The 144179-nt window shown below is 37.7% G+C and overlaps 7 protein-coding genes across 25 annotated transcripts; 3 read left to right on the forward strand and 4 right to left on the reverse strand.

Moving 5' to 3' along the window:
* Positions 1-1523: 1523 nt before the first annotated feature.
* On the reverse strand, positions 1524-34929 carry LOC132111391 (apoptosis-stimulating of p53 protein 1-like). 9 transcript variants are annotated; one of them, XM_059518639.1, is made up of 18 exons: positions 34779-34929; positions 26796-26943; positions 25219-25338; positions 23234-23304; positions 12003-12104; positions 10233-10407; positions 8201-8397; positions 7446-7586; positions 6950-7142; positions 6175-6306; positions 5112-5221; positions 4589-5021; positions 3732-4480; positions 3304-3441; positions 3058-3191; positions 2749-2915; positions 2441-2640; positions 1524-2310 (listed from the first exon to the last, which is right to left on the reverse strand). In XM_059518639.1, exons 1-18 carry the CDS (start codon positions 34785-34787, stop codon positions 2269-2271), a joined length of 3261 nt encoding a protein of 1086 aa, XP_059374622.1. In that variant the 5' UTR covers positions 34788-34929; the 3' UTR covers positions 1524-2268. The 9 variants fall into 9 exon arrangements, with proteins under 9 accessions (XP_059374622.1, XP_059374621.1, XP_059374620.1 ...); XM_059518638.1 differs by lacking the exon at positions 34779-34929 and adding an exon at positions 31632-31894; XM_059518637.1 differs by lacking the exon at positions 34779-34929 and adding an exon at positions 29428-29665.
* A 2177-nt stretch (positions 34930-37106) lies between these two features.
* Positions 37107-40297, reverse strand: LOC132111392 (protein tyrosine phosphatase type IVA 2-like). 5 transcript variants are annotated; one of them, XM_059518649.1, is made up of 9 exons: positions 40135-40297; positions 39396-39432; positions 38992-39068; positions 38472-38737; positions 38134-38286; positions 37935-38027; positions 37675-37805; positions 37326-37400; positions 37107-37238 (listed from the first exon to the last, which is right to left on the reverse strand). In XM_059518649.1, exons 5-9 carry the CDS (start codon positions 38227-38229, stop codon positions 37127-37129), a joined length of 507 nt encoding a protein of 168 aa, XP_059374632.1. In that variant the 5' UTR covers positions 38230-38286; positions 38472-38737; positions 38992-39068; positions 39396-39432; positions 40135-40297; the 3' UTR covers positions 37107-37126. The 5 variants fall into 5 exon arrangements, with proteins under 5 accessions (XP_059374632.1, XP_059374631.1, XP_059374630.1 ...); XM_059518648.1 differs by having other exon boundaries at positions 38134-38294; positions 40135-40296; XM_059518647.1 differs by having other exon boundaries at positions 38134-38737; positions 39396-39429; positions 40135-40296.
* A 794-nt stretch (positions 40298-41091) lies between these two features.
* Positions 41092-43867, forward strand: LOC132111393 (gap junction beta-4 protein-like). 3 transcript variants are annotated; one of them, XM_059518651.1, is made up of 2 exons: positions 41092-41225; positions 42277-43867. In XM_059518651.1, exon 2 carries the CDS (start codon positions 42297-42299, stop codon positions 43056-43058), a length of 762 nt encoding a protein of 253 aa, XP_059374634.1. In that variant the 5' UTR covers positions 41092-41225; positions 42277-42296; the 3' UTR covers positions 43059-43867. The 3 variants fall into 3 exon arrangements, with proteins under 3 accessions (XP_059374634.1, XP_059374635.1, XP_059374633.1); XM_059518652.1 differs by having other exon boundaries at positions 41162-41216; XM_059518650.1 differs by lacking the exon at positions 41092-41225 and adding an exon at positions 41235-41407.
* Positions 43868-52406: 8539 nt separating this feature from the next.
* Positions 52407-71855, reverse strand: LOC132111394 (zinc finger MYM-type protein 4-like). 4 transcript variants are annotated; one of them, XM_059518656.1, is made up of 29 exons: positions 71683-71855; positions 69521-69564; positions 69169-69381; positions 68621-68719; positions 68386-68441; positions 67190-67354; positions 67030-67105; positions 66069-66486; positions 64958-65120; positions 63808-64014; positions 63431-63578; positions 63130-63245; positions 62616-62957; positions 62260-62410; positions 60888-61060; positions 60621-60765; positions 60284-60400; positions 60163-60206; positions 59215-59362; positions 58968-59098; positions 58750-58882; positions 58462-58650; positions 58071-58165; positions 54820-54964; positions 54512-54663; positions 54226-54340; positions 53321-53569; positions 53081-53204; positions 52407-52642 (listed from the first exon to the last, which is right to left on the reverse strand). In XM_059518656.1, the coding sequence occupies exons 2-29, from the start codon at positions 69534-69536 to the stop codon at positions 52432-52434; spliced, it is 4341 nt and encodes a 1446-aa protein (XP_059374639.1). In that variant the 5' UTR covers positions 69537-69564; positions 71683-71855; the 3' UTR covers positions 52407-52431. The 4 variants fall into 4 exon arrangements, with proteins under 4 accessions (XP_059374639.1, XP_059374636.1, XP_059374638.1 ...); XM_059518653.1 differs by having other exon boundaries at positions 63416-63578; XM_059518655.1 differs by having other exon boundaries at positions 63416-63578; positions 69521-69568.
* A 1590-nt stretch (positions 71856-73445) lies between these two features.
* On the forward strand, positions 73446-77043 carry LOC132112013 (RNA transcription, translation and transport factor protein). The gene is made up of 8 exons (XM_059519610.1): positions 73446-73633; positions 73871-73995; positions 74122-74221; positions 75048-75128; positions 75934-76022; positions 76113-76181; positions 76401-76449; positions 76577-77043. The coding sequence occupies exons 1-8, from the start codon at positions 73573-73575 to the stop codon at positions 76729-76731; spliced, it is 729 nt and encodes a 242-aa protein (XP_059375593.1). The 5' UTR covers positions 73446-73572; the 3' UTR covers positions 76732-77043.
* Positions 77044-77354: 311 nt separating this feature from the next.
* On the reverse strand, positions 77355-106546 carry LOC132111396 (nidogen-2-like). 2 transcript variants are annotated; one of them, XM_059518658.1, is made up of 20 exons: positions 106233-106546; positions 105079-105381; positions 100741-100982; positions 99438-99925; positions 98119-98268; positions 96959-97204; positions 94772-94972; positions 94134-94361; positions 88487-88633; positions 86107-86235; positions 85099-85224; positions 84785-85012; positions 83931-84146; positions 83604-83773; positions 83383-83512; positions 83126-83297; positions 79611-79768; positions 79303-79426; positions 78821-78930; positions 77355-77637 (listed from the first exon to the last, which is right to left on the reverse strand). In XM_059518658.1, the coding sequence occupies exons 1-19, from the start codon at positions 106434-106436 to the stop codon at positions 78822-78824; spliced, it is 3771 nt and encodes a 1256-aa protein (XP_059374641.1). In that variant the 5' UTR covers positions 106437-106546; the 3' UTR covers positions 77355-77637; position 78821. The 2 variants fall into 2 exon arrangements, with proteins under 2 accessions (XP_059374641.1, XP_059374640.1); XM_059518657.1 differs by having other exon boundaries at positions 83931-84155; positions 106233-106545.
* A 3565-nt stretch (positions 106547-110111) lies between these two features.
* Positions 110112-114047, forward strand: LOC132111895 (prostaglandin E2 receptor EP2 subtype-like). Its single transcript, XM_059519525.1, has 2 exons — positions 110112-111241; positions 113769-114047. Exons 1-2 carry the CDS (start codon positions 110435-110437, stop codon positions 114045-114047), a joined length of 1086 nt encoding a protein of 361 aa, XP_059375508.1. The 5' UTR covers positions 110112-110434.
* Positions 114048-144179: the final 30132 nt, after the last annotated feature.

Genomic DNA, 144179 nt, shown 5'->3' on the forward strand with positions numbered 1-144179 from the left:
GCAGTTTTTGCTCCCAAACATCTTGGTTCACTAGCAAGTGATTTACAGAAACATTTAGATGTTAAAAAAAAAAAAACATTGTGCCAATTGTTCATGAATTTTACATGATTTCTTTATTTGTACTTATTTTTATTATGTTTATTTTTGGCAGCTTTTCAATCTTGTGAAGTCCAAAATCATGAAAAAATAAAAATAAAATAAGGTTGTACATGATCAAACCTAAACGTTTGTCTTGTTTAAACTGGATTCAATAATTTATATATAAAAAAAAAAAATATATATATATATATATAGACTATATATATATATATGATCCATTGTAATGAAATGCAACGTCACGCGTTATAACATTTAAGATCTATATAAGTATGGATTTTCATTTTAATAAACGCAGACATATTTTTCCTCACATTTCTTTTGACACGTAGCTATTCCACGGATTTTGAAGAAATTGGGGGGGGGGGGGGGGGCTGTTTCATCATCCTAAATACATTTGAAAGTTCTGTCGTCACCGGTTTATTAAAACGCACAACATATTAAAGCGTCTTTGGTATTTCCATGTTTTCTACAAAACAAAACCGAAAATCGAGGAATTATGACGTCTTTAGCAGGCGACACAATGAAATAGTTAAAATTTCTTATTTCTCTGGATTTAAACATTCTTCGAAACATTTGGGATAGTGTAAGTACACACGTCAGCAAAATATATAACACTGTTCTAGTGGTTTTTGTACATTTGAATTATTATATATATTTTTTACATATTGTGCCTTTAAGTCTTAGGCAATTATATTCAGTTTAAACATAAAAAATACAGACTAGGCGTCACTCACCTGTTGCGTCGCGGTGTCATATAACGTTAGCTCTCTTGAACGGTTATTGCATTTAAGTTCAAAAGTTCATTTAATGAAAATAAAGTTACCAAGCACTAATGAACTAATGTCCAAGACCTTTCGATAAAACATGACAGACTGCAAAATTATGTAATGAAGGTTAAACTAGGGCAAGTTACTCATTCATGAGACAAAGTATGCAATGACATCCTGAAAGTGAAAAACTTCTAAATAAAAGACAGGATAAAACTCGTATTAAATACGATATTGACATTTTTATAAACCTACAATAACGTACTGCTAACAGCTTGCTAATTGTTTTTATTTCTAAGGTTATGATAAGCATTTTTTTCACGCTAAATAAGTAATTAAGTTAAATAAAAGTTTATTAATACAGTAAAACCCATTCAAACACTTCAGTAATATCATGTAATGAACTTCACGGGTGCCTTGTGAATATTGTGAATATACATGATACTGTATTTATTTATATTTCGAGACTGAAACCAAATTAATTAATTTTTAATATGTGCAATACACAACATCACTCATACTCCTGTACAGAACACAAAATGTGAAAAATCCAGACAATACAACCAATAAATTAACCATAAATAACCAACCATAAATTAATAAAATAAAAATAAAGCCTGACTTAAATTAAGCATAGGAATAAAGGTTTTTATGTGATATGTTGTCAATATCCCCAGGTTGATGGAAAACAGCCACTGCATTAGTTTTTATGGCATCAGTTTTCTTTCTGAATCCTTTTAAATCTCAGTTTCTCATAGACAACTACACAGTTTCACCTCCTCAAGCCACATAATCCTCCACACATATGCGTCTCAACCAGACCAGTCCATTTCCTTTTTAACCATCAGTAGCTCGACCAACCTCAAGGCCTCTTCTAAACACTTTCTAGCACCTTCCTTCCTTTTCCCTGAATCAGCAACTTCCTAACTGTGGGAATTGAAACATCAGTCCCTTCGGTTTCCTTTTTGCTTGATAAAAACCACAGAGCACAAAACACTGGAATCCAAGACTGCATAATCTGTCACCAACTCTTATTCTTACATCCACACCCCATTCTGACAGTCACATCCCACTCTGAAACACACGCACATATACTCAGGAGGTTTGCACTGTGGATGAGGATAGAAAAGCTAAAATTTTCCTCAACAGAGAAATGGGTAAGAGGTATACTGCAAAAACAACACATGGTGACGAATAAAATCTGGGATGCAAATAGAAGACCACTGAATTCCCCACTGTTGGGAAAATCAATCTTGTCCAACACCAGACGTGCGCCATCATCTTGCCACCTCTGTGGGCTCTGTGTTGTGGTCACGGGCCACAGCAAAGACATGGCAGAGTGCCATCCCGCAGCTTCATGCCAAGTGCTGTTACAGGAACTTGCGCTGTCTCTTCTGGTCACCTATGCCAATGAACGTTGCCTGGGTTTGATCCTTGGATACAGCTATAGTGACAACAGATTAGATTTATTCCTCACTTTACAACTTCAATTTTAACATATTAAATATTTGTAAAATATTTAATGCACAACAGTGCTATTCAAAAATAAATGTGTGCCTATACAGATATCCTACCCCTAACAAGTTGCGTGGTACGTAGCCCTCTTTTTCATCAAGTCTGGCCCACCACCACTCCGTCTCGCTGTCATCCCTACGGCTCATGATGGTGAGAGCATCGTCCTCATGGAAGGACAGCTCATCTGCACTCTGAGCTTCATAGTTCCACAGGGCATATAACGTCCCTTTATTCATTACACCCAGTTTCTCCTGCACACCTGGAGGGGAAACAAAGAAGAGTAGGCTTTCAAAATCATTTACAGCCACTATTCTAGAAACACACCCTTAAAAATGTAAATAACAGCAGTGGTTGCTATAGATAATACCATATAGAAACGGAGAGCACTGGACATAACCCTCCTCCATCTCTTCGCACTTGTCTGCTGCTGTCTCCACGTCACTGATAGTAGTGGCAAAAATGGCAGCTCCAGACTCCACCAGCAACTTGCAAAGATGTACATTATTGCATGAAGCTGCACAGTGCAGGGGCGTCCTGATCACAAGTGAGAAAGAGTTAGCATCTGAAAACATCACTTGATAAGTAAGAATGGGTGTTCGTATATAAAATGACGGTTGTTCCCTAATGCAGACAAATGTCAAGAGATAAAATATCAGACCAAAGTGATAGGCCTCACCATCCATCACTATCTGCTGCATTGACATTGACCCCAAAGTCCAGCAGGAATTTCACAATATGGTGGTGACCTGCACATACTGCATTATGGAGAGGCGTGATACCTTCATCATTTGGAGTGCTAGGATTGTCCACCTGAAGATGGGTCAAACAAACAAGTTGATGTGGAAACAGTTGGCAACTTCCTACTGAGTACAGTGCAAGCATACAAAGTAAGTGTAAGGAGCATATGGCAGCTGAATTGTACCTCATAAATAATCCTTTGCACCAAATCAAACTCTCCCTCCAAAGATGCATCCAAAAGCAATGCAAGAGGATTGAACTTGACCCTCAGGCCGTGACCTGTCCTCTCAGAGCCTGGCTTCTTCAAGTTGGTTCGCTTGAGCTGAAGTATGAAAAATTCTATTAGTTTTTATATTTTGAAGAATATGAATATTCATATTTTGAAGAAAATCTCTTTTGAGCAAAAAAGGTCAAACAATGAATATATTCCTATGCAGAGATGAGTAAACAGTACTGTCTAGATGGCAAACTAGTTCTAATACCAATATTTAGATTAAGGATTGCCTCAGGACTCTTTATATGAATTTTGCTTGCAAACCTCACAATACTTTTTTGCAGAATAAGGGGTTACATATAGACATAACCCTAGCAAACAAGGTAGTGCAAACTCACCATAGATACACCAGGAGGAGTGCATGGGTTTGCTGTGGTGTCCTGCTCTGCAGGGGAATGATGTTCTGGTACCGGGCTAGGTTCTGTGTCTGTAACATTTGTGTGGTTGTTGTTATGATTGTCCTCATCTGTGTCCTTAAGAGAACGGTCTGAGGCATCAGCAGACTGGGCGACCCCCGAGTCACTAGATAAATGCGTCGGCTGGTTCTCATTATCATCAGTTTGAGACATAGAAGAAATGGGAGGAGGGATTGTGATTTCTGGCTCTGACGAAGGTTCAGCTAAGATGCTTGACTCCATCAGGTTCCCATTGGCAGTGTCCACATTGCCCAGGGTTGTGGCCATGTACTTCAGAGGACTGTCAGGCTGGTAGAAGGGTGTACCACCCACTCCACTCTCAATGCCTCCTGCAAGGGTGTTGAAGCGCTGATATAGGAGCTTCTGGATGTTAGGTCCACTGGGTCCTTCAGGTTCTGTGATGGAGCTTCGCTTCTTTAAAGGTCGGGGAGCATTGGCTAATTTCCTTCTCAGCACCTCCAGATCAATGTCACTTTGGTAACGGAGAGGGGAGTGTGCCACAGGGGTCAGTTTAGTAGGACTGAGAGGGCGAGGGATGTTCTCAACACTGGGTGGAGGTAAGGAAGTGGTTTCTTGGGCCGTCTCTCTGTCGACCTCATCTGTGGAGGACTGCTGGTAAGGTGGAACTGGAGAAGGAGAAGTAGAGCCTGGTAGGACTGGTTTTCCGTATACTGGAGGCCAATGAAGAAAAGCAAATGAGGAAACAAAAAGAAGGGAACATAAAATAATCAAAGCTAATTTCCATACCTAAGTCTGGAACTGGTGCAACAAATTCGTACCTGCTTTAACTGCAGCTCTGCTGCTGCTGGAGTAGTTTTTGGATGTAGGCTGCTGCAGATACATATTGTAGATTGAGCTGGAGTTCATAGTGGCAGGGCCCTTCCTTGGAGACTGGGGCCGGGACCCCCTGTCCGGAATAAAAGGACGTACTGCCACTGCAAGAGGAGGCTCTGTTCTTTCACCCTGATGGAAAAGAGATGACCCAGACTGAGGTGTAGGACTGGGAGGCACTGTTATCCGCTGTTGGATCTGCTGTGAAGAGGAACCAGAGGCAGGGGGTGTTCTCTGCCAGCCTAAGGTGCCAGGAGCAGAGCGAGGTAAAGAGCTGGTGGCGCAGACTGTGGAGTGATGGCCTGCACTGGGATAGGTGCCATAGATGGATGGAGTCTGCTTAGACAATGCTGTTACTGTCCCTAACAGCTTAGGGTCTTCCTGAAAAGAGACAAAAGCATGAAGGCAACTCAAAAATGTCTTTCACAAAAACACTTGTGCTTAAGCAATAAGCAGACTGTATAACCTCACCTTGTCTGAGGTACCCATCTTGCTTGTATGATCTTGAATTGTGTCCTTCAAGTCTGGAGGTTTTAGAGGAACCCTATTATTGTTGAAGGAGGGCCAGATTGCATCATTAGCTGCAGGAAGCGCAGAAGTATGAGTTAGATGGAAAGAGACAAAGACGTATATGCTCTTTCTCCTGTCAGCCTCATTATGACACAGACTGACCTGATCAATGGGTCATTAAAGCAGGAGATGAGTCTCAAATTTGACTACACTCACATCTCTGACCCTTGTGACAACAGGACACTTTTAATCAGGGGTTTGAGTGGGGTATATTTTTGTCCTGTCCTCTGCACAGACCTAGCTCTGTTTGGGTTAAATGGATTACTAAGCCTATGTGTACGAGTCCACTGCTCTGCTTGAGCGATGACACATGTTTATCCCATTCGTCTGACAGACACGCCATCAAACTCACTAGCAAGTCGACTGCCAAGTCCCACAAAGGAAAAATACAGTGAACTGAAGGATTAAAATAGGTAAAATTCGTATAGTGATTAAATAAGCAAAAGGATAAATCCAGTCTTTTGTTATGTATTCGTAAGGCCTGTCTAAAATCTTCATGACTACTAAAATAAACATTGTTAAGTAAGTGCTACTTTTTTCCACCAGTTCAGTTCGAGGTTTTATTTCAGGATCCTGTGGATCCAACTTCAGTGACTACAAGGATATGGTAAGTGTACTGCTTTTTTAAGATGAATAATGGGTGGGGCTTAAATTTTATGCACTTGCTTTGTCAGTATCCATGAGGTAAGTCATTATGTATTAGTACTTACCTCATTGGTACTGACAGACGTGCAAGCTAGTATATATTGATTATATCAGTTTGTGTTTAAAAATGAATGATCAAATCAATTCACAATTTCTTTATATATTATTTAGCTACAACTGAAAAAGAAACATGCTTTTTAAACTGATTTCAAATGTCTTATTAAGGCAAACACAAGAAAATAGTTGTAAATAGAAGTCCAACCCTGTTTTATGCCTTCTGATCAAAAATGTATTCTTGATATCATGCCCAAAAACTCACTAGAAGTACAGTCGCAGTCTGTGGGGGCCTCTGGCCCCTCTCTAGGCTCTGAGGACGGCACCAGAGAGTCCACTATGATGTCTAAGTCTGAGACCTTCCATGGGCCTGTAGGCATCCTCACTCTCTCTTCCTCTGTCCCGCCGCCCCCACATATGTGACACACAAGCATGACAAACGAACAGGGGGAGGAGAGGAAAAGGTGACAGACATGAGAAAATGGAAAAGCATGTTAGCAATAAAGGCTGGGAAAAAAAGATGTTTTAGTGTGATGTTAATGAGAATATCTGAATAAAGATGTGATTCAAAACTTGGTGTTAAGCAGCTGCCCCTTGTAGATGGAAAGCGATACTGCATAACATGACATATCAGGAAAATCAGAGAACCATAGAAAAAAATCTGAACTGAGCTGAACTGAGCTGAATGAATGGTTTTACAGCAGTGGTGAAAAATATAAATTTTAAGAGACAGCTTTCTGCTCCTGAGTAATAGATATACACAGCCTTCAAGAAGTTGAAGACACAGACATGATGGTATGATACATCTTTCATCATTTATGTAGTAGTATCTTCCTGAATGGGGTCATGAACCATGTAAACTCATTTTTACCACAGAGAGCCTTAATATGATTGTTTTCTGTGTGAGAGTACCAAGAGTGTTATCGATGATGTATTCTTTGGACAAATCTCAAGCACTCCTGTAGTATATTTTGTTACAGTCCTGGGAAGCAGCAAATGCAAAAGTAAAATGGTGTCAAGAATTAGGAGGAAAGACTGACCTGACTTGGAGCGAGCATGGTTGACTGTAGAAGAGGTGGACAGAGTCTGTGGCTTCAGGGGATCAGGCAGTAAACTGTAGCCTCCTTCCTGTTGCCTGGGCAATGGTACCTGGATGTAGGGACAGACTGCTGCCACTCGCCCGGAACTGCCTGGGGTGGTCTGAGGGGAGGGAGGACCACTCTTTCGGCCAAGCTGGAGAAATTAAAATTGGTTAATCAAACAGATAAGTGTGCAAAGCTGGTCAATATGGTTCTAGTTTTTACACCTAAAATATTTGGCATATATATCATCAAATAACCTTGAATGCAATTTTGTATGCTTCTGAGGGGTCAAACTCTTTGCTGTGAAATAGTTTTTTGCTTAAACTGCAGGGTTTAACCAATTCTATGGTATCTTTAAAAATTAAGCAATGATTTACAATGCAGCTTAATGTAATATCACAGATGTGGTGCAATAACTGTGCGTGGCAATACAGTTGCAGGCTATTTCACTTGCCTCTGCTTTTTTCTTGTAGAGACGCTCTCTAAGGTCCCCAATACGCTTGTCCATCATGGTCACCTCCATGTTACGCTTGTTAAGCATATCCTTGTGTTGCTGTAGCTTGCTGTTCTGTTCCTGATTTAGCTTGTTTCGGATCTAAATGTTAATAAAGACACGTGTCAAACACACGCATACAGAACTGATGATTTTGTTACTGCATTTAAATATTTTACCATCTCATGAAATGTTGCATATTTATGCAATTTATATCTTTTGAGTTTGAAAACAGGCTTGATAATCTGAATATTGTATGCGGTATCACTATGGGGCGGAAAATGTACCACAAACAACTTCAAAGAGGATTGAGGAAAGAATAAATAAGTGTGGCAAAACAGGAAAGTACATTACAATTAAAGTCTTTGAAAAATTAGCTTGGAATGAAATAGTTTTTGATGATCAAACAGTGTTAATGGATTAAAATAAAGTTTATTTTCTGCTGTTTCCCAAGTGAGACCCATATATTTTAGATAAACTGAATTGAATTTTTTTTCTGAACTGACTCCAGTTTTTGGTCATTAGATTTGTTATGAGTTGACTGAAACTGAACAAATCCAACCAATGGTCTTATTCTCTTTCTTTCTTTCTTTCTTTCTTTATTTATTTTTAAAAAAAATTCTGTACTGTAGTCTCTGGACAGTAATGAAACAAAACTGACTCATTTAAATATGTAGGTTTTTTTTTTAGCTCTGTCTAAAGCACAAAATGCCTACCTGCAGTTCCTGGTAGAGTTTACGCAGTTCCAGTGTAGCATTGCTGGTCACCAGTCCTTCCAGAGGCTGCAGTCCATTGAGACGTCCCCATCGCAGATCGTCTAACTGCTGCGTGAGCTGGTCCACCTTTAGCATAGCTGACTGCAGCTCTGCCTGCTTTTCTTGGAACAGGCTGCTAACATGCTCAATTTCTGCAGCTGAACGACACACATGAAGTATTCCGATTATAAAAAATACTATCTTTGTGTGCAAATGGATGCACAATTGTTTATTCGCTTCATACACATGTTAGTATCTGGTGTTTTCAAGTGGGTGTGTGTTCGCGCAAGTGTGTAGGAGTGAGGTTCAGTGCAAATTGCTGCTTGGTCAGATGTCCACTCCCCAAGTCCATATGTCATAAGACAATTTTTAAATAGAGAGGAATGGTATTGTCATCTTTGTTTTTTATCTCATGAATGTCATGAGGGGGTGAAAACCACACCCCAACCAGAACTCCCCGTTTTAAAGTTCAGACTGATCCACTACCAGGAACACAGACGGAATGGATGGCAAAAGCAACTGGAGCATGGGATGAAATTCCACTGTGTGGTCTTACAATAGTAAAAAATGTTAGCTTCAGACCTAGTAGAATTTGATTTCTTTAGAGGAACATTTTTGTTCACAGTTTCCTTGAAATGGTACAGGAACAATCCCCCTGGAGAACTTTCCTGAATCCAACCCTGAGACTTAAAGGGATACTCCACCCCAAAATGAAAATTTAGTCATTAATCACTTACTCCCATGTCGTTCCAAACCCGTAAAAGCTTTGTTCATCTTCAGAACACAATTTAAGATATTTTGGATGAAAACTGGGAGGCTTGTGACTGTCCCATAGACTGCCAAGTAAGTTAAACTGTCAAAGTCCAGAAAAGTATGAAAGACGTTGTCAGAATAATCCATCTGCCATCAGTAGTTATGAAGAACGTTATGAAGTGACGAGAATACTGTTTGTAAGTGAAGAAAACAAAAATAACGACTTTATTTAACAATTCATTTGTCAACAGTCTCCTCTGTGTCTCTCCACATCACTGTATGCTGCGTATACTCTTCTGTGTCAGCTGCACCACAAGGATGTGCTGTTTTCTTTCAAATCAAAGCATAAATACAGGTAGAAACTGACACAGAAGAGTGTAGGCAGTTTGAGTGATGTGGAGAGACACAGAGGAGACTGTTGACAAAGGAATTGTTGAATAAAGTCGTTATTTTTGTTTTATTTGCATACAAAAAGTATTTTTGTCGTTTCATAACATTACGGTTGAACCACTGATGGCAGATGGACTATTCTGATGATGCCTTTCATACTTCTCTGGACCGTGACAGTGTAACTTACTTGGCAGACTATGGGAAAAAAGGCTGCCCACTGCTCCGGGTATGTGTTCACTTTGTGTGTGTGTGTTGTTCACTGCTGTGTGTTCACTTTGGATGGGATAAATGTAGATTCCGAGTATGGGTCACCATACTTGGCCACATGTCACTTCACTTCAGGAATTGGAACGTGTGACCAATTTTGTTCCTTATTGTGGTGTATATCCGCAAGAAACAGCTTCTAAAACAAGTAAAAATGTAAGTTTGATTTGGACTTGATTTTATCAATTGTGAATTGATAGTATCACTGTCATTTGCAAATTGCTGTGATCATCATTTAATTGACAAGTTGTTGGAGGGAAGGGTTCAAATTGTTTGGCCGTTGTACCAACTTTTTCGCCAGCCCTCGTACCAAAATATACATAATCAGAGAAGAGATCGGTGAGGGTATGTTCATTTTTGATTTCATGTTCACTTTTACTACTACGCCACAGCACCATAAAAACAAATATCAGATACTTCAGTAAAAAATTATATTGTACTTGGTATTATAGTGGATCATCCAAATAAAAAAAACATATACACACATCATATACTATTTTAAAGTTTTGAGAGAACATATAGTTAAATCCATTTATAAAGTGAGTCTCTAAAGTACTATGAATTCTGTTTACATGGCTGTACATACAGAGGTTGCCGTTGATGAGTTTGCTGTAGTCCACTTGGCCCCTCATGGCACGGACCTTCTTGAGTTTAGCTTCTTGACTTTCCACTCTTTCCCTCAACCTCTGGAGCTTCTCACTCTCAGACACAGACTGGCCCTGATGTGGGTCCTGCTGCTTCAGATACCTCAATCTTTGCTCCTAAATTCAGATAGGTGAGGAAATGGTAGGAGAGGACAGGAGAGGGTAACAGTCAATTTCTAAATGGGAGGGAACATGCTCCACAGATTGTCAAAACAAACACGTCACCGATCAACAAAAGCCCTTCCACGCACCTCACTATGCACAGTGGAAAGCTGCGAGACAACAATATGTAAACAATAAGGAAGGACCAGGTAAGATGGTAAAATCGAGAGAGGAAACAAAGAGACAGGAAATAAAAGAACATAAACTTAATTTCAGAGTCGTTACAGAATACAAAGACAAAGGTTAAATGTTAGCAGAGAATCTACAACATGTATCTAACTACAAAAAAATGAAGGCAAATAATACTGTAATTACTCTAACTGTGTTAAAGTTTAAATTATTTGGGGGTTTTGTAACATAAAACCCTATATGAATGGATGATGAATGAGACTAAAATAGAAAGTGGAGGGAAACACAGGCATTTGTGCTGACTAGCACTTTCAGCTCTGCTTCAGAATAAGCAAATACAAAGCCAGGCCTAACAGTCCCAGAGTGTTGACTTGACACAATGCAGTGTTAAATGAACAGACGAACAAGCAAAGCATGTTTTTAACTGCAGCGCTGCTATGTTTAAAGCTACATAGAACATGTTTGTGGAAATATACATGCACTTTTTTCCTCTATATAATGAATAAAGTCATCAATCCACAAAAATACTATATAAAACCAAAATTAAAAAAACAGCATTTCAACAAACACCTCTACCTGAAAAGTTCTAAACAGACATGTACCTTACAACAACAGGTGAGTCGATTGATACTCGTTCATGAAATACACAGTCGTATATACTTCCGAGATCATAGCTAGGCCCTGTGTTGCTTGTCTGAAATTTCCAGAGCATTCTGGTACTTTTTCCCGGGAACTGACTACACCTTCACGAACACACGTACATGACCCACAATCTCCAGTGGTCTTAACATCCTCCCTCTTCCTGACAGCTGCAGTTCCATGCTTGATATCATTTCCTATGTGAATGGACTCTCTTTCCTGTTGTTGTTTAAGGAAAAGTAATTTGCATCCAGACAACACGCATAGTTCCCTCCACCTCTGACCTAAGTGTGAAACTCACACACTTCAAGACAATATCTCAATCACACAGACAAATGGTTCTCAAAACACAGTATCAAAAGAGCCAAATAACCGAATGGTGTCAGGCTTGAGTGCACTAGCTGCACATTTAAAATGCGAATCTTTTAAAAGGACTTTTAAAAATTCCTGACATTGGCTTCATGGAACCATCACGCTAGTATGATTAATCATACATGACAGTTCATGCACTCCAGATGATATGACCATATGTTCACGTACAGTTTGCCCCTTATGCATGTGTGTACACCAGTTTATGCCAGACCACAGGGGTCTTAATTTTAACGTCAGCAGAACCATTAAAAGATCTGAAAATGAAAGATGCATATCTTAACATAAATAAAAGAGGCATTTTGGAAATTAACAGTTTCTTCTCAATTAAACAGTTCAGACATAAGAAAAGGAAAAGTATCTGAACACATGAATAAATAAAGAGATGTGAGGATTCATACAGTGGCGCCTACCTTAGCTATCAGCATCTGCTGCTGAGTTTCGATCTGCTGCTGCTGTCGCATTGCCATCTCCTGCAGCTCTGACAGCGTTAACTCCACACGCGGATTCCCCACCTTCACACAAACACAAAGTATCATAGATTTAAGCTTTGCACACAGGCAAGCTGGACTTCACTTGTTCAAACAAATAAAACTTGCAATTATTTAATGAAATCTCCACAATAAAATAAACCCCCCCATCTTTTGAATTAAACAGTGAAGAAGGTAGTTTCAAACAAGTAGTCAAAAGACTGTATAAAGCAAATGCTGAAAATACATGTTATGCAAATTAATGATGACAAAATTGTAAAAATGAAACATGAAATAATAACTAAATAGGCCAAATTTTGGCCGCTTTGAATCATATTAAATTCAACATATTTTCAAGCAGACAATACTCAAAAAAAATTCATAGAGTTCTGGTTAATTTAATTGATTATTTTTAAACACATCAACCAGTGGTTTACTTCTTAAAAGATCATTACCGTATTTTCCGGACTATAAGTCACACTTTTTTTCATAGTTTGGCTGGTCCTGTGACATAGTCAGGTGCGACTTATTTATCAAAATTAATTTGACATGAACCAAGAGAAATGAACTAAGAGAAATGAACCAAGAGAAAACATTACCGTCTACAGCCGCGAGAGGGCGCTCTAATGCTGCTCAGTGCTCCTGTAGTCTACGTACACTGAAAACATAGAGCGCCCTCTCGCGGCTGTAGACGGTAATGTTTTCTCTTGGTTCTTGGTTCTAAATAAATGCGACTTATAGTCCAGTGCGACTTATATGTTTTTTTCCTCATCATGACGTATTTTTGGACTGATGCAACTTATACTCAGGTGTGACTTATAGTCCGAAAAATACGGTATATGTTATGTTTTGTAAATTTTCATACCAATTTAAGCCAAAAACACACCGCCATTGAACATTTTAAACTAGTTAAGACCAGGTTAGAATTTAAATTGCTCCAAGCTGTTACTTTCAGCTGCGTGGCCCTGGGTGCAAATAAATATCTGCAGTAAACAACAATTCAACAGGTACAGACAAACCAAAAGACTCAGCTAGAAATCACTATAGAAACGCGAAGAAATGCCTAGAGAGAGTGACCAGGATGCTTACAGTTATGCTATGTCCTGCAATTGTGTGAACTCACCTACACACTCTATAATAATAACTCATACTTATTGATATAAGCAAATACATACACACTCAATAACACAGGTAACAAGAGCTTATGTATCCAAATGTTCTGAAATTTCATAAAACAAATCCAAGATAGTCTTTATGTCTGAAACGTCAGTAGGCCATAGCAGACATTCAAAATAATTGAGTCATTGGCTTCTATCAATTCCCACAACTGGCTCACTGTACACGTGTTATACTTATAATGATTAAAACCTATCTGACAGGCCCTAGTGAGTCAGAAAACCTCATTTTCAAGTGGAGGGTACATTTATCTAAATTATCTCATTGAGGCATCACTGAGATTTTGTAAGAAAACTCAATGTTGCAAGTCCTTGTTAAAATTGGGGCTGGCCAGTTAAGATGGAATTGGCACTAGATATCCTGTGAGAGATCTCTGTGCTTTCAGATAACATAGAAATGCTCAACTCTGAAATAATTTTTCTAGTCAATATAACTGCAGTGAGGTCTATTAAAACTGGAAAAAGCTATCTTAATGGCTGTTGACTGACTGATTGACTAATGCAGGACCCCTTAGAATCAGTATTTGAAATCATCCATTTTTGGATCATCCAATCATCCAATTACTTGAATCACGATTAATTGAATGCTGGTGCATTAAAGTTCTCCTGGGAAGTTCATTTTTATTAGAAGTCGTAATTACGATGGCAGATGTGTTCAAGTCATTTGGTCGAAGTAAGATGGTGATGTACCATTTCTATAAACTTTTAACTCTTCTTACACAAAATAATGAATAAAAAATGACAATCAAGAGTGTTTTTTGGTTTTCAATGTTTTTCTTTGGGGGCCTTAACACAACACCTTTAAAAAAAAAATGGAAAAACTGTTTATACGCTTTGGCCGTTCAGTTACACAACAACTGTGTTTTGTCCTGAAAATGCAAACTTTTGAAAACATAATCTGTGTAAACTACAAAAACGTGACATCATGCATATTTCATGTTAAGTCTATAGGTTGTGCACAGGCATGTATTGTTTTTTCTTTACAAAGTGACATCGCCAACTACATTGTTGTTGCGTAAACATACCTTTCGGTTTTTTGTGAATACAAAAAATTATATCATCACATATGTCATATCATTAATCAAAACAAATTTACTGTCAATACAGACACTGCATCCATTACATCCGACATGTTTTCTTTCCGACAGGTACCCAACTCGGAAACTCTGGGCTTTAAAGTAAGTTCAGAATTTCCTGTTCATAATTCCAACCTTGTGGTGTACATGTGTGTTCAACTCCTAATACAATCTTTCTGAAATTAGTTAAACACACCATAAGTAAATCCTGGGAAAGCACTAATGGGAAGGAAACACTTAGCCAAGCGTCAGACAACATGTGTCAGGCAACAATGCGTTATCCATAATTTGTTTCCCATCAGAAAACCATCAGAAAACAAAGGCTTGCTCTGCCATACAGAATACACATTATTTCAGGGAAAAATCTCAGTTCTTTCACGGAAGGCTGTTCTTAGTAACCTTAGATGTTCACTCTGTGAAAGGTTATGCCTGAAGTGTGGTACTATCCACAGAAAATGAGGTCACCCCTGGGGCCGTTCTGGTGTTGGTGAACACCTGCTGGCTCTGAGGGAACAGGCCCTACTCAGGATGAGATCATTCACAATTTAATAAACACACTCACCCATTAGATTATGACCCAGTGCTGCATAAACTGAAGTATGTGAGGAACGTTTTGAAATATCTAATGAGTGGTATTAGATATTAGTACCTCATAGAGTGTTATCTACAGGAGACATAATTCTCTCTTTACATCACTCCTTTTCACCCTTTTCCACATAAGACAGTCTATTAGGTCATCGCCTGCCCACAGCCACTGCTATTCTTATCTTGTCTGACAAATAAGCTGTAATTAGAGTACTTTTAGTCCCTCCTGTCACAACAACAATTCTCACAAATGCACTTTTTGAGGTCTGACATGGAGGCTACTGAAAAAAAATGTCAGTTTGCACCAAGATTCAATTCGTCACACTTATTGTATCACAGTTTTATAGAAAAGAGAACCTGCTTGATTCTGGCACACCTGTAAATGGGTAGCTGACATATAACATAGGGGAGAGAGAAGTAATACGTTTCCGACTGTAAACTGAGCACAATTTCTATTACATAACCATATATTCAGAAAAGCCCATTAACTCTATGTGATTGAAAAATGGGAAGGTGATATAGATTGTATGAAAAAAACTTATTATGGAAGGCCAAAGTAACATGGTTTAATGTCGAAGCAAATTTATCCAAGACTTCAATTTTATCCAAATATATATCAAGCATATTGGTGCATTTTCAATATAAAACCACATGTAATCTATAGCCCATGAATAAATAAATAAAAGCATTTTCCTCAGAATGTCAGCTGTAGGGTAACCATTAGTCAACTAAAAGTGATAATGAGCTCTGATATTTATAAATGAGCTACAACTGAAAAAAATAATATTTGTGTCATCATGGATATTTAAATCATTTTAAATATTGTGCATGCATAGTCAGACTAGTAGTTGTTATTGTAGTTTTTCACCTTTCTGGAGCTCACATAAATGGTTAAAAGGAGCATATCCGATGTAGTCTCTCCACTGAGATCACTAAAACCGCATGCACAATAACTATACGATCTACCAGCTCATATAACTAGACAACAAAGTAACCTGATCCAGCACTTTGACACTTAACACAACTGGTCAATCTTTCTTCCTATTGATGAACAAACGCACAGGCTGAAATTTTGAGTAAACCAGTTCTGTGCTTCACATATCAATGCACCACAGACCTTCACAAATGAGAGCTGAAATTACCTGGTGAGAGTCCCATGTTATTCTGCATGATCGGACCTTAATTTTGCTGCATTGTCCTTCAGCTGTGAATTCCTGCACAGTCTCGACGTGATTCCACTCCATTTCTAACAGTCAGGTGCGCGTTTCCGAGTCTCTTATGAGAAAAGCATCGGCGCTGTGTGGACGGATGCAGTGCAGCTGTAGTATCAGAGGTGCTGTGCTCGTTATGAGACCCCAGAGTCACACTCACAGCCGCAATCCCCTCTCCAAAAAGCAGGAGTGAAGTCATACAGCACATTAGCGATGAGTCAGGCTGTCAGTGCTGTCAGTGCTATCCCCACTCCGCGCGACTGACTTTGCGTGTTTTTGCATACTAACAGTCTCGTGAGTCTAATGTGTAATTACAGTACATTAAACACTAAAATGTTGGAAAGAGACCCTTATAAATGTTAACGTGAATGTGTGATGATGGGGACTGCGTAAATTTGTTTTCCCCCTCAGGCTCAATTTTGACGTGCAAGCACTTCTCTCGCTCTTAATGTGAGTGAGTGTTTCTCCTGCCTGGAGTGTAGACTGCAGTAGTGATGTCCAATTCCTGAAGGAATCGTTCGTTGGAGTCGGATCTTTTCAAAGAATCGGTTGAACAACTTTGACAAACCCGGTCTAAAAGATGCATTTAAAACACAGACTGGATCGTTACCGGTTGTAAATCGTTATCGTAAAAAAAAGAAGAAAAAAAAAAGGAGAAGATGTTCGGTTCAGAGCCGTCGCTATCGTTAAATACCGCTGTGCCACTCATAAAATATCACTGATAAATCATTTGGGATTGATATTTACCCACCTAAGAATCATCTTCTCTGATAATGTAAGCAAACAAGTGTTTTTTTTCTGTCAGATGTTAAGAATCAGAACTAGCGATGAAAGATTCACGAATTAATCACTTCAAGTTCTGATCCAAACAATCAAAGGGGGTCTGAAATGATTGCGATTATTTCTCTCACCAAAATTGTAACGGGACATTTTTTTTAAACAGAAAGCAAAAAAGAGGAGTCAGGATGGATATTTACTTACTTATTAGTCAAAAAAAAAAACTTAAAAACAAAATCTTCTATCGTTTAACAAACGACGTTTGTAGCCACTCTTTATTGCACATGCAGCTTGTGGACACTCTGTGACTCAGGTAAAGACAGTTATATCAATTTAAAACCAAAACAGTCCTATTTTTAAAAGAGTATTTAAATAGGGCCAGATGTTTCTGATCGGGTGACTGTGCCCCTGAAACGGTTTAACAATTCATCGAATCCGATTAATTTCAGCGAATCGCTTCGCTTATAATGGTCCGATTAATTTAATCGCTGCAACCGCTTCAGTGTTCTACGCCCCAAATATCTCACTTAAACGGGGTCCAGAAAATTCACAACATCAAAGCGAATCGGTTCAAGTGATCCGAGTCAACCGGTTGAAAGAAATGATTCGTCCGCGAATCGGACATCACTACAGCACGCACACACGACCCCTCCTCTCCCGGGAGCGCCGCTGTCAGACTGCCTGTGCTGCGCCAGAGCTGCCCCGCACTCACTTACTGTCATATGCGTGACAGTCTCCGGAGAATCTGCCATTAATGTTTGCATAACTGCGACACAACTTTACAGCATGCGCGGGCAATTAAATGCACCATGCTTTACAATGCACAAGAGTAAGCTGATGAAATTAACAAGGAAACACGTCAATTCCACTTAAAAAAGTAGTACCATGCTACACTGATTATGTCATGACACCAGTTTTTAAAAAAATATTCAATGGCCAATATAATGCCTTGTATGTCATAATTTTTCGTAAGTTTTTGCCATTACAAATTAAAATTCTCAATAAGTAGCCTAAGCAACAGGGTTAAAATGTAAAATTTTAAAATGCATCTCTTTTTGGCAATCATGTGATGCACATATTCCTGAGCAATTGAACAAGCCTGTGTTTGTGCCAGTTGGAAGAGGTATCTTATACTGAAATGGGCACAGTCAGTAAGTGCGATAATAACGCTGAGCCAGCCATTTAGCTGCCTCTGCATTTTAATAGAGCCACGTACTGACCACAGTCACTCATGACTGACCTTCATATGTCCATATGCTGAAAATAAAACAGCCAGTGTTACAGGGCAAAATCTGTGCTCTCAACTTCAGTGTACACACTGAACAATATGCATTTAGAGATTTAGCATAATCACCACTGAACAAATCAGTATCAATGATACTATAATAAACAATTTAAATATTTGATTTCAAGGATGTGTTTTGTTTGAAATGATGATTTCAGTTCTGATTTTGTTCACAACACGATGTCTAATGTAAAATCTGGGTCCTAAAGGAAAACCGTTAAGAATTACTAAATGTCATGCGAAGTGCTAAATGAGAATTAGAAGAATTCACAGTGCTGTCTTCAAATGCAATGACACTTTAATTCACAGCATTTGTTTCCTTTTCCTACTGCATTTAGGCAAGAAACAAATTGCTCTTTCATTACTATGCAAAGCGCCCTCAGGGACAACATGCACAGATCTTTGGGAACTTTCATGGGCTAAGCATTCACGGACGAAGCTTCTGCATTCTTGCAGAACTTCTAATCACATTTTACAGTGAATTTTGATTATCTAATAAAGATTTATCTGCTGGCTGCAGGAGGTGCAGTGCAACCCAAATGGTAACTCTAAGCATCATCACATTAAATGTTATAGGAGCATCTAGAGGCAGAAAAATAGAGATTGAAGGTCAATGATAGTGATATCAGAGTGGGATAAGGTCAGCTTCCAGACAGGCTAGGCCTGAAAACCACAATGTGCCTGATGAAAGATCTCTTTATATCATTCCATAGCCAGACTTTTAAATCACAGCATAATACTTTTGTCCAGATTGCTGCTTATTCTGGCCAAGAATCGCCCACTTAGTCTGACTTAAAGTAAAGACACCAACCAGAGACTGTTTTGCTTTTACATGCCACTTAAGAATGGAAACTAAATAGCTTTAAAAAATAATTTTAATAGTGTTGTGGTAAATAATGATCTCAGCAAAAGTGGTTAAACAATTTCACAAAATGTTTATAGATTTATATCTGACCAAAAATATGTAATTCTCTGTCTCAAAACAAACTTTTTGTTTTTTTTGTCACTAAGTATGCACTTTGTTATGCACTAAGTATGCACTAAGTATACACTAAGTTACTTTGACTGGTGGGTCGAGCAGGTGTCGCTCATCTCTAATCACTCCACCGGCCTCGCCCCGTCCCCACAGCTCTCGGCCCCACCCCACTCGTCACAGTTACATAAAGCAACTTTTTGTGCAATATGCATCAGGGGATATTAAACACATAAAGGCATAAATTAAACACAGTTTAAAGGAAAATCTGACATTTTTGACACTTAACAGCATATACTACCATTTAAAAGTTTGGGGTTGGTAATACTTTTTTAATTTAAATTAATTTATTTATTTATCAAGGTTGCATTAAATTAATAAAAAAAGTTACAGTAAAGATTTGATATTTTTTACAAAAAATTCTACTTCAAATAAACCCTATTTCTTTTAAACTAAAAAAATATGCATCAGTTTCTTCAAAAATATTAAGCAGAAAAACTGTTTTCAACATTGATAATAATATGAAATTGTGAGTAATGGCTGCTAAATAATAATTTATCACTATTTATTTATTTATTTTTGGTCATATAAATGCAGCCTTGAAGATAAAACATGTCTTTAAAAAAAACTGAAGTGTACATTCATCTAACATCCATCTGAGCTTAAAAAAAAGCATTCAGATGGGCAAACAACACATGTTGACATGTACAACTTTGTTTATTTAAATGGGGAGTCATCTCATTTATCACCAGTAAAATATGGAGTGCCACAAGGATATGTCCTAGGTCCTCTGCTATTTTCAATATACACGTTGCCCCTTGGTAATATTATTAGAAAATGTGGGATTTGTTTCCACTGTTATGCTGATGATACTCAACTATATATCTCAACGAGACCAGATGAAACTTCTAAATTATCTAAGCTACCAGAGTGTGTTAAAAATGTAAAAGATTGGATGACAAAAAATGTTCTCCTATTAAATTCGGATAAGACAGATATATTACTTACTGGACCAAAAAACAGTACACACAATTTACAATTTGCAACTAGACAGATGTACTGTTACTTTCTCTATAGAAAATATGGGTGTTATATTGGACAGCAACTTGTCTTTTGAAAACCATATTTCCCATGTTACAAAAACAGCATTTTTCCATCTTTGAAACTTTGCCAAGCTACGAAACATGTTACCTGTTTCTGATGCAGAAAAGCTAGTTCATGCATTCATGACCTCTAGACTGGACTATTGTCCTGCATCTTCAATAAACAAGCTACAGGTAGTCCAAAATGCAGCGGCTAGAGTCCTTACCAGGTCAAGAAAATATGATCATATTACCCCAACTTTACAGTTTCTGCACTGGCTACCTATTTAGTTCCATATCAGTTACAAATTATTATTACTTACTTAACTAATATAACTTACTATAAGGCCCTTAATGGTTTAGCTCCTGCATATCTAACTAGTCTTCTACCACGCTACAATCCATCACGCTCCCTAAGGTCACAAAACACTGGACTTTTGGTAGTTCCTAGGATACAAAAGTCCACTAAAGAAGGTACAGCTTTTTCGCATTTGGCTCCCAAGCTCTGGAATAGCCTTCCTGATAACATTCTGGGTTCAGACTCACTCTCTCTGTTTAAATCTAGATTAAAGACACATCTCTTTGGCCAAGCATTCGAATAATGTATCTCATAATCTTGTACCGCAGTTATATCTGATCAAATGCACATTATTATTCTTTATAGTTTGGGTTAAACAAATTAATTCTACTTGGTTGGAGCAGCAGCTATGCTAATTATGCCTCTATTTGTTTCTCTGTTTTGCCACTGGATTGACATCCCGTGGTAATCTAGGATTTAAACAAGCTGCAGTCTGGATCCAGAACACCTGAGAAGAGATGATGCCAACCCCTCAGAGGACCTCAGATGATCCCAACCCTGAAACAACATAAAGAACTACCAAATTTTGCTATAAGTTCGATTGCATCATACAATAATTGCTGTTAATAATGTTCATCGTCCGTTTGATAACATCGTCAATTAATTTTTCTGTACATTTCAGTCACCACTGATAAGCTACTTCTAAATATTATAGAATTATAGAATCTATTTTCTTTTTATTTGTATCATAAAAAGCGCTATACAAATAAAATTGAATTTAATTTAATAATGACTTAAATCATCCTGAATAAATCTGATGTATTTAGACCCAGAAACAATATATAAAGATAATACATTACCATCAAATGTACAATGTAAAGTATCATTCTCAGCTGCTCTGATGAAATATCAGGGGCAGAAAGAGATTTTTGGTGTGGTGAACACATAGCTCATATTTTGGCCTTCTGGCCCTTTGACCTGGTTTAAAGTGGAACACACTTGCAGACTTGCATATTATGCTGACAGTTTTAGAGTAATACAATCAGGCCAGTTTATTGGCCGGATGTAATTAAAATATCATCACATGATACGGCCTGAAAGAGATGCCCCCACTGCCTGGATTATCTGTTATAACAGCTGCATAATGGGACGTGGGGAGGGCCACAGATCAGTGAGCGTGTCACTCATTTAGAATATAACTGGTGACGCTGGGAAGGGCCCAATGAGCACCTGTTCAATAGCTGTGCAGCTTTATGGGTTTTATGATTACAGTCTTGTGGAATGTTAATCAGTCTGGAGATCTGGAATATATACTGTACCTAGACATCAATTTCCTTTTTCTTAACATACTGACATTGATGCTGGCAGAGGAATGTAGATGTCCATATTTGAGCTCGGAAAAAGAGAACACTACCTCTTTTTTTCTGCATGATCAGTATCAAAGACATACAGAGTGGAATAGAAAGCATACAGAAACTAAGCAGCGCTATGTAATTGAGTGATCTTTTGGGAAACAGGGAACCTGGTGTATTCTGTTTCTCTAAAACGTCCTGTGTCCGCCACATGAACCAATCCACTGCAAATGACTTCGGTGGGGGACTGGAGCTTATCAGCACATTGCACACAAGCTCCCTGCTGCGAAGCTTCCAACTTCTAACTTCCAACTGGAGCATAACTACAGTCAGAACTGATTTTTAAAAGAAACAGTTCAAATTGAAATACTTTCATCATTTACTGTTCCAAACCTGTACAATTTTCTTCCTTCTGTGGAACACTGTTTTTCCATACAGTAAGAGTGTACAGTCTAACTAGGGCCTGTCCATCTCCCCCCAAAAAATAAAAAAGCACCAAAAAAGAAATATTTCAAGTCTTCTGAAGCAATGCTTAACTATTACTCTTCTTTTAATTTTATTTTTTATAGTTAAAATATAAACTAATAAAACATAAATATTAATAAAAACTATAGTAGTGCATAAATAATACTAAAATAACACTGTTCTGAAGCCATATGTAGCTTTGTGTGAGAAAAAGACTCCCTTCTTACCCATGCAATCAGAAATAAGATATGTGAAAACAAATGACATTCGTCATGTTTAAGTGCGTTTTCATATACGCAAAATGGCGGCACTCAGTTATAATAACCGATATCTCCAATTTTCTCATAGATGACTCAAGAATCATGAAAGATTTCTCTTAGCAAACCAGAAGACAAGTATCGTATATTATTATTACATACTAATTTTATAAGAAGTTTTATGTCTATTCAAGTATGTACAGAAATACCTAACTGTACGTTTTCTGCACTTTCAATATCAAGGACAATATGACAGAGGATACATCCAAAATCTATTATGTTGTCAAGTGTACAGGCCCAAAGATAATTTAATTAAAGCTCAAATTAAGGAAAAGTGGGCCAAGAAGACGATGAATACACAAAAATTGCCGACTGATAAAAGGGCTTTTTAAGTCATTTCTAATCTGTCACTCCAAAAACAAGAGCAGCTTTACATTAAAAGTATGATTTTATGGCTTGCTACATTAATAAAACCACACACATTTACTGCACGAAAAGTAGAGCACTGCTGACTTAAGTTTAAGTGCTGAACTTGTTTTGGCAACACAGTTTCACTGTAATTACGACAAGCCCTCATTACGAGTCTTAAACAGTCCAGAAGCAGTGTGTGACGGAGAACAGCATGAATGTGAACGTACCCCATTCTCGCAAGGCTTCTCCGAGTTCCCCTTGCTCTTCCTGTCGGCCTGCTCTGAAGTTTGACTTCCTGCTGGAAATAAAACAAGATTACATCTTCCCCCCTCTACTCCAACAATGTCAAGATGGTTGCAGAGCTTAAAAACTCACCGCTGTGGGGAAACAAAATCAGTGCCACTGGACAAAGGGGCATTTTTATATTGACAAAACATAAAATAATAAAACACCAGTCACACGTATGGCTAGAATGGAAAAGAAAGGAAGGAAAAGTGGTACCTTTGAATCTAATGAGCATATGATCCAGCAGTGGAATTTTGACTGGCATATTTACCCTGATTACTCTGTGCCGGGACAGTGGGTTGTTTAACACATTTACCAACCTTCAGTCATTTCTCTTTTGTGAGCCTTTGTTTCACCAGCACTCTCAAATGTGCCATCTATAAATAAGCAGGAGCTTGATTCTCTAAATCCAGGGCTGTGTTATTATGTGTAATCCGGTCAGAGGCTCTGGAAATACCTAGACCTTCATGGACCTCGCTCCTCTGATAGGCCTGTACACAATCCCACTGACCGCCCTCTGCTCTCACAGACTAATTTAGAACGTACTGATACAATGAACTAGAATTTTACATTTTCACATTTGAATGTGCTCCGTTCCATGCAAAAACTAATATATATATATATATATATATATATATATATATATATATATACATACATACACACACACACACACACATTAAATATATATATATATATATATATATATATATTTAATGTGTATATATATATATATATAGCTTGATAGCTATATAGATAGCTTGTTAGTTTAAGAATTTCAGAATATAAATATTATTGTAATTTTCAGGGTTATTATAATTAACTAAAACTAAAATTTTAACTAAAAATTTGCTATACATTTTCACTGGCATAATATTTTATATATATTATATAAGCTTTTCATTTCAACCAAGGCAACACTTTAATTTAGTTTAACTTGATGTACTAAGATAACTAAAACTGAAATAAAAATTATATATACATATAGCTTTTTAAGAAAATTATTTTTATTTTCTGTGCAGATGCTCACAAAATCACTCCAATCATTCATTAATCATATTTACATATCATAATATATTTAGCAGAAAAGCAAATATTTTTTTACAAATTCTGCAGCCCTAGTTCAAATCATTAAAGCCCTATGTATGATCAGTATTAGTTATGCATTCTGTCATTTTAAAATTCAAAGTCTGCATATCTCTCTTGTGGTGGTCAGACAAGTCTTCTCTAGTCTGATAGAGCTGTGGTCTGTCTCAGGTGCAGATATGAGTTCAAGAAGGCAGGAGACCAATTACACACAAAATGATTAGTAATGTAACTGCAGATAACTGCGGAGGAAAAACTCTGCAAAGCCCAATGCTAACAGGATTCTCATTTAAAAGAACTGAAAGAATCCATCTCTAGATCACTAGATTTGAACACTAGAAATGAATCATGAACCTAAAATGGCTTATAGTTAATAGGCAATAAGCAAACAAGCTCCCCTAAACTTTGATTTTATGGAATCAGTTCATCTGTACAATTCATCCAAATTAACAAATGATTAGTGATTCATTCCCTTTAATAAATTTATCTTGGTTAATCTTAGTTAACAAGTGTCTCTGAAGGTGATCTTACACTACATCCGGTAAGTAAGATTTAAAAAAAAAGAAAGAAAAGAAAGAAAGAAGGAAAGAAATTAATACTTTTTTAAAGATGCATTAAATGAATCATATTATAATTTCTCATGAATCATGAAAACACATTTTACAAAGCAAAACTCCTGTGACATTAAATAATTCCCAAAAGATCATGTGAGAGAGCATAAGAGACTTCTTTCAAAAACATGAAAAAATCTAAACAACAACAACATTTTGAACAGTAGTTAAACACAACTGACAAAATGTCCTGTCGTTGTCGTGGCCAGACTTTCATTACTTTTACCCACCTTGAGAAATGTTAGGGATGGGAGACTCCACATGCCGAAGGTAAAACTTCACTTCCTGTCTCCTCTGACCCCATTTCTGTAGGTGCTCAAACATCAGCTGATCAAAAGGGATTGCTCTCTCTGAGAATAAGAACACAGACACTATTTGTTACAGTCAGGTTATAAAACCCTGGACTCTATGCATATCACAGAGGATGTCAATGTCAAAACTGTTATAATACTTATCTATTTTAATCTAATCCACATAGTATGAAAACTTAAAAAGGAAAATGTCCTTTCTATTTCATAATAGCCCCGGTGGCACGTCCATATGAAAAAGGTCTGGCTATCCTTGCTAAAGGCTATCTTTACTGTCTTTGACAGTGCAGGCCACGTGCCATGTGTGGGACACTAGAATAACAGGCCCGCAGGAGCCATGTAAACAAACCTAGAGGCTGCGGCCCAGGCCCTGAGACGTTCTGACACACATTCTACCACCCACTGTCTAGGAAAAACTCTGACAAGGACGTCATTGTTATGTGATGGACAGTTTTGCTTTCTCTGTGGGATCTGGTCCATGAACGTTTCTATCCAGTGCTATTTAGTGATGTAAAAGAGCTAAGCAATACATATGTATCTGTCAGCCATATTGAGCAGAGAATGTAGAAATCTGGCTGCACTGTACATATACCATGTGTCTGTATCCACTGACGAGAGAACAGTCCTTGATGTTCAAAAGAGTTGAAAACAATGCTGACTCATGAGACTAGACTAGAAAGCACTATATGATTTTACATTACTGAGTAATTTGTTGAATCAACACTACTCAAAGACTCAGATGGATCGCTTAAAGTTGTTACTGTTCTGTAAAACTAAAACTATTAAACATATTGAAAGAAAGCTGAAATTAAATAAAATATAAATATAAGATGAAAAACTTAACCTAACCTAGAAAAAACTTATAAATTAGAAATGTTGCTCTGCAAGAATAGGTCAACCATACAAGCTAAATAATAGAGTTTATATTGTCTAAATTTAATCAAAGCCACATAGACTTTATATTACAACTTCAAGTTCAAATATACTACCATTCAAACGTTTGGGTTGGGTTAGATTTTTCAATGTTTTTAAAGATGTCTCTCATGCTCACCAATCCAAAATCAACAAAAATAGGGTTTATATATATATATATATATATATATATATATATATATATATATGTGTGTGTGTGTGTGTGTGTGTGTTGAAATATTATTAAACTTTAACACATTATAAAGTATAATTTATTCCTGTGATGGTAAAGCTGTCACATGATCCTTCAGAAATCCTTTTAATATGCTAATTTGCTGCTCAAGAAAGATTTATTATTAGTAGTATCAGTGCTTCACATTTTTTACTGTAATGCATTATTTATTTCAGGATTCTTTGATCAATAGAAAGTTCAAAAGAACTGCATTTATTTGAAATATAAATCTTTTGTAACATTATAAATGTTAAGATGTGCATCCTTGCTGAATAAAACACTTTCTTTTCCTTTAAAAAACATCTTAATGATCCCAAACGTTTGAGCGGTAGTGTATATGCCAACAGACTCGTACCTTTTCCTCTCCAGACCTCAGCAAGGTGGCAGCCGCTCTCCCCAGCCTCCTTACAGAACTCCACCACATCCTTACAGAGCGTCTCTGGGGTAATGGGCACCTCGGTCAGCAACTGTTGATTATCACTCAGGAATACAGTCAGAATCATCTGTAAAGAGGAAAGAACAACATCTTTCTTTGAGTGAACTTCCAGCCTCACATTTTTGACTGTGTGGGCTTCTCTTTAATCTCTCTTGCCTTGTCATAATTCTTGAACTGTTTACGTTAATTTTCCCAGTGGTCTGCACCACAGCCATCTCATCAAATGAGTGCCAATTGCAAAGACAGATGAGAGCGAAATAAAAGACATTCAAAAGTTGAGCCGAAATCAAGGGAATTGCATGTTTATTCTACATGCTGCCAAGAAAAAGTAATCATTATGCCTGACCTATTATCTCCCACGTACCAAAACATATTGGCAAGGACTTTAACCACACACAAAATGGAAAATATCTAAGGAGATTTCGGAAAGAAACCTTCAAGAAAGGCACCAAAGTCTACGTCATACACACATATCAATCTATAAGTTATTAAATCTACATTTAATCCAGTGAAATATCATCATAAAATCAGGAAACCTGAATTAAGAATTGCCCAAAACTTTGATCAAGATAAAAAAAAAAATACAAACTTTAGGTTCTTGGTTAAATGGCATTTATAAATATATTTAAAAATATATATTTTGAAAAACATAAATCTGTCATTTTGGATTTACTTTGGAGTACAGTAAGAATGACTGTAATAAATAAATCTCTTTAGGTATACCAGGCATTTGGGCAATGTGTGTGTTTTATTACATCAGTCACCAATAAAATGTAAACACATTGATGTGTCCTTCACTTCACTTGAAAATGTAAACACTGTATATCTTATAAATCCATCTGAATCAAATTCCAACCCAGGGCAGGCTTTACTCCTAAAGTGTAACACAATCCCTCCAAACAAGCAAGCAGCAGATTGAAAGAGGAATTCTGTGAGGGTTGGATTACAGGGCAGAGTTATAATAATCTGATTATGAGGGGGTGCAAACATGAGAGTGTGTGGCTACAGAGAGCGAAGGAAACTGTTTCGCTGGCTGAAGCCAAACTAATCCAGAAAGAGAAATGCTGCCGTGATCTGTGAAGACCAGAGGATAATCCAGACCTGGGCAGCTGTCTGGAATTTTATTGTCATGGGGTTTCATATCAAAATAGCACAGGGCCAAAAAAAAAAAAAAAAAGTCAAATCGTGCTCACACACCATCTGAACAATTCACTTATTGGACCAAAGCCATGACCAAAGAAAAACAGTGTAAATCAATTAGAATGAAAAGAATAGTTCATAAAAAAATTTAATTCTGCCATCATTTACTCACCCTTATGACATTTAAAACATGACTTTAGTTTTAAGAACACAAAAGGGGATATTATTAAGTTTTAGTCCGTGCAATTAAAGTTTGGTGTCTAAAACTACATATACATATAGATTGTATATGGTTAGGGTTAGGGTGTTTCTAAAAAAAAAACAAAAAAAAACACTGAGACATTTCTCAAAATATCTTATTTTGTGTTCCACAGAAAAACAGGTTTGGAATTAGATGACTGTGCTTAAATGATGGAAGATTTTTCATTTCTTGGTGAACTATCCCTTTAAATAATAATTTAAAAAAGCTAATTGACAAGTAATGTTTTATTTTAAAGGGATAGTTCACCTTCAGTTGCTGGTTCCCATTGACTTCTAAAGTATGGAGAAAAAATACACTATGCAAATCGATGGGGACCAGCAACTGAAGGTGAACTGTGCCCTCATAAGTTAACTGGTTCGTTAATGTCAGTTAACAATGAACAATACTTCTACAGCCTTTATACCAACATTAACCAATCAATTTTGAAAATCAAAAGTTGTATCTGTTAATATTAGTTATTGCATTTTTAATATCTAACAATACCAAAGATGAATACATGTAGTAAAAAGCATTATGGTCATTGTTAGTTCATGTTAGCTTGTGTATTAACTAATGATAGTCTGTGAGTCCTGGGAAACACTGCAATGTAATGTCATCTTTTACTGAATGAAAGTTCCAGATTCTATTTAAATAAACACAGAAAATAATTTAATCGTGTCCATCAATTTGCATAAATAAACAAATAAAAACATAGAAATGATATACTTATAATGGATAGAGGAAATATATCCCATACTCATCTTAGTCTTAAATTTTAAGTGGAATTCTCTCAACATATATATATATATTTTAAGATAATACTTTTCTCCTAATCAACAGCACTTCCACAAACTAGAAAAGCTTGCATGCAAGAAATAAACTACAAATTTATCCCAGCACTCCACAGGCATGTGCTTGAAATAGCAATCTTTGATTTAACATATCCGCGATCCATTCCAACTATAGCAAGACTCCATTTAACACTCCTCACTTACACATGCACGTAAAAACAAATGTCAATCTTCTGGAATCTGCCATGCCCCAGACATGTCCCGCTATTTTAAGCTGTACACAAGTGCCTAAACTTCTATCCTCATTGTCTCCTCATCTGCCCTTATATTGCTTGTCCTAAGCCCTCTGGACTTTCACCTTAGTCGCCCTGTGTGGCACCTTGTGTTTTTGGTCTTCCTTCCCCTGCACCTGTGCCTTCTTCTGCAGCCAGGGCCTGGCCTTGGAGGTGCTGACCAGGCTGCGTAGCACCATACTGATGAACCTCCTCATGGAGCTCTGAGGCTGGGTTTGATGAATTGGAGGAGCCGGGTAGTCCAGGCACTGGGGAGCTGTCTGCTGCCACTGGAGTGTGTCTGTCTCCGTCTATCTCTGTCTGACTAAGAGTGTGAGTGTAGATACTATTAAGTGGTCAAGGAAGGGGAGGGTGGGAGGGGGTTTGGGGGCATTTTGGGTAGAGGAGGGGGGCCAATGAGGGTGGGCAAGCTCTCTTTCCCAAACTGCATTCCATCAAGGAGCAAGTGGAGGTGCCAGGGGAAGATAAGAAGTATCTGATGACAATACACAGACGGTCCTGTGACATGTCACTGATAGAGCAGACCAAACTCCACGTCACGCTCACTCATACTAAAACACAACACACACACTTCTGTGAAGTGAAGTCAAGTTCATAACACTTATATTATCAAACCAAGAAGTGTGCAGAATGAATGCACTTCATGTATACACAATCTTAAAACATGTTGATCCTCCATTCAAATTAAATATAAAGTAACATTTTACCTTCTTTGGTAAACAAAATGGTTGCTAAGAGGTTGCTACGGTGTTTTAGGTGGTTACCAAGGCATTGCAAAGCGGTAGTTCTAGGTGATCGCCAGAGCATTTTCTAGGCGGTTTCTAGCCTGTTCTGGAAGGTTGCCATTTCATTGCGAAGCGGCTGGAAGGGTTTTCTACTGTAGATGTTTCCAGAGTGTTGCTAAACGGTTGTAAAGGTGTTCTGGGTGGTTGCCAAGACATTGCTAAGTGGTTGCTTATTTTTTTCTGGACAGTTGCAGTGGTTGTTAGGATATTCTAGCATGTTCTCTACTGTAGATGTTTCCAGAGCATTTCCAAGTGGTTGCTAAAGTGTGTGGGATGGTTTCCAAGCAGTTGCTATGTTATTTTAGGTGGTTGCCTGGGCATTGCTAAGTAGTTCCTAATGTGTTCTGGATGGTTTCCAAAGCACTGCTAAGCCCTTGGTATGATGTTTTTGGGTGGTATTCTCAAGTGGTTGCCGTTACTTTGCCGTTGCCGTTTACATTGCAAAGCGGTTACTAGCATGTTTTGAATGGTTGCCAAGGAATTGCTAAGCAGTTGCTAGGTTGTTCTATGCAGTTGCCAGGTTATTTGCTGACATGCTCTTGATGGTTACCAAGGCATTGCTAAGCAGTTGCTATAATGATCTACTGAAGATGATTTCCAGAGTGCTGCTAAGCGATTGTTCTAAATGGTTAACAAGGCATTGTTGGTGGTTGCTAGGGTGCACTAAGTAATTACCAAAACACTGCTAAGAGGTTGCTACAGTGTCCTAGGGAGTGATTACCAGAGCATTGCTAAGCAGTTGCTAGGATGCTCTGGGTAGTTGCAAGGTGGCTGCTTACTTGCTCATGTCAATAGTGGCTCTATACCGCCAAGATATTCTGCCATCTAGATATGCCTCCTTTAAAACTATAGGATTTTTTTGTTAAATTTTATTGTCTGCAATATGAATATTGTCAAAGAGATCAATATTTGGCAGCTTTAATAAGTAAGCCCTGGAAAAAAAAATGCCCTGGGAAAAAATTACCTAACCATAATAAATATGAACAATAATAATAGTGATGCATGCTTTAGCATTAACAAACACCACTAATAATCAATATGGACTTGTTCTGGGCATTATGTTCATCTCTGCCCACGGTGATTTCACAGTATCTACAGAAGTAGGTTTTCGGATTCCAAAATAGGAGCTAAAGTCGTAGCACTTGATGCTTTGTCAATAATAAATCTCAGGACACAGGCAGGCCTTGTCACTGTGGGTCTTGGGCGTTCTGACAAATAGAGCTCTGGCTGGGACATGTCTGACTGGCTAAAGCTGCCCAGTTTCCACTTTAAAAACGGTTATTTCTTCCTTTAGTTTGTAATGTCACAGAATAAGAAGCTTCTGTATGGAAAATCCAAAAAAAAAAGACAATGAAACACTTCTGTGAACATCACATAATACTCTCAAACTGCCAAATACCCAAATTTCTCAACATATAACTTGAAGCGTTTTAATTAATTTGATACAGATGGGATATGTGCCGTCGCTAAAGCATTATGCGATTGTTGACACTGTGAATGCTCACCTGATTTACTGTACTGAGCTGCCAATAGGGTGTCCATAGCAACGACTGCATCCACAGAAACATGTCAGTTTCCCTCACTTCACTGCCGGTCAAAGACTTGCATGGTTAAGTGCAGTTAACAGCAGTAAACAGCACACTCAATCTCTGAGCATTTAATGGCCCTGACAGCTCCTCGCTCTCACGGAGGAGTCTGCCACCTGGACCCAGTGAGCTCAAAAACACACCAGAGTATGTTTGGATTTCACATTTAATGGAGGTTTTGGGTTTGATGGCATGGAAAAAGCACTAAAAGGAAACTGAAATGAAAAATGAGGGAAAATGAGAATAAAGTATCGTAAATTCCAAGAAAAAAAAATCATAACTCTCCGGCCTCTTACTCATAATCAATAATCATTAGTCAAAGTTTTTTTCCATGTATACAGGAAGACAGATCTAGACAGAAAAATGTTAATTATATATAGAGAACAAAATAGATATAATTACAGCTATAATATTTACAACTTCACGAAAATGATATCTTTACACTACCGTTTAAAAGTTTTTTGAAAAAAAAATCATACATTTTTCACAGAATTTTCTAATGTTACAAATGTTTTCTCTTTTAGAGAACACTTTAAAAAATATATGTCAGAATAATTTCTAAAGGATCAAGTGACACTGAAGACTGGAGCAATGGCTGCTGAAAATTCTGCTTTGTCATGACAGGAATAAATTACAATATTTACTGCCTTCTCAAATTGCTAAATAAACAAACCTGGTCACAAAATAAGTTACCATTAATGCTAAGGTGAAGCACTAGAGTCATTATCAGGAGATTTAGAGAGTCAGCAATACTGTGAGGTCACAGTTTCAATAATGAGACTCTGGGGAGATGTGAATTACACTAGTGAGGACCAATAACTAAAGCACACACTGGCTCAGCTTCATACTACAGCGATATGGGATGCATTAAAGCTCCTGAGCTGCCAACACTCTCTGTTCTGAGTGCAGATGAAGTTGTAATCTCTCAGCCAGAAAGCTGCCTGCCAGAGTCTAAAGGACAGGAAAAAACACATGATCCCATCACTAATTTGTGCATGTTGGTTGTTTGGCAGATCAATTCTTAAACTCTGGTACTTTTATAATTACATGTCAATCTAGAGTCTTGAGGTTAATCGCACATGTCTGCATTGGAGTCTGACACGTTATAGAATTATTCATGTGGTCTACTAAAGGCAATAGCGGAAACATGCAGCCAAAAGTGATGGAATCTCTGACTAATTCACTACAAGGGAAGTGTGCAGCTCATTAACTCTATCAGTTAACTCTAAATCCACTCTCAGTCCAATCTGTCTGGACTCCAAATGTGACTGCCTGTGCAAAGGTGAAAGGTTAACTTCAGTACAGAGGATGCTTCTTTCATTCACCTTTGACCCTTGACCCCATCTGGCTCTCCCAGTAATCTGTACTCTAATACCTCCTATTGCCTCATGGAGATGAAAAATAAAATGGCAGTTTCAATTCTAACAGTATTCTGTGCAATTGCTGGAAAAAGTGCTCCAGGATTTGGGATGTGAGGGATTCGAAAGCATACAACACTGAGTGTGTCACAATTCAGGAATTCTGACAACTGACCCAACCTTTCCACAGCTCACCGCAGAGCGCCTTCAAATACTTCCCACAGGCTAATGTTTCATTCAAACCTTCCACAAACTGCATCACTCTCACTCAGAAACAAGAACAGTACAAGAAATCTGACAGGATGAGAAACCCAAACATAATGTACAATAAATATCAATAATAGCAGAATAAATTAAAAAGACATAGCATTTTATAATAATAACTGGGTGAACAAGACAACCCAGGAACACTTTACAATAAGGTTACACTGGTTAGCATAGTTAATGTATTAGCAAACATGACCTAACAATAAACAATAGATTTTTTAACTTTTTATTAGTCCTTATTAATATTAGGTAGTAAAAATATAATTGTTCATTTTTTGTTCATGATAATTCACAGTTCATTAATTACATTTAAAGGGATAGTTCACCCAAAAATGAAATTCTAAAGTTATTTACGAAGTTGTTACAAACCTGTATGAATTTCTTTCTTCTACTAAATGTTGGTAACCAACATTTTCTTCACTCTATGGAAGTCAATGGCTACCGACAGCTTCTTTTATCTTTAACAGAAGAAAGGTTTTTTTTTTTTTTACAACATGAGTATTAGTAAATGACAACAGAATCTTCATTTCTGGAGGAACTATTACTTTACCAAATACAATGTTTTGATTTTAAAAATGTATTATACTGAAAATAATATTGACTAATATTGAGAATAAATAATTCATAAGTTCATTATTAGTTCACCTTAAACTAATGAAAACAAAAATGAAATATTACTGTAATTGTAATAGTGATGCTAGAACTTTTCTAAGCCATTTTAAAATCACTGCAACAAACTGATCCAAAAATGCCCTTTTTCAGAAATAATCAAAAAGCTTTAAAAAAACATCTATATAATAGAGAATAAATACATTCATACATTTTAAGAGTGGATAAAGAGTCAAAATACTTTTGGGGGCCAGTTTAGTGAAGAAGAAAAAAACTGTAAAACAATTTCCACTCATAAATTCACTCACAAACAATAGAAACAAAACTAACAAAACAGAATTAGAAAAACTGAAATAGTATTTTCTTATCAAATATACTGAAAATAAACTTTTCATAAAAAAATTTTTTATAGTATGTGAAAATATAAAGAGATCCTATTCATTCTAGGACATTTTACAGTAAGACTTCAACCAAAATCTGAGAAGCCATACAGCCTACTGTTGTTTTGTTGACTTAAAATGATATATTGTATGTGACCAGTCACTTAACCCTCTAACAAGCAACCCACAATATTAAAATCCATATCACACCCATTTTATATGATCTGGCACATGCAGTGATTTCTTAAGCATGACTGCTTCTCCAACTCGATCCTTACTACGACTACGATAAGAGCCGCATTCCTTCATGAAAGTCTAACTGAATCCCGCAGTCCAACGTAATGCATACACAAGTTATGAATGAATGTTGAGTTAGAGCTGTCAATCATGTTCCTGACAGACAGCTCTGAGTCTCAGCGGCAGTAAAGTATTATGAGCCGTTACAAACTTACCGGCATCATGATGGCAGAATAGCGAAATCAATCAGAAAGACCCGAATTAAAACACAAGTATTTTAACTTCCAAAGGAGATGGGACAAAAAGTTAAATGGACAATTCTGTAATTCAAGCCCTTTGCACGTTATGAGTTTGGTCCTGTGAATGAGGGGAAAGGATGCGCCAGCTGAACTGGGTCATTTACGTCACAGCGGCTTCCCAATCCAGTGGCTTCGGCGTTTTGAGCAGGTTTTTATGGCAAGCCGTTTTCACATTTATATCTTAACTCGTATCTGTCTATATTTTACTCGTATTTTTAATTTACGTAATATTTACGTATTATTTACAGGATTATCTTATTTTACGGCTATATGAGAATACTTTAATACATGAAGTGTCTAAAAACACTTCAATCTAATTTGTAGCATGAAAACAGGAATAGATGCTGGTGAATATCTGAATAGTTACTAGCAATTAGAGAATAAGTACTAATGACTGAAACAGGTACCTGCAACATCTGGAATACATATAAATCAGAAGTGAACAGCCTAATAGATATCTGAACCAAAGATCACAATTGAATTCACTAAAAATAAAAATGGGTAGCTTTAAATTGGGATAGTAATAGCGTTTGATAACAAGATAGTCACAACTGTGCTTAATAGTAGTTTAGAACTTGTATTAAAAACATTATATAGTGTAAAATAATATATTTTGAGGCATAAATGTTAATATGGCTTGCCATACGCGTAAACAATCCGTACGGGAAGTCGTGGCCTAATGGTTAGAGAGTCGGACTCCCAATCGAAAGGTTGTGAGTTCGAGTCCCGGGCCGGCAGGAATTGTGGGTGGGGGGAGTGCATGTACAGTTCTCTCTCCACCTTCAATACCACGACTTAGGTGCCCTTGAGCAAGGCATCGAACCCCCAACTGCTCCCCGGGCGCCGCAGCATAAATGGCTGCCCACTGCTCCGGGTGTGTGCTCACAGTGTGTGTGTGTGTTCACTGCTCTGTGTGTGTGCATTTCGGATGGGTTAAATGCAGAGCACAAATTCTGAGTATGGGTCACCATACTTGGCTGAATGTCACTTCACTATGGAATTCTACTACTGCGAAGGTTTAGCTCATGAATATTAAATAGATCATACTGACGCAAAATTTAAAAAGTATCCAGTCACGCAACGTGATTAATAATCATGAGCCTAATCTTTACCATAGTAGCATTCGCGTTCAGGCAACAACTATTTGACTGTCTGTACAGTCAATCTGCATTGCACCGAATCGTGGTCAAGAAAAGAAAACCACCGAAATTGCACGAACATTCTATTCGTTTGGCGAAAAATTAAATAAGTAAAATAAATAAATAAATTTGTTTTTGTATTAGATTGAAATAGCAAAACCATCCATGGTATTTTTCTTATTTGTAAATATATGATACATGTTGTATTATTAATCATAATTGAATGAACTTTAATCATTCATGTTTAAAAATATACATAAATGAGAATTAAGAATGTTATATCTGATTTTAGGAATTTGGTTTCAGGAATCGGATTAATGGAATTTTAGTTACTTTACACCATACATGAGTATTGAAAAAATATTCACTACCATAAAATAAATACATTACGTTTCTATTGTATTACAATAAGAGATCTAATACAATGTTTCTTGCACATATTACAGTGTATCAGATGTCGGTTTATGCCAAAATTTCTGTTTTCCACCAACATTAAGTGAAGAGAAAAAGAACATTACAACCAAAATATTTTTTTCCCTTCATTTTTATTATTATTCTTTGAATTTGACTCATTTCACAATCAGTTTGGAGAGGAAGTTTTGTTGACTGGATTATCTAGGATTTCATTCATCTGTCCATTTTACTGACAACCATAATCTAGTATCCATCAGTGCTATGAATCTCTTGGAATGTTTGATATCTATAACATTAGATACTGGAGTGTTGCCCATGTAACTTTGGAGAAGCTGACAGACTTCAAGAGAAGCACCAACAAAATGAGTTCACTTACTGCAGGATGCAGATCATCACAGGTTGTTACACAATCCAGAAAACTGGGGACACCAAGTTTTAGATAGGGCATAAAACACTAACAACTGCTGTCAATCATTATATCAATGTGTTTGTAACAATGAAAAACATCGCTAGCGAGACCTGCTTGTGAATTTACAAGATTGGCTAGACTGTTCGGTCAAAAAAACACTACTGCGTAACCTGTTTGTGTACTTGGCACAGTAGTACAGCAAAATCCTGGTCCAATATAGTAATCAAACAAAAATGGATCATAACACTAACAATAATAATTAATGTCAATCGTTTCTAAAGATCCTTTGGATGAATGTTTATTTACTGAATGCAGCAGTTTTGACCATTGGCATCCTTGAAGCGCAGGCGCATCTTGGGTTTGTATTTTTCAAGGTACATAAGCTGTTTGGCGTTAAATGCCCCACGCCTTTTCCTAAAAAGAAAAATGATCGGTCACATCACAAAATTACAAAGAATACAAAAATAAAAATCATATTCCATATAAATTTGTGTCACTCACTCACGAATATACTCGACAGCATCTTCGTACATCATCCCGCATTCAATTAAGGCTATGGCCACCAAGACAGGAGCTCTGAACACACACACAATTCTCATTTAAAACAAGTTACGATTCGTGACACTTGGTATATTGAGCAGGAATTTCACGGACTGACAAATGCCGAGGGTCACACCATTACAGTGCAAAATGTTCCAGAAGAACGAGATGTTTCTGCACATCAGGTCCAAGGAAACTCAAAAATGACACAGAGTAATATCTCAGTGAGCTACAGACAGACAACCACAAACCAAGACTTCATATCAGTGTGTGAACCAGACTGAATCAGATTTGTCCTGATGATACATACCGTCCCAATCCAGCAACGCAATGTACTGCAATGCAACAGCCTGGTTCATCTTTAAATTTACATTTGAGAAGGTTCAACCAGTCATCAACAATTTGATCAGGGGGCGAACAACCATCATCAAAAGGCCAATCCTAAAAGCAAACACATTTTTCCATTCAGTAAAACACAAAGAAACAATCCTCTGCGATAATATTAGAAAAACGGCAACAAATTCTGTCTGAATCTTTGGGATATTTAAAGAGGTTCATTTCAAATCTCACCAAAACTTCAATGCCTTCTTTTTCCACTGGTGTTTTGTCATAAGTTGCATCACAAACCCGGACAAGCGTCTGCACTCCAAAACTCTTCAGTTCCTAAAATACATTGATAAAAAAATTAAAAGAAAAGAAAAAAAAACTCAGCTCTGACCCTCATGTTAATATTACTATCCATATCAACTGCTCCCATCTTGAGCCTTACCTCTGTAAACTTGGCCAGCTGTGAATTGGTGGGATTGTGGGTGATGAGAAACCTCATGCATTCGTAGGTGATCTCAACAGGGGCTGGGCGATTCATTTTGACACTCAAATGAAGTTTTAATTGGACTTGATGAAAAGAAAACTTCTGAATGGTCTACAGGGCTATAGAAATAATGATTTCAAAATATCAAAGCAATTTAACTTTGAGGTAACGCTCTAATTTTTCTAAAAAAAAGAAAAAAGGGATACAGGAGAAGGAGACAACTTTCACGCTCCCACGGCTTTAAAATAAAAACTAAAAGAAGGGGACTATCCTTCTGATTCGCAATTTATGATTACCCCATTCAGGAGAGGAGAGATGTTCAGATGGCACTAAAGAGAAAAAACGCTTCGCTCTCTAGTACCTGGATTGGCTCAAACCGATTCATAAACTTTAACTCTGGACAAGAAAAAAAGATGCTCCCCGAAAAGTGCAGAATTTAAGACGGGCAGTCAGGTAGTGTAATCTTCATATGGCAGGCCCTCTGTTCACTTGTCTACAATGACCAGGTGCTGTGCCTGGCAGAAGTCTCCACTCACACTGACAAACGCCATAAATGTGCAGCCTGGAATAGAAAAGGACAGTGACCAATTAATAACCAGGGCAGTGGATCCTCAGGCACATCACAACCGGCAAGTGCAGTGAACCCAACATGTCACCATTAACAGCAAATGATTACTGGATATACCCTACAGCTGAAGAGAGACCTCATTCCACCGCAGATATTGACTTCAGCCGTTGCCGAAGCATACAGGTCTTGCAAAACATTATAACACGATGGTATACATGGAAAATATTTATCAATCGGTCCACACTTACTTTCAATAAGTGAACAGAAAACAAGTTGAGAACTCTGCATTCTATCTTCACCATTCGTGACTGTCTCTGCTTTGCACCTAGAGAAGATAATCGACATAAAACAACACATAAACAAGGCTTTTCTTCATTCCAAACTGTTAATATTTATTTTTAAAGAAATCAGTCAAGAATGGAAAATAAAAAGAGCTTTTGTATGTCTGTTTGTGTTTGTACAGACTTACGTTATAAAAGCTTATCTTAAATTATCCTAAAAAGGTGCATATACATTTTCAAAGCCCACACACATATTCTTATGTCTGTATGACACATAGATCAGTCACCACTGCCCATATTGTCTATTTTTGACCATAATCTCATTCTTAAAGGGACAGTTCACAAAAATGAAGAATCTGTCATTTACTCACCTTCATGTTCCTCCAAATCCAGGTAAATGTACTTCTGCTGTGGGAAACAAAGAGAGATGTTAAGCAGAATGACGGCATCTGTCATCATTCACTTTTGATACATATTTCCCCATACAATGAAAGTGAATGGTGACTGTGAATGTCATTCTGTCTAACACATCTCTTTGTATTGTGCTCCACAGAAGACATTTTTGGATTGGAACGACATGAGAGAGAGTAAATGGAAGAAGCAAAACAAAAATGGTTTTGCAACTATTCTTTTAAATCAGAAAAAAATTGCATGGAACACAATGGGGTACATTTGCGGACCACGCATTAATCAATATTTGTGGAAGACGGATTAAACAACAATTTAATTTAAAAAACGATACTAACTTTGTTAGTATCCACATGCAAATCATCATGCCCATAGAACCCACTGCCTTATTGTGTGAATTTTAAGGCGGTTTATAAAAATAGATGTTATTTAAAAAGATTATCGTTGTTATCTGACAGTTCAAGTCATTAATACATATTTACACTATATATAATATAGTATAATTACGCTACAATGGTAAAACATTGGTTAAAAAAGCCCCATGTTTGTACGCGATTAGGTCGCTCATGTCCGACTAGCGTACGTTAGAGCTACTAAATGCGTACATTTTTTACAGACACGCACAAATTCACAATCCATCGATCACCTAGATGTTTATTTATGACAGAATAAAATGAGATTTAATATAATATAAATACTTACAAAGAGCTGACGGTAGATATGAATACCGTAACAAAGAGAGAAATGGTTGAGAGACGCTGCTAGCCGGCTAGCTCTCCCCGACCATAGAGCTCCCGTAACCAGGCGACAATTCCGGTCCGCGCAGATGACCGCTGATTGCTGATTGGCTGGCCGCAGTCACCTGGCCAATAAAACAGCTCCATTCACGTTCAAACGAACACGTTCCATTTTTATCCGCTAATCGGTCTGGACCAATCGCGTTGATCCCTCTAACATCTATACATTTTAATCTTTACTGTCTATGATTTTAATAGTTGTTTGTGCTTATTACTGTGTGTGTGTGTGTGTGTGTGTGTGTGTGTGTGTGTGTGTGTGTGTGTGTGTGTGTGTGTGTGTGTGTGTATATATATGTGTATATATATATACAGTGACTGTATGGCCGTTTTAAGTAAAATGTATCATTTATATATATATATATATATATATATATATATATATATATATATATATATATATATATATATATATATATATATATATATATATATATGTATGTATGTATAAATGATACATTTTACTTGAAATTAAATAAGCATGAATTAATATAAAATAATGTGTATATGAATTAAATTAGGTCGTGCAAGTGTCTTTATAACGTAGAAATTAACCATATAACCTATCAAATGGCCACACATCATTAAAATATTTATTAAAACATTTAAGGATCTCACAGCATAGATTTTAAAAATGAAGTTGTCGCCATCTCCTGGTAAGAAAGAGTTATAGCATGTATCATAAATTTTTTCCATTTAATAGCCAAAACCGACAACATTCTATGCCTGCAATCTGCTTCGAAAATTGATCTCAATGATTAAAAAAATTATCTTAATGAACAATTTTGTGTGTTTTTATGTACTCTACAATATTTGCAGATTGCTGGGTGTGGTCATGACACATAACAAGGTTGCAAGGCTTCAAAATGTATCCAACTCACGCAGGCTAACTCACGTTACAGTCCCTGTCTGTAAGATGATATCTAGTGAATACCATGCACCACCCACACTGCAGCACCACACCCCCCTAATGCAGCTACCTCATCACAGGTATCTCATGTGAGTACACCACACACACACTCAGGTATGATGGTGGCTAGGCCATAGATCAGGTTGGACAGGATTTCTTAAGGGCTTTTACTATAGTTTCAATCTTTTGCTCTTTTTGTGCCTTTTTTTTTGTTGTTGTTCTATTTTTGTGCTTCCTGTTTAAATGTCAGTCAGTCTTGCGGCAAAACACGGTAAGACATTTATCTTCATGCATTACTGAATACTTATTAGTTACTACCGAGTAGCTACCAAAAGATAGGTCTTATCATCATAGGAATTGCAAGAAACTACATGAAAATACTACATTTTAGTATATATATACATATATAGCATATATATATATATATATATATATATATATATATATATATATGCTATATATATAAAACAGTTATTCTAATCTAATAATATTTTAAATTATTACCATTTGTACTGTATTTTAAAAATCATCTATGTAAAGCCTTAGTGAGCATATTAGACTTATTTTAGAAGCACATAGACACACTATTTATGTTACTGTGTATTATTACAAAAATGTTAAAAACATGTAGGAGCAACTATGAGACATCTTAGCTGTGACAAACCCTGGTGTGATCCAGCATGACAAATCCACATTTTTGCCTGCAAAAAACCTGTTTGGGAACACCTGCTTGTTATATTTAAATGTGTCACCCTTGTGTTTGCTAAAACTCTTATTATAAGGTCACCTGTCATAACGTCCATTTAAAGCACTCAGAACAGTATCAGATTTTGCAAACTTTTTGGATTAGAGTTTAAGATACAATCTGGAGTAGGCTACCTGTGATGCATGGCAGAACGCCGCCGGAGTTTAAATATTAATCAAAGACAAAATCTCCACTGGCTAATTAAAAAGATAATCAGCAACACAAAAAAATGACATGATGAAAACCCATTAGGTTTTTGGTTAAATTTAGAGCATACTTTCATGACACCAGTTGTCAAGAGATTCACTGGTCCAAACCAGAATGGCCTGTTTCTGTTATTTTATCCTTGTCATTGTGCAAAAGTTTGGAGTTTCATGTTATTGTGTTTATTCCAGGACTTCGTTTGTGATCAGGGATGAACTGGTCAGGACTGGAGGCCCTTCTTAGCGGGGTCAATAAATATTCTACAGTGTTTGGTAGAGTTTGGCTGTCTGTGGTGTTTGTGTTTCGTGTTCTGGTGTTTGTGGTGGCAGCTCAACGCGTTTGGGGCGACGAGAGCAAAGACTTTGTTTGCAACACCAGGCAGCCCGGCTGCACCAACGTCTGCTACGACAGCACGTTCCCCATCTCTCACATCCGTCTGTGGGCCTTACAGCTCATCTTTGTCACATGTCCATCCCTCTTGGTCGTAGCCCACGTCAAATACAGAGAGGAAAAAGACAAGAAGTACACGGCCGTCCACGAGGGCACCCATTTATACGCCAACCCTGGGAAAAAGCGTGGGGGTCTCTGGTGGACCTACCTGTTAAGCTTGATCTTTAAAGCCACAGCTGATGCTGCCTTTCTCTATATTCTTCATCACATGTATAAAGGATATGACCTCCCTCGCCTTACCAAGTGTTCGCTGGAGCCTTGTCCGAATACAGTGGATTGTTTCATCGCCCGTCCCACGGAGAAGAAAATCTTCACACTCTTCATGGTGACCTCCTCTGCGCTCTGCATCTTCATGTGTATCTGCGAAATGGTTTATCTCATTGGAAAGCGTATAATAAAATACTTCATGATGCAAGAAGCACCACCGCGACGATCTAAAAGACCAGACCCGACTCTTACCAGCAGCCAAAACTTGAGTTTACACAAATTAAAAGACACCTCAATGGACAAAACTGCTCTTTAGTGACAGCAGTCTGTCGCCAGAACCTTTAACAACCTCAGTGAGTTCGGGATACGGGATAAAAAGCTCTTTCTGCTTCATACAAAATAGCAAATACAAATAATGGAAACAAATGCAACTAAATAAATAAAAATAAATTAGTTTTTATTTTACTATAATAACTATGCATTTACTACAGACATCGTGTTACTTTTAAACAGTAATAAATATATATATATATTTTTATAAAATATATTTGTTTTTATTTGCATGTCTAAGGTATGGTAGCCAGGTATATTATAGGTTTTTTAGAATTTAAATGCACTTTAGAATGAGCTTTAAAAGGAAAGGTTGACTGTGAATGCTTTGCAATCAGTGTCAACTAGTTTTCATGCAAATATGGTATCGACCTCAAAATTTACATGTCTCCAACAGGGCCATGCATTTTAAAGTTTTGTTTTTTAGGATATCTTTTTGTGTTTGTATTCAGTATACATAGAATACCAATTAAAAATTAATTTAGGTGTAAATGATGCCTTAGCTTTATTGGTTTTATGAAATCGACAGAGGATGTGAAAGGATATGATTTTAATAAAAGCATCAGTCGCCCAAAAATAAGAAATCTGTCATTATTTACGTATCCTAATGTCTTTCAAGGAGATATCAATAATGTGCAAGCTGCTCTTTGTCTTTGTCAGAATTTAAATGGTGCCTTTCTTTTGATCACAGAACTCTATAATATGGCTTCAGAAGACTTGACCACTTTTATGATGCTTTTTGTAAATTTGTGTGGAAAATGCAGCTCTGATGAATAAAGAATGTCTTTGAGTAAATGCCGGCTGAATTTAATTTCTGGGTAACTATTCCTTTAAAATTACTTACATCAAGGTAAAATCTGCCAAATCAAATCCCTTCTCAGCATAATTCATCGGACATTCTCTGGATCTTTTTCAGTCCTCATTTCTGTCAGCCTACTCTGCTTTTGTACCTAGAATGCATTTAAAAATAAAATCGTTTAGCACACTGTACCAGTGCACATTCATTTACATGTTACATAAGGAGCACCTCTTGATCTATTGCCTTCAGCATCCAGTGATTACATCCCTCCTACCTCCTATCTCACTCACACACCACACACAAATATATCACACTACACACGAGGGCAGCAAAAAAAAATGATTTAGTGTGTATTTATTTGAATGCATTTCAATGATAATGTGAAAACAAAACATGATTCTTTCATCCTAACCATTTTATCTGACCTGAACAATTTCCAAGCACTGGTACGTCTCTAACCTGCAGATAATCTTTCAGTCTTCAGCACACTGTCCAGAAATAATACAGCAAATGTCCAAATGTATGATTCACTCACTCTGTGCTGCTCCTCCTACACATGTGCCCTGGCTTCAGCTCAAATGCACACAGCAAACAATCAATCCCACTCACGAACACAAACCAGCTCACACACACTTATAGAAATACCACCACACACACTCAATATTGCTTCTCTTCTGCTAAATTATGTTTTAGAGTTGTGCGCCATTCAGAATTCTATTGAGAATATTTCATATTCACTTCTCAAATTTGAATTAAATTTGGATTAAGGTAACAAACAGAAACAGAACTGTAAGTGTAATTTAAGTTTAAAGAAATAGCATTACGTTGGGTTTTTTAACAGTATATATGGGATATTTCCAGAAATATTATATATTAATAATTATTAATATATGTCATAATTTATCCAATATTTCTCAGATCACTTTTTATCTATTTTCTAGGAAAATACATTATTATTTATTTATTTTTTACAACAAAGATGCCATACATTGATTAAATTGATGACTTTTACATTATTGCTAAAAATAAACAATGCATTATTTTGATATTATTTATATTCATACAAATAATTCTGAAAAATATGTATCATGCTTAAAAGAAATATTAAGCAGCACAATTGTTTTCAATGTTAATAGTAATAAGAAATTCTGCTTAGCTACCAGATCAGCATATAAAAATAATTCTGAAGGATCATGTGACACTGAAGACTGGAATAATGGCTGCTGAAAATTCAGCTTTGTCATCGCAAGATTCAATTACATTTTAAAAACATTATAATAGGAAATAGTTATTTTAAATTGTTATATTTATTATTATGTATTTATTTTACTGTAATATTGATCAAATATGTGCTGATTTGGAGAGCATTTTTCTAAAATATAAAAAAAATCTTACCAACCCCAAACATTTGAATGGTAGTTTCCAAAAACTAAAATTATACAACATACATTACATAAACAATATATGATTTGGTCCATTAAATATGGTGAAGGAACATGTCATTTCCAAGAATGCTTAAGTTGACCCCCAAATCTTCAAAATGGAACCAAACAACATGAAGCAGCTTTGACCATCTTTCTGTTCTTGCCCATTTTGTTGTTGTGTAACTGTAACATGTTGATTTTCTCTTACCATCTTTTCCAATTCAATATACTGAGGGGTGGGACCAAATTATTTCAAATAAATTGGCTTTACAGCACTTTAGCATACTATTAGCATGCTTTTTCTGCCACACACACACACACACACACACACACACACACACACACACACACACACACACACACACACATATATATATATATATATATATATAGATATATAACATAGAGTAGTATGAAATGCTGTTCCATACTCATGAATTGAAAGGGAGAGTTCTTAAATAATGATTTTGCCCAACCTTGTTAAGGCTTCTCAATTCCATTTTGAAACTGTTTTGAAACACATAGAGACATCATAGTGCTGGGAATTCATGTTATGTGTTGCTGCAGAATATTCAATCGAGGCCAAAAGATTCAGGTTGGACCCAGGAACAACAATATTATGCATTACAAATGGAACAGAACAAGCATAATGTAGGTTACTGAGGAACAACGGTGGTTGGCAGCAAAATCCCATGCACCCCAGCACCATAGACATATAGTGTGTTGCTGGCACTCGACCCACTTATGCTTTATCTTGGCACACAATGCATTTGGTTTGGCCTCATTTACACTGAACTAATTAATTTAACTAAAAATAGCCCATTTGGCCCCTACAACACCACCAGAATTTCAGGACCCTTCACTCTGATCCCAAATAATTCACATGAGAATATATATATACATATAGGCCATGAGACAGATGGAGCAAAGGAAAGGAGGCTGAAGGTGGGTGGAGCCTGAGAAGGCTATCCAAAAGCATGCTAAGTAAACAGCTAAGAATAAAAATAAATTAAGTGACAAAATGAAGACTTTGATCCTCCACATCTGATTTATTGACAACTCAGGCAGAACACATTTCCTTTGCAATGTGTTAACAGGTGAAACAACTCTCCCTGCTTAATTTAAACTTTATAAACTGAGCTAAGCACACATATTTTACTGCATATTAAGCCTTATTTGTGCTATAAACTGTGCTCCTTTATCAATGAGGTCAAATTTTCTACATCAGCCTATTTGCTATTCATCATTCAGCACGTTGTCACACTCAGTTCTTTAAATATTACCCCAGTAACATATAACATTAATTATTGTTATGCAGAGCACACAGCATATAGCAAATAGAGTATCTATTATTGACATAACGTTAGTGTGCAATAGATTTTAAGCTTTTATATTTGATCTCTGATAGAAATATTGCCTCCACAATCACCTATTAATAGTCAGATTTATCAGTTAACCTAAATACGTACTGTTCAACATAACATTGAAATCAATAACAACTCAATAAATCCATAAAGCTGTATACCATGACATAAACTTTAAAACAAATGTAGCTTGAAAGAGAGACTTAAACTGTGCCTCAACAAAACCGCTATCAAGCACACATCCAAACTGTATTGTGAATACTGGTAGATGCTGGAGTCATGACGTGGAAATTATATGTACATTATTAAATAATGAGAAAGGAAAGCAAAAACTAAAATACCTGTTTATGATGTTTAGAATTATTAAATGGGCTCTAATACAATAGGTTTGCCAGTGCATTAATAAGAGTTAGGATACAGACTTCACCTCAGTGTGTGTCTCTGCCCCCTGTATGTACTGTGAGGACAACTCTTCCAACTCAGCTCTCTCCTGTACAACAATAGCAGCCAACTCCCCAGGCTGGCAGGAAATCTGCTGAGCTTGGTTGCCATGGAGCAGTTTGTCTGCATCCGATTGGTCCTCGCCGAATAGCTCCTGCAGCACCCCCTGCTCTAGCTCCTCCCAATAGTCCCACACAGGCTTGGAAGAGTTTGGCTCAGGTTCAGAATCAGTCAGGTCTGAGTCCCAGTCGCTATCTCCTCCTACAGCCGAGGCCATAACAAAGTCACCCTTAGAACCGCTGTCCTCTGATTCAGAATCTTTTGAGTCATATACCGAATGTCCCTCTGTCACAAGCAGGTGGCAGTCAGGAGCAGCCAGGTAGACAAAACTATCTGTAGAGAGGAAATCACATTCATCAGGGTAAGGGCAAGGTTTAGCAAAGGAAGGTGGAGGCAATGGCTCCTCCAGTGCAGGTTTTGTCATGTTTTCCTGTGTGGTTGGGGGCAGCACTGACACTGCCAGGTAGACAAAACTGTCTGTGGCAACAAATGAATCTGCATCGCTTTTTACTAATAACGTTTCTTTAGCTTCATGTTTGGAGGGGGACAGTGGTAAAGGCATATCAGTCGTTGATGTGTTCACAGTGTCATGAATCTCTTGGATTTGAGATCCTATGTCCACAGGTTTCAAGTGTGCTTGTATTTCTGTAGCTTTGGTTGTAATCTCTTTACAAAATGCTTGCTTTACTAGCTCTATGCTATTAGATCTCAGCCCAGAGGGATCTTTTTTCTCAAAAGATGCCAATTTATTTGCTTTTGGAATTGAAGAGTATGTCCCAGTCTTTCTGACATCAACTTTTCCCTCTTTCCCGTGACTAAGAGATGTAATGCTTGCAAGATCTGACATAGCTCTGTCATTATCAGAAGTGATGTCCTCTCTACTGGTTTGGCTGGGATTTGACATGTAGACACCACTCGAATCGGAGTCCAGCGTCAGGTTGGAATCTGGTGACTCGCTATGGCCATATTTGTTTCCCAATTGGGCATCTATGGTGGCAAGATCTAAACTGGTTGGGATCTTTTCATGAGCAAGTTTAATGCTCCCAGGCTGAGTCACAATAAAATTACTTTCACCTTCACACGTTTGTAAATTATATTGAAATTGTGGGTCGTCGTCATCTTGGCTTTCCACAACTTCTTGGTTCATTCTCTCAATCTCCAACATATCTTCAGCACCCAGTTCTGAGCTTGTACCTGATGGAGCTTGTGAGCCACCAAACCCGGATGGAGGATGTAAAAGAGGCCAGCGCCTTAGAGAGCCAATACTTTGCAAATCTTCTTTCCATGTCTCATCCCAAAGTGAATTAACCATCTCTAACACAGCTTCCCAGTTCTCTTCCTCACATTCAAGAGTGGTATTTTCAGCAATGCCTGGCTCAGCACTCTCCTGTATGAACATTATTTTGTTCTCTTCTTCTAAAGCTTCCTGAAAAACATTCTCAATTTTGGATGCTTCAGCTTTACATTCTTCTTGATCCCGCAAAAGCTTCCATTCCTGTAGAGAGCAATCCTTCAAATCTCTTGTTAATGTAGACTTGTCGAGCTGCCTATCCACATTTCCTTGGTGCTCGGGGAACGGTGAAAGACGAGGAATGGTCTTTTTGTCTGAGACACTCCGGATTAGCAGATAGGGTAGCGGGGGAAGAACTGGGAGGTTATGTACTGCACCACCTTGTCTTACCGTCCTCCTCCTTCCAATCAGTCGCCGGGGCCAGGTGGACTCCATTGGTGTAGGGGAGACAGCAGGTCTTTTTGATGTTTGGGAGCGCAGAAGGGGCGTAGTGTCTGTTTCAGGTTCTGGGGTAGTTGGTGGTGGTTCTTTCTCAGGCTCAGTGTTCTGGGGTTTAAAAGTCAGAAACAGATTATCTTTTGCAATGCCCCCATTGTTCCTCATACCTTGGCCAAGCTCTAGTTTGTCTTGATTTTCTTGACCACACATCAGGGCACTTACAGATAACTCTGACAGAGGTGGTCTTGGTGAAGACGGTTGGGTGGGTAAAGACTGCCTGTTGAACTGCTGATGGAAGGGCAATGGAGAGGGAGAGAAGAACACAGAAGGTGTATGTGTACCAGTGGAAATAGGGGATCCAGAGAAGGGTGAAATCTGTGGGGAGTTGAAGCTGTTTGGAAAGAAGGCAACTCCTGGGTTTAAGTAGGTCTTTTCTCCTGGGGAGAGTTCAAATGTTTCTGGGAACTTTGGTGGAGACAAAACCTTCCAGGAGTGGCGGCAGAGGTTGTCCTTCTTGCCATTGTCCTGGTGATGCCGCTTGTTCGTGGATCCGCTTGGTGCTGAGCTGCAGGATACACTGGGGGACGCCAACCTCACAAACCCTCTTGGTGACTTGCTCAGTTCATCATTTGCTAATTTCAGAGAATCAAAAATGAACCTCTCATCCAGTTTTCTGCCATTGCTGCCTAGCACAGAAGACCTTGTGTCAAACATGTCTCCACCTGCTCCCATGGAACCATTACTGGAGAAGTCGGTTTCTCGACCCCTTCTTGAACCCAGTGTGCTGTGTGCCGAACTGTGGTCGATATGTTCATTGATGCACATTGTGTCATAAATGGAGCGTTGAGGGATATACCCATCTTCATTGTAACCCTCTCTGTCATCCACTTTTTTTGAACAACAAGGGCTCTGCCGTAAGCAGCCGGGACGACTTAATGGCTTTCCCATAGTCACTTCTTGATGATGGCCTCCTACACAACCTCCAATATAATCCACCAGAAGTCTACAGCATGATTTTGCCAGAGCATGTGTACCAGGTCTTCTTAGCAATTGTTGGAGACACACATTTTTTCATTTAATCAAAAACTGAAAATACTTTATGAAACGTACTGGTCTTCTGGTGATGCCAAGAAATGGCTTAAGTATTTCCACCGAAAATAGAAATGAAAATTCAAAAAATAAAACATGCTTCCCTTAAATAAATAGTTTGACAGCAACATTAAGTGAGAAGAAAGCAACTTTGTGAGTCTGTTAGTATTACATTTCCATGTAAACAGAGTAGCTTTTCATTCATAAACTGGCATAAAGAAACTATGTCTGTCGATCCGCTCCGTTTAGCCAGATATAAGCAGTTCTGTTCCAAATTTAGAGCTCCCATTCTCCTGAGGCAACATCTTTACACTTTAAAAATGCACAGTATTAGAGCAAAAACTCACTTCCCTTCATCATTCAAATGTGCCATAACACTTCGGCATGGTCTCTTTGCACTGCTTATCTTCATCTTTTTAATCACTGACATAACTCTTGCATTCATAGCCTCGCTGGATGACAGATGGTCAGTCCAAGTCCCTTATGCGCTGGTGGTCGAGGTGTGAAAAGTGTACAGGAATCCAGTCTGTATTCCAGCATTATCTTTCAGCTCTTAGATTCTTGTCCTTCGTCACACAGAAACACAGTTCGTTTGATAAATAGCCTCTTTTTCAACACCAACGGCAGCTCTTTCTCTCCCTCCTCTCTCTTACTGCCTCATTTTCGCTCTCTCAGCTCCCTCCCCTGAGTTTTGAGGATGCTTCAGGGCTTCAGCACTTATCAGGAGCTTAGGACTTTTTTTGCCTCGTTCATTTCATTTCCTTTCAGTCACTTTTATCTCAATTTGGTTTGACCTCTAATAAGATGGCTTAGATTTCCATCAGATGTTATCTGCATTTGCCAATATCCTTGCCTTATCAGTGTAAATAAAAATCTCATCTAAATTAAATGGTTAGCACAAATTATGCCAACAGCATGGCTTTTAAAAATGCATAGTTTGACATTGTATGTTTTTCAAACAATGACTCAGTCATGCACTGCCAGATTGTCTGTCTTTGTTGTACTTCTCTCTCCCACACACTCTCCTCTCATTCTCTAACCCTCTCAAAACACACCTCATCTGCCCGGAGCACGCCCACACACTCTTTTTGAACAGGCAATATAAACGTGATCTATCCCTGAGATGTGCCATGACCAATTGTACATTTACGAACAACTGATATAAGATAATAGTGACCAGGCAAACAGCATTTGCCCTTTAACAACTGTAGATATAAATAGTTCAGCTGCCTTACTTATATATACTGCTCCCCTTATGTTAGCCAGGCAATGCTGAAAGTCAGTGGAGGCTAAATTAAAGGTCCTGATGTGGGACGTTTAGGTTAAATTAGACAATAATTGCATCACTAAAGGCTGATGCATATTATATATATATATATATATATATATATAAAGTGGTTTTCATATCTGAATTGCATGATTCTCAACAGCAGCAGCACATTCAGAATCCAGTGTGAAGCACAAGCAACAGCTCTTGTCTCCGTTACCATGGTAGCGAATGACAATTGGCTTTACATCGTAGGCTGGCGTTGCATCTATCTGTGCAAATATCAGCATAATCATGTGGCTAAACATTGCTTATTTGATTCCCTATTGTTGCCCTGTCAAAGTCCTGTCACTTGTACTAACAAAGCAGGACTGCCCTCTATTGACTGAGACAGGACACTTTGACTCCATAAACGCATCACGATCATAAATATTGTATAAACATCTTTTCTAGAAGCTAAACATCTAATTACAGAAACCAAGCAAGGTCTTGACTGCCAGAGTTTTGAGGCCATCTGTACCTGTATGTCTGTGGTCTAGAAAAAAATTATTTCAGCAGATACTAACATTGAAAATTGTCTTTTTCTTCCGTGCATCTTATACACATGGGAATATACACATTCTTGTCCATTAAAATGCAATTTGATTTCTAACTTTACTGTCTGTCCTCTCATAGCGGAGTGCAAGTATAAATTTGTTACTAGCATCGCCAACAGTTGCTCAAATCACCAATACTGCTTTGTGGCTGTGAATTGTTTTCATGTCAATAAGTGAAAAATTAGCCATTTTGTAGAAAGCAAGTTAAAATCAGGGGCAACCCTTATAAATTGTACCAGAAGCAAACCAGTCATACATATGAGAATTCATATATATTTTCAAATGTTACCAACAATGACATGATGAATGTTTAAACTTAAAAAGCTTTCACTAAATAATACTAAATACTGAGAAACAATATCTACTGTGTCTAAAAACCAAACCGTCCAAATTTCATTTTCGGTAACATTCATGATTGAATAAATGACTTAAGGAATGTCTGTTGAGCTTGTGCACAATTTCAGTTTCATTCATGTCTGTTTGTATTCCATTCCCGTCTGAATAAAAGTAATATATTGATGTCATTAAATGTCTCATGATGTTCTTTTAGCTGTTTTTTAAAGCAAGGTCTCAGAGTTTGTAGGTTTTCATTAAGAACTTTCTTCATCTGATGAGTCCAGGTCCTTTTGCTGATGTTTAGAGTCCAGGTGAATGTCCCGTATAGCTAGGATCCGTGTGAGCATGCTCTCCATCATAATGCGATCCAGTGGCTGGGCTGAGTACCACACAGGGCTGCTGGGGTGGCAAGAGGCCTCGGGCTGCAGGTAGAAAAGATCTGGACGCTGCTTCACAGAGTCTGAGCTGTGGATATACAAGAGAATGAACATTATAAAGCCGTGCAACTGAAAGCACCAGAAAAAGTGCTCTTTTCCTCCAAGCAAAAGCAATTTAAATGATGCTCATTTTGTGTGCAAAACTCAAGCTGCATCATTCAAGGATCTGCATAATTCAAATAAAGTCACAAAAATGTGATACAAGTAGGAAGGGAGTAATAAACTACACTAAATGAATAGTTCACTCCAAAATATCAAGTGAGTGTTATTTGCAATCTTTTGTAAAACACAATGAGATGGAAGTTTAACTGTTTGGCAGAGGAATGACGACTTTACAGTAAAAATATCATTCACTTTCACTGAAAATGTTCCCATTGAAAACATACAAGTTTGGAATTATATAATGGTGAGTAAATCATGACAACTTTCATTTTTGAGTGAACTATCCCTTTAAAATAACACTCACCATTTTGAGAGATAGAACTCGTAGAGTCTGACAGGACAGCGTAAGGGGTTCTCCACATTTTCAGGCATCTCCAAAATCTCCTCTTCCATCTTCTCTTCCTCTCTCCTCCTTTTACCAGCTGGTGCTTGATGGTTGATTAACACAAATCGAGAAATTTAATGAGCATAGATGCACGCTTATGTGACTAGAAGCTCTGTAATTTAAACACTGTGACCACTGCATCTTCAGCACAGCCCTCACCTTTTTTGTCCTTTTCTTCTTCCTTGCCAGGTAGTCTGAAGCGAAGATAAGCAGTCATGCCGTTTTTGGTGGTCTTCGAGCAGTGGGAGACATTGGCGAATGCAAGGCGTCGATGCTCTTCAACCGTTTTGAGGTTGAGCAGCTTGGCTCCAAAAAACAGCAGCGTGTTGAGCAGAACAATAGGAGACAGAGCACCCAGCTGCTTGCATTCCCAAAGGTACTCCTCCTCGACCCGTGAGTGTACATATCCTGAAGAAACAGAAAAACAGACGTCACGATGGCTTTAAAAACCTATTTACAACAAGAGTGAATTTGTCAATTTTGTACCAAGTTTGGGGTTGGGTAGATTTAAAAAAAATATATTTTCATCAAGGCTGCATTTAAATGAAACAAAATCCAGTAGAAACAGAAATATTGTGAAAATTTGATTACAATTTAAAAAAAAAAAAAATTGTTTCAGGAGTAATGAAATTACTGCGCCGAGGTCAAAGTGCTCTTCCGCTATGCATTATAGTAGTAATTTTTATCCGCTCAGGAAATCGCCACTGTTTATTTTGTGTCACCATACTTACTCGTGTAACTACTCATGTAACCGTCTTTAAATAGGGAAAACATGGAAGTGTTTGGTGGCTTCTAAATTCATCCCTGTTTGGATCCTAAGGAATGAATGGTGCTAAGCTAAATGCTAACATAGTGGCGCTGCGCGCTACAGTGATTGAGTGCACGCACTGAGACAGGAGAGGTACGTATCCACTCGTCTAAGTTGAGGGAAGAACATAGTGGAATATGGAAAAACGGTGGTGTTTTCCTCTAAAATGGGTTGAAAGGATAGTCTAAATTTTTGTTAGACTCTTAATAGGCTATATATCTGACAATCAATGACAAAAAATGAAAAGGACTGTTACCTCCAGGAGGCAACATATTTCCCCAGTCCTTCAGCAGTGTGGTGATGTCACTGATGAACTGACTATAGAGTGAGTCCGTGAAGATATTTTCAAGACGCTCATTTTCAAGCAGACGCTAAAAAAAATGAGTCGAGACAGAATGTGTCACTGAAAATGCTTATTAGAACATATCTATCAAAAAATTAAATAAATAAATATTTAAATATAATTTAATTTAACTGAAGCTAGGGTGTAATAACAGATCAAACTGGATTAAGGAGCAAATGCTTTATTTTTAAGGTCAAACCTGCTGAATGCCTAGACACAGGTAGTAGATGCTATCAGGATCATAAGGCTCGCCGTTCGGCCTGCGGACTTCCTTGATGAAACGGCAAAGACCATAACTGAGATCCACAGAAGTGCACTGCAACAAATCTTCCTTCATAGTCATGGAGCCTTCTGAATAAGACACAGTGGGAGAAGAAAAAGTTGTTAAGACACATGGAAGGTCAGTGCAATGTCACACACTAACTGTGACAGTGACCTTTACTAACAACGCACGCTGCGAGAGTCATGAAGCAGACTCCATGTTCTGAGCCATATGTGTGAACTTACGGGACTGCTGCTCCTGTTCGCTCTGTCCCGCTTTCATTCTCACCCAGCTGGCCCAGGCTTCGACTCCGTACATTTGGTTGAGCTTTGTGCTGGAGGAACTAAGCCAAACACCTCCCGGTGTATCGGTGCCAGATCGCTTGCGACCCTGAATGAGACATAAAACAATTTTTATTACTAGACCACCTTTAGAAGTTTCCTTATGAAAGTGCAATTAAAAGATTAAACCTAATAAAAATCCGGAGTAGACACAATATCTGAAAATAAGCTGTTTCATGACTCTTTGGAATAGTCAACAAATGTCGCTAAATGACAACAACAAAAAAAATCCAAACAAACCAAATAAAATCATTTAAAAACATTACTAAAAATAATAAAATGCAAACTAAAATGAAAACTGAAAATATAAAAATAAAAGCTAATTCAAAATATGAACAAATACTATATAAATACTATCCTTTTAAAACAGAGGTAGATAAATTACATTGTAGATAAAAATTATAGCTGACTAGTCCATAGAAAATGTAACTTCTTATATTTTATTATATATAAAAATTCTAACTATAATATTAATATGATAAATTAACATTTAGTGTTTATCTTGTTATTAGGATGATTGTTTTCAGTTTTAAATGACGCTCGAAGCTAATCTACAAGCCAGAGAACAAAAACTCTCAAATCAACTCAAACCAATATTTCATGTCTATTTATTTACTTAATTGGTAAAAATCAGGATAAATGTACAATGAACCAGTCTTTAGTGAAAAATCAACCATTTTAGGTTAATCACTGTACATACATAACGTATTAAAAAAATAAAAAAAATAATTAAATTAAAAAAAAAAAAAAATATATATATATATATAATAATTTATTGGCAAAAATGTGAATGCTACATTGATAAAATAAATAATAATACAATTATAATTATGAAAATATAAACAAAGGCTTATACTAAATTCTCAACAGAAATCATAAACACATAAATAAACAAACACATCAAGTGAATAGGAATGAATGAAGCCAAAGAAAGCCTGAGTATGCCTGACACAAAGTAAAACATAAACGATAACATTCGATTCTAGTAAAGCAGGCGCAGACACTTCAGAATGTGTCACTGACAGATGCCGACACATTCATCTCCTTTTATGGTGACTTGCAGCAGCCTCCATGGCAACCACTCCTCCATCATCCTCTCCTTCACTTCCAGCTTCTTCTGTCCCCATCTGGCCTGCATTCAGTCTCATTGTAATTGGCTGCATGGTGTTATGTACAAAGTTCTTGTTTCTAAAGAGCCCTTGCTTCACGCTTTAAACAAGATAGACCGTCCTATTTGCCAGGTTCCCTCCGGAGGGATACAAACCTTCCAAATGCCATCTGACGGCATCACACTTCTCACAGCACCCTTTTCTTTTTTGGTGCCAGTTTTGAGGTCTCTATCAATTCTTCTCTAGCGTCACTGACACTTCAAATTTACACATCTTTGAATCTGGCATGGATTTTATCATTAAAAATCATTATCATTTAAAAAAAATGTCTTTGTTCATTTTTACTTGCGGTGTAACAAGTTTAAGAAATGAAAATAAAAATAATGACCAATTCTTCCTAGATTAAGCTAGGCTCACATAGAAATTGGAGCCGGTATTTTAAGCTCTGAAAAAGGAGGGGTTTTATTTCTGTCAGTAACCCAGTAAAGCTCTGTAATGAACGACGGTCTGCAGGGGATGATGGGACTATGACATCTACATGTGAAATTTCAGCACATGACACACCTAAATAAAAAGTGTTAAAAGGAATGGATCACCCACAAATGAAATATCATTAGACTTCATCTGTTTCACAGAAGAAAGATTACAGCTTTAGAATTACATGAAGGTGAGTAAATGTCTTTTTTTTCTTTTTTTTTTGGAGAACTATCAGTTTAATGAAGACTTTATTTTACCTTCATTTTGTTTCATAGCATATCCAAAACCAGGGCTGGATTCATATTTTTCTTGGAGCTTTTTGATAAATTTTTTTAGCCAATATGGCATGAACGATACTGCTTATTTCCAGGGATAACAGTGACATTATATATTCAATTAAATATTTTATTGAATTCATTTAGCCAGATGTACACAGATTCCTCTGACCGATTTCATGCCATTCTGGTTTATTAAATGGTCCATAACATCCAAAATTAAATAGGAAACCAATTTTTTTGTTCATGTCCACAGTCCACAAATGATCCCAATTGTTTTTGACAACAGCTATTACACTTGCTCATCTCCATGTGAACTTGAATGGTTACTGCACAACGTCTTTTATTCTCAAAAATACAAGTCTCTATAGAACTTTCCATGTACAACAAGACAAACTTGATAGAACAACAAAACAGCCTTGTGATGTGCCATTGACAAATGAAAAACATCAATCGACCTACCAAGCGTAAATCATTTTTAAAATGACCAGTCAAAAATATAAACTAGCAATACATGACAATGCAAGAAATGATACAAATGTTTTGGAACCTTTGTGACCCTGGACCACAAAATTAGTCTTGTGTCATTTTTTTCGAAAATGAGATTTATACATCATCTGAAAGCTGAATAAGCTGATGTATGGTTTATTAGTATCTGACAATATTTGGCCAAGATGCAACTATTTAAAAAATCTAGAATCTGAGGGTGCAAAAGAATATAAATACTGAGAAAATCGCTTTCGAAGTTGTCCAAATGAATTCTTAGCAATATATATTACAAATCATAAATTAAGTTTTGATACATTTATGGTAGGAAATTTACAAAATATCTTCCTGGAACATGATCATTACTTAATATCCTAATGATTTTTGACATAGAAGAAAAATGGATAATTTTGACATGATTATATACAATATTTTTTGGCTGTTGCTAAGAATATAACCCCAGTGACTTAAGACTGGTTTTGTGATCCAGGGTCACAATTAACAGTCCTTAATCTTGACAAGATACAGCCAAATGATCCTAAATGTTAAAAAGTTTTTAAAAAATCTAAGCTATATCTAAGAGAAATAGTCTCTCTGCAGTTACTGTGCTCCTAATTATAAACTGATCAACAAGTCTGGACAAGAGACTTTGGAAACACTTCAGTCTTTATCGTTCATCTAAAAGCCGGGACACAACCCACTTCAACAGACTTCACACTTCAGACTCTGGCCGATGTTCTGTCGTTCTGTCGCTCATGACAAATGTCTTTTCAATGAGCCGGGAATCTGATTCTGTCAGATTACATACCCTTTTCCTGGGAGGGTGGCTGTCTCTGCCCCTCTTACGTCTCTTCAGCGTCAATACCAGTCTGTTCTCTTTAGCTGATCCAGGGTCAGCTGATGCTGTGAAATGACATAATGGGTGTCATAATTTTGGAATTGGAATTTTGAAATATTACCCTGTTCAAACATGAATGAAAAGCTCATCAGAACGTGCTATAAAATGAATGTTACATTCATAAAGGGCTGGAAAAATGAAAAAGTAATTATTTTAAGTTAGTACTTAGTTGAGTCTGTGTGTTTTGAGAAATATAGACAAAAAGCACATATCTTTAAGATGTTGGCATGTTTAACTAAAGAAAAAAATTACAGATTAATTGCAACTAATCAATTAACACGTTTCTTAAATCATAACTTACATCGAGGAAAATCATTTTCCAGATCTGGCTGCTCTGACGACAAAGACGTGGCCCGAGCAGCTACCGGCTCTAGTTCGGTCGATGGCACCGGTGGCTTCACCTTGACTCCAGGATCCTCAGTATCTGCCAAGCTGAAGGGTGTTGATCTGGCCTCTGTCTCCAAATCACCACTGTAAGTGCTGCCCTGGTCTGAGCAAGACAATAATCCTCATCCTGTCAAATACTGAGGAACTGGAGGAGTTTATTTGGATAAGCAAATGGTCCAATAGTAATAAAATGTTTATGCACCGTGTGACGCAGGCTTGTCTTTTCCCTTATCCACATCATCGTCTTCCACTGAGCTCTGAGCAGGCAGGCTACATTCAGTGTCTTTCTGTTCGGGAGAGTCTTGAGATCCAGGGATGACCATGGGAACAGGCACCTGGGAGGTAACAGCACAAAAAGATTCAAGATGAGCTTTAAACTATAGGACAGAATCATTGTAGGTAATTACAAAGATGACATACCGGTAGAGGTAGGCCCAGTGGAAAGGGTGTGTACTGGGTGTATAGATGCATTGGTACTGGGATGTAAACTGGCATCGGAATGGGTACCGGCACTGGGACCAGCTTCACTTTCTCTCCATTTTCATCAATCACTGAGGACAGAGAAAATGTTAATGCAATATGTCATTTCAACATATTTTACATTGCTTATGACTGTACGGAATGAGGACTTCTGGCAGGCGTGACAGTAAAAGTGAGGTAGACCGACCTGTTTGGCACAGATTTGGAGGTATTGGAGGCTCTGGCTGACACTGGACGCCTTGCTCTTCAGTAATAGGTCTGCACATGAGAGCTTTGTTCTTCAACGTTCTTCGATATGGAATAGCAGAGACTGCAGCATCGGTTTGTGTGCTGGCCTATTAGAAATAGCATGAAATATAAGGACTAAAAAAAAAAACCATCACATATTTGACAAAAAGAAGCACATAATGCAAAGTTTAAAAAAAAAAAACACAATTTCAGTTGCCAAAAGCAATACCAAAATGTATCAAAAACTAATATTTCAAACACCTTTATTTGTAATTATGCGTTTTATTTATTTTGTAATTGTAAAAAGTCTGTATAACTTTTATTTGTCACTTTTGATAAATGCATCTTTACATTCACTACCATTCAAAAGTTTGGGGAAATTCTAGTAATTCTACAGTAAAAACAGTGATATCACAATTCATTTTTCATTATTATTATTATTATAAAATATTCTAAAATGTAAATTACTTAATTACTCCAGTCTTCAGTGCCACATGATCCAGAAATCATTCTAATATGCTAATTTAATGCCCGGGTAACATTTCTTATTATGAAAGTTATAAAACTTCATGCAGATTTCCTTCTTCAAAAATGTGTGAAGCACATGGAGTATAGAGAAAAATGGCATATAAATGTAACAAATTAATTAAAACAGTTGTGCTGCTTAATATTGTTTATATTGTCATACATTTTTGGAGGATCCTATGAGAAATACAAAGTTAGATTCATTTAAAATAGAAATCTTTTGCAACATTATAAATAGATTTACTTTATACAATTAAATGCATTCTTGCTGAATGGCTCTTGCAGAAAAGTAAAAAAAAACAAACAAAAAAAACCTTTTGAACAGTAGTGTGTACGTTATACAACCCTTTTCGACACAAAGTATGTGTGCATCAGTACTTACTTCCCCAATGTTTTTTGAGCTGGCATTAGAGGTAGGCAGAGCCCCTGCAAAGAAAATTTATATAATTAAAACAGTAATGAAAAGATTTTGATTTTGATTTAAAGAGACATTGAAAAATTACCTGTGAGAGCAGTATTTCCCGGTAATGTGGAGGCCAGTGACACTACACCACCAATTACAGGCATGTCTTTCGACAGAGATAATGGAGCTTGAACTGTAGTGGTGTTAGACACAGCACCTTAAATGATGATGCAACAAGAGTGAGTCCATTTCATAATAAAAACAGTTTTGATCATTCAATTTTACAGTACATATGATATTAAACTCTTGAATCTGTTAAGAGTCTTTATCAACAGGTTTTACTCCGCTAAATAAATAAATGTGTTAAACACATTGTCAACTGGTAGCCCTACTATATTTTTAGATCAGTTTCACATACAGAACTACATGGTGACTACCATTGCTTGCTGGCTGATGAGGGGTAATGCACTTTGAACAGAACTGCAGCAAACAGGACAGGTTACAGAAGTGTCTTGTTGTTCCATCCCAGACAAGGCTTTCCTTTAGTGAGCCCTGATTCTTACAGCCATGACACTTGGCCATCTGACAAAATTAATGCAGGAATGAAGCAAAAATATGTAACAATTAAAAAAAGATAATTGTAAGGCTTTCTTAAAGAAATAAAAGGCCAGCTACAGCTAAAATCCATAATAAATGTGTTGAACCTCATAAAAGAGCACGGTGTAAAGAGACATGCACTCCTCTGTGCAAAACTCCTCAAGTTTGCCCCCAAAGAAGTTCTGAATGGTTTTGTGGGTCATGTTTTGACAGTAGGCACAAACCCTGCATTGACCTCCATGTCGTTTGGCAAGGTCATGCTTGAAAAGCAGTTTACAGCCTATAAAAGAAGAAAGAATGAATGAAAGACAAGTGAATGTATGTGGAAAACTGAGGCATAAACCAACCATTATTTAGAAAAGTTCTTAATTTGATTTTCTTCACGATTTTACATTGTGTATGAAGTGGCCAGACAAAACTTCATTGTTTATTGTAAGCAAGTAAATGAAAACGTTTCAAGAAATGTAAAAATATTAATGTGAAACGCATAAGCCCAATAATAAGCAAAACAATAAAGATCACTAGCAGAACAGGAGAAATGCCATTTTATTTTTGTGACCCAATGTTAAAACAAACGCATGATGTAGGAAAAAAAAAAAAAAAAAAAAAATCACAGATTGTATAAAAACATGGACGTGGTGTCCATGACGTCACCCGTAGATTTCTGAGGAGCGTTTTTGACGCTCAAAGTGGGCAGGGCAGATCATCGCCATCTTGGCAACACATCACCGTGCGTCACACCCTGATAATCAAAAATGGGTAAAGAGGCGGGAGCTGGTTGCTGAAACCACACCAACCTAGCTCGACAGCAACGGCGATCCACCTGTCACTCAAGTGGCCACACCCTTAATTATGCTTAAGGCTTAATTTAAACGGATGACTTATAAAAAAAAAAAAAAAATTCACAGTTGTCATGAAGAGCAAAATTAGCTACATAGACCAATACCACTTTTTGTACCAGGAATTAAAAAAAAAAATTCTGCTGTAAAGTTGGGCATTTTATCATAGGGAGTCTATGGCATTGACTCCCTTTTGGAGTCAGCCTCTAGCGGCCAGTCGATGAATATCAGTTTTAGTCACTTCCGTGTTGAATTCATGAGAGAGACAGGAAGGTTGATGCTCAGAAAAATATATATATCGTAACCACGAATTAAGATTTTGTTCCTACAACTTGTTTATTAATGGCCTTGATTGACTAATTCATCCCCTCGTCTGTTAAATCATGGCAACAATTTACTAATTCTTTCCAACGTTGTGGTAAATAGTTTTCCAATTCGTTCCCTTAGTTTGATTAAACTACTAAAATGAGGGGAAAAAATTTGTAAATTGTCGCCACAATTTATTACAACAAGGGAACAAATTAGCAAATCATGGCCACTGTAGTAGGAACCAGTTCTTAATTTATGGCCATGATATCAAATTTCCGCCAAGTGTCGAATGAAGGCTCCATTACGAATCAAGTAAAGATGTTTCACAAACCTTCACAACAGAAAGATCTCGGCTGCTTTTCGTATGTGATGATGTCTTTGACCACTTTTTCTATTTTGCAGTACTCGCACAAAGCTTTCACGCTGCTTTCCCTCTTGTATGTGTCGCAACACGCTCGAGAACAGAACAACCCTGCATGACCCTAAGAGAAGGAAAAACTTTTTGAAAAACTACAAAAAGAATAATTTAAAAAAATAATGAACTATCTGGCCAATATTGTCTGACATTTATTAAGGAGGTGTTGTATAAATGTAACATCACACTTGCAATTGCGCTGTTGTTCTAAGTATCGGTATGGCTGTGATTTGGCCACCGATTCAGTCATGTGACTGTTTTGGAAGCCGTACCTTGAACTGGAAAACCTCAGGCTTTGAGCTGAACTGATTCTGGCACTGTTTGCACGTCAGCTGTACTGTGTCAGATGATGAGGGAGGCTTGATTGGCCATTGCTGCTGGGCGTCTTGTGAGTTAACCACAGCAGGAGCTGGCACATAAGTTGGAACTGGATTTTGAATGGATGGTGGTACGAAAGGTGGAGGAGGGTTGTGGTTTGGGCCAGGAACACTGGATGAAGTTTGAGTGGGCTGGAGATGGTCGGTGGTGGGTCGAGGTGGTGCAGAGCTCTGAGGCGGAGGTCCTTGTGAGTTACCATTCATCTGGTTATGAGGTACAGATGCATTCAGTTTCTCCTATAGAGAGAGAGAAAAAAAGGAAAATTCACATCTGATTTACTATGACCAATATAATTGGGTGGTGGAAAGAAAGCAAATAAAGCTTTACACCTGTAATCGAGCAGGTGTATAGACTAAACACATATGTAATCAAATAAAGTACTGGAAATAGAGACAAACAATGCAACACCTGGAATTTGCCCACACAATCTAATGAGCAGAAGTTCCTGATGGACCCATCAGAAATGGCAAGGTGATACTGTGGAACGGCTAACTTCTTGCAAGTTGTGCATGGGAAAGAGGTGCCTAAAGAGTAATTTTTATTAAAAAAATAATTAAACTTTGAAATAATTTATGAAATTGTTTTGAATCATTTATATTTTTACTAAAAGTATTTTTTAGACACAACTGAAGACAACTGATTGACAATTTTTATAATTGGAAAAAAAAAAAAAAAAAGTTATGAGATAACTTACATTTCAAATATTTACCTGTCAAACTGGGAGATGCTTGACTCAGGGCCACACATCTTTGAGAGCAGAAGAATTCTGTAACACCCTGTATGTTTGTCCCTTCCATCATTTGTTCAATATCTTTGATATCTTGGCAGTAGGGACAGTGAAGCCTCTTGCCACTTTTCTGCAACACAGTAAAAAAAAACAACAGCTATAAATCCGCAAAATTATTTTGTTTTAAAACATATTTTTGGGCTTTTCACTTCTATTGACTGCAAAGTTATGGGATTGGGAGACAAGCCAAATTCAAGTCTGCGTATCCCACAGGACGTAAAAATGAATGAATCAGACCATGAATAACAAACACAGCTTGAGCAAAGAATTGCAATTTCATTCGGGTTATGTTGGGGTACCTGTTTGTAATTAGAGATGCATTCGGTGCAGCAGAACTTTTTAATACTATCTTCAATCTGAACCAGGTGATAGTTTCCTGAGGCTGTACAGTTGCCACAGTTCTCGCAGTAGCTCATGTAGAGGTTTCTGGAGGATCTGAAGCGTGCAAAGCATTCATCGCTGCACAGCTTGTGCACAGCACCCAGATGAGTCACTTCATGCTGAATCTGTAATGCAAAGAAAAACAATGCATGTCTTAATCACAACATTTAACTGAATGGATTCCAAGTTGCATTGACATTCTATGACTTTGCAGTGGGCTAAAGAGATGTTTACACAAGAATAGTGTGACAGTTTTCAGCATCTCGCATCGTAAGTGTTACGTTTTTAAGACAGAATGTCATGTTAAAGTCAGAGGACAATTATTTCTTTATACTCGTTTTTCCTCTTTCATGCTCGCGAATGTTCCTTTAGATGCGTATGTGAGCACAGTGCTGCAACAGCTGGCTGATCAAATAACTGAAATGGAGCAAATGTACCCAGATCTTCAATAGATCACTGGAGCTGTGTGTATTCCTCTCCTGCTTCAAATACTCCACTATCATTCCGCCCCCCCCCTCCAAAATTAGGAAAAGGACTAAGAAAATCACTTTGGGCCCCACAAACCCAGCCCACTCTCTCTTTCAACTGTTGCACTCTGGTCGGCGGGCAACATGGCTTATTTTACCTTCTATGGTTTATTTACACTTCTCTGGTGAGACCATTTTTTTAAATGAACATACTCAGTACATTTATGATTGTTAAAATCTAAACTATAAAAAAAAAAACTCAAAAGCTTATCAAATTGTGCAAGAGGCTCATTAGCTCATAATGCAAGATAATGGCGCAAAAAATCATCTACAAGATAATTGCCCCCTCAGGCAGGATTATACCATGTTGAGGGCCATAATTCACCCATGTCTTTTTTTAATTGGTTTTGAAAATAACATCTTGTACTCTTTATTCCAAAAACTGAATGCATTTCATCAAAGTGTACTAACAAAAACCTACTTCACAATCTGCATTTATCAAAAACTATTCAACCCATAAGGGAGTAACAAATTATGCAAAAATCAAAAGAACAAATGTTTGTTTCATCTAAAATTACATCGTGAATAATTTAAGCCTTACCTCTTTGACCAATTTACACACGCCGCATTGTGTATATAGATCTGGAGTTGCATCTTCATATCTGTTTTTATAAATACTAAGACAAGCTTGGCTGCAGAACTCCTTTAGTGTGTTCATAGAGCCCACGGGGATTGTTATCAAGTCCTTTAAATTGACAATGACCCTTTGAAACAATAAAGATATTATAAAAAAAATTATCACATACCATTTGTATAAATGCATTAAATTATGCATAACCAAATATTTGAACTATTATCAATCATAATCAATTTCCAAATTTTTTTACAGGTTGCTGTTCTGTCTTAAAGTGATAGTTCATGCAAAAAAATAATAATCATAAAATAATAATAATAATGAAATTTCTTTATTTATTCACTTTTTTTTATCATACCAAATTCACATTTTTCTTCTTTGGAACATAATAGTAATTTTTTTAATTTTCTCAGCTGTTGTACTCCACACAAAATTATCTCCAAAAATTACTATGGATCATTATGGGTCAGATTTTATTAAAAGCTTGCATTATTGCAAGCTCTCTTTTGGAGTACTCCACTGTCAGGATTTACTAATAACATGTAATGAAAAATCTGCAATGAAAGACACTTCTTTTTTTTTTTTTTTTTTTAGCTGACCTTATTGCATGTGCATTTGTAGGAGTGTCGCTTTTAATTAATGGGAGGAGAGTATTTAAATAAATCATGCAATGTGTTTACTAAGGTGATTTACTCAAGGTTGAAGCCCTGCCCTTGGGCGTTTGCGATGGTCATTATGAAAGTGAGCTGGCTGTCTTTATTATTTTGCACATTGTCAGAAGGTCATTTGCAGAACTTTCCACTCCCAATGGCCCTTTTATGGAATTGGGAGATGCATTTGCTGTTTAGTAAATCTGGCCCTATATGTTTTTATTGTATGGAAAATAACAACTTTTTTTATTAACTTAATTTGTGTTCCACAGAAGAATGACAATAGGTTTGGAACAACAATAACAATTTAAGGGTAAACTATTAATTTAACAAATTTTTTCAGTTATCTATACAATTAATAAAGTGACAGAAGATGGATTCATTATATAGTAAACAACAAAGTATATATATAAATCATTAGAACTCACTTAAGGCAGAGGTGGCAGGTTTTCTTAGGGGCAACGATGGGGGTAAACTGAACTGATGGTAAACTGAAACTAGTTAGACACACAGTGGAGCAAAACAGCTGGTTGGAGCCTTTTCGCTGGAATGCAGTTTGACCTTTCTGGAGGACTTTAGAACAGCCTGAGCAGCAGATCCTCACTGTGGGTGGAGGAGCATGGATCTGGGGTGGCTGTGGAGGAGGCTGTAGGTGAGTTTGGGGCATCACGGACGGCTGCATTCGGGAGCGAGTGTGGATTTGAGGATGCATCTGGGTCTTGGGTTGCAGCCGGAGCTGAAGCGGTGTTTGGGATTGGGCTGGCAGAAGTATAGTAGTTCCTCTGAGTGTAGCCGCATTTTGGGACATTACTGAGAATGAAGATGCATGGGAGGGTGCCATAGATGCTGTATGAAATAACAAACGTTGTTGTTAAGTTAGATTAATTTCTGTGAATCAGTTCAAAGTTGTCAGTTTCAAAGAGCGGATTCAAAACTAATTTCTATGCACAGAAATGTAATAGAAATCAAACATTATAATAAAACATTAGAAATCCCTTCACTGTCACTTTTGAGGAATGTAATGTTCCCTTGCTGAATAAAAGTATTAATTTCTTTACAAATAATAATAATTAGACGGTATAGGAAAATATCTTTGATTAATAATTTTAAAACATTTAACTTGTGTCTTGAAAGTTGTTTCATTAAACATTTGCTTTAGATATTAATCTATTTTGCTTTAATGGCTGGTTGGAGAAATTTTGTTTTCTTAAAATGGATTTTTCTTTTTAAGCAAATACATAAATATTGAGATCTTTATCAATCATCATTAAAAAGCTGAAAATTACTGATATATCACCCAGACCTCATGCCACACAGTTATCACTGATGGTAACAGTAAAGCTGTTGATAAACAGTGATGTGACGGAAGAGAAATCTTTATGCACTCACCAGAAACTGCATCACTGCTGTTTCCGCTGACAGAGAAAACAGAGCTAATCCTCAATTCATCTGATGCAGAGCAGGCCTGAAATGATTCAAAAGTCCTTTATTACACATGACATATGTTTTTACAACAAATTGAACAGCACAGAACAAGACCAAATCTTACCTCATTCTCATTATTTTCAGAACTGTCAAGCTCCTGTTTAACACGGCTCATGTCGGACTCGGGCATTAATGCTTTATCATATTCTTCATCAATAGGCTCATCTTTAATACTTATTACAGGTGAGTAACTTGTTTCTCTGCCTGCGCATTCAGAAGGGAGCTCCGGCTGTAACCAGGAACAAAAAGCACTTTAATCAAACATCACAGTCCTATTTAACACTGGAACAACACCACTAACCGGCAGCCAAAACTGGGAAATGGGAATAAAACTATCCTTCACTTTTGACCACATACGTTCAGCAGCTATTTCATTAGGCCCACCATTGCATATGCTCGCTAATGCAAATATCCTTCAGCACGCTACCGTGTAGAATTTAAAGAAATATTTCACCCAAAATTTAAAATTTGCTTAATTTACTCATCTCTCTGGCCATCCAAGATGTAGAGTTTGTTTCTTCATTGAAACAGATTTGGAGACATTTAGCATTAAATAATTTGCTCAACAATGGATCTTCTGTGGTGAATGGGTGCCGTAAGAATGAGGGTCCAAACCAGCTGATAAAAACATCACAATAAACATGACTGCAGTGCATCAAATAATGTCTTGTGAGGCTAAATCCAGATGAATCAATCATTAAGACATTTTAATTTTAAACTGTCCCTTCCAGCCTCTAAAGTACTCTGAAAATCCACCAACAGAACTGTTTTTACTTGGTGCTCGATCTTTGAATATTTCTCTCCTTACTCAAACGAGATTACTTTTTCATTATGGATAGATATTTTAGTCAGAAACAATGGGTTAAAATGAAAAATGCCTTGATGTATTTTTTTCTTATATAACCACTGCTTTTCACTTCACAAGAAATTAACGGATCAACTAAAGTTTTGTGGATTATTGTGATTTTTTATCAGCTGTTTGGACTCTCATTCTGACGGCACCCATTCACTGCAAAGGATCCATTGGTGAGCAATTAATGTAATGCTGAATTTCTCCAAATCTGTTCCTAAGAAGAAAAACTAATTTACATCTTGAACGGCATGATGGTGAATACATTTTCAGCAAATGTTCATTTTTGGTTGAACTATTCCTTTAAGATGTTTTTGGATAAAAATTTGTCAATATTTTAGAATAAAGTGGCCACTGAGTGCACATTTCTATTAACATCCCCTTGTCTGTGTTTTTTCACCTATACTTACATTAGCATCACTTCGCGATGACTCAATTCTAAGTTCAGACTGTACGTCTTGGATATCTGACAGAGGAGAACAAAAGTAGAATTTTTACACTTGCAGTTCCATAATTATCTTAACATGTTGTCCAGCTGATCATCACTACAGTGTACACATACAAGACTAAATTATTCAGGGAAAAAAATAAACAGCAGAATTACTGAAAATAAATGACATTTAAAATAATTTCATTTTGTTTTACCTATAATAGTGTCTGATAAAGGGGTCACGGGGGTGTCCTCAGAAACCTTCGGTCTTTCCTCATCCATTTCTGAAGAGCCATTGATAGACGAGATGTTCTCTTCCGTAGTCCAAAAGGATCCCAATTTAAAAAGAGTCCAGATAAGTTAACCTACATTCTGATTTATAGTTAACTCTCATTAAAGAACTATTTCATTTAAAAAAACAAATAATGATTTACTGCATAGTAGTTATATTGAAAACAATGGGTCTCATTCACTTATAATGGCATGGATTACTTTGTATGTCTACTCACAGCTGAAATTGTCACAAACAACAACTTGCGTATATGCACATTAATTTATTCTTAACCCCATTCTAATGTTAATGAATTTGGACTTTTGAAATTTATGAAAGTTATTGGTGAATTATGATTTGTTTGTGAAAATCTGTACGCAGATTTCATGAACACATTTTTGTCTACACAAACTTAGTCAATCAGACCTAGTATAATTGCAGAAACCTTCCAGCATATGACAGTTTGCTCAGTAAATTCATTTTCAAACTCACCTGCATCTGCACCGCTAGTAGGCACTCTATCTTGACTTTCGTTTTTATCATCGCTGTTCTTTTCCATCTGTTCCAAAGCTTTCTGAGCAAAGCTACTGTCTATTTCCCAATCATCTTCATCTGTTCCAAAGACTGGAAGTCCATCGAGCTCATCATCCACTGGCTGACCACTGCTGCTCTCACCCTGATCAGCAGATGTTTTGATTTCAAGCTCTAAAGGATATAGATAAAACAAAGATGGTTTAATACACCAACATGTGAGATGAAACTAATAAAAACTGACTAAAAGAAACACCAAATGGAGTTGCAAGTGGAGGGAACTGAAGTGAAATTGAGGTATTTAGTTTCTTACCCGATGACTGGTCCATCTGGCCAGATCCGCTAACAGAGTGCTGGCTTCCTAGAATACAAAAGACATGGAAGGAGTGGAATTTTTAGTTTTGGGATCAACATAGCAAATAAAATTTAAGGAAAAAAAGGTCAGTTGAAATAACACACACTTCTTTTGTTTCGATTGCAGCATGAAATTTTTATTTTCATGCAAAAAAAATGCAGACTTTAGTCCCCACACATTTCATACAGAATATCAATTCTCACAAGAGGAAAAAAAACATTCATGTCAAGAAATTGAAATAAAATAAACGTTAAAATTAAATGTTAAAAGCTGTTTTATACATATAGCTGTGTAACATATCAGCTGCATTTATGGTAAACTTCATATTTCAAATAAATAGCTAAACAAAATTAGAGTTGGCAACAAACATGGAATGAGTAAAATTATGTCATTACGTTGAGCGCAAAAGAACCGGTGAACCGTTTTCTTCAACCGGTTTATTGAATCGAACTGTCTGAAAGAACTACTGGTGATCCGAAAACCAATGCAGCTCATGAACGAGTCATTATCTGGCTCGGCTCGGTGTTCATCTCTTTCTTCACAGCAGTTCAGTCAGTGTACTGTTTGAGTAAATGAATTACTCCGGGATATTGGTTTGTTTTAACTCAGAGGGAGTGTCAGCCACATTAAAAAAGTTAACAGCTTAAGTCATTTGTGGATTAATGCGTATTGGAGACGCAAACTGTTTCAAACGATTCAGTTCGATTAGGTGAACTGTTTCAAAAAGATCCGGTTACATCAAATGATTCGTTCGCGAACCAGATATCACAAACTGCTTTATTTTGAACTCTCTCACAACAGACCAGGAAGAGAAGACAATGCTGAATAAAGTCATAGTTTTTGCTATTTTTGATGCTTCAAAAAATTCTAACTGGCCCTCTGATGTCACATGGACTACTTTGATGATGTTTTTCTTACCTTTCTGGACATGGACAGTATACTGTACACACAGTTTCAATGGAGGGAAAGGAAGCTCTCGGACTAAATCTGAAATATCTTAAACTATGTTCCGAAGATAAATGGAGGTCTCACGGGTTTGGAACGACATGAGGGTGAGTTATTAATGACATAATTTTGATTTTTGGGTGAACTAACACTTTAACCAAGAGTATGTTGCGGTCCGTTCGCTATTAAAAGTGCATCTTATCTTTTTTGTGCCACAATGGCCATGGCTGCTTAACCTGACCGAACAGGGAGCGCGCTCTCCAATTTGAGATTGTTGAATGTTGAGGAGGCGTTCGTGCACCAGTCAACAGTTTGATTGATGTACGAATGAGCCTATCGACTAATGCTTTTATTGCTCTCCTCTGAACTATATGACATAAGTTAACAGTACGCCTATGGACGTATCCGTGTATTTATTAGGCAGGGTCGAATGAAAAGTGGAACAGATGCTCAATTTGCGTGAGGCGGGACAAAGGGTAAAATTGCTGTACAGTACAACGTAAGGCGGGACAGGTGGTCACTCACTCTGCCTGAAAGAATGAAAAGACCGAGTTGAAGGTGGAGCGATTCGACCAATCAGATGAAAGCAGCGTTTCAGCTCCGCCCACCAGTGCGAATGAAATATTAAAGCCATAAACTGAAATGATCAAAACGTACACGGACCAACTGTCTTGTCCATGTTCTCTCACTTGAATCCTCTTCTTGAGATTTGAGTCTCTGACCTTCTGCAAGCCCCGCCTTGTTCACGCAGTGATTGACATGGCGGGAGGGGGCGGACACGTGATCGGCTCGGAATGCATTTTCAATGTGCACATTGAATTTTGCTACATTCATTGCGGGACACTGAATGAAAATGCAAAGTGTTTTTTTTGCACAAATGTATTGGAAAATGTAAATGTAAATACAGAAATGCATTGTCATTTTACATATTGCATTGTCATTTTGCATATTACATCCCAAATTGAATATTGCTACCCATACGCTTCCATACATGATCGCGTATTTATGGTTTTACCAAGAGAACTGAGGACTAAACTACTGATCATCAGCATCGTACTCCCAGACCCGCGTTGTGTTAGCATTAACGCTAGCGGGCTACATATGAGAGGGAACAGAGAGGAAATTATGCTTTACCTTGAAACAGATATGCGTGAGGGTTGTAAATGTATACTTACGAAGAGATAAATATCAGCTGTCAAACTGGGGGTTTCATGCGTTCTCGTGATGTTTTAAACGTCTTTCAATCTTCACTGTTGTTTTGGACGTACAAAGCCTTTTGCCAAAGCAACAACTCGAATCGAGCTCCTGCTGCTTCCAGACAAATGTTCTGCTGCACCCAGGTGTCCAGGAGGAAGAGTGCAGGGCCTTAGACACCTGATCAAAAATACTAAACACAGAGATAGATGATTGACTTAAACTTTATCTGTATGATATCTTACATTAAAACCCAACTGCAAAATACTTTCTTCTGATCTACATTTACACTGCAAAAAGTCTCCTCTAATTAAAAAGCTCTGAAGACATCTCGTATTATAGAACTGTTTTTATTGTGATTTTTTTTCTATTTTTTTTTCTCTCATTTGTATTCCCCCATATGTTCTATGTTCTTTTTTCTTTATTATTTGTTTCTTCTGTATTGAAGTATATTTCTGCAATAAAAAACTATGTGCAACTGTTCATGTGCAATTATTAAATAAATAGGAAATATTTATAACAGTTCAATTTATAATATTATAAATAATAAATTATATGTTATTATAAAGTGTTTAATAAAGTTGACACCCGTTAAGCAATAAAGTAACAGTTTATATCAGGACACAAAAAAACAGTTATTTTTTACATTCATGCTCACCACAAATTATATAACCTCTTTCATGCAATACACAAAATATATTACAGGAAAACTGGGAAAAGGGTTTGAGGAGATAAAAATTTAAGAAATAAACAATTTAAAAGTTTTATTTAAAAACATAGTGTTTTGCTGTTTTTATATATAAAATAATATAATATAATATAATATATATATATATATATATATATATATATATATATAATATAAAATATAATATAAGAATAATATATTTTTCAGTGCATAAAGAAGACTGAACGGTGTGAAACAGTGGTGTGTGTTATTTTGCAACAATTACTTTTGAAAATCTATACAGGTACACATTCAATACTTGAGCAAATATAATGCAGTTTCCATCCACATATATATATATATATATATATATATATATATATATATATATATATATATATATATATATATATATGTGGATAAAAAAGGAAGAAGTATGTTAATGTTGCTTTAAGTAAAGGTGAAGTTAAAACTATAATTATGGAAAATATTTTAAATGATTAGCAAGAAATATGAACAGGAGGGCACAAGTCATTATAACAAGGATGAGACCTGAACACACAGGACTGAATGCATCAATATTTATTACTGGATTATATGAGAATGGTTTAAATTAGTATTGTGGGGAAAAAGAAACAGTAGAGCATATAATATCTATATATATATATATGACGAAGAAAGAAAGGAATTATTATTTCTTTCTTAAATATAAAAGGGAAATGTAAATAAGGATTTGGGGTAGCCTACTTCTTATATAGGCTCCTAATAAAATAGGTTTATAGTACAGGGTTGAGCGAGAGGATTTAAAATCAAACAGGGATGCTGTAGCCTGATCTGGACTTTAGGAAAACAGGGAAGCATTCTGGAGGAGCTGGAGACACCTGGGAACTAAGGGAAGAGTTTCACATTTATGAAGAAATATAATTATGTTTTTATTTTAATTTTATTATTGCTTTATTTATTTATTTTTACATGTGCATATGTCATTTTGAGGATAATAGTTACATGACTGCACAACAGTACATGGAAGGTGGCGCTATGAATTTAGATTGTTATGTGCCAAAAACTAGAGAACAAGAAGAAGATTATTCTACTTCCGGTGTCCCCCCTGCCATTTGAAGGCTCTAGCAGTTTGTGGCTTTTTCCAAGCAAAATCAATCATACATCTGTTAGCTTCTTTAAACAGGTTTTCCAGTTGAAAGGGATGTTTCGTAGAAAGCTTACAGCCTTAGAGTATCACAACCCAACCGGATTTGACTGTAAAGGTAGGAAGTGAATGACGCGTTGCCACCTCATGCTCCTAATATTAATAATGTGCATTAACGGTAATAATAAGTAAGCATCCCACTATTGTAGGTTTGAATTGACTGTCTGAAATAGACCCTTTTTATCACATAGTCTGTCATGTTGCTTTAGTGCGGTATTGCTATCGTGATAATGGAAATGAGGGCTACGTCCATATGAAAAATGTATGATTAATATCGTATGTGCTGTTTACCCAGATGATACTGAATTCAGAAATGTCATAGTTTGGCTGGAAGATCAAAAAATCAGACACTACAAAATCGAGGAGCGGGGAAATCTCAGGAATATTCCAAGCTCGGACTGGCCTAAACATTTTGAAAAGGTGAGACTGATTTATGTTTATATATTTGTATATGACTGATGTCTGTTTGTATGCTTAAAGGAATTCATACCTTTAAGTTCATCATGTACTTTGTTATTATATATAAATGCATGTTTATGTTTGCAGTACCTTCAAGATGTGAACTGTCCATTCAGTGTTCAGGAAAGACAGGAGACCATCGACTGGCTGCTGGGTCTTGCTATTCGTTTTGAATACGGGGACAATGGTATGATTATTATTTATTTGAGTGTATAAACGGTGGTTGGCTACTGTAGTTCTTTTATTGGCTGATACAACATTCAGAGAGTAGGTAAGCACATATTAATTACACGATACAATAGTGACATTTATAATATTACAGAAGATTTCTGTTTCTAAAAAAGACCGATCTTTTGAACTCTTTATTCATCAAATAATCCTGAAAAATTATATCATGGTTTCCACAAAAATATTAAACATCACTGATCATATTAAGACATTTCTTGTTCATCAAATAAGAATATTAGAATGACATTAGACATTAAATGAAAATTCAGCTTTCATCTTCATCACAGGAATAAAATACATTTTAAAATATATTAAATTGGAAAACATTCATTCATTTAACTAACTGTTTTTGAAATCTTGGTGAGCATAAGAAACTTATTACAAAAACATTTAAAAAATCTTACTAACCCTAAAATTTTGAACGTTATTGTAATATTTAATGAACACTTAAACACTAATTGCTCTCAAAAAAAAAAAAAAAAACTAAAATTAATTAGCCAAGTGAACAAAAAATGGCCAATTATTATTATAACATGCCTATTCTGTCCTTTTTATTGCTGAGACTTTCATTTAAAATAAATAAATAATGATCAATCCCACACCACTAGATGGCAGGATTTGCATGTAACTTTTGCAGCTGTCCCACACATTTGATTGCAAAATCTTGATTCCATTTATGCTCAGAAATACTTAATGCAAGATGTTCCTAGATTTCCTACCAAATAATTTTGACAACTTGAGACCTCTTGTTTGCATTTCACTGACACTTAGTTTTCTTCCCACAGTGGAGAAATATAGAAACTGCAAACCTGCAACAGAGGCCAGTGATGCTCAAAAGTCTGTGGACCCATTAATTAATCTGGACAGTGAGTATTCCCTCATCTGACCATCTTTCCAGTCTCCGGGCTTGTTGTTATGAGATGGAGGAGGCCAGTTAAAATAACCACTTTGAGCACTAAAGTGGCTTTCCAAGCATGTCTGAATGAACTGATTACACACCCACCTCTCTCAGCAACCCACAATGAGTGGACTGAACCGATCCAGTGACCCACAGCTGGAGGAACACTACAGATGTCATCTGAATGAAGGGTTCACTGAACCGAAATATTGGGCTCTGCTGTTGTTGTTGTTGTTTTTCTTTATTACTGTCTTGGTCTAAGTGTTTGGTTTCTGTGGAAAATTTGAATCTGGATTTCAGTACTCACATTTATGTTTATAGCTCGCAATTTAAATTTTTTTTCCTCTGAATTCTGTGTGTTTGCATAATTTTTGTTTCCGCCACAGAATAAAAAAAAAAAGAAGATATTTGCAACTTTTTACATCTCAGTTCAGACTTTTTTTTCTCACAGTTTGGAGTTTTCATCTCGGAATTGCAACTTTATATCTCAGAGTTTTCTCAGAATTGTGAGGGGGTAAAAAAGTTCAAATTGTGAGATGTAAGCTCAGAATTGCAAGAAAAAATATTTTATTTATTTCTTTAAATCCATGGTGATGTAGGGGCAGATACAAGCAACACACACATCCATATTTGGCACGTTCCATTAAGAGTTAGTTTTGTTGATGCGTAGTATAGACTATAGAGTTCATTGGTTGGTTCAATAACAGTTTTGCACTAGAAAAAAATGTTTCAAATAATGTGTTGGACTGAAATTCATTGATTTCTCTCTTTAGGCAACAATCCAGATTTTAAGGCTGGTGTATTGGCTCTTGCCAATCTACTCAAAATCCAACGGCATGAAGACTATTTGATAATGCTTAAAGTAAGTATCTTATTTGTGCCAATAGTATGAAACATTAGTCTATATCCAGTGCATTTTAAACTGAAATGATTCTGTTATTTCTCATCACAGGCCATTAGGATCCTGATACAGGAACGTCTGACCCCTGATGCTATTGCAAAGGCCAGTCAAGCAAAAGAGGTAAGCATATAATGGCGAAGATGAAATTAATCTGCTAGACTTCTTAAAACTGGATTTATATACAGCTACAGAACCATATAAAAGTTTGGAGAAAAAAAATTACTCCTGTCTTCAGAAAACAAATTATAATATGCTGATTTGGTGCTCAGTTATTGTTAGTTCTCAATTATTAACTCATTATGATTAAATTATCAATAAAACTTGGTTGTTCTTTCATAGGGTTTACCAGTGGCTCTTGACAAGCATATTTTAGGATTTGATACCGGAGGTAGGTTTGCACTTGTTTTTCATGTTTCTTTAAGACACAATTAGTGCACCATCACATTCACATTCTGCATTTAATTTGTTGTTAACTTTCGGATTGTAAACCCTAAGAATTTGTTTGCCCATTCCAGATGCTTCTCTGAACGAAGCTGCCAGGATTCTTCGCCTGCTTCACATCGAGGAGCTCAGAGAGCTGCAAACCAAAATCAACGAGGCCATCGTGGCAGTTCAGGCCATCATCGCCGACCCCAAGACAGATTACCGCCTCGGAAAGGTGGGCAGATAAAACCATCTGCCTGGAGCGTGCCGCAGAGACCACAAGACATGCTCTGTGAATTATGCTAGTTTTCATTAACCACACACTACCGGTGTTCTATTTGAATCATTTTTGTGGGAATGCCAAACTGGAGTCTTTTTTTTCCCCTTATCATTCATTTTCTTTGCCCTGTAATAAAAATAAAAAAAATGCAAAGATTTATTACAAAATGTAATTTCATTGTAGCCTTATGTGGAGGGACTTATGAAATGCCACATGGGTGTCCATCAAAGGTTGGACTATTTGTTTTTGTTGTATAATAAACCTTAATGCAACACAAAAGTTTTGTAGCCGGACTTTAAGTTTGTTTGAAAATTCATTCATGAAATTCAACCTGTTCTGCTTTATACCTCCAAATGTGCATTCTGTATTCTTAAGAAAATAATCACTGCAGAGCCAAAAATATTTGAAAATGTGAAACAATGCAAGCAGGCATAAATTTGTTAATCACCTTTTATTGTTATAAATATCTAAATATCTTACAAAAGATTAAAAAAAAAAAAAAATTAAAGTTGGTAAAAGACTACTTTGGGGGGAAAAAGTACTATTTTAGCGTATTTAAAAAAATTGAAATGACCAAAAAAGGCTTAGGGTATTTTTTTATTTTATTTTTTTAACAAAAAGTCACATACAAAATTACAGTAGAAAGAAATGAGGTATAAAACAAATTTACAAAACTATTTTGAGAAAATATTCACGCTTTCATGTTTGTAAATTTGCCCTTTAGCATTGACAGTGACGTTCGGTGAGACTTGCGGGTTCTGCGATCAGCTCTCTTCGGAGTCCACGTGTCCGTCGTGATTCCCACAGCACAAGCTCTCCAAACTCTTGCCCAAAATAGCACCATATAATGCTGGCTCTGTCATTATCATCTCCCTATAATACAATTCGTCGGAAATCCTTAGAAAGCAATGTTGGGGCAAACACGACAACATTTCATTTTCTACTGGGGAAATTGCCTGCTTCATATGCTGGTACAGACAGATATACAAACACCTACTTTGATCTTGTTTGACTGTTTTCTAAAGAACTGACATGCTTTGAAGTACCAGTGTGACTCCAGTGTTTCATCGCCGCTGTTAAAACTACAGTGATTTGGCAGCAGGTGCCTTGTACTTTTCTCTTAAGTGCCTGAAGCTGACAGCTTATGTCTGAAATGTTATCATCCTGTTATTTGCTGAAAAAGAGATCATCCACAGTTTGCTACATTGTAAACATGATGTGCTTTTAGGTGTATGTGGACAAATACAGAGACTTTAGAAAAATCTGTTTCAGGCTATATCTTTAAATCATAAATAATTTTTTTAATCACTAAACTACATTAGGAGAAGTCCATTGATCACATACCATTCAAAAGTTTTGGGTTGGTAAGATTTGTATGTTTTTGAAAGAAATCTCTTATGCTCACCATCACCAAGGCTGCATATATCTGACCAAAAATACAGTAAAAACAGTAATACTGGAAAATATTATTACAATTTCAAATAACTCTATTTCAAATAAACCTATTTTAATATATATATATATGTGTGTGTGTGTGTGTGTGTGTGTGTGTGTGAGACCCTGGACCACAATACCAGTGTTAAGTCACTGGGGTATATTTGTAGCAATAGCCAAAAATACATTGTATGGGTCAAAATTATAAATTTTTCTTTAATAGCAAAAATCATTAAGATATTTAGTAAAGATAATGTTCCATGAAGATATTTTCTAAATTTCTTACCATAAATATATATAAACCTAATTTTTGATTAGTAATATGCATTGCTAAGAACTTCATTTGGACAACTTTAAAGGCGATTTTCTCCGTATTTAATTTATTTTTTTTGCACCCTCAGATTCCAGATTTTTAAATAGTTGTATCTCGACCAAATATTGTCCGATCCTAATAATCCATACATCAATGGAAAGTTTATTAATTTGTCTTTCAGATGATGTATAAATCTCAATTTCTGGGTTTTGTGGTCCAGGGTCACATATATGCATTTAAAATGTATTAGACTAAAACTTGCATACATTACCAGTACCTTATAGTACAGTATAAACAATGTATAAGTACCTTATAAACAGTGTGGAGGGGCGACTGTAATACCATACAAATGAGACCTCTGATCCGGCAAATGCTCATCTGTTGACAGGTTATCTCGACTGAGAGAGATGACCCCATCTCTGAAACACCATAAAAGAAAATTTGATTAGTCATTTTTCATTAACAATTTAATTGATAAAGTTAGTCATATTCAACTTTAACTGGACCGCACAAGAAATTAGAGTAAGCTCCAGAGCTATTATTCTTAAAAATAACAGGTACTTTTATAAATATAAAAAATGACATGTTCTACTCTGCTTCATGTTCTGTATTCTTAGTATGGATGGAAGTGAATAGAGCACAAGGTGCAGTGTGACGCAGAAATTGGAGTGAAACAAGCGTGAAGGACTTATAAAAAAATGTAAAATAGGGACATTCATGAATAGAACTATTTCTGATTCGGATTCTGGTGGTCATATGGTCTTGCACATGCATGTGCTGTGCTGCTTTACCTCCTCCAGTCTGTGTAGTAGTAGTGATTGGCGAAGGCGACCATGCTGAAGGGGTAGCTTAGGTCACTGTGGACCACACGTCTCCCTGTCCCATTAGGGGATATACACTCAAGGCGCTTGGTTCCTGTCAAATACCAAAAAAAGAGGTTATTAATGAGCTTTTTCAGTGCCTGTCTGATATTTTGGTTTCATCTAATTCAGATATACATGGTCAGAATAAGTTTCAACATATGCAACAACTAGCCTAAATTGTAAATGGTAAGTTTGTAAACTGGTAGTTTATAGTCTGAGTTTTGAGCGAAGCACACCTGCATCGGCCCAGCAGATCTGGCGTGTGGTGGAGTCATAGGTCAAAGCATTGGGCAGTCCGATGCCATCCTGTACCAGGATTCTTCGGTTTTGTCCATCCACAGAGGAGCGTTCGATTTTAGGAGCTTCTCGGTTCCAATCAGTCCAGTAGAGTGTTCTGTGTAAAGATCAGATGAAAAAAAAACAGGAACAAAATTGAATTTTTATAATATAAACAATTTCTAAACTATATAAAATAGACTTTATTATTATTATTCTTTATTCTGAATGTATGTTTTTCATATAAATATTATTAAATATATAAATATAATTCAAAAATATAATTTTATAAATGTAATTATTTTTATAAAATTGTAAAACAAAATACATAAAATATATAAATATAATTTTATAAGTATAATTATATTTTAATTTTACAATTAGAATTTAACATTTGATACATTTAAAATATAATTATTAAAAAATAATTATACATTATGCAAAATTTAAATTTAGCTTTGCCATTACAAGAATATTCAAATAAATATATTCAGAGAAAAGTTAAATTGTAATAATATTTTACAATATTGTTTTTACTGTAGTAATCATCACATAAATGCAGCCTTAATGAGCATAAGCAGCTTCTTTCAAATTTTTTGACCAGCCAAGTTTGCATTTGATGCATTACATTGAAATAAAAGGCTTTTGAGATGGGTGGAAAGATGGCATCGAGTTTAATTTAATGCAAGTGTTGAAATACATGTTTTCCTAAATCTAGAAACATACAAAACCGCTCTGCTCTATTTAGCATTCATTTAAACAAAATGTTTTAAAGAAAGGCCTATGAGAGAATCTCAGTCCCTCAGGAAATGGTAAATATAGCAAGCCTATGGCTAAGCTGAATCACTCATTAGACAAACAAAAAAAAGAGAGAGAGATATAACCACAAATTATGTTACTTAGGTCTCTCTCTGAGGATTTAGAAGCACAAAATCACAATTTCAGGCTATTTGAAGTAAAAGATATGTATAAGACCAACTCAGTTGGGCAGAAAATCAGCTGACAGTGCAGTTTTACACAACTCCTTGTGTAATTAAACATTTGTTTCATAAAATTCTTGACAAATGCATCAGATTTTAACCCATATGGCTTGTTAATCAGAACTATCACCTCATGCATGCATGCATGGATTAATGCGTGACAGTAGTGTTGTCAAAAGACCCGGTACTTCGGTACCAAGTCGGTACTAAAAAAATTTAAATGTGACGGTACCAGGTTTCTTTAAGTACCGGTAGTACCGAGGTCCCGTTCAAACCCGGTTCAGCGCTATGATTTCCGCGAAGCAGAAAACGAGGACGGAATCTCAAAATCCAGTCATGAAAATGAACCTTGCATTTTAATATTGACAGTCATGGAATTTGTCAAAGTTAGCATAAATTAATCAAATCAAATCTCCTCCATATGGACCAGTATCTGTAAATGTTAAGCCGCAAAAGTTGTTTGAAATATGAATCCGTGTTCTGCGCGTCTCTGTGTGAATTAATGAATGGCAGAGACGTGCGGGTTTGTTTACTACAGACGCATTGCATTAATTTCAGCATCTGAGCTTCAGAGTTCCCTCATCAAGCTATCTGAACTTTTCAGTTCATCTCAATGGACTCACAGCGCACCTGTATTTGATGCTCTGTAAACTCTTTGTGGAGGCGCACGACTCGCCGTCGCTTTACTGATGTTTCTCACACATGCAGAGAGAGAGCGAGAGTCTTACCACGCTGAATCGACACGCTATATGTAAACTATTCTTTGTTGTCTTCTCCTGTCAAAATAATGGAGTTCGTTAAGATCGTATTCATATTCATTTTCGAACAAGCAGAAGACATACCGGTTTCTCCGGTAGTGGGCGGAGCTAATGCGTAAATGGCAATTTCATTGGCTGGCGCTGATCTCTTACCGTCCCTGTTTTGATTTCAGCAAATCAGTTTGACCGAACGCAGACAACGTGATTAATATTCATGAACCCAGCAGCTCATCAGTTCATAGTGCATTGTTTATACATTAGTATGATAGTAGAATTAGTAGTAGTATTATCTTTTAATAATAATTAATACGATCTATTACTATTTTTTTACAGAAACCCTCAATGACCAAAAATATCTTAAGCATTACCACCAGTCTTAAGTTCAGTTAAAATGACAAATATGCATTCATTAGGCCCTAAAAGTAAATTTTTACATAAAGGCATTGTGCTAAAAATATTACTATTATTTAGTAAAATGTATGTGATACTGCTACTACTGTTGAAAAAATTTATAAAAAAAATATTTTTTTAAAGAAATAAATCACAATATTTCTTCCATGTTTTAATTTTAATAGCAAATCCCCTTTATTTACCAAAAATAAAATGTGTTTAAATTTCATAAATTAAAAGACAAATTAAAATTGGGTGAAACTTGTTTACTGTTTTTCATATTTATATAACTTGTAGAAACATTTTAAACAAAATTGTAAATAAGTATAAAGAATGGCATTGGTTTTATTTTTAGTGCTAAAAAGTTATTTTTTTTTTATTAGCATATTTTTGTGTTTTGCTTTGGTACCGAAATTGGTACCGAGAACCGTGGATTTTCACTGGTATCGGTACCAAATACTGAAATTTTGGTACCGTGACAACACTACGTGACAGTATGAACAAACTAGCAACGTAGCCCAAATCACAGCACCAACAAACGCACATTAGAAGCTATTCTCATGGCCTGTGAGGTTCAAGTTATATCTCCTGTCCTCCACCCTAGTTCAGTGACTCCAGATGTTGCAGATGCTGTGTTTGAGGAGTTGCTGGCCCACACGTTCCCTGGAGACCTGAGAGCCATGCCAGACACTGAAGCAACGCTAACTTCTTGGCAAATCTGTAGCCTTGCCCTCTTATTTTCTCTGCCTCCCATACACATTCTAACCTTCTCACTCTCTCGCTGCTCTGCATGCTTTACACTGTTCTCTCGCTTCCCCTCAATCACACTCTTCACAAAGCAGATAACATATAATATAATAATAATATATATATATATATATATATTCTTATTATTATTATTAAAGAAATAATATTAAATGCATTGAATAAAGAATGGTGGCATCTCTTTGAGAAATTAAGATGCATTAGATTTAAGCATGCAACATTACTTCAGACCTTGCGATGAATATGGACAACAGGATATGATATTACGCTCTAGAGTTTCTGTTTATAAAAAAAAAATATTAATTTAATGTTTTAATTAAAATAAATAATAAAATAGAACTATACAGTATATGTACAGGATATAAACATCACAGATTGACCTCTTGGCAAAATACATAGAATTAAAACAGCTTGGGTTATGTGTGCGTGTGTATTATTACATTGTTTTTATTTTATATTTACATATATTAATATTTATTAAGAATGTATTTTTAAAATCTAAATAAATATGATAACGTACAAAAATAATATGCAAGATAGCATATATATATTTGATATCTTTAAGCAATCTGAAGCACATACCCTGTACGAGAGTCCACAATGATGGCTCTGGGATTTACTACGTCTGTGTCAAACAGAACACGCCTGTCACTTCCATCAAAGTTCGCTGTTTCAATCTTATCGGATGTGCTGTCCACCCAAAACAGTCTCCTGCGGGCGGCATCTATAGCAAGACCTTCTGGACTCATCAGAGCTGTAAAAGAATATTATATTATACTATATTATATTGTATTATAATATATTAAACAGATTTTAATAATAATTCAAAATAAACATACCTGTGTTGATGATAATCTCAGGTTCTGATCCTGGCTCCAGACTGGCTCGATTGATTGTCCGTGCAGCCAGATCTGTCCAATAAACTTTTCTTTCTCTGCAGTCATAATCAATGCCAACCACTATAGAGCCCTGAAAGAGTTAACAGGAGAGAATTAGTATACTTTTCTCAAAGCCACAGACTTTTCAATCAGTATTTCAATCAATAGTGTGCAAGTCTCACATGTAGAGCAAGCAGCACTGAAGATCTCTGCTTGTCCATCTGTGTGCCATTGAGAGGCAAAACCCCAATCTGTTGGCCCTGGGCATAGAGCAAGGACGTGCCTGATGGAGACGGGGTCACGTCTGGGCGTGGCAGAGGGTGCATGGTGGGAGGGGCCACAGTAGGTATACCTAAAAGTTGGCAGATCATTTTAGCTTGGCAATACAAATGATTTTGTTGGCCCTTATTTTAAATGTGAACATGAGAATGTAGATGTGCAAGCGTTAAACCATGTAACTAGTGTTTTTTCATGAGGAAACTCTGGGTTTCACAATGAGCGACACTCACAGGCAGGTTTCACAGCATCATGTGAGCGGGTTCCTGATACTTCCCGCCCGTTTTGGTCCACACACCAACAGTAGCTGCTGTCTCCGTAGCACTGAACTGGGTTGAACTCCCCGGCAGAGTCACACTGAGGTAGATAATGGTGGGATTCCGGCTGACCTCCATATTGCTGCAGCAGACTGGCTCTCCAGCGCTCACAGACCGCCTCTGGATGCTGGGCTGGAGGCACTGGGTGTCAGAGGGGAAACCAGGGGAAACCAATATGTGCCATATTACGGCACAATATGGGGATATTTATCCATAACAAATAAGGGATAAATCAAGTGAACAATAAAACAATGGACACATTCATTGGTGGTGTTGAAATGGACTAAACTTGCTGCTCATATTTTCCTCCTGCTCTGTAATCTGGATAAACACAGGGCAGACTGGACTCTAAGCTCTGCTACAAATTAGAGTGATTACTTACACATAATGTGAAACTACTAAGTGAATTAGAAAGCCTATAATTGATAAACAACAGCATGGTGAGCATGTCAAACATGTTTTAGACTTGTAGCCTATGCGAAAGTTGGTGCTAAAATGGTGTTCTACTGTGGTTTTCTGGTCTGTATATATGGCTGTAAGTAATATATTTATCATTATTTTATTATGGGGTTTCATTGTTCGCCAATACCAATTTGTAAGTTTGCACCATCCACATTAGACCAAAATCCCACTCCACATAGCTGTATATATTGGATTAGCTGTGATTGTATAGTTTTATGTGTTGTTTTGGTTTTATTTAGGACTAAAAAATTGTTTCATACTGGAAATTTAGTATGAAACTGGAAACACTACGTGTACAGCTGTCTTACCAAGCTCGTCACAATTTATTCCCGGGGTTCCGGGTGGAGTTTGGGTCCCCGGTCTCTCCTGTCCCCTGCTGTCCACACACCAGCAGTGACCTGTGGACCCGTGGCACTGCTGCGGCCTGTACTGACCCTCCTCATCACACTGAGGGATGAGGGCTCCTACCAGAGGAACACCACCATTTCCACTCTGAAGACTGTCTCTGTGCTGCTCACACTGAGTCTTGGGACGACCTTCAATGCAAATGAACCAGATATTATAGAATTTAGGACTTTACTTAAATAAAAGAATGTTCAAATCTAAATCTGCAAGCAACTACCGTTTTGAGGGTGGCACAGAAAACCATCTCCATGGTGTCCCAGTTGGCATTGGCACTGGAAAGATCCCGGACTGTTTGAGCACGAGGCCTGGGTGTGGCATGGCTGGTCACGACACTCGTCCACATCTGCACATACCACAGAACACAACGCTTACTCTGTAACTCAACAAGCACCGCATTAACCGCTTTCTCAGGATGTTAAAGTCATACTAGCTGTTGCCCAAAAGGCTCCAAACTCCCTCTATCTCGTCAAAGACCAGAGTGCACTGAACAGGAAGGAGAAGAGTTAACTGTACTCTGACCCCTTTGTGTTCTTCAGCTGCGTGTGTCTCCTACGCACATTCCCTGAGCGGGACATTGGGTCATTGTTTCAAAATACCCTCCCTTCCCCAGCATCTCTGGTTACCCATGCCCCCCACCACACTGCAAAACCCTTCACCTACAGCATTCAAGAATGAGCCTGTGATTCACTAACATTTAACCTCTGTGACACATCACATCCCACTGACAGCACGCAACTCAGACTGAGTCACATATAAACTGATGACCATATTCTTAGAAGCTAATTTAGATTTACTGCATACTGTGCAATATAGTGTGAAATATGACCGCGTAGAGTTAAACATTTAAAACAAGAAACATTTAAAACCGTGAGACGCCAAGCAGCATGCATTCTTTTTTTAATATATATTTTAAAATTTCATTTCTGTGAATTAATTACTTCAGCTATTACTCCCGTCTTTTTGGTTCTCGAGAAACATTTCTTATTATTTTCAATGCTGAACACAGTTGGGCTGCTTAATTTTTTATGGGCACCGTGATACATTGATTAACAGAAAGTTCAAAAGAACTGAATTTATTTGAAAACATTTGTAACATTAATATAACATAATGTAACATAATTCCTGTAAAGCATTAAATATACATTTGTCTTTGAATGATTAATAAGAATGTCCAATATGGAAAGTTTTGTCGAATCCAGGCACAGGAAATGAAGATGTTTCTTACCCTGACATGTCCGGCCATCAAATCCAAACTGGAATCCGCTCTCACACTGACAGCGATGGCTCCCAGGCAGGTTCACACAGGAAGAATGAGCACCACAGGAGCTCAGACCTTCAGCACACTCATCCACATCTACAGAGAGAGAACAAATGCTCAATTAGAACCTATAACACTCTACTCTTAACCAATAACACTACAAGATTCATTCTTTTGGTGTGCGTCAAACATGTCAGTCAGATGCTGCAGAGATAAAACATGCCTTGAGATCCTGCCATTTGTGATGAGATGGAAATATAGCGAGGGATTTCTTCCCTGTTGGAGTGCGTGGGAACAGGCCTGAGGCTCTGGGTGGGTTAAGAGATGGTCAGCAGGAGACCTGGTTTTGATCATTATTAATTACAGGGAGGGTAAGGAACCCACGGTCCCTCTCTCTCTCTTGATTTTTCTCTGCTCTTTTTCCTTGACTCCCTTATTATCTATTCTAAAGTGACGAGTTCAGACAGGTGATAAAATTATCCTCTAATAGGAACATGATGCCTTAAAACACACACATAATCAAGCGTAGACAGTGCCTTCAGAGTCACACAGGGAAATCCGATTCATTCTGCTGGATTGCTTTGTTCGGATGATTCAGAAGAATCACTTCTAAAATATGGATTGTTTTACAATACTCTTTTAATCATAAAAAAACCATCCTTATGCGGTTCTCACAGATTTGTGACAAAATGGCAAAGCAGCTAAGCAACAAGTAATTAAATTTCAATGAGAAAATGTTTTTTTTTTTTAATGGGTGAATCCAGTGATTTAAAACAGCTGATGTTAACTTTATGCAAATGTTAACTTTATGCAAATGAGCTTATTAACATGATGATATATTATCCACAGAAAATTTCTTCTTTAGAAACTGTCAGCATTATTTTGAATCATTCATCTTATTTGTGATATTAATATGCAATATGCACTGATCCATGCTTTCTCCTCCTGAATATTAATTTTTACGTGCAAAAAAAATATTTTTTAATTGGTTTCAATTTGATCTTAACAACCTATTATAAAATACACCATTCATTGAATAAAAAAAAAATCATTAATAAAGGTATTTTTAGAAATATTTTTTCTTTAAAATAAATAAATATTATTAAATATTATTTTATCTAAAAATTAAATTTTTCTGATAAAATTGCTTTTGTGTTCAGCACTGTTTCCGATTAGGTTGCAGCAGATAATTTGTAACATCAAAATAAAACTAAATTACTACCAAAATTAATAGTAATTAATATTGATCGTATGAGTGTTAATTATTCCTCAATATTCTTTCCAACTTGCAAGTAATCAACAGCTAAGAAAAGTTTAACTTAATGCAAATAAGCATTATAAAACTATTTTAGAAATTGTTGACATGACTTCGAAACATTCATCTTGTTCCTGATATTATGCAAACATGCACTGCTGCAGCTGATATACTCCATAACAGTCAATTTCCCATCCAGGGGTGTTTTTCCCAAAAGCAACTATGATCGCAAGTTCTGTCGTTTAACAATTGAGTTCACTGATCACAAACACATTAAACAGCGTGTCTCTGTCAGTCTCACACGCAGCCTAATGTGGCAAGCATGAGTTGCTTTGTACTGAAACTATAAACTATAGGTTACTAGGAGAGAAATTAAATGCTGAAAATTAAACTAAATTTAAATGCAACCCCCACCTCCAAAAAAATGCTCTGATTGGTTGAACACTTCACATCTTTTTCCATTGCTTGTTTTGAATACTGTACGTGAAGAGAGGCATCACTAGAGTACTTTGAGGTCAAAATGCCTAGCCGCTAAGCAAAATGCATACAGGTTGGTAGGTCTCGAATCGACTCTCAAGAAAAAAAGAACATCTGTATGAGTACATAGGGAGTTTTCCGGAGGGGAAGGGTTCTTCAAATGAGGAAATATCAGGTGGTCTGAGCCTCCCCAACAAGCTTAAATCTTTGCTTACAAATCTTCCCCAGACTCACCACAACCCCACAGATCTCCCACATTCCACCTAAAGAGTGTTTAGTCTTTCTGTTGTTTGGCTTGGTAACAGTGGGAAGAAGAAGATGAAAGACTGCAGATGGGGGGAAAAGCCACTGGGCACGTTAATGATTCAAGGAGGGTTTCCTCTAATTTTTGTTTGACTCATTGGATAGGAAACGTTCTGGCTACCCTAATGTACTTCAGTGGTGATGACCCCACCTCTGAGTGACCTGCACTGTTGATGTTATGCAGATGTGTGGCCCTAATGAAGGAAGACAAACGTTTTGGGTTATTTCTGAAGTATTCCAGACCCTGGACTGATTAAACAGGAACTGAATTTAAAGCTTTCCATATAACTTTTATATATATATATAACTTACCATAACAGTAGCGGCCGTCTCCTCTGTAACCTGTGGCGCACTGGCACAAAAACAGCTGTCCCCCGGCTGGCACACACTGTGCGGTTGTGTCACAGTCATGATTACCAGAGTAACATGGATTCACATCTTCGGGCTCTGGGTCTCCAGCTGCGAAAATATGTGAAGGGAACCAAATTAGAAATAGGAATGCAACAAACTGAGCTTATGTCATTACAAATAACTTCTTATTTAATATCCATGGATCTCAACTGGACCAGTCCCATAGAAAGCAGAGTGAAACACTTTCATAAAAGGGGGTCAACAGAGCTTAATAGTTAAAGCTCTAAAGGACCAAGGGCACCAAGGACTATAACATTAACAATTACAATTGAATAAGAAAGTCCACAGCACCGCTATAGTGACAACGACACTGTTTGAATCACTTTCTGAACAAATTTAATCCAGACACTTAATCCAGTAAGGAACCACCCAACTTTAAAGAAGTTGAGCATTTAAAATGGGAGAAGACCATAACCAGATATACAAATAAACTTAGAAAGCAATATTACAGATAGAAGACTTGAAGTAAAAATGTCTTGATGGATTTGTTTATTACAAATAAGCAGCTTTTTGCTTCACCAGATGTTGATTGATGGACCGAAGTCAGGTGGATTACTTGAATTATTTTGATGTTTTTATCAGATGTTTGGACTCTCATTCTGACAGCACCCATTTACTGCAGGGCATCCATTTTTGAGCAAGTGATTTATTGCAAAATTTTTCCAAATCTGATATAATAAAGAAACATTTACATTTACATTTAATCATTTAGCAGATGCAAAATGAAAAAAAAAACTCATTTTCATCACGCGTGGCCTGAGGGTGAACTATTCATTAATGACTTAACTATTCCTTATTGAGGGAACCAAAAATGGTTCTTCCAAGGCATCGTTGCAATAATCCACTTTCAGAAACTCTGTGTATAGTGATAAATGTCGTTTATAATACTGACTGACTGTATTGCTGTTTATTCAAGATTCTACACTAGCTCACCAATGGGGAACATGCACTGGAAATGTGACTCACAGATGAATGAGTCACTGCAGATGTTTTAAAACCTCTAGACTAGGGCTGGGACCACGCGTCAAGGTCATCGATGAAGTCGACGCAAAAAATACGTTGACGCAAAATATGCTCATCGATTCGTCGACCTGTTTTTATTTCTCTAAAAAACGTTTGCAAAACGTTTACCTTATGTGCGCTGAATATACGCGATGGCCGAATCAACATTCTGTCCAACGTTATATAACCAATCCAGGGGTTTTTCTGCATTGATCTTTTTTTTTGGCGGCTGTCAAAGCCTTATTTGATCGGATGTAGAATAGAATGACTGCTGCGCCTCACAGGGCGCCTACGAGAGAGAGCCCCGGCTGCGCGCGAGCACTCACAGTCTTCAAACAACACGAGCGCTTCTTGCTCTCTCTCTCCCTCGTGCATATTAATCAAAATCATTAAACACGATAGAAAAAGGGCGAAACACCAAAGTTTCACGAGCGCTCGCGCACTCACAGTCTACAAACTACACGAGCGCTGTCTTGCTCTCTCTCTCTCCCTCGTGCATATTAACCAAAATCATTAGACACGATAGAAAAGGGGGGAACGCCAAAGTTTCACGTGGTATGGGAGGCCGTTTCAGCATAAAAACGTTCCAGCGTTACTCGTCTTAATTATATTTTTACACGTGGAGCATTCTGAGATTTTTTTTTCTCCATTACAGGCTGCTAGCTCCCACTGTTAATTTTTTTTTTTTTTTTTTTTGGAAAAGCACTCTCTGTATTAGCTTAAAGCCCTCAAGTTCACATTGGTTACTGTATTCTTTCAATTGCTCTAAACAAGTATTTTGGGTGACCTTTTTTATTGAATGCTAGACATCAAGTTGTTGTTATTTTCATCTGAAAGAAGAACTTTTTTTCAGTAAGCTAGACCCTATGTGTTCAGTAAGCTTGTTTCAGTAAGCTATGTGTCAAGGCTTCAAGGTTTTATTGAATGCTATCTCTATACAAGTGCAAAGTAATGCATTCTTAGTCAGTCTTTTATTTTGTAATTTTAAGATCAATAAACATATATTGCAATGTTAAGGAATTGATGTTTTTTTCATTCAGATATGTAAATCAACATGTATAAATTGTTAGTAGTCAATTAAAGGGGAGATATTCGAAATCGAATCGGTCTGGAAAAATTAATCGTTAGATTAATCGTTGCATCGGAAAAATAATCGCTAGATTAATCGTTTAAAAAAATAATCGTTTATCCCAGCCCTGCTCCAGACAAAATCAGCATCCTGAGGGAAGGCTTTGTAAAAAAAAAAAAAAAGATTAAATAAAAATTGAGGGAACTTTACTACTACCACCATCACAGCCAGAGCGAATGCTGGGACATCAGCAACAAACATGACTATTCTGAGTCTTATAAAACTACAGACCTTGAGTAATGAGAGTCTTTGTGATAAACGTGCATTCACAGGTGTTGCTTCCCAACAGTCCTTTATGATTTCAAATGGTCTTTAAATTTGACCTTTGAGGTCAAAGTACTTGACCTGGAAAACACAACACCTTTAAATGGGTCTTAAAACTCGGGGGGTTCACACACCATTACTAAAACTACAAGTGACATTACCAAACCTCTTAGACCAAGACAACAGGACTTCACTGTGTTCACTCTACCCATTCGGCCTACCATGAGGGATCCATTGTTGGGACCCTTGGGCGATGCAGACTTCCTTCACCCCCACCCAATGCCTTCTCATCACACATTAAAAACAGCTTGATTTCCTCATCCCAGCCCAGGGACCAATTTGGCCAATTATCAAGGGCAGACAGGAAGACTTTTGTTTGAAGTAAGAGAGAACGAGAAAGACGGTCCCCTTTAAGGTGATTCCACAGGGTAGGGGAGAAGTGGAGAGAAACTACAGGACAAATGTTGCACAAAATGGGTCAGGGATTCTTTTCATCTTTGTGCTAATTAAAGGGACAGCAGCAGACCAGCGGGGCGGAGTGCTGGTTAACATCAGACTTTGAGGAAAACGAAGGGGTGGATGGACCAGGTGGGAAACTGCTGTCACGAACGAGAGAGAAACATTCCTTCTGTAGTTCACACAACAATGTCATGAGTGTGTGATGGGGGCTTTTGGAGCTCAGACCCATTAAAGGTCCAGAAGAAACAGAAAAGCAATTGAAAGTCCTAACACACTGACCATCATTGTTCGACACATTCATTTGAACAAACCCAAGACTCATACATGATTTGATTTACACAAGTAGGACATGTTTCTAGACCAACATCCATCCATGCTACCAAAAACCCTGTCGGTAGGCTAAAGCATAAACCTATGCTTTAGTTAAGTTAAAAATGTTCCCTATGGTTAAGAAAAGTTCAATATTTTCCTTCAGTCCTGTATATAATGTTTCATTTAATTTAAGAGATAATTTATGAATGTAAAAGGTATTTTATCTTAACCTGCTTAATAAAAGCTTTGATAGCTATAAAATCAGGCTCTTGTTGTTGAGCAATTTCTCATCATTCTTCAATAAAATAAAATAAAATAAAATAAAGTAACATAAAATAATAAAATAAAACGTTACCATAAATAAAGTCTTAACTTTCCGGTCAAATAGAGATATTGCTTTTTCATGCAAGAAATTAGTTTGACCAGCATGGAAAATACAGTTGGATTTGCTGCTGAAGAAGCAGAATGAATCATATCATCGATGTATATGTGAATACATTGTTTCAAGCATTCCTGTAGCACACACATTAGATCATGCTGCGCACAATGCCAAGGTCATAGGTTTGATTCCCTGGAAATGCATGAACTGATAAAATGTAGAACTTGAATGAATAGATAAGAGCTGTGTTTGCTTCTAAGGTGTTGCCAAGATGGCCACCAAGTGAACTGCCTTGCCTTAAAGGGACCCTGAATGAATTCCATCAGCCCAGGTTGTGGGAAAGAAATATCATTAACCACAGGAAACTCTAACAGATGGTCTGAAATGACTGAGAACTGAGATCCAGCTACATACTCTTCATATTCACAATCAGCAAGACCATAATGACATGATATATGGTCACATATAAGCGTGTGAATCCACCTCAGTCTAATCTAATATCTTTGATGTGTCAGCACCGGTCTAATTACGATATGTCAGTTGTGCCGAACACACTGGACAGACGGTGGCAGCTGTGTTTTCCAGCCTCAACCAGAGACCATGCATGGCTCTCTTGGGTACAGGGATTCCGGGATGTCCTTCTGTTTCCACAACATCACTCCGCAACTATTCCTCTACCCACCACCCCGTTATGGATACTTTGTCTGAGTGAACACAATAATAACAGCAGTATGAATTTCATCACACTCATAGGTTACATATCAACATCTGGAGTAGATTGTACTCAGGAAACAGTAAACACTCTCAGAGTGCACGATCTGACCCAAATGCACATCCCTACCTCTGAAAATATACTCTTGCATATATATATATAAAAACTTAGGTTGATAGATAGATAGATAGATAGATAGATAGATAGATAGATAGATAGATATCTTAGTTTATGTGTTTATCCTCTAATGGTGAAGGTTTAATTCATTATTATGCAGTGCAGGGATTTTCTACCTTTGCATATAAACACTGCAAACGAATGGCAGGTCACATCAGGTTTTGACGATTGCGCAACTCTAGGATCTTATTCAGCCCACAAACTAGATACAACACAGCTGGTGATATGCTCATCCCTACCCCACTTATCATCCTAAAGTCAACATCTACAGAACCACCCAGTAACCATAGGGCCATACAAAGTGCAATGTAATGCACCATCGTCCCACTAAAACCTTTTTTGGGATATACACAGCCTTACAAGGTCACAAACCGAGGGGTTAAAAAAGAAACGTTTGATTTATTCCTCAAGGGAAGTCGCTGGATAAAGGGATTTGTGACAAACAGCACACACAAAGCCCCATAAAATGCTACAGGCTCACTTCACAGACATAGCTCATTTTAAGCGCAGTCCTCCTCTCTCTCCAGCCACTGGGTCTACAATCTAATGCTGGGCCGTGGTAGAATGCAGCAGGTGGTTTGGGGGGGGGGGGGGGGGGGGGGTTATCTTAGACCTCCTATTTCGCATGATGGGATTTTGTGAGAGCCAGACATCTCAGTGCCACATCACTCAGCATGTTAATAGAAAAAGTATGCCAAAAATGAGGGTCAGTCTAAATGAAGGATGAGCAGGAGGCCATATACCGGGAGACTTAAGTATGGAAGGTTTTATGCAGATTTTCCACAGAAACTGAGAAGACGACAAAATAAACAATAGAAAAGCTTTTCCCACACTTGAAACTGTTAAGCCAGTGTAATTCCAAACCCTGAGTTTACATAATCTTGGGTTATCTTGTTAATTGTTTCACATAGTTCACCCTGGAATAGTAACTAGTTGTGGATAGTTAGGTTTAATATTTAGTTCTGAAGTCAGGTTCTGAAAAAACACAATACACTGTTGTTACTTCCATTTTAAACCTGACTGGGACATCAGCATATTCACGTCAAAACAGTGGCTGGTAATTGTGGTGTTTTCAGCAGGGTATTCATACCCTGTAACTGTGCTGGCAGCCTACCTCCGAGAGGGCCGATCTTGTTGGTGATGGCGTATCGAAGGATGCGCTCCTCTTTGACATACATAACAAATATACGTTCCATTCTCAGTTCCTGCATCTCCAGTCCACTGCGGGGCCCATGATTGCAGTCCCTGTACGTGATGTTCTGTTTGACCTGGAAAGTATGGGTCTCCGCTCCGTTCTCAGCGGAGACGACTGTAAACTCACGCACGGATGTGGAGGTAATCACTGAGAACAGGAAAAAGGCAAGAGTTTAGAGGAAAGCAGTTCACAACAAACTTTGGGCTTTAATTCCAAACCCAAAATCCCACAGGATTTGATTGTTAAGCAACCTCATGTTCAACAAAATGAGAAATGACTTTTATTTAGAGTGCATCAAGATCAGACACAGCTTCCTCTGAAAGGAAATAGGGGAGACAGGAGATTTTTTTTAGCTCACATTGTCTTTTCCTTTTTCTTTTTTTTTTATATCTAAGCCATTCTCAAACACAACCTCTAATATAATTTAAAAATTTGTGGTGGTTACAATTTTTTATGTTTTTGAAAGAAGTCTCTTATGCACACCAAGGCTGTATTAATTAAAGAAACAAAGATGGACAGATATTTTTATTCCCCAAATTTCTTCCTCCAGAACTTACATGAAGGGTAATAATGGTAGGTGTCCTTAAATGGCTCTATCTGCACTGTTGCACCAGGAGGGATGAAGGGAACGCTGCCCTGTAAATGAGTGTCCACATTGAGGTGGTTCTGGTTATCCAAACCCGTAGCTGTCTGGACGATGCTGAGACGCTGGTTACCAGGATAGAAAGTCACATCGGCACGGCGAGTGAATTCGGCACCTGTAAAACAGAAATGTTCATTTTCAATTTGATTAAAGGTCGTTAAAGAGCGGTGTTTTACTGCAAACAAATATCACAAAACAAAATCTAGATGGGGGCTGTGATCCTTATATTAGTGCTTGATGAATATTTAGGTGTTTTTCAAAAAGAAAAACCAGGCTTTTTCATGCAAAGTGAAAACATATTATTACAACCCGAATTCCGGAAAAGTTGGGACGTTTTTTAAATTTTAATAAAATGAAAACTAAAGGAATTTCAAATCACATGAGCCAATATTTTATTCACAATAGAACATAGATAACGTAGCAAATGTTTAAACTGAGAAATTTTACACTATTATCCACTTAATTAGCTCATTTAAAATTTAATGCCTGCTACAGGTCTCAAAAAAGTTGGCACGGGGGCAACAAATGGCTAAAAAATCAAGCAGTTTTGAAAAGATTCAGCTGGGAGAACATCTAGTGATTAATTAAGTTAATTGATATCAGGTCTGTAACATGATTAGCTATAAAAGCTTTGTCTTAGAGAAGCAGAGTCTCTCAGAAGTAAAGATGGGCAGAGGCTCTCCAATCTGTTAAAGACTGCGTAAAGAAATTGTGGAAAACTTTAAAAACAATGTTCCTCAACGTCAAATTGCAAAGGCTTTGCAAATCTCATCATCTACAGTGCATAACATCATCAAAAGATTCAGAGAAACTGGAGAAATCTCTGTGCGTAAGGGACAAGGCCGGAGACCTTTATTGGATGCCCGTGGTCTTCGGGCTCTCAGACGACACTGCATCACTCATCGGCATGATTGTGTCAATGACATTACTAAATGGGCCCAGGAATACTTTCAGAAACCACTGTCAGTAAACACAATCCGCCGTGCCATCAGCAGATGCCAACTAAAGCTCTATCATGCAAAAAGGAAGCCATATGTGAACATGGTCCAGAAGTGCCGTCGTGTCCTGTGGGCCAAGGCTCATTTAAAATGGACTATTTCAAAGTGGAATAGTGTTTTATGGTCAGACGAGTCCAAATTTGACATTCTTGTTGGAAATCACGGACGCCGTGTCCTCCGGGCTAAAGAGGAGGGAGACCTTCCAGCATGTTATCAGCGTTCAGTTCAAAAGCCAGCATCTCTGATGGTATGGGGGTGCATAAGTGCATACGGTATGGGCAGCTTGCATGTTTTGGAAGGCTCTGTGAATGCTGAAAGGTATATAAAGGTTTTAGAGCAACATATGCTTCCCTCCAAACAACGTCTATTTCAGGGAAGGCCTTGTTTATTTCAGCAGGACAATGCAAAACCACATACTGCAGCTATAACAACAGCATGGCTTCGTCGTAGAAGAGTCCGGGTGCTAACCTGGCCTGCCTGCAGTCCAGATCTTTCACCTATAGAGAACATTTGGCGCATCATTAAACGAAAAATACGTCAAAGATGACCACGAACTCTTCAGCAGCTGGAAATCTATATAAGGCAAGAATGGGACCAAATTCCAACAGCAAAACTCCAGCAACTCATAGCCTCAATGCCCAGACGTCTTCAAACTGTTTTGAAAAGAAAAGGAGATGCTACACCATGGTAAACATGCCCCGTCCCAACTATTTTGAGACCTGTAGCAGAAATCAAAATTGAAATGAGCTCATTTTGTGCATAAAATTGTAAACTTTCTCAGTTTAAACATTTGCTATGTTATCTATGTTCTATTGTGTAAAAATATTGGCTCATGTGATTTGAAAGTCTTTTAGTTTTCATTTTATTAAAATTTAAAAAACGTCCCAACTTTTCCGGAATTCGGGTTGTATATGATGGAGCACCTGACTTAAATTATGGGAAGGGGTTGAGTAGATGCGATGAATATCAGACTAGCAAAGCCCTTGTGGGACTCTATTAGTGAAAACAAAGCCTCTAAGCCTAAAATCTCTCAGCAGGAGGCCATGTTTAACAAACATTCTACACCATGAAAGCAGTAGAAAAGGAGAACATGACGGCCTCACCGGTGATACTGAAGCCATTACGGCTGTTTGGCAACTCAAGGGCAAAGAGCCAACCAAACAGGCCTCCAATAGGGGCCACGGGCATGAGGGCCCAACCCACTGGCTCTGGGACCTCACTGATGGCAGTGTACGCTCGTCCGTCACCCACCACGATGTAGGCATGCAGGTCGATGCTGTCCAGCTGCACTGCTGTGTCCCCCACCAGTACAGTCCCTCTGACCTTTCCATTCACCCGAAGAGGTGCACCTGAGAACAAGATCAAAAAACCAAACTCACAATGATTTTTCTGCAAGTATCTGGAGTCGAGAACTAAATCTAAGAAGTTACAATAAGCATTAAATGCACATTCATTTTAGGGTGAACTATTTTTTTCATTTACAAAGTGCTCTCAGAAGCAACAATTTCTCTAGTTACTCAGCTGTTTCAGAGTGGTTTTGGATAGTTTTTCCTCTACATCACCTCCATCAAAGGCCACACAAAGCTCCTACTGTGTACACATGCATATCCAACAGCTGAGGAAGCTTTTCCACTGAATATTTTCTCTCAGACACAAACGTCTGTCATTCAGCACAAGCCAGACGTGACACTTTGAAACAGGGCTCAAGATTTCTTTCACACTTAGTCATGGAGTCGATGGTCACAGGTAAATTACAGTCAGACAAGGCCAATGTGATGTCACTGTCTTGGAAAGATCCTGTTACCCTTGCCTCATGAGGGCCGGCGAATGATTCACTAGGGAAATCCGCTCAGGCTTTCCAAAAGATCAAGCGTTTCCAACATAAAACCTCCCACAAAATTAGTGTGGCAGCCACAACCCTTAATAAAAAGACTGTGGAATAAGTCTTGGGTATTACCACAACACAAGTTTTCACCAATTACAGACAATTAGTGGCCACTCAGCAGCACGCAAGTGGAGCAGTCAGTAAAAGACCAAGTTTGACAGGAAACAACTGTATAGAATTTGCATACTTAAAAGTGTGTGCAAAAATCAAAATTTTATCCTTTGCATTACAAAAATATACGGTACATCTTTACTCTGAAAAATACTGTGTTGGAAAGAGAAACACTTGTAATACATCCCCAGAGATGTACTGTAAATGTTTTAGAACAAGGTCATGTCATGTGTTATTATTTTTACAGCATTCCCGCTGCAGTCTTACCGTTTGGCAGGCATTGACGGCCGTTTCCGTAGAATCCTGAGTTGCAGTGACAGCAGAAGCCGGTGGAATAGTCTGTGCAGTGTGCGTTCTGACTGCACTGCTGCTGGAAGCGCTCACATGTCTCTTTATTATCGGTTGAGTAATGAATCACTGCAGGAGAGAGTGGAAAGAGAGACAAATTGCTCTTAAATAGGCTAGTAAAGTCAAACTCAGTCATAAGTCATAGGTTAAACTCCTACGCAATCTTGAGTTCTCTCTGGATTGTTTAGATGGATCATTATTCTGAATAATAGGAAGTCCAAGTCAGTCACAACACTGAATCAAATAATATATAAATCAAAGTAATGGTGCTTTAAAAAAACGACAGACCTACTTAATGATACTTGCATGCCCATATATGGGAATTTCACGATTTTTGTTTTTAACTGATGAATTTTGAAATTCATTTTGTACAATACAGGGTAATTTAAACTGTGCTGGTGTAATTTATGAGCCAATATGCTAACATTAAAGTATATTTTAATTTGTGAAACTAAAATATTAAGCTCCACTCTCTCAGTTATTTTGACTAACTGAATCTTTAAAGAACATCTCACTGGAAGAAAAACTGGAAATTTCCATTAACATAAATAGCATAATGTTTTATTAAAATGTGACAAAAGTGGTTTTAATATTAGTCAGATATATTACTGGATAATTGCTAACAGTATTTTAGTATACTAATGTTAATATTTTGAATGAGCATTTTTGCATTTTTTATTTATTTTATTTTAATTTAATTGTTAATTCATTAATTTCATGTAATAGTTTTTTTCCGTTTTTTTCATTTATCATTTTTCACTTTTATTAATTCACTATTTATTATATATATATATATATATATATATATATATATGTATGTATATATATATATATATATATATATATATATATATATATATATATATATATATATATATATATATATATATATATATATATATAATATTTTATTTATTCACTTATATATATATATTTCAAAATTTCTTCATGTAATATTTATATTTTGTTTTATTTCAGGTTTATCTTAATTTCAGAAAATATTTTTTTTGTTGTATAAAAATTAGTTTTTTGAATGAGTAATTTGAATTAACAATTACAACACTGCTACCTAAACACATAAAACATACTGTACACAAACAAACATTAGAAACAAGCCAAAGTTACAATATTACTGAGATGGCGTATGGCAACAGTTGTTAAAGTACGATTGGTCAGTAAAATCTTTAGGGCGGTGCTTAGCAAAGGTTGGTTACGGATCACAATCATTTAACTCTCACCTCCAGAGTCAAAATCCACTTTCTCCTCAACACTGAACACTTGACCACCAGAAGCGTGAGGTGGGACATCCTTTACTCGGTTCGGGTACACCTGCAGAATTGCGTGCTTTGGTAATGGCCGCTGAGGCTGGGTCACGTCCTCCGAGGGGAGTTTATGGGGATCCAGCGGAGGAAACTCGCCTGGACCAGAATCTGAGGGCTGAGGCGGAGACTGACCAAGAGGCACCTTCTGGTTGAGATGCTCCAGGAGGGAGGAGTCCTGCTCTGGCTCAAGAAAGTCCATTGTGGTGGGATCTTGGAAGTCTGGATCAATGGGATCATACTCCTCCTCATCTGTTTCTGTGTAGTCTTCATCAGGGAACACAGCAACCAGGACTGGGGGAGCTTTGGTTAAAACAGCCTCATGCTGTGCAGGAATAACATTCTGGAAGGAATATCTGTTTCCAATGTGGAAGAGCCAAACTCCAGGCTCTCCAATGTTTCCTTTTCTGAGGAGAATTATAATATTACATTATACAATTACAATTTTAATCATGGAAATTAAAATATTTTAAAATTGATCAAAGAAATGTATTACATTAATATTTTTTATAATACAATATAATATAATATATAATATTATAATATAATATAAAACATATAAAATATTTTAATATAAATTAATAAATGTATCTCAAATAATAATTAAATGTCCTGTTTTCAGTGTTTGGGGAAACATACACTGTTGTAAGATTTTCTTTTTTTTTTTTCTTTTTTTCTTTTTTTTTTTTTAAAGAAATTTAATATTTTCAGCAAGGATGCATTAAATTGATTGAATGTGACAGTAAAGACATGTATATTGTTACAAAAGATTTTGTATTTTTAAATAAATGCATTTTTTTCCAACTTTCTATTCATTAAAGAATCCTGAACAATAAATGCATCATGGTCTCCACAAAAATATAAAGTAGCACAACTGTTTGTAATATTCATAGTATATGTCAGCATCAAATCAGCATATTAGAATGATTTCTGAAGGTAAAAGTAATGACTGCTGAAAATTCAGCTTCGCCACCACAGGAATAAATTACATCTTAAAATATATAAAAGTTGAGAAAAGTTATTTCACATTGTAAAATTGTTTCACATTGTTTTTTTTAATGTTGTTTTAGATTTTTATTATGAACAAACACAAATCAATAACAATCTAATGATAATATAATAAAACAAATTTGATTCTGAGTATTTTTGCTCTAATATTTATGAAAGAAAAGGCTATTTTATCATAACTTTTATTAAAAATGGTAATTCCTCTGACGCTTACTGGTAAAGGTTCTTGACGGACTGCTCATTGCTGGTGACGCTGTAGTACGGGCCCTCTGTCCGAGAAAAGAAGAGGAAGGACAGTTCTCCTCTGGTGAAGCCAACACGAGCTGGAAGCTCAATTTTGACATTGTAAGATTCTTTGGGTCGTGTCCCAAAAAACTGCAGGCCATCCTCAGGATATAGGAAGAGCGCGTAAGTATCCCTCTCGTTGTATGCAAGCACCACTTGGAATGTGTTTACCTAGAAGAAAGAAGAGCATTACTCAGGGCTCCAGAATCTGTGCAGCACTTTAGAAGGTAATAAAACTTTCAAGACATATCACCTGTAAATATTCCATTATATACTGTAAATCTATCTAAAAAAGTTTACTTAAGAACTTCCTTCTCCTTACTTTTGGACAAAGTGGTCTCCAAGAGATTTGTTTCCTGTGTGTGCATCAATCAGTACTGGAAACCTCGACCAACTACAACACCGGAGAAATCCAAATATGGTGTTTCTAACAACTTCACTGGTTTTAAAAGCCTTGTAACTCACCAAATGTGCCCCCTACAAGGAGTTCCCCACATCAGTACCATCTCTGTTTTTTTTTTAAGTTTAGGTTTTTCATCTTTATTTCTGCTTTGTTTCAATTAAAACATTTTTCATAGTTTTAATAAACGATTACAACACACTGATTCTAGCTAAAGTTCACTGCCCTACTATCCTTTTTTGCAACTGCAAAAGTTGAAAAATATTTAATATATAAATAAGGAGGCTTGATCCAGTTGCTGTAAAAATGGGGAAAGTTACATTACATTTTGATAGGAAATTATTATACAAAAATTATTTTCAGAGTAATGATGAACTATTCCCAATAAGACAATAAATGTCTATTATTAACAAATTTGGTCTATTTTGATTTCATGTTGACTTAAAGGGTTAGACCACCCAAAAATGAACACCAAATAAGATATTTTAAAGAATGTTGGGAACCAAATTTGACTTTCGATTGACCATTGTATGGACAAAATAGAGTGGAAGTCAATGGGAACCGAAACCATTTGTTTCCCACGTTCTTCAAAACATCTTCTCTTGTGTTCCACAGAAAACAGAAGTGCTTACAGGTTCGGACATGACATGAGGGTGAATAAATAATGACATAATTTAAATTTTTGGGTGGACTATTCCTTTAAGTAAACTTTTCTAGCAAGATATCCGAATGACATTTCAACACGGATATTAAGATGCCTTCCCCCTTTCCAGTCTCTCATGTACACATGCAGAGGATGTGTGTGAAATTCCTCTCCTCTGTTTAGTAATCCAAGCTGTCCCCGACTGGAGCCATCACCTCCACAAAACAACCCCCCAATACCAGAGAGACAATGCTTCATCTGGCTTTCAGAGAGCCTCGGGCTGCCTCATTCCCCAGCATGCATCTCTCCCAGATCCCCTCACCCAACCCTGCTGCCTTCAGCTTCAAACTCCTAATTGCAGGACCACACTGCCTTGAAGCAGTGCAGAAACACACCCATAAACAAGATTGTTTAAAGATGTTATAGTGCCAAAAGAAAAATTAAGAACCCACAATGAAGAGGTTTATGTACTTGAGATGGTACTACATCAATACTATTAAAGTAATCATCATCATCATCATCATCACAACAACAATATTACAGTATTTTCTTTCTTCATAACGCTTTGATAAATGTATATTTTATATAAACTACCGGTTGAAAGTTTAGAGGAATAAATATTTTTTAAATACTTTTGAAAGAATTGTCATATGCTCACCAAGCCTGCATTTATTAGATCAAAAATGCAGTAAAAGCTTCCTTTTCTGCAGCCTTTACTTCAGTCTTCAATTTCACATAATCCTCCAGAAATCATTCTAAAAAGGTGCTCAATTATTAAAAATAGTGGTTGCACTTTATTTTACAGTACGTGTACGTACATGTACTTATAGTGTACTTACAGTGTATTTATATAAGAAAGTTCTGGTAATACAAGGTAACTACATGGGTTAGGGTTAGGTTTAGGGGTAGGTTCAGGGTTAGTACATTGAAAACTGCTTTTTGCTACTTAATATTTTGTGAAAACGGTTATATAATTTTCTTTCAGGATTCTTTGATTAAGATAAAGTTCAAAAGAACAGAATTGTTATGTTAAATATAAATAACTTGTACCATTATACATATCTTTACTGTAACTTTTTTTTAATCAATTTAATGCATCCATGCCTAACAGACAAATTATTTTCATTTTCTGAATACTTAGATAGATAGATACTGAATACTGAAAACTGAATTGGTACTATGTGTCTTCCATTCATGGATTATCACCTTCATTAGCCCCTACTTCTTTCATCCACAGGACGTCTGCAGACAAACAGACATCTGGGCACTGAAGGGGACACAAGATTAGATAAAGCAGTTTAAATCCCAAAGGCTAACATAAGATATCATCCAGAGATTTCCATCATTTTGACCCCCTGACCGAGCTTCAGCAAACTCTCAACGGAGAGACTAAGTGTAAACATAGAATATCAACTCAAGGATATGCTTTCTTCAAAAAAGTATTAGGCATCTAAATGTGGAATATGATATCTATTTTTTAACAGCCTAAATACCATACTAGTATTTAGTATATGCTTTGTGGCAATTTTAGCTTTGACTGTGAGGATATACCTCATAACAGTGGCTTCATTAATCACTTGCCCTCATGTCATTCCAAACCCGTAAAAGCTGCGTTCGTCTTCGGAACACAACTGAAGATATTTTGGATGAAAACCGAGAGGCTTGAGACTATCTCATAGACTGCCAAGTAACTTTCACTGTCAAGGTACAGAAAAGTATGAAAGATGTCCTCAGAATAGTCCATCGTTGCCACAAGGATGCACTGTTTCTATGGGAATTTATGCTTTGATTTGAATGAAAACAGCACATCCTTGTGGTGCGGCTGACACAGAAGAGAATACGCAGCATACAGTGATGTGGAGAGACACAGAGGAGACTGTTGACAAAGGAATTGTTGAATAAAGTCATCTGATGGCAGATAAACTACTCTGACGACATCTTTCATACTTTTCTGGACCTTGACAGTGTAAGTTCCTTGGCAGTCTATGGGACAGTCTCAAGCCTCCCTGTTTTCATCCAAAATATCTTAAATTGGGTTCCGAAGACGAACAAAGCTTTTATGGGTTTGGAACGACATGGGGATAAGTGATTAATGACAAAATTTTCATTTTGGGGTAGAGTATCTCTTTAATAAGTCTCAACCGATCTACCATTTGTCTAGCTTCTAAGCAACAAATTAATTTGGGTCAAAATGTCTTGGTTTGATGGACGCACTGTATTTTTATCAATAACAATATATAAAAGATTGTTTTAATCTCTTTTTTTTAGACAATGATAATCATTTTTATTTTTTAGCAATCCTAAATATGCATGATTATATGATCAGGACAGATCCAACAGTTGTGAGCCACTGCTGTAGAGTACTGTGAAATTCCTGATAATATTTACTCTGAGGACACAAACATGAACATGGCCTTATACAAACCAAACAAGAGTAGAAATGCTGCTTCCTGGACCAATGAATAACAAATGATAATACTTCATGAGCAGTGTGGCTGTTTCTGCTCAGCTTTCTGGATGACAGAGCCAAATGTGCACTAGAGGCTTGAAGAAAAGAAAAATCTTATATGCACTAGTGCACTTTTATGCACTCCAACCAATCAATACTAAATGCATACAAAATGCAACATCCAATTGTGTATAATTATAAACCATAGCACAAAATTTTTTTTATTATATGTTACTGAATTATAAAATATAGGCTTTATTTTATTACAATATTTTATTATATTAAAATATAATATAATTAGAAATAAATGTTTGATTTTAGGGCATTTTGATTGACTTTGTTCAATTAACAATTCAGGTAATGTGCTTAATGTCCAGCGTAAAATTGGATAGTCATAAAGATTGACTTGACAACACTGAATGAAAATACTAGGCTATATTGGATTTAAGAAGCCCATCAGACCACTGAGAAACACTGTGGTTTAATCACCTAAAACCTTCCCAAGCATTTCTTTGGTATGTGAGGTGTTAAGAAAAAGATCTAATCACAGTGGTGACAGGGACAGTTAGGAGCAATTCAATTGCAGGTTAAATGATAAACTCTGGGATAGATTAGCAGGTAAATGGGAGATGCCATTGTATGTTCAGACACCCTCTGTGCCTGAGATTAGGACAGAAAACAGTAGACCAGCTTTGAGAACCCTGGCCTAAAAGGAGCTTGGGTAAAGTCAGACCTTCAGGGTCAGATTTAGTACCACTATTGGCAGTTCTCTTACCCGATTGGATGGGCTAGATCTGCGGGTGACCTCCTCGTAAGCGGACACATTCTCCCAGGTGGCGATAAAGGCATGAGTTGGGGTGAACGTGGCATCTGGAAAGCCTCTTTTGACATCCGCTTCCACCCGCTTCAGCACAGTAGGAGACTCTGTCTGCCGATAGAAGATGGATCCTTTTCTGTTGCTGGTGTCAATGTCAGCCAGGAAGGGGGCAATGACGGGGAAGTCAGTAGGGAAGTCGTCATCTACATACTGCTTCTCCATGGGAAGATCCTGAGTTGAGATGATTCCATTGGTGGCCACCTGGAACGAGACACAAAATAGAAGAGAGACATCTATAATGATCAAATTCTGGGGTCATATTCTAATAATTTATTTTAGAATAAAATCAGATTTACAATTTACAGCAATAAGCTCATTGCATTGACCACTCTGAATTTAATTAATAATACAAAATAACTCTTACATTTAAACTTCTAAAGAAAATGTTAAAACTTATGGGAAAAAAATTTAAATAAATAAAGGAATTACAGAGATTATTGACAAGTTATACAGACATTTAATACAAATTTTACATAACATAATAATGAAAACATTTTTACAGTTTATTCATATTCCCAGAGGGACATGCTCATCACAAACAAACAAGAAATCCTTTTTAATTTACAATATAAATGTTTCTACATTTTTGGAAAACTTAGACTTGGCTTTTAATTAAACAAAACAAAACTTGGTAATTAAAAAAACAATTTTTAAATAAAGTCTGATCGGTTGTAATATACTGTGTTTTATATATATATATATATATATATATATATATATATATATATATACACACACACACACACACACATACACACTGTCTTTAATTTAATTATATATACATACACACACAAACACATGATAGATAGATAGATAGATAGATAGATAGATAGATAGATAGATAGATAGATAGATAGATAGATAGATAGATAGATAGATAGATAGATAGATAGATAGATAGATAGATAGATAGATAGATAGATAGATAGATAGATAGATAGATAGATAGATAGATAGATAGATAGATAGATAGATAGATAGATAGATAGATAGATAGATAGATAGATAGATAGATAGATAGATAGAACATTACCAGACATTTATGTACTCACGTATAAGTTAGTGAAGGACGTCTCATAGAAGTACATGGGTTTGGTGAGCGTGGTCACTTCAGAAGTCTCATCGTCCCCTTCTTGCAGAGTTACATCGCCGTATAACATCCCATGTGGATAGATGTCATGTCTGTGAATGGCTGTGACATGCTGAACTGTCCATGAAAGTTGTAAAAAGAAGAGCGCTATTTTGTCCCACGCCATTGTAATGAACAGCTGTACACATGCAGCTCTTATTCACGCGGCACACTCCGTAACTTTGAATGAGTTGGAGCGCGCGGTGATGTTGGTGATGATGGACATGAAGCTGGAAGTTTGTGATCCAGGCACTAAACGGGAGGAACTGTGGGAGGTCACGCGGACGACGATTGGCTGACGGGTGACACACGGGACACCAAAAAAATGTTTTAACAATTTATTCAATGTCGAAATTTATTGCGAATTATGTTAAATTAATATCTAATACTTTTTATAATATTTATATAAATACATTTCTGTGTAGGCTATGTCATATAATTTGAAATATAAATATAATTAAAATATAATGTAATAATAATAATAATAATATCTAATAAAATATAGGTTTTAAGGGAAATATATATATATATATTATATTATTAGTTTTAAGTTTTATTTTAAATAACTAATACATTATTTTACAAAATTAATATAATTATACAATAATATATTTTAATCTGGTAAATATTCAGCTTTTTCTGGATAATCGCTACTGTTGTTTTTCCTGTTTTACCTGGCAGTTTAGTGATAATTGCTTAAGGATAGATTTAATCCAATTTTTAATCCAATTATTCAATCTGAAAGAGAACTATAGGCTATTTTAGATCCACTTTAATTCATTTTAGGAGTGTAAATACTAGATAACAAATGGATTAGTGTCACAAATCACCGCTGAAGCTCATCAAAGTCTCATTATAGGCTACACAGTGCTCGTTTTTTAGTTAAATTACTATTGTGTTCACATTTGCATTGTGAATACTGCACAATACATACTTTCTTTCCTTTGTGTATGATTCTTATATTGTATAAATGATTTATTATTTTTTGACAAAAAAATCAGGCCCATACACAAATAGTCATATATTTCATGTTTTCTTTTATTTCGTCGTTGTGCATTCATCTTGAGAACCGATCACTACATGTCGGTCATGTTTGTGATGCCATCTAGTGGCCATTCCTATATGAATATTGAACACTGTTTGGAATGGGATCATAACGAAGCTGGAAATAAAATAAAATGAAATGAAAAATAAAACAATAATAAAATAACGTATGCAGGAATAAGGCACAAACCATAAAGTCAAGATAGACTAAGAGGATTTTCTGAGTTGTGCCCTGGCTTAAACTTCTCTTCTAACAAATTCTTCTGAAAACAAAATGTGTTTTACAAGAAAAATGAAGCAATCAATCTCTGGTTGCAATAGAATCTGATCTTGAGTGACTTAAAGCATTTGCTGCTAAGAGAAATGATCACTCGTTGGAAACATGGACTGTAGAGCACAGGGGAAAGTTTTGTAAGTCAGACTCAGAACAATGTTAATGAAACCTTTGAAAAGTTTTTATTTTATTTATTTTTATCAATTAATTATTTTATTTTTGTAAATTAGTCTTACGAAGAGTAAAAATAAATAAATAAATAAATATAAAATGGTATGGTTTTCTGATAACATGTAATAACGTACGTTATAAATGTATTTGCTGTCATTTGTGACCAGGGGCCCGTTCTTCGTACGTCGCTTATTACATCCGAGATCAAATGACACATCCAAGATGATATCATCGTGCTAATCATGATCCGGCTAATTGGGTTCTTCGAACACACCTGTTGTGTATGATTAGTATCGCTGGATTGAGTTATCTGAGATAATTGCGCGTTCATGTGTTGTCTTAAAAGGGGATATGTATCGATACTCGAAACCATGATCAGCAGTGCAGCGATTGGCTGGTGGCAAGACAGCAATGTAATGACGTCATATAATTTAAAATGACACCCGACGAAAAACTTGACAAATTTCTGGACTTTTATAAGGAAACAGCCAAGCAAACAAAACTACATAAATGTTATAATAGATACATGAAACAGATAATAGATGCATGTTTTTATTTTATTAGAATTTTTTTCATGATTCCCAATTATTTATATTCGCAATTCATAATAGTTGTACATTCTTTACATTTTTATTTCAATGTAGAAATTATCTATTCATTTCATTTTATATTTGGACAGATTTGTTACGTGACAGCATTAATGAAAGTTTCTTAAGGGTCAATATCATGTTATCTGCATCTCCTGCACTCCATCAAGCCACTCTTATAATAGCAGTCATCACTCAAAATAATGCACAACTCTATTATCTGTATAGCATGTGTGTAAGACTCTAATACAATTATGAAGTAATAATTTTATGACAAATAAATATTTCAGTGAGTAAAACTGGCTGTGTCTATAGTAGGCTGCTATGGACTACACAGCATTTTTAGATTATTTTTAAATAATTTTTTTAATGATTATTATTTTAAATTATTGTCCCTGGATCAGTACGATACTCTCTACATCAGTACGATACTCCATACGACCATACGATCCAAGATCACGCCAAATCGTCAACAATCAAATCCAGCTAACTGAGTTAGCGACGTACGAAGAACGGGCCCCAGTTCCATGCATCATTGTTGAATAAAAGTAAATATAGAAATAGATCAGTACCTTATTTGGCATGTAGAGGGTGCAAGATGTAAACAAATAACACCAAACCTAACTTGACCACCATAGATGCAAGTAATGGCCTGCAAGTTAAAGTTTTTTTATCACTCCTCTACAGCTCAAATTTATCTATTATTGTTTTAAGTGACTTGTCTGGTTCATTTATTCCTCCTATAATCATAAATTATACAATAAGGTTTCCTTGTTTCATGACATGTTCAAATGCATGTTTGGCCAGTCAATATGAGCATGAGCCAAGCTATTTGTGCTGCAACCATTTGGGCTGTAGCATTTAGTGTGTTTACATATGTTTCTTAACATCAGACAATATGGTACAGAAGGAGAGCTCTACAAATACAGCCATCATGTAGGCCTAACACAACTAGAAGCTTCACAATCAAGAAAAAAAAAAGAATTTAATTACTTGGGTGGAAATATGCCTAAATAGCTAATAATATGAACAAGACATTTAAAAACAAAGCAGTATAAATCAAATGTTATTGTCAAAGCTGTTTTATCATATCATGAAACATAACATTGCACAGAATGGACCAGGTAGCCCTAAAGTAAAAGAGCACAAAAATCCCTTTCTGGCCAGACTTAAACGCGTAGCAGCATGTTGGGATCTCAGATCTGTACATGCCCAACTTTACAAACCATGGAAAACTCAGCATTCATAAACGTCTGTCATAGCTAGAGGAATCTAATTATAAGGTCTAATAATTCTATAAATAATAATATGCAATTTAATTATAACATTTAAAAACAATAATTTTAAGTCACCGATTATTTGGGATCCTTCTTTCCATGTAGTCTTTGGTTGCATGATGGTCATTTTAAAATAGTGGTCATTTTAAAGATCAGTCTTTTTTAAAGGCACATTCAACTGCTTATAGCACATGTAAGCCTTAAGAGACTCATTCAAGCTTACTATTTAGAAAGTTTTTTAGCATCATAAAAGCTATTTGATGATTATTATTTTTATACAGTGCAGGACCCCAAACAGTCAGGAAGTAAAGTCTCAACGGCACATGAGGTTTAAAGGAAGCTCGAATTTCTCATTGCTGTGTCTGAATCAGTGTGTGTGTGTGTGTGTGGAGGGTGGGGTCAAGACAATGACGTTGTTTCACCAGCCAACAGCTCATTCAACAGAGGAACTCATGGCTCACACTACGTTCTCCCACTGCCTCTTTGCCTTCAAGAGCATGGGGCAGGCTAAGAGGCAAGTCTGTCTGACTCCAGACGCATTGAAATACTTGTATGGATCTGTATTTTGGAACACACCATGGTTACACTGATGAGCTCCATTCCTTTACCTTGGTGAACCACCTTTAAGTGTTGTAGATTCTACACCCAGCAAGAAGAACAGACTAACTGAACTAACTTTGCTTTTAAACATGCCAACCTAAGCTAATTCAAGGAAGCCTGGAGAATTTCCAAGAAGATCTACAAGAGGAGTTTCGGTATATCTCTGGCAGTAATGGGCACAGAAAACCAAACCTGTACTGAAAGTCTGAGCGTGGAGCAGAACGGTGGCCCGGCCATCAGCGCGATGATGTTTGCAGCTGGAGTTCTTGGGAATCTGGTTGCATTGGTTCTCCTGGAGTTCCGCAGGAGGAAAGAGAAGAACCGGCAGCGACAGTCTCTGTTCCACTTGCTGGTGACCACTCTGGTCATTACAGATCTAATGGGAACCTGCTCGATCAGTCCCCTGGTGCAGACTGCATATTTAACCAACACCACACTAGTTGGGATGAGTGAGACACGTGCGGTGTGTGAATATTTTGGATTTGCCATGACTTTCTTCAGTCTGGCGACGCTCTCCATCCTCCTCGCAATGGCACTGGAGCGGTGCCTCTCCATCGGTTACCCATACCACTACGGGAGGCACGTCACCAAACGCTGCGGATACATCACCATCCCTTGCATTTATCTAGCCTGCTTTATATTTTGCTTAATGCCATTTGCAGGCTTTGGGAAATATGTGCAATACTGTCCTGGGACATGGTGCTTTATTGCCATGAATCCAGAGGGGATGGAGGATCGGGTTTATGCCAATGTTTATGCCACTGTGATGCTGCTTATTGTTATAGTTACAGTGGCATGCAACTGTTTTGTAGTTTACCATCTGGTGTTAATGTACCGGAGGCGCAAAGTGAACAGAGGGTCAGTGCAGACCCGGAGTAAAAGGGACAGGAGGTACTTCTCATGGGCAGAGGAGGTGGAACATCTCATTCTCCTGGTCTTCATGACAGTCATATTTGTCATTTGTTCCCTGCCATTAATGGTAAGACTTAAAGCATCTTATTAGGATGAATGAAAGTGATCTGCAGTAAATTCACAAAAAAATGTACGAGTTCAAGACTGTAGAAGTTAAGGATAAGTTGCATTTAGAAAGATAAGTATATATATATATATATATATATATATATATATATATATATATATGTATAGTTAAAATATACTATTTATAAAAAAGTAAAGGTAAACATTTTAAACCAGATTTTCACTAAACTACTTAATATTTCACTACTTAACTTTAATATCATTATTACTATCATAACCATAAAGAAATTATATTAATATAACATATTGTTTAAACCCATAAAAAGTTGTTTTGTTGGTATAAATTTACGTATTTAGGTTGACTTGACTAAAACCAGTTAATATATAATTTATAATAACTGCGATAAATTGCACGATCATGATATCTATCTATAAAAGTAAATCAAACAACATCATGGGTGCTTCTATATTATAGTTCGTGTCACTGGGCATGGGGATGTTATGGTTTCTAAGTAACCACATATTTAGTTGCATGTTCACTGACCGAGTGGAATGGTTATAAAAATTAAAAGGATTAGACCCATCTTAGAGAAGCCGGTATAATAAAAAAAACATTATTAGTGCATGAAAGCATTTAGCATTTTGAAAATGACACTACAGCTCACTTAGATCTAGTGTTTCTATGGAACAAAGCCAAGATCTTGGTGGCACATGACATTTTTCCATAATCATTTCATCTCCCAGTTTCTGGAACGATACGTTTCAGTGTGATTTAGATAGCTGGAGTGTGTTTTTCTTTGAATGTTTTATTTAGTTCTTGTGTAAAGCAAGGTGTGGATGTCACACACAAACACTCTAGGTGCTGAGTAACAGACTGATATTGTTTTATAGTCTCGCTGAAACCAGACTCAGACACCCCTCACTCACCCTTCAGTGATCTGGAACAATGCTACCTACATTAATTATTTACAAACGATAATTAACAGTAGGTGAAAAGACATTAAAGTATTACAGTTTATTATTTGTGGCTCCCTATGACTCAGAGCCCTTTGCAAACTTGCTGATTCACTGGTTTGAATTGAGTTTATTAAGGACAATAATAAAGTGATATAATTTCACATCCCAGAAGCCCATTGACTAAATTTGTGGTACGGGTTAGTAGGTAAATGCAATGATGGATGGCTCCAGTCTGGTGAAAGGTTGCGCAAAATCAGAATAATCAGATTTCATAATAACTTTCTTAGGATTTGATGGTATGTGAGAAAAATATGAATATTTTTATTTATTATGTATATTTGCACTGATAAACTTGACTAAACTTTTAAAAAATATATGTTTGTTTGTTTTAATCCTTACGCTTACACAAATCAAACTACAAGTGTTTGATTGTAGTCTACAGATAATCACACATTAGTTTTCCAGTTTGATGAAATGCAGTGCGAATTTTGTGATATATTCATCATACTTGACGGTCTGCAAAAACAGTTCTCCTGACCAAACAACACTATAATTTTTTTTTTATGTCAAAATTAGTGAAATTGCATTTTTGTGTGTAGTAGAGAAATAAAACAAAAGGCTTTTGTGATAAAAGACTATGAGCAGAAATAAACACACTTAGGAAAATAGGAAGAATATGAATCATTTCTGCTCTGTTATTCATCTGTTATTTTTATGAGAATAAACTAAAATGATCCAAAGTTTTTAAAATGACCTTATGACTCATTGATGGGAAGTCCAAGATGGAGACAGAGAGTGGGTTATATATTACTGCTTGCATGGGTGACAGAAAGAGAGAACCCAGGTTTTGTCAGACTGTGCTGTGGTTACTCTTATTTATGTTTTTGAGTTGCTCTGCACACCCAAAATCTTATGTGCCCACATATTTGTCTCATTCAGTTATAGCTGAAATCTTAGTATAAGCAAAAGCTCCTTAAATTGGAATCAATGTGAGAAATGACTGATAAGTCTCTTGCACAGCCACGTTGCTGTCATTAATATTGATAAATAAGCTTATAAGCATGCCAACTATTATAATGGTTTCTCACTTAACAGATTACATATGATTTGTGGGATGTGGAAAATGACATGAATTATTAAATTCATAAATGCGAAACTATACTTTGGTCCAGAGAGTATATGTATACAGAGGCTGCGCATATCTCACCACAATGCTTTCATTACAGTTAGTGCTAGCAGCGCTACGCAACATTTAAATGATCTATCTATCTATCATATTAGAGTGAACTTATTATGTCTACACTGATCAGAAATCAGATCTGTATTTGTTGATTTTTTCTTTGCTGAAAAATTAATATTTTTTGCTGAAAAATAAATATCCATTTTTCCTGCTTGACATTTGATATGATTTATTGAAACCAGATAAGTTTCTTCATAATTCTCTGGTTTCTTTGGCAAATCTCACAGTGTTGTGCTCGGAATAATCATTGCCTATGACAACATCTTTAAAGAAAGAGCCATTTGTGGTTAAGGATGGATGACTCTTCTGAATACCTTCTTCTTCTCTCTAGATCCGTGTGTACATCAACTCCATGGGAAAGCCACAAGGCAGCAAGAATACTGATCTCATAGCGCTGCGGTTCCTCTCGGTCAACTCCATCATCGACCCCTGGGTGTTCATCATCCTCAGCCCCTCGGTTCTGCGCTTCATGTGGGGGGCGCTGTGCAAGACCGGCTTCATGCCCTCCAGAAACTCCCTGTTCAAAACATCCATTTCCAAAAACCCAACCCACTTCCACCTATGTGGAGACCACACACCTCAAGTCAACCGTTCATATGTTCTGACTTGATGTGGACAGTATTTATGGACTAGACAGATACATCTAAAAATCAATATGCTTTGGAAGGTTCTTTGATAGCATTCACAACCTATCTATCTATCTATCTATCTATCTATCTATGTCTAAGAACATCTGAAGTGATTTGTCTGCCATAAGTAAGGGCGATCTGGTTTGTTGATCTAAAAATGGATTTAGAAACCTCCTTAGGTCGTTTAACTGAGTGAGATAAAGCCAACTGTGAGGTCAAAGGGATAAGTTCTGATCCCTAAACTACGACATTATTTGTTTTGAGACCGAGGGCCCTGTCAACTGTGATTGCCAAGAACTTGAAAAATGTTCAAGGCATGTTGAGTTCGGAAGATGATATTCTGTGTTTGGAGTGTCTGAAGACAGAGGAACCGTCCTGAAGCTACTGTTCCACAGTCATTGCTCATCCAGGTTTCCTTTTTAAGGGGGTTGTGCTTTCAAACAGGTCAAATGGCATGTCCACACAGTATGTCAATTTGGACACTTTGGACCAAGTGAATCGTGTGATGAGGTTTCCTGCATTTCTAGTCAAGCAGTTCTTCAAATGTTACATATGAAAGCTGTCTGCTTGTATTTATATTATCAACATATTTATTGAGCTTTAATTTATGTTGATACAACAGTAAGTCAATGCCATATATGTGTCTTCATATGTATGCCGACTAACATGATTCAGTGGTAATCAGTCATTTCTTTCATGTGAGAGATTCCGATTGTACATAATTGTACATAATTAGTGTAAGCATATAAGCATGACGACATGCGTGGTGCCGTTCAGTAGTTACAGACCTATTCTTTGTGTCAAGTTACTTGTTTTTCTGTGCCTTAGAGGTTCTTGAATATAGTTGTGAAATAATGTGACTCATTTTTACTTGTGATGTCTATGCATGTAATTTATGTTTAAGTGTCATGGAATGATCTGTTAAATGCAACATTCTAATCACACCGTATCTGTCCTAATGCACTGCGAGAAGGATCAGAATCTGAAGTAGGATTGTGTGTGATTTTAAATTCTATTTCAGTTCTTGAATTTGAATTAAGAAAGCTAACAGAACGCAGATTGCATTAATATTTTTAACTAGAAAAGCAATGTTTGTCAAGACAAAATCTGAGAATTTACTTGACAGGTTTGAAAAAAATATATATCATATTCCAATTAATGAACTCAAAGGGAGCCAAATCTGCAATTCTGAATTTTCCCCGGACTTATGTGTCTTTATTTAGAAAGAAATAAAGAATACATACTCTCCCTGAGGCTACAAATACATATGCAAATGCTTGTCTAATGCATTGCTTGCACAACTTGTATATATTTAATGTTCTTGCATTACAGTGCTATGATAAACCACAGGAAGTTTCCTTGTCATGTGTTTTTATTCAGTTAACTAGTTCCTAAATATTTAACTTGCTTAGCAAGATTTTCTTCAAATTGCTGCTCCACCATGACAGCAATTGAGCTAAACTGACTAACCTTATACACGCTGGAGTAATCACTGATGGACATGAATGTCTAACGTGTTTGTACAGATACCTACATACATCTGTATCTGTTGCTGCAACACGTTTCTCAACATTTGGTGCATAAGAAGGGTTTTCCCAAACTTGAGTTTGTAAACCCCAGGAGGTTTATGAAGGAACTGCAGTGAGTGAAAAACTAATAATTAATTATATCGTAAAATTGTCAAATTAAAATACATTCATATTTTTTAAATAAAATTAAACACATGCTAAAAAGATTAAATGAATAGGTCACCCCAAATGTTTTTTTTTATCTCCTAAATAGCCATCCTCTGGCTATTCAAAGTGTACACAAGTTTGTTTCTTCATCAGGACAAGTTTAAAGAAATTCAGTGTTACATCACTTGCTCACCAATGGATGCTCTGCAGTGAATAGGTGCTGTTAGAATGAGAGTCCAAACAGCTGCTAAAAACATCACAATAATCCACAAGTAATCCACATAAATCATGTCCATATGCTAAAATCTTGTGAAGCAACATGTTGTGTGTTTGTAAGAATCAAATCCATCACTGATGAATTTGAGCAAGTGTTGTAATTCTAAATTATTATAATTTTTTTTTTTTTGGTGATCAGACTATTGCGGTAAATCTTTTATTTGCTTGCCTGCAGGTCATGTGACCATTAATCAACATCAGAGAATCAAGAATACGCTAATGTATTTTTAAATTATTGAAATATTAACTTAATATCTTAGGGGGACTTTAAATAAATATTTTAGGTCAAAGGGGTTCAACCGACAAAAAGGATTGGGAATGTCTCAGGAGTTCAAAGCTGTTGTTGTTTTTGTTTTGTAGCGGGAATTTACTATTGAATTAATTGCACCAACTGAAACGCAAGAGATTTAGCTATCAAATCATTAATAATAATAATAATAATAATATTTAATAAAATAAAAATATGCAAAATAATTATGTGGGCTGTAAAAGAGCAACATTGGATGCACCAGGTAAATAGCACTGCTGACTTCTCAGAAAAAAAGATCATCCAAGTCTAATTCACATAAAAATGATACAGTGCTGTACCAGTGAAGATAGAGAAAGGTTAACCTGGGGCCCATTTCACGAAGGAGGTTCAACCAACTCTGAGTTTAAACTTAAACTTTGAGTTGACCTACCCTGAGATGGGAAACTCTTTCGGTTACAGAACAGCTGAAATGAGTTGGTTTAATCAACTCTAAATTGACTGACTCTGAGTTAAGCGCGTGCACCACAACTATAAAAAGACATTATCAATGGAGCGCCGATATTACGATTCACCATGGCAACAGCTCCTGCCAAAAAGCCATCTGCATACTTCAGACTCAATACAAATGTAATTATTCTCAGTGTTATAAAATCACAGGTGAAAAGAGGCAGAACGTTAGATTAATGAACTAATTGCTAATAATTTTATCGTATCTCATGGCCAAAAAATATATATAAAATAATAATATTAATAATAATATTTTAAGTGCATTTTTCTTATGATCTGCTAATAGAGTAAGAAAAATACAGCAGTGGCTATTTACACTAAGTGGAATTAACATACTTTCTTAGCGATAGATTCTATTTCCAGTAGTGCAAGTAGCTCTAGATGCTATTTACAGAAAAAATGTACAGAGAAAATCATGATATATTCTATTTACCATGTAAAAGTAGCAGTTCTTTGAAACAGGCTAAGTGTAAATAATAATTAGATGCTAGTTATACTTTATACTGACAGATACATTTGCACCTCAGTATTGTTATACATTAACAGGATGCAATAATAACAGATTGTAAATGATTATATTTACAATTATAAATAGTTGCATCATTATTAAACACTCGTTAGGCACTTGACTTCCACTTTTAGAACATTTTGTTCATTTTTATTGAAAATAAATTGTAATGTGACATGTGATGGGAAAAGTGAGAAGAGCGAGCTCTGCAAAAGCCGGACTCTAACCCAATCAATCACGTTACAAGCTAGTTTTCTGTGTCCAAAACATTACTGTCTAGTGTCTACACCACTGAAGCCGTTATTCACATTTGTCGTATTTAACCTTATGTGTCGATGGAGGGCGGAGCTACAGTAGATTTGCACTTAGTAATAGACACTCAGAATAATCTTGTTTCCATTTGCATTAAGATTATTTTTATTACCACACTGGCATATAATTTTACTTAAGTAAAATGCACTTAATTTATATCCCCCGCAGGAAACAAAACTAAGTATCTTATATAATTTTCTTATATAGAAAATCAATCTTTATTTTATTTTATTTTTTTATATTTGTACTTGGGGGGAAAAAAAATCTGAAAAAAAAAAAACGCTTAGTAAGAAGAGCATTTTTCTGGCGTGCATTAATGAAGTGTTTAAAAAGGGGGAGGAGACTGAAAGAAACTCTGAGTTTACAGAGGAAAACCTGCTCCTGGCCAGGTTAGGTTCATAGAGTAAGTTACTACGGTAACTGACTCTGAGTATAAGTTACCTCTCTTTCAGAAACAGGCTTGACTTAACCTGCTTTGTCGGGTTTGACAAACCTCCCATTCTGAAACAGAAAACCTAGAGTTTCCCTCATTTCAGGTTTTTTCACTTAAAGGTGCTCTAAGCGATGCCGGGAGTCGTAACTTCTTGTTGACGTTCGAATTGTTGTCAAACAAAACAAAGGCTAGCTAGACCCTCCCTCCCCCTCATCCGCGCACTAACCCCCCAAACCCCACCCCCAAATCTTTCTTGTCGGTTATTGGCTGTAACAGTTTGTTATGTTTCGTGGTGTGGGTGAGCCCAGTTTGTTTTTCTTGTTGTTTGTGGAGCCTGTGGTGTCTAGAGAGATCGCGTTTTTTTACAGTGTGTTCAGGGGAAAGGCAGCTAGCGGATAGTGAGGAGATGTTTGCTGGATGTGACAAAAAAAATTTTGGCCTAAAAAACATGTGACATCACTTAGAGCACCTTTAACCTCCTTTGTGAAACTGGCCCCTGGACTGTGGGTTTGTGCAGATTAGTGAATTCACTCCTAGCACGTGGGCGTCCTCAGTCCTGATCAGTACACCACATGACGTGTGTGTGGCTTAAGGGGAAGCACACTGATTTACACGCATCTGTTAAGAACAGAAAAGAGCTCTGCATTAGTCTATTAACCATTCAGCAGATATGAGTTTCACCCACACACTGCTTACAAAAACAACTCTGTTTATTTTATCAGAAAGATGGTTGCAATGAAAGTTGAATTCTACTTAGCTTGAGTGTGGTTGTGGCAACTTGAGCATTTTTTAAGATTTAAATATAATAATATGCAACTATTTGTAAAACAGAGGGTCCGATACTCGTGACATGGTGCACCCTCCGGGAGTGTGGGAACCAGGCACAGATCTTGATCTGGCTTCTCTTCAGCTCAAGCAAACATCAGTTGTCATGGTAACATATCTATACCAAACCACAGCCAACAGTCGAGCTCAGCCATCTCGAGAGCTAGAATTACCTGTGGTTCTTTCAGAGAACTGTTAAAAGTACATTTGCTGCATCACCAATGAGATAAAATCAGTTTTCGAAGCCTTCAAACTGTCACTATCAGTCCAAACCCGCTGTTCATTTCTCTGAAAACAGAGGCAATGAGTTGTCAAAGTGATTTGATCTAAAGTAGCTTTTTTCCATAATATCTGATTCTTTTTCTCTCATCTCTTAATAATCGTCTCTTACAGTGGTGTGTGTAGAAAGTCATTGACTTAGAATGATATACATGTATTCACAGACTTACAGTCTCATTTGAATAGCTACATTTTTCTAACTATTCAATTTTTTTTTCTAGCTAACAATTTCTGGTCAAGCTCCCATGAGAGTTATCAGTTATGAATTCCAAGGTTATGCATGTTAAAGGGATAGTTCACCCCAAAATGAAGATTTGATGTTTATCTGCTATCATTTGATGTTTACCAGGGGCTATTTCACTAGGGAGGTTCAACCAACTCTGAGTTTAAACTTGAACTTTGAGTTGACTTACCCTGAGATGGGAAACTCTTGAGTTTTCGGTTACAGAACAGCTGAAATGAGTTGGTTTAATCAACTCTAAATTGACTGACTCTGAGTTAAGCGCGTGCACCACAACTATAAAAAGCCATTATCAATGGAGCGCCGATATTACGATTCACCATGGCAACAGCTCCTGCCAAAAAGCCATCTGCATACTTCAGACTGAATAAAAATATAATTCTTCTCAGTGTTATAATATCACAGAGGTAACTGGCAGAACGTTAGATTAATGAACTAATAGCTAATCATTTTATGGTATCTTATGGGCAAAAAAAGATATAAAATAATAATATTAATAAAAATATTTTAAGTGCATTTTTCTTATTTTACAAATGATCTCCCAATAGAGTAACAAAAATACAGCAGTGGCTATTTAAACTAAGTGGAATTAACATACTTTCTTAGCGATAGATTCTATTTCCAGTAGGCTAAGTGCAAGTAGCTCTAGATGCTATTTACAGAAAAAATGTACAGTAAAAATCGTGATATATTCTATTTACCATGTAAAAGTAGAAGTTCTTTGCAACAGGCTAAGTGTAAATAATAATTAGATGCTAGTTATACTTTATACTGGCAGATACATTTGCACCTCATTATTGTTATACATTAACAGGATTCAATAATAACAGATTGTAAATGATTATATTTACTACAATTATAAATAGTTGCATCATTATTAAACACTCGTTAGGCACTTGACTTCCACTTTTAGAACATTTTGTTCATTTTTATTGAAAATAAATTCTAATGTGACATGTGATGGGAAAAGTGAGAAGAAAGAGCTCGGCAAAAGTCGGACTCTAACCCAATCAATCACGTTTCAAGCTAGTTTTCTGTGTCCAAAACATTACTGCCTACCATGGAAGCCGTTATTCACATGTGTCGTATTTAACCTTATGTGTTGATGGAGGGCGGAGCTACAGTAGATTTGCACTTAGTAATAGACACTCAGAATAATCTTTTTTCCATTTGCATTAAGATTATTTTTATTACCACATTGGCATATAATTTTACTTAAGTAAAATGCACTTAATTTAGATCCCCTGCAGGAAACAAAACTAAGTATCTGATATCATTTTCTTATATAGAGAATCAATCTTTATTTTATTTTATTTTTGTATATATTTGTACTTGGAAAAAAAAAAGAAACCGAAAGAAACTCTAGGTTTATCGAAGAAAACCTGCTCCTGACCAGGTTAGGTTCATAGAGTAAGTTACTACGGTAACTGACTCTGAGTATAAGTTACCTCTCTTTCAGAAACCTGCTTTACTTACCCTGCTTTCTCGGGTTTGACAAACCTCCCATTCTGAAACAGAAAACCTAGAGTTTCCCTCATTTCAGGTTTAACATACTCAAAGTTTTCACTTAACCTCCTTTGTGAAACAGGCCCCAGGGCATCCTGTCACGCTGTCTAGTCTTTGTTTTCCTGGGTGTCCACTAGTGGGCTCACTTCCCCTTAGGCACTTCACCGTAGGCACTAGAATTCCTCTAGTCTGGTCCTGTCTTCACAGTAATTGCACTCCTGTTAATTGCACCAGGTGCAGTCACTTTATATAACCCAGCACCACGAGGCAAGATGGAAGCCAGGCCAACCCATGGTGCAAGATGGCCGCCAGCTCAGCGCCAACGCCCAAGATGGCCGCTGAGACGATTTTGGATTATTTCTCCATGCTGTCAAAGATCCTAGAGATTCCCAGGAGTTTTCACGTCACGTCTGCTGATCCAGAGACTGTTCACGTCACGTCTGCTGAGCCAGCACCACAGTACAAGATGGCCACCAACCCAGTGTGACCGGTCTCTGTCGGGACTCTGCGTTGTGTTATAATGAAGGAGACCGGACAACAGAAATTTCACGGACCGGATTTTATTCTGTATGAATAAAAATAAAAGATCACTGCAAGCTCGAGTCTGTGGCCTTCTTTCACATTTCAGCCTCTCTTCAGTCGCATTTACCGCGAACTGAAACCATTTACTCATTTTGATGTATTTGAGTTTCTAAAATAAACAACTCAATATTGTTTAACATTTCATAAAAAAATAAAGCATTTTACATAAATTAAAAACAATAGAAACAGAAACATGAAAATGAACATACCTGTATGAATAAAAATAAAAGATCACTGCAAGCTCGAGTCTGTGGCCTTCTTTCACATTTCAGCCTGTCAGTGAAAGGCATTATTTTAGCCAACAGAGCTTGCACACTCATGTTTACATTAATGATTTCTCTTCAACAATACATGCTTTAACTCATAACATAATTCACACAAACTTCGCACATGTTTGAATACGATTAAAGTACATTTCAGAACAAATTACATGTTATACTACGTTAAACAAAACTCATTTCAAACTTTTCAGACAGAGCGTCAGTAAAACCCACCTCTCTTCAGTCGCATTTACCGCGAACTGAAGGAGAGCAACCGGAACCGGAACATGACAGAACATTGCAAAGAGTCTTAAAGGAGCCACGCACCGTATTAAACAAAACTGAAAAATGACAGTGTAACCATAGAAATATGACATCTCAATTAATAGAAGAAGAATAATCAATATAAATCAATATTAGAAGAATAAATAAAATTCCAGAATACAAAATAATGAAAGAAATATAAGAAATGATAATAAGAAAGGGAGATTTTGAGTGAAATTAATTAATAAATATGACATCTGTTACATTCACCTCCCCTAATTTCACCAAAATTATGCATGTGCATAAAGAGGATTTACTAAAGAATCACAATGCAAAAATTCCACAGTTACAGCAATGAAAGCTATCTGTCTTGACAGATACAGAGATATTTGAGGGTGATCAGGCCTCAAAACCACTTAGTAAAGTATGTTGCCAAATACACCATACCACACTTAACCTTTGCAACAAATCCTCATTCACATTATTCTCATATCACATGGCAACAACAAAAAAAACGTATCCCCAAAAGAAACAAAATAAACTTCCTACCCAATCACGGATATTAGAATAGGCTTAAAAGTGACTGTGACTTTTTCTGGAACCTGTTTGACAAACTTGGCATTTTAAATGGCTTTTGAGCCATGGTCTCAATCAGACGGTTGACTTTTTTTACTACTCTACCAGCCCGTGTTGTAATAGTGTCTTGCGCTTGTTCAGGACCTGGCATTAACACATCATCACATACAGGTAAGTCAGAGTCAATGATACCTGAATGAGTAAAGTCAAATGTTGCCAATACATTGTCACAATCAGAAGTTCCGGTGCTCAATGTTTTTTCAGGGAGCATCTGGTTTTGGCTGTCTTGACCAGAATTAACACAGTAAGTATCATCGCTTTTCTCTGTGTCCTGTTCCATTTGTACGTCAAATGTTTCTGAACTCTTTGAAACATCCTCATTCAATACTAATGAATGCGTTTCGTTTTTAGGATCTTCATCCTCCAAGGAATCAGTGGAGTTTGTTGATTGGCTCTCACACTCTGAATCGCTCGAGCAATCGGCAACCGTTGACTCACATGTTTCATCCTCAGGACATGTCACAGGTAAGAAACTGATGTCTAAGAGCATGTTTCGATGTATCACTTTAATGTGTCCTTTGTCATCCTTCACTTTGTATATGTGTGTCTGGGGATCATTATCCACAATGGTGTACACAGTAGGTTCCCATCTATCTGCCAACTTCCTTTTTCCTCTTTCTCCTTTATTGGCAATGAGCACTCTATCTCCATTGTTCAAATGTACTCCCTTGATCTTGCGGTTATACATCTTGATCTGTTTCCTCTGTTCTTGTACAGCATGTTTTTGAGCAATTTCAGCTGCTTCGTGAAGATGAGACATTAAAGTGGCGACATAGCTGCTGTAATCAACAATCACTGGATCCTTCGATACTTGCTTGAACATTATGTCCACAGGTAAGCGTGGGACATGGCCAAACATGAGTTGGAAAGGTGCGTAACCCGTCGTCTCATGTATTGTTGAGTTGTAAGCGAAGGTCAGAGTCTGAATTTGTTGTGGCCACTTATCCTTAGATCTCAGAGGCAAGGAGCGAAGCATACTTCCCAATGTTCGGTTGAACCGCTCTGTGATGCCATTTCCCATAGGATGATAGGCCGTTGTACGAGATTTGGAGACTCCAGAAAGTGCAAGCAGTTCAGCAATGAGCTCACTCTCAAAATTTGTTCCTTGATCCGTATGGATCCACTCAGGAAACCCATACACACAGAACACATGGTCCCATATCTTCCGAGCAACTTGCTTAGCCGTCTGATTGATGCAAGGAAAGGCGTGTGCAAGTTTCGTAAAATGATCCGTCAGGACCAACACATCCACTGAACGCTGTTTGTTATCTTCTGCACTCCAAAAGTCAAGACAAACCAACTCCATAGGTGCAGAAGTCTGAATACTCTCCAGTGGAGCTCGAGCAGCTGGCTCAGGTGTTTTTGCCAGAATGCACCGCCTACAACACTTCACATATTCTCTGATCTCGCGCTCCATCTTGGGCCAGAAGAAGCGCTGTCTTGCCAAGTGAACTGTTCTAGCCTGTCCTTGGTGACCGGCAAGATCGTGAAGACCATGTAGAGCTTTTTCTACCATGCTCTCAGGCAGAACATACTGATGTCTTTTCTGTCTGCTTATAGGTTCCTTAGTCACCCTGTACAGAATCCCATCACACACTTTTAAGTGATCCCATTGCTTGACAAGGGCTAAAGCTCTATAGTTGAGTTTTTCCCTCTCTCTTTTTGAAGGGCGTCAATTACGAAGCACAAAAGGGAGAACCTTGGAAATGGTAAGGTCTAGCTCTTGACTTCTTTCCAACTCTTCATGAGAGAACATAGGCAGAGGCTGTTCACCATGGCTAGTGTCTGCAATCTGCTGAACTAACTGCACCAGCTGAACTGCTCGTGTCACCGTCGCCATTTCCCAGTCATCTTGGACATGGCAAAGTGTCTTGACGGCAACTGGATCACATGACTGCACATGACAGCTCGATTGACATCCAACCTGATCACTTATCTTGTGGCAATCAACCTTCAGACGAAACACATCCTGTATCCCTTCTTCTCCTACAGCATCAGCTTCGGTAAGTAAGCGGTTGTAACTCTCATTCATGAGCCTATGACTAATTGATCTTGCAAATGGATCTCTGCTTAGGGCATCGGCCACAATGTTCTTGACTCCTGCGATATGTTTTATGTCGAAAGAATAAGGGGCTAACTTTGAAACCCACCTTTGTTCACAGGCATCGAGTTTCGGCTTAGTCATAATGTGCGTAAGTGGATTGTTGTCAGTCCAAACTGTGAAGGTGTGCCCCTTGAGCCAGTGACTGAACTTTTCGCACACACTCCACTTCAAAGCCAAAAACTCGAGCCTGTGTGCAGGGTACTTCTTCTGTGACACAGTTAGGGTCTTACTGGCGAAGGCAATTGGCCGAGCTATTCCTTCCCCTGCTGGAACTTGGGATAGCACAGCACCTAAGCCACCCAGAGACGCGTCAATTGAAAGAATCAAAGGCCTGGAGAAATCAGGATGCGCAAGCACAGCACAGTTCAGCAACCTCTCCTTGAGTGTATTGAAAGCAATATCGCATTCCACTGTCCAATCACTTGGATTCAGCTTTCTAAACGTGCCCACAGGCTTCCTAACCTTCGCTTTACTCCGTCTCTTCTGACCCGCAGTCAGAGCAAAGAGAGGCTTGGCGATCGAAGAACAATTAGGAATAAAGTGTTGATAATAGAAAATCATTCCTAAAAATGACTTGATTCTTCGTGCTGATGGAGTGCAACCATCTTCCTCCATAAGTTGCATTTTGGACATTTTGGATATAACATCCACCTTCGTGAAGTCCACAGAGACACCATGGCCAGAAATAGTATGGCCCAAGAACTTCACTGAATCACGCAAGAAATGACATTTTTTGGGACTCAATTTCAAGTGATGTAACCTGAGCCGCTGAAAAACCATTTCAAGCCTGCTCAAGGCCTCTTGCTCTGTGGGCGCAAACACAAGTAAATCGTCCAAATAGCACAGTAAGCTGGTAAAGTTCATATCTCAAATGCTAAGCATCATCCGCATGAATGAAGCTGGACTGTTGCACAAGCCTTGTGGCATGCGGTTATACTCATGTAGTCCCATAGGAGTAATGAAAGCGGTGTATTTTTTGTCTTGTTCATGCATGGGCAAATTATAGAATCCAGAGGTTAAGTCCAAAGTGCTGAAGAAATTGTTACCTCCTAAAGCAGCAAGGCAGTCTGACTGATGAGGGAGTGGGTGAGCATCTTTGAGTGTTCTCGCATTAAGCCACCTGAAGTCTGTACAAATGCGGAGGCTTCCATCCTTTTTCCACACCAGTACTAATGGCGATGCATATTCGCTTACAGATTTTCTAATTATCTCTTGCTCCTCCATTTCGGTTAACACCTCGCGCAACTTCTGGTAGTGAGCAGGAGGGATCCTCCGATATGGCAACCGGAATGGCCTCTCATCTGTAAGTCGGATGCGATGTTCAAATTCCTTAGCCTCACCACAGTCTAAGGGATGCTTAGAGAACACATCATTGTAATTCAACAACAACTGCACAAGTTTCTCTTTGGATGCTTCAGTAACTTTGCAGTGACTGATGTCATTTTCGCTTATCCCAACATCTTGCAATCTCAAATCTGAAGCACAACTTGGGGTAGCTTCCACCTCTGAACTACCTTCCTTTATCTTTCCAGTGCCCTGGAAAACTGGGAAATCTTCTACAGCCAGACAAGGTGAAACATCTGCCAATTTCCGATTCTTTCTTAACGTGACAGGTTGGTCAGACAAATTGGTTATCTTCATAGGTACCCACCTATCACCCCACATAGATGTTATCACACGAGCTACCATGATGTTTCTTGGCATAGTCTTAGAGGCAGTTGGTTCAACGAGAATGGTGCTCCCAAGGGACAATGGAGTGTTGCTGGGCAGTCTTCCCCACACTAAATGCTCCTGGTTAGCAGCAAGAGTGACAGCATGATGGAGCTTTACTGTTCCGATTTTGCTAGGGATCTCATCATGTCGCCAGCGTGTGAGATTTGACATAACATCTAAAAAGTGTTCACCGTCCGGTGATAACTGTGTAGCACGTTGCGATATGAAGTCCCAATACTCATCTGTGTACTTCATTCTGTTCACAACATGTTTAATCAAGTTGGAGCCAAGAATTAAATCATCATGTTGTCCTGGGACAACGAGAACTGGAACTCGACAGCTGATGCCATACACTTTCATACTAACTTCGTACAAACTTTTTGGCTGAGCGGTCCTACCCCCAACACCAACAAGAACGATATTCTCGGGTAGTGATTTCTTGTCCAAGACAGCATTTTCAGCCAACAACTTTTGTTCAGCTGTCTCACTGAGGGTACAAGACATGGAGCCAGTGTCAAGCATTCCTCTCATATGGAACTGACCATTTAAAATCACAGATCACTTATGAGGGTTTGATCATCACCCACACATCCCCTCTCCAAATGTGGGTCTAATGGTTTAAAGGACCAGCTCCTCGTGGAGGGTAGTTTACCTCCAGACTGTCATGACTACTCCACTTCGGGCACTCTCTTTTCCTGTGTCCATGTTCGAAACAAAACAAACATAAACCGTCTCTTCTACAATGTGCAACTGTAGAGTGGTCCATGCCTCTGCACACTTTGCAAAACTTCCTGCTCACATTCCCATGCCTAAATGAATCTACAGGTACAGAGGGGGTTTGCATGCTTTGTTTCAGCACACGATCAAGCAAACTGATAAGAGACTGAGTGCAGCTGTCACCTGTCTGACCTGATGGTGTAACTGGCAACTCACTTCGACCTGTTGACACTTTCAATACGTTTCCAGATGTTCCATCATCCAAATTCGACATTTGGGCATTGGCAGCTACAGTCTTCGCAAAGGCAGAACGATTAGACTGCGCCTTCATCTGTGCTCTCTTCTCAGCTTGATATTCATCAAGACGTTCTTGTATTTCAGCTGCCGTCCACCTATCAGCAGACTTGAACCTCAAGATAGCAGACAGAGATTGGTCAGGGCAATGTTTAACAAACATTTGTGTCACCTCACGAGTAGGATCTTCAATACTTCTGCCCTGCCTTCTCAAACCCTCGTCAGCAACATCAACAGCTTTGTTAAGCCGAATCCAATATTCCATTGCATTCTCTCCTGCTACAGGTAAAGTGCCATAAAAGTCAGCAAGCGGCATAGATGAATATGTCAATTCACTGAAGTGTTGTTTGAGTATGTCTGTGACAATTCTTGGGTTTGTTTCAGGCTTCAGCGATGGATTGCTGCGTAGTGCTATCTTGATTACATCTTTGGCTCTTCCCATTAAGTTCGAGATCCGCTTGTTCGGCTAAAGGAAAACCTTTCTTTCTCATATAAACATCCATGAGTTCTTCCCATTCGTGTACTGATAATTTGTCAGATCCATCCCCTCTGAAACAGGGAGGTGCCTTAACATCAGGCTTCATCACTAACTTCATGCCAGTCAAATTAAGAGAAGGTGACTCCATGCGAACCTGGCTGGTCCCTATGCTCTGCGTTTGAATATCAGGACACTCTTTTTTATCACTGCATTTTTTCAGCTGATCAGATATTGACTGCCCTATTTGTTGAGCAAGCTGTGTGATTAAACTACTCAAGTCACCGTTACTGTGGTCTCGGCTGTCTGAAGCAGCACCTTCACACTTTTCTGATTCAGTAGTATGTACTCTACCGGAATTACGGGTAGAACAGAAATCAGGAGAGCCAATATTAATAGTCCTTCTGAGTGGTGTCTGTTCAAATTCACCAAAAATACGCCCCCTAGCAAAACCCAATTCAAACCCATCATTAGGGGAGTAACTTGTCTTCGCACTATTTTGTGACATCTTGAGTTTTACAGATCAACAAAAATAAATTAAAACAGATAGTGACCACAGAAAAAAACTGTTCACATGTGTACACACCTAAAAGTAATATACAATCAAATTATCAAACAAAAATTGTTCTTTTTCAAATTTAACCTTTTCTTTGTTTTTTTTGTTTTTTTAAATATGAAGTTTCAACCTTTTTTTTTTAAATTATATACAGTCTAATGTCCAACCTGTCTTCCCTTTGACACAGATACAGGCAGAATTTGGATGTTCCAGAATGCAGCAAACCCCGGCGACCAAGCTGATGTTGATCGATGAGGATCCACGATGACTTGCATCAAACAAAAGTCACGGCACCAATGTGACCGGTCTCTGTCGGGACTCTGCGTTGTGTTATAATGAAGGAGACCGGACAACAGAAATTTCATGGACCAGATTTTATTCTGTATGAATAAAAATAAAAGATCACTGCAAGCTCGAGTCTGTGGCCTTCTTTCACATTTCAGCCTCTCTTCAGTCGCATTTACCGCGAACTGAAACCATTTACTCATTTTGATGTATTTGAGTTTCTAAAATAAACAACTCAATATTGTTTAACATTTCATAAAAAAAATAAAGCATTTTACATAAATTAAAAACAATAGAAACAGAAACATGAAAATGAACATACCTGTATGAATAAAAATAAAAGATCACTGCAAGCTCGAGTCTGTGGCCTTCTTTCACATTTCAGCCTGTCAGTGAAAGGCATTATTTTAGCCAACAGAGCTTGCACACTCATGTTTACATTAATGATTTCTCTTCAACAATACATGCTTTAACTCATAACATAATTCACACAAACTTCGCACATGTTTGAATACGATTAAAGTACATTTCAGAACAAATTACATGTTATACTACGTTAAACAAAACTCATTTCAAACTTTTCAGACAGAGCGTCAGTAAAACCCACCTCTCTTCAGTCGCATTTACCGCGAACTGAAGGAGAGCAACCGGAACCGGAACATGACAGAACATTGCAAAGAGTCTTAAAGGAGCCACGCACCGTATTAAACAAAACTGAAAAATGACCGTGTAACCATAGAAATATGACATCTCAATTAATAGAAGAAGAATAATCAATATAAATCAATATTAGAAGAATAAATAAAATTCCAGAATACAAAATAATGAAAGAAATATAAGAAATGATAATAAGAAAGGGAGATTTTGAGTGAAATTAATTAATAAATATGACATCTGTTACACCAGCACCACTGCTCAAGGTGGCCGCCAGCCTGGAGCCACTGCAGAGGGCTTTCCTGAGTTGAGTCAGGTTCCCGTTGACTCTCCAGAGTTGAGTCAGGTTCCGGTTGACCCTCCAGAGTCGAGTCATATTCGACTACAAGGATGTGGTTGTCTTCTGCTCCACCCTGGGGGACTCCAGTCTCGACCACACGGACGTGGTGGTCTTCTGCTCCGCCCTGGAGGGCGTCCGTCCTGACCACACGGTTGTGGTGGTCTTCTGCTTCGCCCTGGGGGGGCGTCCGTCCTGACCACACAGTTGTGGTGGTCTTCTAATCCGCCCTGGGGGGCTTCCGCCACGACCACACGGTTGTGGTGGTCTTCTGCTCCGCCCTGGGGGGCGTCCGTCCCGACCACACGGTTGTGGTGGTCTTCTGCTCCGCCCTGGGGGGCTTCCGCCCCGACCACATGGTTGTGGTGGTCTTCTGCTCCGACCTGGTAGCCGTCACGTGATGTCCTTCTTGGACTTGTGTTTTTGTGTTTTTTTTTTGTTTTTTTTGTTCTTTTGTCTGTGTCTTTCTTTCTGTTTCCTCCAATGGACCTGGCCCTCCGTCCCTCCCCCTGATTCTCCACCGGTCCACCTCCCTCCTGGGTTTCTTGTCTGTGTCTTTCGTTCTGTTTCCCTCTAAGGACCTGGCCCTCCGTCCCTCCCCCTGATCCTCCGCCGGTCCACCACCCTCCTGGACTCCTTGTTTTGTGTTGCACTTCTCTTGTCTTTGTTTTCCCATTTTACCTGGTCGTCTCGTCTCTGTTTTCCCATTTTACCTGGTCGTCTTGTCTCTGTTTCCCCATTCTACCTTGTCCTCTTGTCTCGGTTTTTCCCATTCTACCTGGTCCTCTTTTCTCTGTTTTCCCCATTTTACCTGGCCCTCCATCCCTCCCCCTAGTCCTCCGCCGCTCCACCTCCCTCCTGGTCTCTTTGTGTTTTTGGTTTTCCCTTGGGTTCGGGTGGAGCATCTGGCAGCTGCTCCGTTGAGAAGGGGGTAATGTCACGCTGTCTAGTCTCTGTTTCCCTGGGTGTCCACTAGTGGGCTCACTTCCCCTTAGGCACTTCACCGTAGGCACTAGAATTCCTCTAGTCTGCTCCTGTCTTCACAGTAATTGCACTCCTGTTAATTGCACCAGGTGCAGTCACTTTATTGTCATTAGCCTCCCTATAAATATCAGTCTTTCCCTGTTGTTTGTATGGAGTCCTTACCCTTCGTGTGTCCAGCTTTCTCATCCCCCGAGATTCTTCCTGTCTGCTCGTCCTCCGAGTCATCTCGCATTCCGAGTTCCCTTTTCCTGTCCCTTTCCTTTGTTTGTTTTGTTTGGACTGTCTTTTTGGTTTTGACCTGGGCTGTATTCGACAACGATTTGGATTACCCTATATTAAAATACCTGCTATTGGATCTCTCGCTCTCCCTGTGTCTGTCTGGTGCACAATCGTCACACATCCAATATGTAGGTGACATTGTTTCTTCAGTAGAACACAAACAAAGATTTTTTAACTCAAACCATTGCAGTCTGTCAGTCATATAATGTATCTACAATTATAAAAAAAAAAATTTTTTAAAAAGCGGCAAAATGTGAATATTTTAAAGAGTGGTGATTATTTTCTAAACCCACTCTATGTACAATGTATTGTAATATATTTTAGAAATAATTATAAATATATAATGTTTAAATTGTATATATGTAATATTTTATGTAATTTAATTTGTAATAATAAAATGTGAAAATATGTAAACAAAATATTATTTACATTATAAAGTATATTTGCAACATGGAATTTTTTTCTTTTTTCAATTTCATTCATTCATTCATTCATTCATTCATCAGAATCTAATAAAAAAAAATACAATTCATAATTCAGCTCCTGAAGATCTCATTTATAACCTTAAAAATAGGCTTGATTTAATTATGCAAAATGCATTTTATTTATTTTTAATTTTTGATTTTGGGGTGAATTGTGAGCTGGGAATGTTGCTTTGAGATTTACCCAATTACACCAATGTTACTGAAAGCTATTCACTGAATTTGGCGTCAATGATGGTAATGAAGATTGGAGTGTCATCAAGGACTGTGAGCTGCAGTGGCCTGTTTAATATCATGGAGGTTTTCACTGTAATCACATAAAGCAGATCTAACTGCGTTTACATGCTTCTATTTGTTTTCTGACGCAGTGGAGGATGCATCTCTGTTGACTGCAATGATCGGTGAGGTTATCTATGATCCCCAGCCAGAGCACCAGTGGATGACTAGCAGGAAACAGCAAGAAACAGCTGCTTGTCTCTTGGGAGATAGCTGATGCCATACATCAGTAAATACCCATCATCATGTATTACAAGCACACACTGACAGAAGACTCTGTAATAAACATTGCTCATACATTTACTTCCCTTTTCATCTCAGTTTTCTCTTCTCAATCTCCCCAAACACTCATTTCTATATTTCAGACCATGGAAAAGAAGTCAATATCCATGCAGTCATATTTGGTGCTCTTTGAGGTTTAATGTGGAGTGAAATGAAGCAATTTGCTGAGCTCAACAGTACTGCTCCCTGATGACCTTAGACCTTAAAGGAATAGTTCACCCAAAAATGAATATTCTGCCATCATTTATACTCACTTCCAAACTGTATGCATTTCTTTCTTCTGTAGAACACAAAAGAAGATATTTTGAAATATGTCTTGGAAAACAATGTTTTTTGTATGTACAGTGAATGTGGGGTCAAATATATTTCACACTCAGAAAGAAACATTTATTTCTGTTTAAAACGTTTGTATTAGCTGTAGTAGTAATATTCATAAAATCATTATTAATGTTATAAAAATATATTAAGATTTATTGTCTACTCTATCTATCTATTTATCTCTCTGTCTGTCTGTCTGTCTGTCTATCTATCTATCTGTCTATCTGTCTGTCTGTCTGTCTGTCTGTCTGTCTGTCTGTCTGTCTGTCTGTCTGTCTGTCTGTCTGTCTGTCTGTCTATCTATCTATCTATCTATCTATCTATCTATCTATCTATCTGTCTGTCTAAGAACATCTGAAGTGATTTGTCTGCCATAAGTAAGGGCGATCTGGTTGGTTTGTTGATCTAAAAATGGATTTAGAAGCCCTCTTAGGTCGTTTAACTGAGTGAGATATAATAATATAAAAATGTCTCTAATATATATATTAAGAGATACTGTAAATGTGCTAAATCTTTGACTTTTTTTGTTGCCTTTTTTAAAAGTACATTAGCATATAAATCATCTTTATAAAGCTACCATTTTTATTTCTTTTGTAATTACATTTTTATTCCTTATATCTCCATAAATGAGTAACAAATCAATATTCCAGAAAGCAGCTTTTAGCAGATTTCAGCCTTACTGACCAATAAATTGAATAATATACTAGACAAGTCTAGACAAGGAATGCATAAACAATGTTTTTACTTAATGGGATCACTTTGTCCATATGGGAAATCACCAAAAAACACTACATAATTATTATATATATATTTTTTTTTTAATTCATGTCATACCCACAATCTCTTGTGCCAAAGAAAGAGTCACCAAATGGCGTTGTGTTTCCCATTAAGAAGAAAACTCCCAGAACAGCCAATTATCTCATGCAATTGGATGATTTTTATTTGCCCTTCTGCTTTTGATTAGTACAACTGAGGCTGGGCTAATTAGGCATAACATTCATGTCCTGTCTGCAGTGAATGCCAGGGTTGAGCATATACGGGAAAACACATAATCTCATCTCACTGGTCATGCTCACGTCTGAAGGACTCCGGCTAAGTGTGCAACCGATGACGTGGACTTCCCAGCCCAAAAATAATTTACATAGTTTCTTAATAATTCTGGAATGGGCCCGATATGACAAGCATAAACCTCAGGAGAGAACAGCTCAGCCCCGATGTTCATGAAATCCTCTGGAGAGACTCGATTGGTGGAAGACCATGAACTATGTGACAGAATAATGCTGAAAGTTGATCTTACTCAGAATTATTTTCTCATTTGACTGACACAACAACAGTATTTATCAAGTTGCACCTTAATTTGCAACCAGCATCTGCTTGTGTAATCATTTGCGCCAGAGGCCTGGAAAACTAAAGGCAACCAAAACTATGACCCCAACAACACAGTTCTTAATATCAAGATGGAAACACTTGAAGTCTGCTTGGACAAATTAACTTGATTTGTTTTTACAGTCAGAAGCATTAGGAGTGGAGCTGAAACAACCGTGCAGTTCATTCCAAACACAGCTAGAAGAACATCACTGTGTCACTATTGTTCAGTGGCTTACTCATTTAATATATATTAAAAAAAGACTGATGAAGAAAAACTAGTCCAACTCAAAAAATAAATAAAAAGTAAGAAAAGTAGACGAAAGGGTGCAAGATTGTGTACTGAAATCCTTTACGAGGAAACTAACTACTTTCATATGCATTGCATTGAAATTCAATTATATATTCCCAAAAGCTCAATCCAAATGGGGGTTCTGTGCATTTTTATAATGAAATTATATCACTTTGGTTTTCCTTTCTGGCTTATTTAACTATAATCACTCTCATATGCAAGAGAGACAGGTCTTTTTTGCCCACTTAATGCTTGTTATATCACAGGTGCAAGAAAATTAACCACCTTAGGCTTAGTTTCCCCTGGGCATGTCATCAGCTGTCTGTATAGAGCTTCTCCATCCAGATCTAAACAGGCATCACTGTCATTACTCATGCTTTGTGACTGTATATGATGCTAAGCAATACGTCAAGACTCCTTCTGTACTCCTACTCCTACCTTTTCATGTCTCTAAGGGTGTAGTTTGTCTGGTAATAATACACAACCCATTGTTATTTATAACAGTCTCTGTCCTTTCATAAGTAAGATGGACTTGGACTGTGGGCTAAAAATCTGTAAGGCCTGATGGCACACTGGCCTCTGTGCACTATTGGCTTTAAGTCTGAACTGTCTAGAAGCCACTGAATGAAATGTAACCTCTTGGATGAACTGGTAATGTCTTTACTCATCATGAAACCAAAAAGCTTCCAGTATTCAGAGCTGTCACCAATAGCTGGTGAATTACCATTAAGTCAGGGGCATTCTGTCTATACAAGCTGAGAAAGCTCTGCATAACCAAGCCCTTTGAGAAAATAGGTTTGCAGGCTAATTAATATGAACATGATTATAAATTGATAATTTGTCTTCAGAGATGTTACTTAAAGTTAATATTAAAATTAAATAAAAAAGTTTTGACTGCAGCATTAAATTGAGATCTGCTCAGTGCTGCACCGTGATTCTTTTTCTGTGCTTTTTATTTCTGTTGAGCTTATGTAGGCAATGGTTAATCAGAAGTGTTCAGATGAATCATCGCTGAAAACCCAGAGTTATGTTGTTCAATGTGTGTGCTCTCGCAAATTCGTTGTACTTTTTATTGCCATATTACATTTTTTTTTTTAAATAACAGGTAACATTAAATATGCATAGCCTAAACATTTGCGCAAATACATGTAGTAAAGTAAAATAGATAAAATAATATGAAATATATAGTATGAAAGAAATGTTTTAAAAGGTTATGACATTTGTTTATGAAACAAGAAAAAATAAATAAAGTGACAAGATTTGTAAAAAATGTTTCCTTATGCTTATGTGTCAGTTACAGTAAGTCCTCTGATTTTATTGTTGTTTGCAACGTTTTTATTTACTCACCAACATGTCATCCAAGATGTCTTTATTTCTTCGTTCGCAAAGAAATTAAGTTTTTGAGGAAAACATTCCAGGATTTTTCTTCTTCAGTGGTGGCCAATGAGTTGAAGGTCCAAGTTGCAGCTTCAAAGGGCTCTTTACGAACCCAGCCAAAAAAATAGACATCTAAATGCATACATATGTTTCCCGACAATTGTTCAAATTTCCAAACAAATTTTCATTCTTTACAAATATAGGAGACAGTAGCTGCATCCCAAATGACACACTATACAGTAATACACTGTTTAGGCATATGTATTCAGACGTGTTAGTGTTAGTGTTATGTTATCATTTTTAATCACAGTCTGATAGTCCCTGAGTGCATGAAGTGTCCAACATTCCACACTATCGGTTATTTAAGAGCTTTTACTTTTTGGAATTTTCAGCCGTAACACACTACTCACTTTTCATACTACAATACAGAATAGAATAGTGCATAAGTACGTGAATTGGGATGTACCTATTGAATGACATTTACTATTAGCCTGTGTTTTGAGTTGAGTTGATTTAATGTCACACTTCTACACGTCTTCTATAATGAAGTGACTTGACATACAGCCAAGTATGGTGACCCATACTCAGAATTGGTGCTCTGTATGTAACCCATCCAAAGTGCACACTCACAGCAGTTAACACACACACACCATGAACACACACCCGGAGCAGTGGGCAGCCATTTATGCTGCAGCGCCGGGGAGCAGTTGGGGGTTCGGTGCCTTGCTCAAGAGCAACTCAGTTGTGGTATTGCCGGCCCGAGACTAGAGGTCTTCACGGGTCCAAAAACTCATGCCTGAACCCGAAAGAGACCCGTAATGTACTACACCGAATCGACCCGGACCCGTCTAATATTTCAAAAGCTGGACCCGGACCCGTGTAGATCCGAGAAATGCCTACCCGGACCCGACCCAGACCCGTCTATTATTTGAAAGCTGGACCCGAACCCGTCGGGAAGACACAGACCCGACTGGACCCGATTGTCACATATTCCACCTTAAATTGCTATTACAAGTCAATAAACCTGTTGCGAAAAATACAGCTTTTTGTCTTACCTAATTTAAGGAGCCGTAGTCTCTCTACCTGACTGCCTGTGATGCATTACAATCCTCCGACAAGAAAGTTATCCATGTTATTCCTCTCGTTATTCCAAGTCCAAGCTTAATCCACTCATTATTTCAGCTTCAAAAGTCCTCTTGATGTCACGGTGACGGATAACTGTGCACATGTACATTCTGACTCAAGTTAAAGGGTTAGTTCACCCAGATAGCAAATTTATGTAATTAATAACTTACCCTGATGTTATTTCAAACCCATAAAACCTCTGTTTATCTTTGGAACACAGTTTAAGATATTTTAGATTTAGTCCGAGAGCTCTCAGTCCCTCCATTGGAGGGTCAGTTAGAATTTTTTGAAGCATTGAAAATACATTTTGGTCCAAAAATATCAAAAACGACGACTTTACGAGAGAACTGAAGATGAACACCGAGCCGAGCCAGATAGCGAACAATAGACTGACTCGTTCACGAGTGAAGAACCGGTTGCATCAGTTTTCGGATCACCAGTAGTTCCCTTTCGAGAGTACTCTCGTACTGCGTAAGCTAGCTTACGCTATGGGAAAAGGTCCCCTTTTCTCGAGAATATGAAGCCAAAAATTATCCTTAATTTTTAAATAATGTAAAACGCAGTGCTGCAGCACAGCAGACCCAAGCGAAGCGGCTCGCGCGCTTATTGGCTGTGCTGCGGCAACTGCAGCAACCTATGGTGAGGCGGCGGAGAGGAACGAACCAATGGGGGCGCTTCGCGCCCATTGGACGTCAGAGCGCGCCAAAATAGGCGTGGCTGGAACTATATAAGCCACCGCTTCACCATAGGTATCAGATTTCATCTCCTTCAGCGATCTCACCTGCACTTCGCTGTCTTCTCCGGAGAAGCCTCTACACGCCGTCGAAAAGCCTCTCAGCGGGATAGCACTGCAACGCAGATCTGAGGACGCCGGCTCGTGCTTCATCTCGACGCCGCCTTCAGCACTCTCTTCCTGCTGCGCCATCCGGCGTGACTATATCCTTTACAAAGCTAGTGTGTTTGCCGCTGCATCACACTTTTTTCTCCAGAATTCGAGGCGTTGTTTCAAATGCCTCGGGCCTGCGCTTCCTGCCGAGGCCCTCTGCCCAGCGAGGACCGCCACATCATCTGTGTCTCCTGCCTGGGCCGCGAGCATGCTGAGAGCGCACTCTCCAAGGGCGGCTGCCCTGAGTGCGACAACATGGCTATATCGACCCTGCGGGCTCGATTAGCTCAAACCAGCCACGATGCTCCACCCGCTCCGCCTCTTCTCTCTCAAGTGCCGCGTAAGAAACGCCGCGATCAGAGAATGCCTGAGCACACCGCTACACGCGAGCTCACGCCGGAACACTCCCCGCGTGCCTCGCCCGCTCTCTCTCCTTCGCCTGGCCTCTTCGTGGACGAGCAGCGCCAGTCCCTGCTCACCAGCGCCCCCTTCTCCTTCGGAGCGCCTGAGGCAGAAGAGGACAGACACGACAGCCTTTCTCTCGCCGCGTCCAGTAGTGAGGAATGGTCGGGCTCCATTGCGGACCCCCCCCCCTCTACAGCACCCAGCTGCACCGGACAACGCGCTGATATCGACGCGGAGTTTACTCGCGTGCTTACAAGGGCTGTCAGCGACCTTCAGCTCGACTGGTCTCCTCCAGACGAGCCCGCTAAAAGCAGGCTGGACGAATGGTTCTTGCAGGGGCGCCCTTCGGCCCCTCCGCAAAGAAACGCCCCCTTCTTCCCGGAAGTTCACGATGAACTCACGAAGTCGTGGAAAGCCCCATTCTCCGCACGCTTGAAGACTTCTGTCTCGTCAGCGCTCTCCTCTGTTGACGGCGCCCGAGACCACGGTTACGAGAGCCTCCCCCCTCTCGAGGAGGCTATTGCTGCACACCTCTGCCCGCCCTCAGCCGCAGGATGGCGGTCGAAGCCTGTGCATCCATCCAAGCTGTGCCGCACCACCTCAGCTCTCGCTGGCCGAGCTTACACCTCCGCTGGTCAAGCTGCTTCGGCTCTACACACCATGGCTGTGCTGCAGGTTTTTCAGGCCAGACTTCTCCGTAACCTGGACGAGTCTGCCCCAGATACCTATGACTTTAAAGATCTCCGCAGCGCTACTGATCTAGCCCTGCGTGCGACAAAGACCACAGCACAAGCGATCGGCCGAAGCATGGCAAGCCTCGCTGTTTTAGAGCGACACTTCTGGCTCACGCTCACGGAGATGAAAGACGCCGACAAATCCGCCTTTCTTGACTCTCCTATCTCGCCTTCCGGCATCTTTGGCCAGTCGGTTAAGGGTTTCGCTGAACGCTTCACTGAGGCTCAGAAAACGTCACAGGCAATGAGACACTTCCTGCCGAAACGCTCTAGCTCTGCTGCGGGACGCCGTAGAAATGCGCCGCCCCCTCAGACCTCGAAGCCATCGCAGCCAGACTTACAGTCTCGCCCAGCGACCAAAACCCAGCACCGCTCTCGCTCTACGAGCCGCAAACCGCCAGAGAGACGGGGACCTCGGCCCAGGATTGTGCTGAACCCCGAGCCTCCGAAGCCCTCCTGACCTTCGGGCTGAAAAGACCGTGGTTAAGTCCCGCTGCGGCCGGACCACCACACAAGAAACCTCACATGCTTCCTCCAATCCCCTCACTAAAGGCGGTTGGAGATGTCTATACTGCAGTAAACGAGCCTGTTACAATGCACGCACGCCTGCACACAAACGCCGTTTTCACGGCGACCTCAATAAAGCACAAAAAGAGCTTTTTCTATGTAGGCAGTGTGCCCACTACACAGTACGCACCCCTACATGTATACACACTCCCCCAAGTGTCACAAAGACACACTCGGGTCTCCTTTCATGCCCACCTTCCCGCTCGCGCCGGAGGTGCTCTAAATGTAGCGCGCGTGCCCACTTCTCAGTGCGCAACCCTACAAATAAGCGCTGTCACCACAGTGTCACAAGCACAGCATACTCGAGCTACTGGTCCCCTCATAACAGGCGGCCAGTGCCCGAAGCACATTCAACCCATAGCCGCACGAGCCGCTGCATGGCAGGCCATCCCCGGCATATCAAATTGGGTTTTGAATATAATAAAACGAGGTTACTCGCTCCAGTTCACTCGCAGACCGCCGCGCTTTCGCGCCGTGGTCGAAACGAAAGTGAAAAGCGAAATGACACACGTCCTTCGCGCCGAACTGATAAACCTTCTTGCAAAAGGGGCGATAGAAACTGTCCCCCCTGCGCAGCGCGAGTCAGGCTTTTACAGCCGCTACTTCCTCGTACCAAAAAAGGATGGCGGTCTCAGACCCATCCTAGATCTCAGACGTTTGAACAAAGCGCTTATGACGCGATCGTTCAAAATGTTAACTACCAAACAAATACTCGCGCAAATTCGCCCGAGGGATTGGTTTTTCTCAGTGGATCTGAAAGACGCTTACTTTCACATTCAAATAGCACCCCATCACAGGCCATTCTTGAGATTCGCCTTCGAGGGGCAGACTTATCAGTACATGGTTCTTCCATTCGGCCTCTCCGTAGCGCCCCGTACGTTTACACGGTGCATGGATGCCGCTCTCGCACCCCTGAGAATGCGGGGAGTGCGAGTATTGAACTACCTCGACGACTGGCTAGTTTTAGCCCATTCCGAGGAACTACTGATGACACACAGATCCTGGATCCTCAGCCATTTAGAATGCCTGGGTCTCACGATCAACACTGTCAAGAGCGCTCTGTCTCCCAGCCAGAGGATTTCCTTTTTGGGGATAGACATAGACTCTGTGACATGTACAGCGCGTCTGACGTCACAGCGCGCTCTCACTATTCAGCATCTAGCCGTGTCGTTCAAAGCCGGGTCTCTTTACCCGCTCAAACGATTTCAGGAAATGCTAGGTCTGATGGCATCAGCCTCTGCGGTTCTCAAACTGGGCCTGCTGCGCATGCGCCCACTACAGCGCATCAGGGTGACCCACGGCTGCATCACAGCTCTGGCCCCTTGGAAAATAGCCAACTGGTATCAGTTAGGCGTAAGCACGGGCGCTGTCTCGAAATGGAAAGTAGTCTCGACAGATGCATCCAACCTCGGTTGGGGCGCCCTGTACGAGGGCAGGTCTGCCTCCGGCCTCTGGTCGAGCCCGGAGCGACTGTTACACATAAACTGTCTGGAGATGATAGCGGTCAAACTATCCCTGAAAGCTTTCCTCCCATTTTTAAAGGGCCACCACGTTCTGGTCAGATCAGACAGCATGTCAGTGGTGGCCTACATAAATCGCCAGGGTGGTGTCAGGTCAGAAACCTTGCACACCCTGACCGAACGTCTTCTGACATGGGCACATTACAATCTGCGCTCGCTAAAGGCAGCGCATGTACCTGGCATCCTGAACCGGGGCCCGGACATGCTTTCCAGGGCGAATGTTCCCCCTGGGGAGTGGTCTCTTCACCCACAAATGGTTCAGTTGATGTGGAGCATCTTCCTTTAAGATTAACTTTAAGATTAAACGGTTCATTTATATAATTATAAAAATGGAAGAAAATGTAAAGCGTGGTTTGGCGGTCAAAGTGTCCCTCACTGGTTACCATAGAAACATGAAAGGCGATAGAGACTGCACATGCGTGCTAGCTGTATCAACCTAAAATATGCTTTAACGCAATTTGAGCATCATAGAAAACATTCATGTGACAGTTCACCTCAGATTGTGTTGCTGATTTGAAATATATTAAATATTAGTGTGTCAAGTCTGCAAGCATTATCACCATGCGTGCACTTGCATTAACTCTGAGTCTGCGCGCTATGATTCTAAGGGCAGAGAGAGAGAGAGAGAGAGAGAGAGAGAGAGAGAGAGAGCTTTTTTTGGCTCACTCTTTTCTTTTCCTAATTTTACAAGTTGCAAGTTACAAAAAACACAAGCAGTGTTTGATCACGGCCGGGTGTTCTCCGAGTCCGATGACTCCGATCGAACGGGTAATACACACAATGTTAAAAAGACTTGTACCCGACCCGGACCTGGCTGATCATTTAAAATATAGACCCGAACCCATACGGGTCCCGGGTCGGGTCCCGGGGTCGGGTCCCGGGGTCTCGGGTGCACTGTGAAGACCTCTACCCGAGACTCAAACCTACAACCTTAGGGCTAGGAGTCAAACTCTCTTACCATTAGGCCACAACTTTCCCTATCATTAGCTTTGGATGTCACAATGCAGTTCCCATGTGAAAAAGGTTCACATTTGACTTAGACATCAGGAGTAGTCTCTTGGGCCTTGTAAACTGTAAACCTCCCTTACAATCTTCATCGGTCTCCTGGGATGTGGACAGCCAGCAGAAACAGTCTTGTACACGGAGGACGTGTTGAAGAGCGCATGCTTTTGTTTGTTATGTTTTATTCTTTGAAAGCACTTTCTTTCTTTTTCCATGGGTTGTCTGAAGCGGATGCCGCTCCTCACCCAGTAAGGAGAATGGGCCAGACAATGTTTATTTTTTTCCGGAAGAAAGACCTACCACCTGAAGCCTGCTTCTGCCAGACAGGCATAAAAGTTAGACATCTCTCCCTTAACACATACATTTGTTGACAGGATTTGTTAGTAGATTCAGAATAGGGTTTAGATGTTTTTAATTTGTGTAAAAAGATTTAAAAGTTCAGAGTCAGTAAGATTAGCCTACATATACTTTTATACAGCAAAGATGCATTAAATTGATCAAAAGTCACACTGCGTGTAACACTGAAGATTTAAAAATTTGTCTTTGCCATCACAATAATAAAAGGGTTTTAAATATATTTAAATAGAAAACAGTTGTTTAAAATTGTAATAATATTCCACACTATTACTGTTTTTACTGTATTTTTAATCAAATAAAGGCAGCCTTTGACGACCTTAAGGGATTTATTTCAATCTTATTTTCCCCTTACTGATAGAAAACCTTTTAATTGCAATGTGTTTGTAAACAAAATAATAAACACATACATTTGTGAATAAACTATAATAAAACAAATTTTGTGATAGTGTATTTGACTGCAGCTGAAGATATCAATGATCATCAAAGCAAAAAGATAATTTCACATAAATTAAAACTGTATGAACCTTATCCTGAATATATTAACTCAAATTTTACTCTTTTAACTAAATAAATATACGTAACTAAATCCACTAAATAGTTTGATTTGATTAAGAAAGAAACAATAAACAAAAAAGCAGAACATCCTAAACTTTTTTTCCAAGATATTGAATATTAACCAGTTGCCAAGAAATGGATCTTGTTGCAGCTTGTGCTGCAAACAAAACACACACAGTCAAGCATAAAACACGTACAGTCGTGGCCAAAAATATTGGCCCCTTTGGTAAATATGATCACAGAAGGCTGTGAAAATTCATCTGCATTGTTAATCCTTTTGATGTTTTATTTAAAAGATTCACAAAAATGTATCCTTTCATTGGATAATAAGAATTTAAAAAAGGGGTGGGGGGGGGTACCATTATGAAATATAGGTTTTTCTCAAATACTCAACACAATTATTGGCCCCCCTAGAAATTCTTATGAGTAAAATATCTCTGAAGTATATTCCCATTCATATTCACAATTTTGAGCACTCCAGCATGATTATAAACATGAAATTATCCAGCCATGGCTACCTGTTTCACAGAAATATAAAGAGGAGGGAAAACAAAGCCCAAATTCCCTTAATCATCCATCACAATGAGAAAAACCAAAGACTATATTTCTGATGTGCAGCAAAAGATAATTGAGCTTCACAAATTAGTGAAGTGGCTTTAAGAAAAGAGCTAGAGCAGTGAAAATTCCCATTTCCACCATTAAGGCAATAATTAAGAATTTCCAATCAACAGAAAATGTTACGAATCTGCCTGGAAGAGGACATGTGTCTATATCATCCTAATGGATGGTGAGAAGGAGAGTTGATTGGCTGAAGACTCTCCAAGGATCACAGCTGGAGAATTGCAGAAAATAGTTGAATCTAGGGTTCAGAAAACCTTAAAAGAAATGTTCAAACAGAACCTACATCACCACATGTTGTTTGGGAGGGTTACAAGAAAAATTCTCCTAGCTCATCCAAAAACAAACTAAAGCATATTCAGTTATCAGACACAACTGGAACTTCAAATGGGACTGGCTTCTATTGCCAGATGTAACTAAAAAGCTTTTTAGCTGCAAACACTCAAGATGGGTTTGGTGAACACAGAGATAAAAAGTACCCCATGTGTACAATGAAATATACTGCCGTTTTTTTTTATGTTGTGGGCCTATATTTCTGCCGGAGGTCCTGGACATCTTGTTTAGATACATGACATCATGGATTGTATCAAATACCAACAGATAAAAAATCAGTAGGTGTATGACTCTGTAAAAAATCTTATAATGGGCCATGTTTGAATCTTCCAACCGTACAATAACCCTACCACAAACCTCAAAAACAACTCATAAATGGGTCACTGAGCTCAAAACCAAGCTTTTGCTATGGCCATTCCAGTTCTCTGACCCGAACCCTATAGAAAATGAGAGGAGTGAACTGAAGAGGAGAAGCACCAACATGGAGCTGGGAATCTAAAGAGTCTGGAGTTATTCTGGATGAAGGAATGGTCTCTGATCTCTTGTGAGGTGTCCTTGAACTTCATCAGGCATTATAGGAGAAAATTTAGACCTGTTGAACTGGCAAATGGAGGTTTCAAAAAGTATCGAATAAAAGGGTGCCATTAATTGTGGCCAATGTGTATT

The sequence above is a fragment of the Carassius carassius genome, chromosome 31 (genome assembly GCF_963082965.1).
Source record: "Carassius carassius chromosome 31, fCarCar2.1, whole genome shotgun sequence".
Classification (NCBI taxonomy): domain Eukaryota; kingdom Metazoa; phylum Chordata; class Actinopteri; order Cypriniformes; family Cyprinidae; genus Carassius; species Carassius carassius.

Bases quoted from the DNA above. Each gene is read 5' to 3' on its own strand.
- LOC132111391 (XM_059518634.1), bottom strand. From the start codon at position 29,538: ATGAGGAGGTTCATCAGTATGGTGCTACGCAGCCTGGTCAGCACCTCC. The intron at 23,305-25,218 runs GTGGGTAAAAGT...TTTTATTTCCAG, and splicing joins CATCCCTAACATTTCTCAAG to CAGGAAGTCAAACTTCAGAG. The intron at 5,222-6,174 runs GTGAGTTTTTGG...CGCTTCCTGCAG, and splicing joins AGACTGCGACTGTACTTCTA to CTAATGATGCAATCTGGCCC.
- LOC132111392 (XM_059518649.1), bottom strand. From the start codon at position 38,229: ATGAATCGCCCAGCCCCTGTTGAGATCACCTACGAATGCATGAGGTTT. The intron at 37,806-37,934 runs GTGAGATTTGAA...GTTTGCTTTTAG, and splicing joins AAGAAGGCATTGAAGTTTTG to GATTGGCCTTTTGATGATGG. The intron at 37,239-37,325 runs GTGAGTGACACA...TTTTCTTTTTAG, and splicing joins GCTGTCGAGTATATTCGTGA to GAAAAGGCGTGGGGCATTTA.
- LOC132111393 (XM_059518651.1), top strand. From the start codon at position 42,297: ATGAACTGGTCAGGACTGGAGGCCCTTCTTAGCGGGGTCAATAAATAT.
- LOC132111394 (XM_059518653.1), bottom strand. The intron at 63,246-63,415 runs GTAAGTTATCTC...ATTACTCTTTAG, and splicing joins GACAGGTAAATATTTGAAAT to GCACCTCTTTCCCATGCACA. The intron at 61,061-62,259 runs GTTTGTGAAACA...CTTCTTTTATAG, and splicing joins GAGATCTTTCTGTTGTGAAG to GCTGTAAACTGCTTTTCAAG.
- LOC132112013 (XM_059519610.1), top strand. From the start codon at position 73,573: ATGTTTCGTAGAAAGCTTACAGCCTTAGAGTATCACAACCCAACCGGA. The intron at 73,996-74,121 runs GTGAGACTGATT...TTATGTTTGCAG, and splicing joins GGCCTAAACATTTTGAAAAG to TACCTTCAAGATGTGAACTG. The intron at 74,222-75,047 runs GTATGATTATTA...TTCTTCCCACAG, and splicing joins TTTTGAATACGGGGACAATG to TGGAGAAATATAGAAACTGC.
- LOC132111396 (XM_059518657.1), bottom strand. From the start codon at position 106,436: ATGGCGTGGGACAAAATAGCGCTCTTCTTTTTACAACTTTCATGGACA. The intron at 100,983-105,078 runs GTAAGAGAACTG...TCTTTCTTCTAG, and splicing joins GATCTAGCCCATCCAATCGG to GTAAACACATTCCAAGTGGT. The intron at 99,926-100,740 runs GTAAGCGTCAGA...AATTCTCCTCAG, and splicing joins TCCGTCAAGAACCTTTACCA to AAAAGGAAACATTGGAGAGC.
- LOC132111895 (XM_059519525.1), top strand. From the start codon at position 110,435: ATGGGCACAGAAAACCAAACCTGTACTGAAAGTCTGAGCGTGGAGCAG. The intron at 111,242-113,768 runs GTAAGACTTAAA...TCTTCTCTCTAG, and splicing joins TTTGTTCCCTGCCATTAATG to ATCCGTGTGTACATCAACTC.